Consider the following 107793-nt stretch of genomic DNA (forward strand, 5'->3'; position numbering starts at 1 on the left):
GAAGGACAGACTTGTGAATAATTGCAATAAAGTGTAATAAGGGCTATAAAACAAGTATGCATAGTGCTAGAGGAAAATTCATCAAACTCTATTTCGTCGAGATCATTCTCGAGCTAGAACAGGAAAGATAAGCGGGACCTTGCCGAGAGGCCCAGAATGGAAAGGCACAACAGGCCAAGAGCACAGTGAACACAGTGGTGTGGAGAAGCGGTGAGCCCAGGGACCAGCATACGGTAGGAGAGTGAAACAAGGAAGGTAAATAGGTTCTGGGGTATCCTACTAAAAATGTGTGGGTCCTGTCCTGAGATAAAGAATCACTGAATCTTTTGAAACAGAAGGTTACAAGCAAATTAGTGATTTGGAAAGATTGCCCTGGCAAAGAACACTTGCTGCTGGTGCTGGAATATTCCCGTGTTGTGTGCATATGCGTAAGTGCACTTACACATAAACACACAGTACAAGCAGTAGCAGCAGACTCCAGCTAATGGAAGCAGAAAGGGAGTTTACTGGATAGGTATTAAGTAAATCTGTTTACTTCCCTCGCAGGATCTATTTGAACTGGGGATCAGGCTTGGAAAATGGGTGAAAACCAAGGCAATGCAGGCTGCAGGACACCAGCCAAACTGGATCCAGTGTGTGGCTTCACAGATTGATTTCTCCACTGTCCTTGCTGCTTTGCCTCATTTGCTTAAGATTTAGCATCCCAGATATTAACATCAGTTGGAAGAGTCTAAGCCCAGACTCTGATTTGCAAGGGATGGAATAAGGGAGTAGCTGATCCTTAGACTCCAGTGGTCCCAACAAAGTCACCCAACTTGGGATTTCTCCCAAATGGGAAGGGTATGCCGAGGAGCAGAAAGAGAAAAACAAGGCCACTATACCATTTTTGAGGTCTTTAAAATTTGAAAGTAGGAAGTGTGTGAGGAGACCACCTAGTCCAGCATTGCCTCTGAGAATGATCCCAAAAGATGATTCAAGGAAGGGCACAATCGCAAGAAGTCAGCCTTGATTAGTGTGTAGATGAACTGCTGAGCAAAAGCTCCCAAGTCATGGTGGACTCAGTATAGCCTTACTCCTCAAATTATAGTATGCTGCTTGGGGTGGGGGGGGAGGGTACTCCATTCAGCCATTGAGGGACCCACTCCCATCCATCTTGTGACTCAGCTGTCCCCTACATCTTCAGAGTCTTCTCTAGTCACTCAGTAGATGCGGGAAAAAGATTGCCCACTTCTACTCATGGTCCATTCCAGAGCCCAATCCCGTGGCCTCATCTAAACTGCAAGGGAGGAGGGAAAATGTGCCCAGGAGAAAGAGGCTGACGTGAATACTGGCAAGCATCCAGCTTCCTCGAATATGCCCCATGAACCTTCTTGTCATACAAGAAAATAACTTTAAAATCCCATGTCTGCTCTGATCTTTCACTAGCTCCCCAGAGAAGTGTGTTGAGGGGATTCGGAAGCGCCAGTATAAGCAGTAGAGAATTCTGGGCCCGATTGGCCAAGTGTGCCATGGGCATGGGGAGTGTCACCGCTTGTGCAACGTTTTTATTCTCACTTGACCCCCTTCTTGAAACTAAAGTTAAGCCTGTTCTACCTCTGAGGATGTTAAGTTGCAAAATTTTCCAATCCTTTTGTGAAAGTAGCATGGGGCTGAGAGTCACAAGATCTGAGTTTGAATTCACTTTTACTAGATAATAGCTGTATGAACACAAGCCAGTCTTCCATCTCCCTGAAACTCCCAAACAGAAAGCTTCCTACCCTACACCTGCCTACCCTACCTACTACCTGCCTACCTCACAGAGATATTGTGAGAATCAAGGGAAATAATGTACTTGAAACTGTCTCCAAATCCTAAAGCACAATGCAGCCAGAGTGCATTATAATAACTAATTTATCAGTCCTAAATCTCTTTCAAGCTTCAGGAGGTTTTAGTATTGTGAGATGCGATGATTAAGTACTTACGTACACAAGAACAAAAATTGTCATATCTCATCAGAACCATGGTTCATTAAGCCTGATATTGTCATTGGCAGAGAAACTCAAGGGTATGTAGAAGGCTGCAAATATTGTCCTTGATGTCAGCTTCAAAGGGTAGTGACAAACCCCGACATGTTCTGATTTCCTTTAGTGATCAATCATGACTTTGTTGTTCATGATTTAATCTAACCCTTTAGAAAGCATGTTTGTATTATCAACGTGTTCCCTCTTGTTCTCCGTTTTTGAAGTGAAGCTTTTTCTCATTTCTAAGCTTACTATGTTAGCCTCTTTCCGATTTCAAAGGAAGGGACACAGGGACTTAGTATAAGGCTTTATGAAAAAGAACGGAAACCCAGGAATCTGTTCCAACAGCTCACTGGCAGACTCGGTGGAGAACATGAATATAATTTCCCCCCCCCTTCAGAATATAATAAAATAACAGTTACCAAGCACTTAGCAGACGGCAAGGACTACCCTAAACACTCATATAACTGCACAACAGGCCGTGAGGAGAGGAAGAGGGAGAGGGAGGCTCAGAGAGGCTAAGGAAGTTGTCCAAGGTCACAGAGCTGGTTAGTGTATTTGAACCCAAAGAGTTGAACCCTGGAATGTGTGTTCTTTTTTTTTTTTAATGTATTTGTATTGATTTCAGAGAGAGGAAGGGAGAGGGAGAGAGAGAGAAACATCAGCGATGAGTCATTGATCGGCTGCCTCCCACACGCCCCCGACTGGGGATCAAGCCCGCAACCCGGGCCTGTGCCCTGACCGGGAATCGAATCTCAATCTCCTGGATCATAGTTCTATGCTCAACCCTTGAGCCACACCAGCTGGGCAGGACTGTGTGCTCGTAAGTATTTGCTACATTGATTTTCTTCAGTCATCAATGGAAAATTTATTCCTTGCCCTGTTGCTACTAAATGCTGACTTGGTATTTCCTCCTCTGCTTTTGTTTTCTGCGGCTGCCCTCTCTTTTGGTTCGTCTTAATTAAAAACGTCCCAGGTGACAGAATGTGATTGGGACAGCCCCTCTCCCACTGTCCCTCACTGGGTAGGGGGCCTCATGACAAGCCACCTCGGCTCCCTTATATGGCGTCTTTGGCAGATTCCCGGCCCTGTTGCTTTTGGCGGGATGATAGTGTCCCAGAGCAAGGCCTGTGGGTATGGCGGGCAGCGGGCGGTTCCTGGACCGCTCGGTCTCACTCGAAATGCAGAATGTTCTCCGATTGCAGTAGAGGCTTCCGATCGTGTCCCCCTTACCTTGCTGACTGTGAGATGACAGACTTCAAGGGCTCCCCCTTTGCCCTTGCCTTTCACACTGAAGAGCCCTTATTTTGCCTCCAACATTGTTCTGGCCTCTAGTTCTAGCATGAATTTATCCAGCTATAGAAATCAAGTCCATACATATTTTTTCCCAGCCCGAATGCACAGGGGCTTTGAAGAAGGGATAATCTTTCTCTTTCGTTTCTAGTGTCTTCATGTTGAAGCCTCTCATCAGGTCTAACTTGAACGTGACATAAAGGCCACGAATGGTTCAGCCCCAGTGGATTTCTTCTGGTGTCACCCACAAACCCTTCCCGTGACAGCCCTGCGGGAGAGCCACACTCAGTCGCCAGGATGCGGCATTACGTCATGAGAAGCCCTCGTGCCATTGCTCAGGCCGTTGCTCTCTGCTTGGAATGTCTGCCACCACCCTCCTTTCGGTGCAGCATTATGATAGCATGGTTGAAAGCAGGGGCTCTGCTGTCAAATAATTATGATTTAAAATCCCAGCTCTGCTTGGCAAATTTCTTAGCCCCTGTGAGCCTTAGTCCCCTCACCTGTCAAGTGGGGATAAGCCTACCTATCCCTCGGGGGCTCATCATTAAGTCAGAGTCACATAAGTGGGATTCCAATACCTGGCAGGGGGAACACTCGGGAGACGGATGCTCTGGCTAATGTCCCCAGCCCAGCTTGGACATGTCCGCTTTCCGCTTCCCTTAATTCTCCTTTAACCGACGGCCCTGTTCTTCCCCCAAGGGACTGGTCACTGTCTCACCTGGCTGCCCAGACACTGCACACATAAGGGATGGCACAGTGCGAGGTATCAGCCATTCCCGCCCTGCATTTCCCTTTCCCGAATTGCCAGCCCTCTATTCAAACCACCACTTTTTTTTGTACCAATACCTCAGGGGAAGATGTGTCCACAGAAGGCAGAGAAATCAGGAGACGGTGCCTGGCTGTTTGGTTTCTGATTTGTTTGGTTTCTCCCCTTAGGAGGTCAGAGAGGAGTCATGGATTTCACTGATGTCATCTGGGGTGAAAATGCCGACACCTTGGGAGCCAGGCAGATGGAACAAAGGGCTGTGGCAGTTGTGGCCTAGGGGCTAACACCGCCCAGAATCAGCCAGCTATTGGCATGTAGGACACTGGGACTGTGGCTACCAATTCTTCCTCTTTTCTTTTTCCTTTAAATCCTCACCAAGGATATTTTACCCGTTGCTTTTCAGAGAGAGTGGAAGAGAGGGAGGGAGGCAGGGAGGGAGGCACGTCGACCGGTTGCCTCCTGCAAGCACCCCAACCTGGGCCGAGCCTGCAACCAAGGTACGTACCCTTGGCTGGAGTCGAACCCAGGACCCTTCAGGCCACAAACTGACTGATACTCTAACCACCGAGCAAAGCAGCCAGGGCCACACCCTCCTCCTTTCAAGAGAAACTAAAAAAAAAAATTAGGATTTTTAAAAATGTAAAATTTAATATTGAATTTATCATCACTTTGTTGCATGTTTTTCTTTCAAATTGCCTTTTCCATACACATTTATTCAGAAACAACCAGTGGGTGAGAGCATGGGAATACAGAGACAGACGAGACCGCCCTGCTCCTGAAGCCCCTAGGCTGGAGGAGAGCAGCACAGGAGCACAGAACACGGGATCGAGCGACACATCTTACGTTAGAGAGTGACTGTCAAAGTGTCATCACCTGGGAAACTTATTGGAAATACAAGTTCACAGGCCCGGGACCAAACCTACCGAGTCAGAAAGCTGAGGCTGTCTTACAAGCTCTCCGGGTGCTTCAGGCTGAAGTGGGAGAACCACTTTCACAGCAGGAAGCCAAGAGAAAGCCAATACATCTGGGCCAACCATGACATCTCTACTATCAAAAAATCACTTCACGCCTGACTGGCGTGGCTCAGCGGTTGAGCATCAACCTAGAATCCAGGAGATCGAGGTTCGATTCCCGGTCAGGGCACATGCCCGGGTTGTGGGCTCTATCCCCGGTGGGGGGCGTGCAGGAGGCAGCCGATCAGTGACTCTCTCATCATTGATGTTTCTCTCTCTCTCTCCCTCACCCTTCCTCTCTCTGAAATCAATAAAGGCATATTTAAAAAAAAAAGAACGAGTGCTCTAGAAAATGCTAATTTAAAAAAAAAAAATCACTTCACAGTCCCTTCCAGAGTAGATTCTAAGTAGGTTGCTCTCCGCTAATTCACAAGGATGATACAAAATTGTATCTGTCTCTAAGTGAGCTGTAAGATCCTCAAGAGCAGGAGTGATTCTTCTTTCCTTTCTTTTCTTACTTTCAGACATCAGCACAATACTTAGAAGATACAGGCATTAAAATTTACTTGAAGTAGCTAATTCAGAAATTAAACGAACCTGGTACAAGGCCTGCACATTCATGAGAAAATAGCAAATGCATATTTAATAAATTTTTGTTATTTACTGCAGTAAAACATACATAAAATTTACTATTTTGATAATTTTAAGTGTACAGTTCAGTGGCTGTAAGTATATTCACACGGTTGTGCAACCATCACCGTCACCCACAACAGGAACGTTTGTATCTTCCTAAAATGACACTCCTCACCCATGAAACAACTGTTGCTATCGTTTGCTTTGTATTTCCCAGTGGGATTTCTTTTCCTGCTGACTTGCATGAGTTCATTTTAAATTGTCTTTTGTCAACTTGTGTTTTTAAAAAACTCTATTCACGGTGATTTTTAAAAATCTGTTCAGAAAATTTAAAATTTTTCATGGAATCATGAAATGATGATTAGAATTATATTACTAAATCTATGAATATTTCCCTTTTCAGTTCCTGACTCTGTTGCCATCCTTGAAGGCCCGCATCACCAGAATGTTATGAATATATTCACTTGCATTTTCTTCTAAAGTTTTGTTAACAGTTAAATATTTCATCTATTTAGGACTTACTTCCCCCCCCCCCCAAAGGGCTAATCAGCTGTTCCAACATCATTTATTAGATAAGCCATCTTCCCTCTACTGATTTAAATATATATTTTAAAAATTGATTTTAGAGAGTAAGAGACAGGGAGGAACTTAAATTAGACCCAGCTGCCTCCTGGGGACCCCTACAGGGGATCAAGCCCGAAACCCCGGTATGTGCCCTGACCTGGAGTTGAACCGGTGGCCTCCCAGTGCATGGGATGGTGTTCAACCAGCTGAGCCACACCGGCCAGGGCTCCCCTAGTGATTTAAATTGTCACCTTGTCACACTGAATTTCCCCATGTACTGCTATTTATTCTTGGACCTTACCTCCAGTCCTTTTAGAATGTAACACTGTCTTAATTACTGTCCTGTTGTGCTCTACCCTCAAGTGAGTTAATATTTCCTCACTTTATGGTCATTTCAATAGTTGTATAATAGTCTATCACGTCCAGGCACCATGTGTTTTCAACCAGTCCCCTCTCCTACTACCAGGCATTTGGTAAATTTCCTATTTTTTCATTCTATACAACGTGTCGTTTTGGATTGAATTACAAAATGGCTCAAGTTGCGTAGATTGCCCGTTTGCCCTTCTCTCTGAATTATTTTCAGAATTACAACCAAAATGCTCTTTGGGTCTCAATTACAGGATAACTGGGAATGAATCTGTCTTCTGGGGTTTAGGGTGATCGGGCGAGGCCTCCGAGCGACACTAGGGGGCGCAGGTTCCCAGCTTTGCCTCAGCCACATCCGGGTTAACCGCGGGTTCAGGCCGCGAGCAGGCGGAACCTTTCTGTCGCGTCTTCAACCAACCTGCGCGGCGGGGACCGTTTAGGACACGCGCATCGCTCCCTGCGGATGCCGCAGTTAGCTTGAGGCGGCGAAGGCTGGCGTGTGGGGCTCCCGTTCGCTTCTTCCTTCGTCGTGAGCAGCATGGACGTCCTTGCGGAGGAATTTGGCAACCTGACCCCGGAGCAGCTGGCCGCGCCAATACCGACTGTAGAGGTGAAGGCCGGGGACGCGGGGAACGGAAGGGGCCGGGGGGGGCGGGGGGGCGTCCCCAGGGGGCGGTACCCCGAGAGCTCCGGCCGCGGAGCGGTCCTTAGCTTCTGCGCATGCTCAGAACTTCGCGCATGCTCATTCCTCCGCACGGGAGTCTCTTTCCCGAGCCGCGTCCGCGCGCGGCTGTGAGGCCGCTGCTCTCCGCTGCTGCGGGGACCGAGCTCTCGGGTTGGGTCTTTCCCAGCCTTCGTGGGCGTGTGGAAGATGGGTCCTCGCGCCCACCTTTGGGGGCCACACTCCATCTTAGCGGGCTTATCGAGGACCCTGAGGCCCAGGGAGTTTCGGCCCCCTTTAGTGAGGTCCCCCGGCTGGCGGTGGTAGTCACACCAAATCGTGTCAGTGCCAGGCTAGTAATCGTCCCTTCCCACCTGGAATTCAAGTTCGGACTGTAGGAGTATTTGAAACACCCCGAGCATTTACTCGGAATTTCGCCTCGGTGTTCTCTGGGGGGGGGGGGGGGGGAAGGGGGGAGCCCCATAGCTTTCCATAGATGATCAGGAGCTAAGGATAACTGCTCTGCGGTGAGCAGCTGCCTGATGAAGGTCAGCTGTTGACATAATTTTACTTTCTGGAAAGGCACAGATTATTATAACCTCTCCGGGCCTTCTCCGTCCGCACTCCTGAGGCAGCCCCGTCCATTGCGTGGCTGTGATTCCCACCCGTTCGCTGCCCTCCCTAATTCGGACCTCCAGGCCACGCTCTCTCCCCCAGTTCCAGGCTCCTATCCGCTGTCTGGTGGATATCTTGCACTTGGCGTGCCCCCAGCCAGACTCCTGATCGCCCTCCACACTTTAAAGCTGCTCCCCTTGGTAGCATCCCCGCTGCCTCATCTCCACAGGTGGCCACCCTGAGGCATCGGCCTCGACTCCGCTTTCTCTCAGAGCCTCTGTCTAACCTGCTGTCAAGTCCTGTTCGCTGGAACTTCACATCGAGTCTCCCAGGTAGCAGTTTCTTGCCACCTGTACTGTTGAGCCTGGCGTATTGTGATAAACTCCTAAAGGATCTCCCCGCTTCTAACCTTGTCTGTCCTCAACCCGAAGCTCAACCCGTTATTTTAAGCGATCCAGTTAAAATGAGTCCCATCATCGTGTGACTCGTGTTCAAAACCTTCCGATGCTTCTCATGTCAGAGTGAAAGTCAGTAGTTTTATGGTTGCTGCAAGGTTTAATGCCATTCCTATGCCCTTTTTCAGAAACAGCGCATGTTTACTTTAGACTCAGTTCTACCCATTTGTTAGATGTCCCACTAGCAGATTCGAGGCCGTTCACGAAAAGAGGCTTATCATGGTGGGCTACTTACAACCTCAGCAAAGAATAAATAACAGGCCTAAGAACACAAGCGGTGTGGCATTTTGCAGCTGTTTAATGTGGAAGGTGAGCACTGTGTGTGTCGTCCTGCTGCTGCCCTGAGATGAGCTCTCACCGTGCACTGGTTGACAGAAAATGGGAGCAAGGAAGAACTCCAGGGACCCCTCGTGCTTCCCCACCAGACTCTCTGAAATTTACTTTCCCTTTCTCAAACTGGCAAACCCGCATACTCAGGAATAAATGAGAATAAAATAAAGTGCTTGGAATCTTGAGTCATCAACAGGAAATTAAATTAGATTCTATTTAAGAAATCTGTGGTGTATGTATACATATATTTGTACGCACGTACGCATATGCATTCCTCTGTGATTTCTATAAAAGTGGTTACTACGTAAAACTTGTTCTTTTAGAAAATTTATTTTCTTTCACTTACTGGGATAAAGTGTGTCGTTTTTTTTTTGTACATTAAAATAACATAAAAATATTGTGATTGCCAGCACATATCCTGACACTCTTATTGTTTTGATTCACAGGAAAAATGGAGGCTGCTTCCAGCATTTTTAAAGGTAATGAACACTTAGCGATAATTATTTTTCTGATGAAAAGTCAGGAAATAAGCCTTTTTTGACTATGTACAACTGTGTACATTGCTAGGTTTGGGAAATACAAGGAATTATAGGGCAGCATCCAAGGTGCTAGTTGGAGTGACAGAGATAGGAAGTAGTATACATTGTAGCCTGGCAGATGAAGAATACACGCCAAGGCGCTGTTGGCAAAAGGTGGTCAGAGAGGGTCTCTCTCCCACATGAGATGTGATATAAACTGTACCTTAGGAGGAAAGGATTTAACTCTGCTGGAAGGATACAGAGGATATGGCTTTAGAGAGGTGCTCAACAGGAGCCATCACCGAGTCTAGGAAGCAGTGGCCCACCTGGTTGGATGGAATGGACGAGTGGATAGTCAGAAACTGCTGAATACAGACTGGTGAAGGGCTTCCATTCATTTTTAAAGAGCTTATGCTAAGAAGCAGAGGTTCCATAATAAGACACTACTTGACACCCACTAGGATACTGTAGTCGGAGAGAAGGAGAAGTGTTGAGGATGTGGAGAAATTGGAACCCTCATGCTCTACTAGTGGGAAAGTAAATTTTGCAGCCACTTTGGATAACAGCCTGGTGTTCCCTCAAATGCTTAAACATAGGGTTACCAAATGACCCAGCAATTCTACTCATAGGTATTTATTCAAGAGAAGTGAAAACATATGTCCATGCAAAAACTTGTACACAGATGTTCATAGTGGCATTATTTATAAAAACCTCAGAGTGGAAATAACCCCAATGTAAACTGAGGAATGGATAAATAAAATATAGTATAGTCATACATTGGAATATTATTTGGCAATAAAAATAAATCAAGTGCTGGTACAGACTACAACATGGATAAATCTTGAAAACATGCTAAATGAAAAAATGAGTAGAGTTTTGTCTGACTTAGTTCTGTGTTATAGGCAGAGGGAAGAGTACTGGGAGATGATGCCAGGGAAGCTATCAGGGCTGATCAGATTTCTGATCAGATTTGAAAGCCATTTTAAAGATTTTGGCTTTTTTTTTCCTAACAGCAATAGGAAGCTATTGAAGAATCTGTAAGTAGAGAAGTGACCAGAATGAAATAAACTGGTAATATGGTTAAGAAAAATTTTTTTATTATAAAAATTTTTAAAGGAACTATATATACATAAGTAGAAGAGAAGGGGCAGTATTTATGATTCAAAAAAGAGGATACAGCCCTGGCCCATGTGGCTCAGTTGGTTGAGTGTTGTCCCTTGTACCTAGAGGTCACTGGTTCAATTCCTGGCCAGGGCACATAATCCCCAGTAGGGAGTGTGCAGGAGGCAGTTGATCAATGTTTCATTGATGTTTCTTGCTCACTCTTTCTCCCTCTCCCTTAAAATTGGAATTCTCCTTTACTCAGACCACCTTTAAATATATTTGTCTAAGAACAAAAGTGTAAAGATTTTAATACACATCTGAAGTCTGCTGGTGCTGTTGGCCCACTGAATCAAGACTCAGATTGTTAGGCTGGGAAGACACCAGTGAAGAGGGACAAATGTAAATCCCTGTAATTAGTTTTGCATGAGTACCAAATAGGCTGTGCATGACTTAATAGCATTTTTTTGGTGAAGATTAAAATTACCTTTTGAGTTTTAGCCAGTAATGTGGCCTTGTTTCTTTAATAGCAGTGGTATAATAATCAGGATGAGGGAGGTTATAGATCTTTGTACACTGATTAGACTGTCAAGAATGTCGTCAGTGAGTTCAGGGTACCCTTGTTAAGGAGGAACATTGGCAAATTGAACCACATCCGGGCGCAGCCCATAGGCTGCTGAATGGAAGGCATGCATATAAGAAATAGTTGAAGGGGCTGTTCAGCCTGGAAGTGAGAGCATGAAAGAGAGATGTGATAACTAAATGGATTGCCCTAGAACAGTCATTTTCTGCAAAGAGACTATTAAGTCCAAGGGGTGGAAACTTGAGGAAGGTATGCCTCAGATCATTAGAAGGTTGAATTTTACCCCTAATAATCAGGACTGCTTCAAAAAAGGATGGTGGTTTTGTAAGCCAGTGAGATTCCCAGTAAGAAAAATTAAAGAAAAGTTCTGCGATCATCTCTTTGTCAGGGAAGTTCTAGAAGTGTTGAACTAATTGTGTTTGAAGATTAATGTAAAGAAAACGAACACAGTCCATTCATAATCTTAAAATTTTAGAATCTGTTTATTATTTTGTTGTTTTCCATAGTAGCACATAGCACTATCTGTGTAGTTGTTACCAATTTCTGAGATGGAAAGGAAGTCACTGCTAGCTGGTATCAGATCTTAGGTTCCCTGAGTTTCACCCTGCTTTCAGTTTCAAATACAGGTATTTTCTTAATAGAGATTCTTACTTCCCCCCTCATTCTTCTATGAAGTGATATGAAAGACCAGGTTGGATGTGTGGAAATCATAAAGCTGCCCAGATAGGAGAAAGACAAAAAAGGCATTGTTTGAGGGTTGAAGAGATGATATCATGCTCGATTGCTATATTTTTTTGAAAATTCAATGTATGCAGAGAAAGAAAATTCTGCCTTATTTATTAGCTTATAGGGAGTCATTAGGTATATTCAAATACTCATCTTGAATTCCCAAAGTCAGGTTGCTTCTCAAGGAGGGAAATCTGAGGATATTCTAGTAAGGTGGAGGGTAAATGGAATAGACACAGAAATGCAAAGTTTTACTAAACAAAATTTATGGGTTTTTTCCCTCACTGGTTTTGAGGAAAATTTGATGGTCACCTATGATTAGAGTATTATAAAATTAGCTAACCTACTTTTGTTGCTAATCTACTGTTTCCCCTTTTCTGTTTAGGTGAAAGGCCTTGTAAAACAGCATATAGATTCATTCAACTATTTTATTAATGTAGAGGTAAGCATCAGATCTTAGAACTAGACGTAGCTAAGAATTAATTGGAAGCTAGAGTCTTTCCTAATGCTATTTTTTCCTCTGCAGATAAAGAAGATCATGAAAGCCAATGAAAAGGTTACAAGCGATGCTGACCCCATGTGGTACTTAAAGTAAGGAATCAACTACTCTTAGTTGCTCTTTTGATTATATCTAACATTTTGAAAAGTGAATGTAGTTGCTATCAAAACTCTTTTTAATCTGTTTAATAAGTTAATTATCAAGTGTTCAATTTTTAATTGGTAACCTATAACGTGTAGCATTATGATTAAGAAGTTACTAAAACTATTAGAGTTTTTAATATTTTAAAAACGATTTTACACTTAAATAAAAATTACAAAAATAGTACAGTGTTACCATTTTATCTTCACCCAGGTTCTGCCAGTACTAACATCTTACATTACTATAGCACAATTAGCAAAACCAGGAAATTAGCATTGATACAGTACTATCAACAAATCTACAGGTCTTATCTAAAGTTTTCCCACTAATGTCCTTTTTCTGGTCCAGGATTCAATTCAAGACCCCACAGTATGTTTAATTATCATGTCCCCTCACTCTCCTCTAGTCTGTGATAGTTCCTTAAACTTTCTTGGTCTTTCATGACCTTCACACTTTTGAGGAATTCTGGTCAGTTGTTTTGTAGAAGGTTCTTCGGTTTGGGTTTAGATGATGTTTATTCATGATTAGTTTGGGTTATGCATTTTCGGCAAGAATACCACAGAAGTGACATTTTGTTCTGTTCCTACTGCAACATTTCAGGGAGTACAGATATTTATATATTTTATTATTGGTGATTTTAACTTTGTTCATTTGATTAAGGTGATATCTTCTAGGTTTCTCCACTCTCAAGTTACTAGTTTTCCTTTTGTAATTAATAAGTATCTTATGGGGAGATTTTTTGAGACTATGCAAATACCTTATTCATCATATCTTACCCATTAATTTTAACATATGTTGGTGGTTTTTACCCGTAACAGTTAATGCTATGGTGTTTACCTAATGGTCTCTGTTTCCATCATCCCTCCTACATTAGTACTGGAATTTACTGTATGGAATATCGTTTTCTTTCCCTCATTTATTTATCTGTAATTTTATTTATGTCAGTATAAACACATGGATATTTATTTTATCCTATGGATCATAATCTAGTACTATCATTTTATTGCTAAAATTGTCTCAGTTTTGGCCATTAGAGATTCTTCAAGTTGGCTCCTGTGTCCTTTCTACATGCCCCTGTTAATTTTTGAGTACCATAAGATGTGGTTCATCTTCTGTTTTCCCTGTCTCAGCCCAGAATTAACCATTTACACAAGGAGCCCTGTTTCCTTTTACTGGAGAATAGTATTTAGAAACAAAGATACGGATACTAAAGCCTCAGTAGACAGAGCTAGGAAATATATGTATGTATTTATTGCACACACACACACACATCCATGATTCTATACCTTATCCATTCTTGTGTATATTATCAACCGTGCATACTGTACCTCCAATTCTAATCCAACTGTATGGGACACATTCTAACCTTCTGTCCTTTCTTATTTGTAAGTTCTGTGCCTGACAGTGAGAAATCTGACTTTCATTATCACCACTATATTTACTTACTTTTTCAATCCTGGAATATACATAGTTTCAGAATTGTTAAATCATACTTCTGTGAGAATAAGATTTACTAATTAGATTACAATATTTATATATTGCTTTTTGTCTTTATATTATCCAATCAAAATATTGTTTAAAGTTATATAGATTAGTTGTTTTCTTTCCCAACTTTTTAGTGCAGTTATGTTATTCATTTGTAATACAGTAAGGTTTGCATTCCACTTTGGGTTGGTCCCCCACCTGCCATCCTTGTTGATTTTAATTATGCATATAATTTTAGGATATGTGAAACATTGTTATAGTTGTAAGAGTTAGACCAATAGAAAAAAGTCTATTCAGGATATTGTCACTCCCCTCCAGATTCTTTCCACTATATTCCAGGCGCTTTCTATAGGTAACCAATCTCATTAGTTTCTGCTTTCTCCTTCCTATGTTTCTTTTGCACAAATGAGCATATATATTTCCCCCTTGTAGCCTCCTCTTTCTTATATGAATCATAGCATCCTATAGCTATTCTTTTGCACTTTGCGTTTTTCAGTATCATTTTTAGGGAGCTACGTTTTTAGTATTTTTGTAGAGAGATTTACACTATTTTTTTAAAAGATACTCTGAATAGTACTTTCATTCCTCTGTAAAGCTATATGTACTATTACTTTAAGAAGTTCTCCAATTATAATTTTTAATTTGTCATCCTTAGCAAGATAAGCATTTTTCAAAGCATAATCCTGTATTGAGGAGGAAACTGTCTTGTTTGTATGTTCTTTGGAGAAGTATAATTGGTAATAGAATAATTTGCTTTTCAGATATCTTAATATCTATGTCGGACTTCCTGATGTTGAAGAAAGCTTCAATGTAACCAGGCCAGTGTCCCCTCATGAGGTAATTTTTAACCTTACTTTCAGTGAGTTTGTTTGCTTTAATCCAAAGGGTCTGTTGTGCCTTTAATATATACCCTTGAAAGATGATTTAAAAACAGGTTAAAAAAAAAAAATCTCTCATGAGACAGATAACCAAACTAAAGATGAACTTGTATAATACTATACTATATTAGGAAACAGTTCTGTATTATTTAGTTTATCATTTAATCTTATTAACTTGCACTGTTATATTATTTATAATATATTATAAATATATTATTTCTGAGCATTTTAGTGGTATTCCCTGTCCCCTCACCAGCCACTTGTGTCTAGCATGGTGCTGTTTTTTGCAGAGGTTACTTGCTTAGTGCATTTTTTGAGGGTCCACAGGCATTGTGCTAGGGAGAGGAGACCAAAGACTAGGTGCTCACAGTCTAGGAGTAGAGATGGATAAGCAGAAATTTAAATACCAGAATTTTAACAGAGATGCAAACAGAGGGTTATAGAACAGGCCTGTTTATTGACTTCTAACAGATACTAGACTTCTTTTCAAATTCTTCCATTTAGTGTCCAGAATTGGGAATTGATTCAGGAAATAAAATGATTTTTGTAGATTTATCTGGTTTGTATTAATGTAAAGCTAAAATAACAATTAAGGAACATAGCACAGGAATCTTTCATTAAACAACAATTAAGGTGTTAGAGTGTATGGTTGTTGTCTGAGTAAGGTTAAACAGGAAGTATGAACAAGTAACTAGACATTTTACATAGATAAATTTTGGTACTACTTAATCACCAAGTATTGATTGGACATTTATTTTGTGTCTCAACATTGAGAGATACAAAAGTAATGAGACACATATCCTTTCTCAAGGGGTTTTTTCTCTTGTGGAGAGATTAAAATAAAACACGTGAAACAGAGACACCAGGGGTTACGCACTTTGAATGGAAGGATCAGTTAGATAAGGTAAATATGTGAAGTACTGAGTAGGAAGTGGTGAGAACTGTGGGATATTGGAAGGTGTTTGCCTTAATTTGGCTTTCCCCACCACCCATTCCCTTTTGCTAGAACTTTCCAATTTTTCAAGAACTAGGCAGCCAGTTAGCAATTTCTAAGTCATGTAAACTGTATCACCGAGGTCAGAGAAAGGAGAAGACAAAGTAGTTTGAAGTAGTTCAAGACGGCTGAGGCTACAATTGGCATTATAATTATTCTTTCTGATGTTGAAAAACATACAGGTATTACAATTAGAGAGAGAGGATGTGAAGATTTCTTGGAGAGATTTTGACTCTTGCAGAGATGGGGAGAGTGGGAGAGTAGATGGGTGGACTGTCATGGGACCCACGGGAGGACTCGTGGCGTCCAGGTACTGCAGGTTCCACCAGCACAGTCCTACTACAGTGAGAGGCCAAGGAAGACAAGGGTCCATGGAGGTAGTTTGGGAGCCTATGGAGTTGGTCAATTTTTACCACATCTGTTGAATTTCATTTCCATTTGAAGGGATAAGTTTGTTAAAACCCACAATGCTTCCTGTCATGGACATTGCATTAGTTTTATTAATAAAAATGAGATAATATTTAGTGTTCTGTACCAGGCACCATTTAAAAAATATTTACACTCTTGGGAGTTAAAATTACTCTTATTCCCATTTTACATAGGAAGAGATTGAGATGCAGAAAGATTATGTTAAACTTAAGTGGTAGAACCAGGATTTGAGCACAGGCAAGAGTCCATACTCTGAACTACCATGCCGTACCACCTTTGGTCTGGCCCAAAGGAAGAGGCTTGATCTAATTAAATCTAAAATAAACAATTTCTATTTGTCGATAATAGGAATATCTAATATTTTAAAATTCCAGGCACAGTGATAAAGACTAGAAAAAGTTTAACTATCTTTGGTTCAGTAGAAGCCAGAGAGACGATTCAGCACCATAGTTGTAAGGTTGATGTCAGAGAAATTCCTTTTGTGACTACATGCCACCTGATGACCATCAATATAATGGAGAAGTCATTAGATGATTCTGATGAAGTTGCCTCTGTCTGATCAAGGCTCAGGAAAGGACATCATTTTGTGAGCCACATACAACTAAAGTACACAGCAACAATTTCTGAAGTTCCTCAAATGATTCAGCAATTGTTAGAACAAAGCATTTGTTTATTTGGAGAATAAAGGAAGTATAGTTAAAACTTTTTAGTTTGTGTGTGTGTGTATATGCTTTAGTTATCATTATACTGGTTAACTGTTTTCAATAAGCCAGCCACAAAGGTATAGGAGTAGATTGATGATGGCATCAGATCAGTGAGAAGAAAATCAGTATCAGATTTATTGTTCCATTTCTGGGCTAGCAGGGGCTGAGATGCTGTGGTTATGTCTTTATCTATAGCTGGCATTCCCCTTGAGGAGAGGGTGGGCTTGTAACTCCCAGTGCCCTAAGGTAGCATATGTAACAGCTCAGTGTTCCATGGACAGATCCAAGTTCAACATGAGCCATACTTCTACTAGAGAAGGAGCTCTTTGGGGCTGTCAGGACCCTTTCTTCTCCAAAGAGGAGGAGCAGTGACTGTCTGAATCTATTTTAGTGCCGTCTGCGGGACATGACATACTCTGCCCCCATTACAGTGGATATTGAGTATACCCGAGGCAGCCAGAGGATCATCCGCAATGCTTTACCTATTGGCAGGTAAGAAACGATGTTGGTATTAGAGATACACTACCTGCATTCCAGCCCTGTGAGGTGACCTGGAGCAACGTAAGTTCTCTTTGTCCTGTTTCCTCATCTGAAAAATGTGGGAAGTGGTGCCTAGTTTGTGGCTTATTTTTCTGGATCCAGTGAATCAGTAGATATAAAGCACTTAAGCAGTGTCCAGCACATAGTTATGTTTGTTATTATTTTTAAATTGTGAAATCTTTAAAGTTGAGGAAAATGCTTCCATTTCCTTGTATAACTCCAGGCTGTTAGGGAAACATTAGGTAAGATAGCATTTCAGTGAATTCTCTGGACTGGTCTGCATGGTGGATTCATGTGTATTTTAAGTTTGTGTTTCCTGGCAATTTAACTGTTTACTATATAGCAGTATTTAAGGAAGCAGTTACTTATTTATCCAGAACAAATTTGGAAATGATAGCTAGCATTTTTGCTATCTGTATGTCCTAAGTAGGGAACTGTATTGACTCTCCTGTAGAAATGGACAAAACCCACAATAATATAAATAATAATAATAATGATGGTTATAAATGATGTTGGACTTTAAACTTATTCCAAATAATTCCCATTCAAGTGTCTTTCCTCCTTCAGAAATGCTAAGAGCTTAATAAACAATCCATTAGTTCAACAGATATGCATCAACTTCTCATTATTTGTCATGCACTGTGCTGGGTGCTCAGGTAAACAGAAAGATAGTGATACAGATCCTGTCAACTACACTCAGGCTACATGTCTTTTGAATGGGGCATTTTATCCATTTACATTTAAGATTATTGATAGGTACATATTTATTGCGCTTTTTATTTTTTATGCCTATGTTCCTCTCTCTCTATGCCTCTTACAACAGTCCTTTTAACATTTCTTGCAATGTTGGTTTGGTGGTAATAAACTCCTTTAGCTTTTTTTTTGTTTGGGATGCTCTTTATTTTACCTCCAATTGTGAATGATAGCCTTGCTAGATAGATTAGGCTTGGTTTCAGATTCTTGCTTTTCATTTCTTTGAATACCTCATGCCATTCTCTTTTGGCTTATAGTGTTTCTGTTGAGAAATCAGCTGACGGCCTTATGGGAACTCCCTTGTAGGTAACTGACTGTCTCTTGCTGCCCTTAAGATTCTCTGTCTTTAACATTTACCATTTTAATTATGATGTATCTTGGTGTGAGTCTCTTTGGGTTCATCTTGATTGGGACTCACTCTGCCTCCTAAACTTGTGTAACTTCTTCCTTCACCAGGTTAGGGAAATTTTCTGTCATTATTTTTCAAACAGGTTTTCTATCCCTTGTTCATGTTCTTCTCCCTCTTGACCCCTGTGATGTGGATGTTGTTCTGTTTCATGTCCCAAAGTTACCTTAAACTGTCCTCATGCTTTTTAAGTATTTTTTCTTATTGCTGCTCTGATTGAGTGATTTTTTTCAACCTTGTCTTCTCATTTGCTGATTTGATCCTCTGCTTCTTCTAACCTATTGTTAATTCCTTTCAGTGTATTCTTTATTTCGGCTGTGTCATTCTTCATTTCTGACTGGTTGTTTTTCATGATTTCTGTGTACTTTTTCATGCTATCAAGCATTCTAAAAACTGTTACTTTATACAGTTTCTGATAAATTGCTTGCCTCCATTTCATTTAGCTCTTTTTTCTGGAGATTCCTCCTGTACTTTCATGTGGGGCTTATTTCTTTGTTTCCCCACTTTTGTTGTTTCTTTGTGTTTGTTTCTATGTATCGGATGAGACTATTCCTCTCAGTTTTGGTGAAGTGGCCTTCTTGTGGGACCCAGTGGTGTAGTCTCCTTGATCTTTTGAGCTGGGTGCTCTAGGAATGTCCCTTGTTATGTGGGCCCTCCTGTTCTATTTGGGCCTTGATTGCTGTTGTCCTGTTTGTGGGTGGCCTTAGTCCTCAGGCTTGCCGGTCGTGCCAACTGTATACAGGTGCTAACAGAACAAATAAAGGCAAAACAAGACTGAACTGAAAACAACACGAAAAATAAAATAAAACAACAATAACAACAAAAAGGACTGAAAAAGAAAAGAAAAAAATAAAAAGACACGAGACCAAAAAAATTAGAGGAGAAAAAAAAACAAAAAAAGGAATATGAAAGAAAAAAGGAAAAGAAATAGCCTTAAGATTAAAGAAGAAAAATGAAATAATTTTAAAAAGTAACAATACTGAATAAATCAAAATATAGAATAGGAAAAGAAAAACAAGAAAATGGGGAAAAAAGTTAAAAATAAAAAAAGAATAGAGTAAAAGGAAAGAGAGAAATAAGAGGTGGGGGAAAAAAATCTTTGGATCTGCCATTTGTGGAACATGCTGGAATTTGCTCCGATGTTGTTGAATCAGGCCCCTTGGTGTTTTGGTCCTGGGCTTCTCGGTAGGTTCTCTGGTGCAAGCCAGTGTGAGTTGCTGTCCTTGTCGGGCCCTGAGCAATCTGACTGAAGCATGCAGGGCGGAGCCCCAAGTAGTCCGTTAGGTGGGGCCTCCATAGCCCAGAGGCTGGGCCTGCCTCCAGTCTCACACCTTGAATGTCCCTGTTATGAGCTACTCTCCCTTCCCACGTGGAATTGGGTTCTGCAGGGGTATCTGGGTACTGGCCAGGATGGTTTAAACAGATTCATGTTGGGGGTACCTGGTGCACATATTTTGAAGAGGGCATACTTCTTCCAGTGCCTCAGCTCTGCCTGGGTTGCTGGCACCTCCTTACTGACACCTCAAGCAGAAGGGCATAAAAAAATAAATCCTATCCCCTTGGCACTCTAATCTTTCAGTCTGTCCCGCCCCTGCTGGGTGGGGCATCTGCCCAGACTCCCAGCAGGCCAAACAGCCAAGTTCCCCATGCCGCCAGACCCTTCCACTTGGATGTAGATTTCCAGCCCAGAGCTCCTTTTCATGCGTCCCTGCAGCCAATCCGCAGGAGGAGAAGGCATGCCTCCCCCACATCTGACCAATTCTCTTTTCTGGGCCACACTGTCCAGCCCGCATCTTGCTCTTTGCCAAAAGTTCTTCCAGAGAATTAAGGGTCCCTCAGATTCAGTGCTGGGTGTGCCTGTCAGATCTCTCCCCTGTCCCTGAGTTTCACCATGTGGCCCCACCCACAGACACAGATCAGGGAAAGCTTTCTAGTGATGGCAAGGGTGGTCCCAAGGCTCCCTCTGGTAAATCTCAGCCTTAGGCTCCTGCCTTGGCCTTTATAGCCAGCACTGCCCTGGCTGCCTCTCTCTGCCCCCGGTGCTCCTGGCTCTGTGGCTAAACCACATCCTTCTCAGTCTCTGTCCAGCCCCTGGTTTCAGTGGTGGTCCCTGGTGCCAGGGAAGCGATACCTCAGTCCCTGGATCCAGACTCCTGGCGATGGGGCCACATAGCTCATGTGGTGGCAGCAGTGTTTAGACTGGGCGCCAAGTTGCAGGCACTCCCAAAGGTTTCTTCTGAGGAGGATTTTGTAAATCTCACAGAATTGTGCAGTGCTCCAAACTTGCATGGGGAGAACAAGAGCAGAAGCACTGGGCCCCAGCAGCATGGTGATGATGGAGGCTTATACACCAGGATAGCCCAAAACCTCTGTCTCCCCCCCCGACCCCCATCCCTGCCTCTTAGTCCCGGCACAGACAGACATGCACATGTATACTCGCCCTCACACACGCTCACACACACCTAGTGACAATCTTTATGTGATATTTTCTTTCATTTTATTTTAAACAGAATGCCCATAATGCTTCGTAGTTCAAACTGTGTTCTTACAGGGAAAACACCAGCAGAATTTGCCAAACTGAATGAATGTCCTTTAGATCCAGGTATGTATGAGTCCTTGGATTTGCCCCCTTCCTATGTTTTTGTGTTTTTGTTGTTGTTTTGTTTTGTTTTTTACATTTTTTCCTTAAAACAATACCAGCCTTTTTGCTTTATAATGAATTTTGATAAAACTTTGTTCACAAAATGTCCAGAAATTTAGTTCCAACTTTATTCTATTAGTCTATATTTCTAAAAGATATACTATTTCGTCTTTTACCTTAGGTTTAAAACTTTAATGCAGCAAGTTCTTATTTATGGCTATGGTTTGTAAGTCTTTTCTTTGTCTCTTTGCTCAATGGTAATGCTCTTTTGGTGTACTTAAAAATTCAAAAACAATCTCACAAAGTTACTTGTCTAGGTGGCCTAAAAAGACTCAAACATCTAATTTCAGGCTGTTTTAAATGCAGTAAATGGGCAAAAATTAAAAGTCCTTTGTTTAAATTGCTTAAAATTACATTTTTGTACCTGTTTTTAGGAAGTTTCTTTTATAAAGTTTCACACTTAGCACTTAACAGAAAGTTACTTTTAATTCCTTAACTTATATTTCACACCGACTTAATTTATAGTTACTTTAATCTACTTCCTTTAAAGGTGCATTGATGTAGAGTCTCAGAAGGTTTTGGAAAGAGGTTAACGAAGAACGTGATTTTTAGACTATAATAAAATGTTCCATAAGTCAAATACATTGCCCTGTTTTCACTTATATTCTGAAGGTAAAATGAAGTCTTACTCTATTCGATTCTGAATTGTGTGCAAACATATATATGGTAATGTTTTATGAGTTTTTTTGAGTATAGAATATTACAGAAACCTACTCTACCATTATCACTGATCTGTTAGAAAATTTAGAGTAAATTTTATTTTATATTGAAGCTATTTTTCTGCTTAAGAAATCTGAAGACTTATTTAGCATAATTATTTTCATTCATCTTTTATATGTCAGGTGCTGGTGATGCGTAGACCACTAAGATACATTTCTTGTCAAGAAGTGTATTATCTTGTGCTTCATTTATATAAAATCATGTGCTGACACTATCATTAATTCATAAAACAATATCAGCAAACCTCTTTGAATTGATGGCCAGTGCCATGAAGCAATGGAAGAGTGATCTCTAAGTCAGGAGATTAATAAATCACACTGTTTGAAGAATAGATGGTGAAACTTCTGTTGTTTCCTTTGGGCAGGTGGCTACTTCATTGTTAAAGGAGTGGAAAAAGTTATTCTTATCCAAGAGCAGCTGTCTAAGAACAGGATTATTGTGGAGGCTGACAGAAAAGGGGCAGTTGGTGCTTCAGTTACCAGGTATGGAAAGCAGAGGTGGTGTTCTTAAGAAATATTGATAATTCCATTAATATCAGATGGCTGTCTTTTGATAGGGAGGAAGTACCCAGTTATTTCTCTGATAACAGGCATCTTCATAGTTTTCTATTATGGTACAGACTCATTTTGAGGTTTTTCTCTTCAAATATATAAAATTGATTAAGAATATATGCTCCACACTGGATCCAAGGAGTTCAGGTGGAATAAAAGTGAAGTATGTCAAAATGAATTGGTGATTGTCACTTATTCGCCTACAAAACTTCCACCGTAATCTCAAAGCTAAAGAAACATTTATGGTGTTTTAAAATGCAAGTGGCAAGGGCAGGAGAGGAGTTGTGCAACTTTAAAAAACATCTATTAGATAGAGCCTCACTGATTGTTATTGATCAGTTGAACCTTATTGATGGATGAACATTGCTGTTGCATGTAACTAGCTTGACACTAAGTGGAGATGCAGTTTAAACTTGTGTTTCCTTGTAGCTCTACCCATGAGAAAAAAAGCAGAACCAATATGGCTGTGAAACAAGGACGATTTTATTTGAGGCATAATACTTTATCAGAAGATATACCCATTGTAATTATATTTAAGGTAAGGTTTACAGGTATTTACTGAAAATTATAAACAATTTTTTTTAATTTGTACTTTTTTTCAATTACAATTGACATTCAGTATTATATTAACTTCAGGTGTATGCGTAGTGGTTAGACATTTATGTAACTTACAAAGAGTTTCCCCCCAATAGTCTAGTAGTACCCACCTGGCAACATACATAGTTACTATAATATTGACTATATTCCCTATGCTGTACTTTACATCCTTGTGACTGTTTTGTAACTGTCAATTTGCACTTCTTAATCCCTTCACCTCTTTCACACAGGCTCCAACCCCCATCCCATCTGGCAACCATCAATTTGTTCTCTTTATCTATGAGTCTGTTTCTGTTTTGTTTCTCTGGTTTATTTTCATATGTAATTAGAAATTTGGAGCTCTAATTAGAATAAGGAGTTCTAAAAATAGAAAGATTTGTGGTATGAAATATTGATAAGTTGTAAATATTGATAAGTGGTATGGATAAGATGTCAGTCATGTAATGTATTTTAAATTGAAAGCTAATAAGAGCAGGATTCAGATATTTTTAAAAATAGGAATCTATTTTTTAATAGATATATTATAAAAAATTCCAAAGCTACAAAAGGTTATATAGTGATGAGTAAGCCTCCCACCTACCTGTACCTTACCACATAGTTCTCCTGCCCAGAGATAACACTTGCTACTAGTTTCTTGTACATCTTTCTAGAGATAGTCTGTACATATAGAAACACATGAGTACATAGTCCATTTTTATTGCTTTGTTTTTTATTTACATACATTGCACATCATTTTGCTCTTAGCTTTTTTTCTCTTTTTGTTTTTTCTAACTTACATTTGGAGATATTGTTATATTACTTCATATAGAGCTACTGTATTCTTTCTGACAAACTGCTCTGTTTATGGCCCATGTGGACATATATATCTCTTGCTATTACAAAACTGCTATAATATCATGTTCCACATGGGCAAGGATTGTGTATCTGTAGGCTAAATTTCTAGTAGTGGAATTTTCTATGTCAAAGAGTATGGACCAAGTTCATTGTTCTTTTTAAGGGATTTCTGGATTCTGGTGAGCTTCTACATAAACATGGATCTTCAATTTACAACTGATTTTTTTTTCCAGCTTGTTTGTGAATTATTGGCTTAGAACCCAAAAAACATTTTCCCATAGAAATAATGTCTAAATGGTATCTTCTCAGGTAATTATATAGTGACTGACTTAATTGGCTCTGAGACTTAAATATTATGCTCATTCTGTGAACAGTTAAATTATAGTATTAGTTATTTAGCAAAACAGAAAAATCAGTATTCACAGATTCTATATTTGCCAATTCTCCTACTTGCTAAAATTTATTTGTAACTGCGAATCAGTGTTTGTGGTGCTTTTACAATTATTCATGGACATGAACATGCATAGAAGAGTGAAAAGTTTGAGTCACCAAATAGGCACATTTCCAGCTGAGGCCAAACAAGACAATACTGCCTTCTCATTTCAGCTCTCATACTGTTGAAAGTGCCCTTTTGCCATCTATTTAATGCATTTTTGTACCTTCTGTTGCTGGTTTTGCTGTTTAAAATGACCCTCAAGTGTAGTGCTGAAATGCTGTCTATTGCTCCTAAGCGCTAGAAGGCTGTGATATTTGTATTAGATAAGCTTTGTTCAGGCATGAGTCACAGTGCTGTTGGCTGAGACTGCAGTGTAAATGAATTATATCCATATACACACACACATATATATTAAGGTATCTTTAAATAGAAACATACATAAAACAAGGTTCTGTATTAATCAGTTGAAGAAAATGTAACCAGAGGTTCACAAGAATCTATTTCCCCCAGGAGCAGTGCTTCAGTCTTCATTAATCCAGTGTTTTCGGCAACTGTGTAAAACGTAGCTGCTCTGGGTAATGATGATCAACTGTACATGGGTATTAAGTGAATCTTGATGACTAGGTTGGTGAAAATAAAGAACTCAGATTATCTGAGGAAATACTGAAGGGATACTGAATACTCCAGGTAATTTTAGAGGTTGATAATACTCATTTCTCATTATTTAGTTTCACTTCAGTGTTAAATATTTCTGCTCAACAGTTGTTAATGTGAAGTGGAAATACCTTGGGGATCGCAGTGAGAGAAAACAGAGAAAGAGATCCTTTGAAGTGGAATTAACTAAGTTGGTTAAAAGGAAAAACATTTGGATATAAGCCTTGAGGAGTAAGCAAGGAGATGAACTGTCCTGTTAAAGCTGTAACCAGGTGACAGGGCACAGGAGTCAGGGGGGAAGATGGATCTCCTCATGTGAGGGTGGTGTTGGGGGCCAGGGAGTTCATAGGAGTTGTCGGTGAAGGAGGTTGTAGAAATTTTTTTTTTCTATTTAGTAGAGCTTAATGTGCTTTTGAGTTCTATAAATGAGATTGTGCCATATATTTTCTTTTTAGGTGGAGGAGGATAGTAGCAGTACCATTATATGATGGGGCCAGGGAGAATTCATAAATATACTTTATTACCTTTCTTCAAGGTCTATATTTTTTAAGCACAGAAGTAATTTTGCCTTTTCTTGTAGGGATCCCCAGTACCCAATGCAGTGCCTTGTGTACATAGTGGTACACAAGTGTTTAGTTAGGAAAATTTGTAACTATGTAGAATTACATCTCCAGCAGAGGGCAGTATGCTCCCATGCATCAAAAGGAATTTTTTGAAAGTTTTTCATGCTTGAAGATGCCCAAGGACTACATTCCTTACACCAGAAATTATAAATTAATTGTAATGCATGTAATCTTATATCACTTACATGGAAAATGCATCACTAAGCACATGCATTAAAATAATAAAATCTTTATTGACTACTTTTGTTTTGCTAGAGGACAAATGTTTGTTAAGACAGTTTCTTCTGTCAAATTTATTTAATATTTGTGCTGTAAATGTATATACATGTATAGTTGACTTAAATCCTTTTTATAATGGGCTATTAATTAACATTGTCCATTTTTATGTAACCAATAGTTGAGATTTTAAACTTCTTCCTTTCTGATTATAAAGCAATCTTCGCATTATAAAAGTTTAAAAAGCCACTGAAAAGTATAATGTTATTTTTTATGACTTTTTTTTTGCTTTTGTAATATACATATCGATTTTATTTTTTTCACTTAACAATGAATTGTGAATAGTTTTCCATGCCTGTAAATGTGAATCTACATCATTACTTTTAGCAAGTATTATATAGAAATTTCATGTCTGTGATATAATATATTTAATCAATTTCCTATAGTGGGACATTCAGGTGTCATTTTTTCCCCCCCCAAGTTTTCACTCTTATACACAACCCTGGGTGTCCTTATACATACATGTTTGTGCATGTTGCTGATTATGTTGTGAGACTTAATTCCTGAGAATGGAATTACATCTTTTTTTTAAAAAATCTCTGGTACATGGTGCCACATTTTTCTCCCGAAATGTATCCATTACATTCTACGTATAAGGTGTGTTATACATAGTGTATCATCAATTATATAAGAATTAAGTATTTTTAAATTTCAATTCAAACTCTTTAGTTTAAATATTCAGTTCAAACTACAGTCACATTTTGGTTTCCTACTACAGGGATATTTTAATAATCTGATGGAAACTTATTTGATACCCACTCTTTGGACTTCCCATCTGGAAGGTAGATTGGGTATTGGATTGCTTAGAATCAGTCAGATCTAGGTGGAATTCAGCTTCTCCACTTCGTAGCTAAGTGACCTTGGGCAAGTTTCCCACTCACTGAGCCTTAGATAATTCATCTATAAAGTGAGAATTTCACCTAAGAGGGTAGTGATGAAGAGCAAGTAAGATCATGTATTTTTGAAAATTAAGACTGCCTGGAAAGAGGATGCTCTTTGTCTTTCCTTCGTTCCCCTTACATATTTATGCCAGAAGCCCAGGAAAATAAACTGGGATACCAGGAAACTCACATCATTTCTCTTTCTGTGTTGTGTGGCCTTGACACAGACCTTGACAGTCATTAGGACTTGATGGTCGTTGATTGTAACCAACAATTGGCTAAAAGTGACAGAAACAGCAGGGTTTTAGAGTTCATGCTGAGTCTGAATATGATGGATAGAGCTTTTAAGACCTAGATCAGCCTTATTTATGGACTTGAATCACTACAAAGGTTCTCCTGCCCATGAGTCTCCCCCACTTTGCATCCTGTATTCCCAAGTACTCAGCAGTTGGGCTCTTGTGTCATCTGTGGTCTTAAAGTTTTTGCGGAAAAGAGGATCAGGTTTCGGGGGTGCTGGGCTTTGTTTCTTGGAAGCCAACTTATACTGAAATTTTTGATCTTTAAAGGGGAATACTCACAGTTAAAGAGGGCCATCACGTTTCTTTTATTATCTGCTAGGACCACTTTTGGTAATATTAAATTGTCTTCTGTCTAATTTGAAGAAAAATGAGAGATTCCTGGATATTAGATGTTTTAAGAAGTTGGCCCCTTTCCCTCCTTCACATAATATATTTCAACATATCACCATTAGCCTGCATTTTATTTTATTTTGTTCATTAATATTCTTCTTTTTGTCTTTTTAGTCACACTCATGCCACTTTTTAAAGAACATGTCTCATTTTTATTCTTATTACTGATTGCCAGACTGAGTGACTTTGTGCTGAAATGTATTGTCTCTGCTGTTTTTTGGTAAGGTTATTATATAGCATTCACTTTTGACTTAAATTAGGTGAAATGATTTCAGATACCTAGAGTACAAAGAGCTCCATATAAAGCTAGTTTTCAGATGTCTAAATTATGTCTGTAAAGCAAAATGGTTGGCCATTTTGCTGTTGTATCCATAGCAATCTCATTTATTTGTGGCTGTGACTTCTGAAGGCTAAATAGTTATAAAGTCAGTTTGGTCTTTGGAACTGGAGCACTTTTGATGATAACCTGACTGAGTTATCACCCTGTATTTCAGTGTATTTCAGATACAGGAAGAGTTTAATTCTTTTAGAGGAAAGCTTTGCCACTAATCATTTTTTCTGCACATGTGGTGTTATTTACAATGTGCTTGACATATCTTTGCATCATAGCATATTTGGAGGGCCTGAGCAGTCTATTTAGATCCATGTTAGACCACTTGAGAATTTTATGCAATTATAAAATTACTCCTTAGATTCAGCACCAGGGCATCTTGAAGTGGCAGTTTATATGTTAAATGAGGGTGGACTTTTGTTATTATTAAACACCAAAATAGGCAACCAAGTATATAACCTTTCTCACTTGGAGATTATTGAACTGAAAATTAATTATTAAGATAATCTAGATGGTCTTTAGTTCAGATATTTTCAATATTAACGTGCCTCAGGAAATGGGGTTGATCCAGAAAGCTACTGCCATTTCAGCTCTCAGGTTCTCTGTCTCAGTGAGCTATATAATTTCTGTCTCAGTTCTGCTCTGAAATTTCGCATGCTTTGTTTGGCATGTGTCCTGTATAGATCTCTTTTAGTGTTGGGCTTTCCTCTGAGAAGTGATGTGCATTGGTCACTAAGTTTTTTATCTAGAAATTTTAGAGAAAGGTGTTTAGATTCCACTGCAAATTAGTTGCCTTAGTATTGTTTCTTTTATATTTTGATTTCATTGAAATCCATATAACATCATTTTGAGAGATTGACAGGTAAAAACAAAGTTATATTCTAATTAGCTTTCCACTGGGAGCTATTCTCTTCTGATATTTGTGACTAGCAGACTGAGGAGAACATGTAGATGGTTCTACATATATGCCATCGCCATCAGAGTAGATGCAACTTGTACTTGTTCAAAGGATAATCTAGTTTTTTTTCATTTGCTTAAAAATTAGGACATAAATATCTGCATATATTTCATACCATAAAACTTTCAAAGGAGTGCTCTTTTAAAGTGAGCCCCAGTGAATGGTTCGTTTACTGACGCAGTAAAATGCATATAAATCTGTAAAGTTTTCTTTATCCATAAAACATCTCAAAAAATTAGTAAGGTACTTGTGAAACTGAGCTTCCTAAACCATAATATTTTAGAAAGGAATTTGATGTGCATATTCCAATGAGATTCAAAAGTCAGATAAACATGGAAATAAAGACCTATTGAAAATAAATGCATACTACACAGAGCAGTTAAGGCAAGAGTGTGATGAATGAGAAAAATTGAGAAGTAGGACACAGGAGATGTGGGAAGGAACAAATGATAATGCATTATATGAGCCTGAGCTTGGATATAAACTCCACTGGTATTCACTTACTCTCATCCTTACTTAGGAATGTTTACATTGTTGAAAACTTTTAGAAGCACCCTCCTATTTCTATGTTGCAACCAAAATGCTTGATGTCTGTTTTCTTCTGTAAAATCACCTTGGATCTCACCAAGACACTAGGTCAAAGAATCTGAATTGCTATTTCTTCATGATTTAAATTTGTAAGAAAGTTTTCTTCACTGATAAAATCACTGATCAATATTATTAATATCCAGAGGTATATATGCAGAATTTTATTCTAACCAAGACTATTAAGTAGGGACAAGGAAAGGAGAATAAGACCAGGTTTTTGTTTGACCTTTGAACAAAGGCAATAGATCCCTGATACTGAGTGACTCTAGGAGCAGCCCCTCATAGACACCTATGGGCTAAGTGAGCACTTTTCAGAGAAACAGAAAGGAAGAAAATAAGGGATTCTTTACCTTAAATCTGGCCAGAGACAGCAGTCCTACCACAATCCTGCACCTTCTACTGAAAAGGACATGGGAAACTGTCACTCTTACTCTGGAGGTATTAAAGGAAAGCCATCCTTTCTAGCAGGGATATGACTTTTTCTATTTGAGTTTCAAAGTCTGGGCTCCAGATAACTTTGAGAGTTGCATACTATTTGCAGCAACGTATTTCCAACCTTAACTTGTCCTAATGTATAAACAGAAAGAAAAAGAATGGAAGAAAAGGAACAGGAGGAGGACCAGGAGGGAGACAGAGGATTACTTATCAAACTTGGCCCTAAAGGATGCCACTAGCATCTCCCCTCCAGCACCATAAAGTCTCCACGTGGTGTGGCTCCCTAATGACTTCAGAGAGACGGCATCTGCAGAATCTGCCTTTCTGCCATTTATAGCTCGGTGCACTGACTCCCAGGTTTCTTGAAGGAAGAGGGCCCCTAGATGCTGCTGTCTTGCAGCAGTAGCTCAATTATTATATATACAATTTTTATAAAGGATTATGTACTGACTGAGTATATATATATTTTTTAAATATATTTTTATTGATTTCAGAGAGGGAAGGAGAGGAAGAGGGAGAGATAGAAACATCAATGATGAGAGAGTCATTGATCGGTTGCCTCCTGCACGCCCCCGACTGGGGATCGAGCCTGCAACCTGGGCATGTGCCCTGACCGGGAATCGAACCCTGATCGCCTGGATCCTAGGTCGATGCTCGACTGCTGAGCCACGCCCAGTCGGGCTGACTGAATACATTGAAAAGAAAATGTATTTTTAAACCTGTTCTTCTGTGAATGGAAATGACACCTTTTAACTATGCTGTTGGTTTTTCAGTTAAGCTTCCAGTGCATAATAAATTTGCAGTGGATAAAAAATAAAAATAATAAAAATAAATAAAATTAGGACTGATAATTTTTTAGGATTGCTCTTCTTTAATCTATGAAAGGCTAAGTGGTTTGATGAATGTCAAGTGTCCATTTTAATAAATTCATCATATGAAATTAGAGATAAAAATATGCAAAAATTTAAGTACAAAAAAGGTTTGTATCCTGAAAACTTTATTCACTAAACAAAAAAATTTTGAACAAGTTATACACTTAAAAAATGTTTTTAAGTTTAAATAGTGAATTTAATTCCAAAATTTGGTCTATTAGTTACCTGTGCTATATAACAAATTATAGCAGTTTCTGTTGGTCAGGGATTTGGGAGTTGTTTGGTTGGGTGGTTCTGGCTCAGGGTCTTTCATGAGTCAAGCTGTCAGCCAAGGCTACCATCACCTGAAGGCTGGATTGGAGCTGGAGGGTCTATTTCCATGATGGCTCTCACACATGGCAGTTGGCCTCACCACCGGAACTTTCAATTGACTGCTTGGGTGTGACATGGCTGCAGGTTTCCCTGAGAGGAGCACTCAGATACAGAAAGCAGGAAGCTACAGTGCTCTATATGTCCAAGGCCCCAAAGTCATATATTGTCACTTCCACTCTTTTTTCTGTAGAGGTGAGTCATTAAGTTTAGTGTACACTCAAGGGGAGGAATTAGTCTTTATCTTTTGAAGGGAATGTCAAAGAATTGGTGAACATTTTTTAAGCCATCACAGTTGGCCTAAAAGGGACACAGCATATATTTAGCTCCCCTCAAGAAACTTCAAAACTTTCAGTAAGTTTACATCTGATCCTAAAGTATCCACGTCAGATTTACAGAATACAGACTAAAATTCAGTTATAGAATTGTAGAATTTTGAGCTGGAGGGGAATTTTGAGTTGTGCCTCTTGTAGAAATGGGAAAACCGAGGTGGAAGAGGTAGTGTTTATAAGGTCTACTGTTGACATTATGTTAGGACAGACACCTCAGAGAGGTGCCCTTTCCATTGTACTCCGGCTAATGTTCTTGAAGGTCTGCATTGGAATTTGGGATTCAACTTAACACCCCCCCCACCCCCCATGTGGAGGGAGAACTGAGAACCAGAGGATCAAAGCCTAACGAGACAATTATCCCTGGTTCTGTTTTCTCTGCATAGCTAAAGGAAGAATTTTAATGCAAACATAACTTTTCCCCTAACTTCTAAGAAGCAGATTATTTCTCTGCCAAGAGACGGTTAGTGTGATTGTGCTGTATTTCTTGATATGGCAGAATTCCAGGCAAGTGTGTGAAGGAGTGAGCCTTCGCACCATATGGAATCTACAAAGACCTGCATTGCCGGCTGCCACCTTGAAACACTTAAGATAAGTGGGTTTCTTAAACCTGTTAAGTGTGTGCTTAGTTTTAAACGATCTCTTTTAAAACCTGCATGAAGTATAGCTTGGGGTCTCTGGAAGAGTGAGGTAAAACACCCCTTAGGAAAAGTTCTTTTAGCTTGAATGTGGATGATTTGACAGTTTTCAGAAAAATCATTCTTTTGACAAAGCTAATTGGGGTTCTGTTTATTTTCAGCAATGCACATTTTCTGATTTGCCCTTTGGCTGTTTATTTTTATTTTATTTTACTTTTTCAGTTTGCCTTTGTGATTGTGACCGGTGTCTTCACTGTACCTCCCCACCTCCTTTCTTCATGATGAAACTCATAGAATATTTATAAATTTTACAAAATAGTACACATGCAAAAAGTGCTTGAGAATGTTTGTTTTCCTCTTCCTAATCAAAATTTCTGTCTCAGGTTCTTCTGCAGCTTGGGCTTTGGCTGCCAATGCCAGATGGCACCATTTCTGAGGAAAGAGCTAGCTTTTGCTTAGAAGTAATACCCACAAACAATGCCAAATTAGCATAAGCAAATGTCAGTGAGTTAATACAAAGCCAGCACTCTTTCTCTCTTTTCTTTCCTTCCTAGGCCATGGGTGTTGAGAGTGACCAGGAAATTGTGCAGATGATTGGAACAGAGGAGCACGTGATGGCTGCATTTGGGCCCAGTTTGGAAGAGTGCCAGAAAGCTCAGATTTTCACACAGATGCAGGTGTGTCTTTTCATTTTTCCCTTTGCTATGAAAGGGAATTGGAGATTTAATGGTGCTCATTGATAAAGCATGGGATGCAGTGACTTTTGGGGGTGTAGGTTTGGGAGGGGTGTTAGAGAGATGGAAGGAGTGATAGAGAAGCTTCTCTGACTTAGTTAGGGATTAGGCATAGACAAATCATCATCCTGTGGTGTCTAACTTGGAAGGGGAACATGTGGCCAAGAGGCTTTTGGTCTCATATGATAGGAAGTACTCTTTTTTCCTTATTTGCCTGAGTTATATATATTAAAACTACAGCAACTCTAGTATAGAAAGCTTTTTTTTTTTCATTTCTCTTTAATATCTCTTCTTATTCTCTACTTCTAATTGCTTTTGACATCTAGTTATATGTAATTTCTCTCCTTTCTCCTGAATTCCCAGTGTTATCAGCAAGGAAGGCCCAGATCAGAGACCCCTTTACCACTACAGAGCGTTCATTGACCTGCTGAGGCACTTCCTGTTGGAACCTGGGGATTTTAGAACAAGACAAAAGATGAAGATAGGGACACACACACACATACACACATATGCCTAGGATATATAACAGCCATACTTAGGACTTTTAGTCCAACATTTGTAAAGTTCTTTGCTAAGTGGAAATCAATGGTGACATCCCTAAGAGCCATCCTGGGAGGTGGGAATTCCCTACTATAGAAGCACAGTAGAGTTTTTATTGAACCATATGTCTGTTGTCTATTCTGTGGCTTACTTACAACAGGGTATAAATTCCAGGCGGTTTTTTTCTTGTCACCTAGGATGCTTGCAGAGATAGCATTTTCCCAGTTGTATCTGTTAGTGTGTATTCTGAAAAATCAAAGCCTGTCTTGGTATTTTCAAAGACTGAGTCAAACATTTAGGAAGGTTATTTTCATATGTAAGTATATGTAATTCCAAAGCACAAATCAGTGGGGATTATTCTCATCACTGCCTCCCTCTTTTTCTGCAGTTAATTAATAGTCAACTCTGGTTTGGGGCAGCAGTATCAGGAAAAGTGCTTGGGATTTAGAAGATGCTATTTTTGGTCTTTATTGAAAGTGAAATATTTAGTGAGCATGAGTCTTTGTTACAAACTGAAATTATATTGTCGAGAGGTTCCTAGAACATGAAGAGGAAAATGTTAAGAAAAACCCAGGAAGTGGCTCAGTTTGGGGAGATACACTCTATCCTTTAAAACTCTGTAATGCTCTGAAAGAGCAATTTGCCTTGATACCCCAGTGGACTCAATGAGATCTAGTATTCATTTTATTACATACATCATCATTAGTTGTCACATAACCCTAGAATCATAAAGCCGTTTGAGCAGGGGCTAATAGTGGGTTGGAAAATTGCTCATTTATTTCTCTTAAATAGGTACTGACAGAAAATTTTATCTAACTGAATCAGAGAAGTTCAATTAAAAGAGGAAAAGGGATTAAGGTCAAAAGAAAAACTCATAGACACAGACAATGTTATGGTGATTACCAGAGGAAAAAGGGGATGGGGGGAATTAGAAGGTATAGGGGAGATAAATGCTGATGGAAGGAGACTATACAATATACAGATGATGTATTATAGAATTGTACACCTGAAACCTATATAATTTTATTAACCAGTTTCACCCCAATAAATTCAATAAAAAGGAAAAAAAATGATAAGAGGAAAATATAGTTAGTTAGCAAGTAAGACAAATGTTTCTAACATGAGGAAAACAAGCAAAGTATAAATTTGAGATGGTTTGTACTCTGTATGCTGGATTAAAACATAGATTAGTTATTTGCTACTAATAAAAGGTTGCAGAGATACAAGTAATCCAAAACAGTTAAGTTGAACATATATTATGAACTAGGGCAACATGAATATCTTATGTAATTCTAAATGAAATGTAGCAAGTACATTTTATCTCATATAATAGAATTTTTGACGATATGGCATTTTAGTGGGTTGCTTAAAACCAGCATTTCGTTTTTATTGCCTGCCTTTTAGTCTCGCCTCCTTTTCTTCTGTTCACAAAGCCTTTTTGCTCTATATTAGTTACGTACATTTTACATCATCCTCGCCAAGTGATTTGGTGTATAGAGAAGAAATTATTTATTTTCTTTTGGGGAAGATAGGATGCAGTAGGGGTGTCATCTTGGCCTATTTATGAACAGATTGGGCTCTTACCCTCACACTATGAAACCCTGGCAATGTGATTGGATATTCTAGGGACAAGATGACTTTCTGCTACATTAGAAGTAATACCAGATGCCCCTGTGTTCTTTTTTGTTTCTTCCTTAAAGTGAAGCATCTTTAACCTTTTTCCCAAGGGAACTGGAAGACCAGAATTTAATGAGGACAGCTCAGTTTAGGGAAAACCCAACTGCCTATCTGTTCCTGGATCCCACCAACTGCTGAGTTGTTTTAATCAGTTCCCTAGTTATTACTTACTGCTAGGTTACTGCAGCAGGTGTTTACAGGGTCTTAGTTTATCTTATGCTCTAATGGCCTTTTTGTAGGGAAGATCCTAGGTTTGGTGCCCAAATCTTGTAACAGAGGAATTCTACACTGTACTTGTCATTAGGAATCAAAGAAAAAGATGACACGACATTTAGTAGGAGAGAGATATACATGTAAATAGACAGTTAAAATATAGCGTTATGTGAATGCTAATGAAAGTATTCAGTGTTTCATATGTAAGGAATTAAAATAGAGAAAAAGGAGTGGGGCTAGGAAAGGTTTCAAAGCAGAAGTGATACCTCATCTAGGTTTTGAAGCATGGAAAAGAAATTTACCAGGCAGGTAATTGGGGACAGGAATTTTAGGATAAAGAATTAGGGATCCCGGCATTTTCTTCTGACTAACTAAAAGCCAGTTTAAAAAGAAAAAAGCATTCATCATTGTTACAAAGTAATAAGAACGACGTGATCCTCTTCGTTAAAAGCTTTTTATTAAAAATTTTAACATGTGCAAAATACAGAGAATAATATTATGAACCCTCATGTACTTGTCACCCAGCTTGAAATCCACTAATGTAAATCTTCCAACTTTTCTTTTTCAAGATTGTTTCAGCTATTCCAGGTCTTCTGCATTTTCATGTAAATTTTAGAATCAATTAATTTTGATTTTTAAAAAGCCTGCCAGGAGTATAATTAGCAATTATGATGCATCTCTTGGTCATTTTGAAGAGAATTTTAACAGTAAGCCATCTTAACAGTATTAAATGTTCTAGTGTATGAAAATGGAGCAATCATCTATTTATTTAGGTTTTGTTTTTTCTCAGCAATGTTTAGTAGTTTTCAAGTTAGAAGTCTTACATGGTGTAATTCCTTTTTGAGGGAGAAAAAGTACTACCCCAAAATATTAACTGTAAACTGTGTTTTTTTTAGGTGGAAGCTTTATGGCTACTTTATATATATTTTTTACTCATCTGTATTTTCTAAATTTTCTATAATGATTATCAATTTTATAGTATGAAAACAAATTATAAAATAGGGAACCAGTGTATTAGATACTGTATTATGCTGTTTTGCCATTGATTTGTGACAAATGTTGATTTTTGACTAGGCCCAGTGCAGCTTTCTCCATAACCAGGACCCTTGTCTTTTTTGCTTATAGTGTTATGTATGGGTAGGTGCTTAATAACTTGTCTTCAAAGATATTGTTACACATTGTTATACTATATTCTGTTTTTCATAGGCATTAAAATATATAGGGAACAAAGTAAGAAGACAAAGGATGTGGGGAGGTGGACCAAAGAAAACCAAAATAGAAGAAGCAAGAGAGCTCCTGGCTTCTACCATCCTGACCCATGTGCCAGTGAGTACCTTTGCATATAGAAAAAGGACGTACCTAGTTCTCCAAGGTTTTTGTCTTCCCAGACAAGCCAGTGCAATTATGTAACCAGTTCTGATTTAACTTACTGATTGAGCCAGGTTCATTTATATGGATCTCAGGGTTTGTACTAGAGAAGATTGAGTAGAACATTTGCAGTGGATTCATTCATCCATCTGTTCATCCATACAGTAGATATTTGAGTACCAGACAGTGTTTTAGCACTATTCCTATTGTCTATTGCTACATAACAAACATTTCCAAATGGCACAAGATAACTGTTTATTGCTATCTCATGAATCTGTGGTGGTTTGACTGGGCAGGACAGTGGGAGAAGGGCTTTCTCATTTTGGGTCTCATAAAGTTGCAGACAGATAGCAGCTGGGGCTGAAGTCATTTGAAGGCTTGATTGGGCTGGACACCTAAAATGTCTTCCTCACTCATATCTCTGGTTCCTCAGTGCTTTTCCAGGTATTCTCTTTTCCCCCAGCAGAGTGTCCTGGACTTCTCATGTGGTACTTCAGGACTCTTAGAGGAAGTGAAAACTGCTAGTTTACAGGCCAACACAAAGGGGATGATGGATTCTACCTCTTAGTGAAGGAGTGACGTGAAACATAGCGAGGGAAGGAGTTGATAGGGATCAGCTTTGGAGAAAAGCTACCATAGGGACTGAGTACAAACCTGAAAAGACATCATCTCAGCTCTTAGGAAGTTTAATAGACTAGTTGAATTTCTTTTGAATAGCAAGAATCATAACAATTCATTATTTTCTTATTTAAATATTATAACATGGGTTCTTTTCTTGAGGCACCTTAAATTATAATATGCATTGTTTCAAAAATTTTCTCTGATTTCTGAATTACAGGTTAAAGAATTCAATTTCCGAGCCAAATGCATCTATACTGCAGTGATGGTACGAAGGGTAATTCTGGCTCAAGGAGATAATAAAGTTGATGACAGAGACTATTACGGTAACAAGCGATTGGAATTGGCAGGACAGGTAACTAAATTATTCCATGTCAGAAATCTTATTTTCTTTAATAAAAATTAATTTGGTATTAATTTTAAGTAGGAGGAAGAGATAGTTGAATGGAATATACATTCATATATTTGAAGTAGAAACGTTTCACATATGACTTACTATCTCTTAGGAATTTCTTTAACTATGAAAACTCTCTTAATTCTTTAAACATGTTACTAGTATATTACCTGTATCTTTTGTTGAGATGTTTACCCTCATTCTGTGTAATGTAGGAAGTGAAGTATGACTTTTAAGTAGTATTTATTTATTTATTTAAATCTTTACTTGAGTACATGTTTACTGACTTTAGAGAGGTCATGGGGAGAGAGAGAGAGAAGAAAACATTGATGTAAGAGAGAGCATTGATCTGTTGCCCTCCACACATGCCTCCATCGAGGATTGAACCCACAGAACCACACAGGCCAGGGCATTAATATTTATTATGAATCAGCTGCCATATGCCTGGCATAGTCCTAGGAACTGGGAATACAGAAGAAATAAGACAAAGTTCCCTTTTCTCTTAGTCCTTAGTGTCTATTGAGAGAGGTGAACAGTAAACAAGTAAACAATCCCCTAACTTTTTGTGACATAGTAGAAGTGGGTTAGTAAAAAGGTCTCTAATCTCATTTTAAGTCTTTGCTGGTAAATTATACCTTATTTTGAGAGTATGTACCCCTTTCAACTGGTTAGCAAGTATCTAAAAGTCTTCAAACTTTATGTTTCAGCATTTAAATCAGTAATTTTTTTAAAAGAGCTAGAATATAGACTTGGCTGCTTTTGATATTTTCTTTTTATCTTTGGTTTTAAAGAATTGCCTTGGTGTGGATGTACTGAGTAAAGTTCACTAAGTTCTTAAATCTGTAAATGTGTGCCTTTCAGCAAATTTGAGAAATTTTCAGGCTTTATTTCTTTAACTATCTTTTTAAAAAAATATATCTTTATTGATTTCAGAGAGAGGAAGGGAGAGAAAGGGACAGATAGAAACATCATTGATGAGAGAGTCATTGATCAGCTGCCTCCTGCTCACCCTCTACTGGGGATCAAGCCCGTAACCCGGGCATGTGCCCTGACTGGGAATTGAACCTCGATCTCCTGGATCCTAGGTCAATGCTCAACTGCTGGGCCACGCCTGGCTGGGCTAACTACCTTTTTTGTACTATTTTCTTTTCTTCTGACTCAAATTATATCATTAGACCCTTGAATATTGAGGCTCTGTTCATTTTCTTTTCAATTTTATATTGTTCTGCAGATTGGATAATTTCTATTGACCTACTTTCAAGTTTACTTATGTTGTCTCTAATATGCTGTTACGCTCATCCAGTTTAGATACTGAATTTTCCAGTTCTAAAATTTTCATTTGGGTATTTTTATAGCTTCTGTTTTTTTCTACTGAGACCTCTTGTTTGTTCATTCATTGCAATCATATTTTCATTTATATCCTTGAATTTTAATAGCTACTTCAGAATCCTGGTCTGCTAATTCCAACATCTCAGTCATCTTGAATATGGGCCATGTTTTCCTGTTTCTTCATATGGCTAATAGTCTTGGATTGTATGCTCATGAACATTGTGGGTGATATTCTGTCTTATTCCTCTGAAAAGTGTTCTGCTTTTTGTTTGTTTTAAAGCAGTTAACTTGGCTATAAACCTCTGAATTCTGTCTCCTTGCATCAAGCAGCTGAAACATTCTCTTTAGTTCTTTCAGTCACAGTTGGGCTGTAAGATGCTCTTTTTACTATTCTCATGGTTATTTGTCTTATCAATTTAAGCAAGTATTTTTAGTTTTTAAAAAAATAATGTTATGATTTTTAAAAATAAAACAGTAAATTAAGCATTATCAGATAGCAGGTATTAAAATAAAAATCACAATACACAGTGAAAAGGCTTTAAAAAATAACATTACTACAGTAAAATGAATTTCAGACAACTACAAGAAAGTTTGCAGTGAAAATGAGTCTCCCACTTCTGACCGCCCTTCCCACCTGACTCAGTTCCCTAGTTCCTCTCTCCAGTAAGTCACTTTTCCCTTCCTTTCCTCTACCCTTCCAGAGACATCTTATGCATGTACAGATATCTTTATTCACTGGCATTTTAAAGTTATGCTATTGGAAGCTCTTGGCTTGCAGACATTCAGGCCTATGTATGAATTTATGCTAAGTTTTGTGGACCTCATTTTGAGTCCTGTGTCAGAGGCAAGTTTCGAGTCAGGCTTTGCAATTTTAGAAGAAATCATCTATTAAAGCAGTTTGTCCTCATTAATATAAAACAGATACTCAAAGCAGTATGTCTATGAATGTTGCTTGGCCATTATTGCCAATCCTTCTTACTTAAGAGGAGATTTAATCAGTGAAATGCCTGTGTTGCTACAGAAATTGACATATGCCTGCTTTTGTGTCTGTGCTTTTTAGTTATGAAATATTTCATGCATATAGGACTATATATAATGTGTATGTGTGTTTGTGTATTAAGACTCATAAAACTAGTATTCCCATGCCCAACTCATCTAAGAGTGAGTACAGAACTAGTCCATTTGAGTCCTCTGTGTGCCTTCCCTGATTCTTAGCTGCCCCTCCCCTCGGTCTGTTCTCGAGGCTCTGGCCAGGTGCCTTCCTATTCACCTGGTGGGAAGAATGCAATCCCAACACATTCCTGAGCACTTACTATAAGATTATGTGAAGCACATGTCCTTTTCCCAGGAGGATCCCTCAGCAGGCTTGAGCTTCAGACGTGGATTTAAAGGTTTTTAAAGCATGAACTCTTACTCGGAATCCCAATATTAAAATAGGTAAAAGTTGAGCCTTTCTAGTTGAAGTGGGACGTAAGAGCTTGTTTCTCTGCCTGTTTGCCCTTTCCCTGAAACCCCTGTGTGGAATTCATAAAAGTGGTTGACAGCTCTGTAGAATGAAGTGTAAATTCTAGCAGGGCTAATGGGGTCCTTGATGATCTTGCTGCTGTACACCTTTTTTATAGCCTGATCTCGTGCCAAGGTGAGCCACTTACATCTTCCTAAACACACAATGATGCTTGTTCATCCTTCTGTGCCTTTGAGTTATGCCTTCTGCCTGTTGCCCCTCCCTCATCTCCCCTTCACCCTTCCCCTAATGAGCTCCTACCCATTCATTATTCTTTGAATCACCCTCCCTGAAACCATCTGTGAACCCCAGGAGTAGTTAGTTGCTCTGTCTTTCAAATGCCAGCAACACTTTGTTCAAGTCTTTATTTGCATGCTGAATTACTATATAATTCTTTACCTGCATGCTCTTTCTCCCTTTAGACCATAAGCTTATTGAAGGCAGGAGCCATTTATATTCATCTCTCTATCCACAGCTAAAGTACTCTGCACTGAGATACAATGGTGACCAAGACTTTACAAGGCACCTGCTCTCAAGAGTGTGCATTTTGGTAGGGGAGACAGACAATGAACAAGTAAACTGTAAATGTGGTAATTTTAGATAGTTATAAATGTTTAAAGAAAACCAAAAACAGGCTAATGCTAGAGAGAGGGGTGGGTATTGCTGGGGGAAAGACTGTTAGTCAAGATGGTCAGGAAAGATCTCTTTGAAAAAGTGATATTTTTAAGCTGAATCCTCAAATATGCCAGCTACAACTTGAATGGGGTGAAGCCAGTCTCACACAACCTTGGGAACTACATTCCAGCAAGAGACCCAAGCAAGCATATCCATCTCCAGGGAGTTCTGGTGCTGGAGGAACTGGAAGAGAGGATCACTGTGGCTGGAGTGCATGGGGTGTGGAGTTGGTGAGAGATGACATTGGAGAACTAGCATGCAGGTGGTGGAAGGGGTTTGTATTTAGTTTTACATGCAGTGGAAAACCACTGGAGAATTTTAATCAAGGAAATGATGCAACCTGATTTTCAGTGTAGAAATATGTGATTCAGAGATGAACAGGCCAGGAGTGGAGTGGTTAGGAGGCTATGGCAGTATTCTCGATGCCAGATGGTGGTAATTGGAATGGTATCCAGCAGATACTACCACAACTAAATTTTTTAAAACTAGAATTAAAAATTTATAGGTTTGGGGGAAATTTTAGTGTGCATCCTTGGGAGTTCTATGTGGTTATAATGGCTGATGCTAGTTGGTGGGTTTTGGCCACCTTCAGATTGACCACTGTTTGGGGCACTGTGGGTATCCCTACCACCATCAATCCCAATTTTTACAGTTTTTTAATTGGAAAAAAAATCATGCAGTTAAATGAGTTCATTTTTAAAAAGTGTTGGTTATTTAGAGGAATAAGGAATGAAGTCAGGAGAGGGTAGAGGAGAAACTATCCTGTTGCTTAAAAAATTAAAATTAAAATGAGGGTTCCCATGTGCAAGAAAACATGGCTTTATAAACAATGTAGAGACATAAAAGGCATTATGTTGGCTAAAATGTGTAAAAACAATAGCTGCTAATTTCACACCCCATGGGATGAGGGAGCGTAAATGTGCTTCAGCTTTAGATAACAGAGCTGTATCTGCTGGCCAAACTGGTCCACAGAGCTTTCCCTCAGTCTTACTGCCTGCCACCTGAGGGCTGGCAGGCCAGCCGCCAGTAGAGGTGTTAGCAAAACCTACCCATTTCAGGCTTAATCTTTTCACCTACCTTTTCTTTTTCTGTAATGTGTTCATTATTTGCTGAGCATAACTCTATTCTTTGTTTGCAAATTTTTTGTTTCTAATGCAGCTTGCTTTGTATGGGTGAGATATGAACGGCACCAAAATCCGGCACCCTGGAAAGCCAGGGATTTCCACTCTGTGACAAAAGAATGCCGTCTTGACTTCAGAGATTGCCTAATCCCAGCTGTTCTGATAATGTAATTAAGGCTGCCTAATGTCTTTAATTTTGCAACCAGTTTGTGTGAAAAGGAGAATTTGGCTCTCCGAAGGCTTAAACACTAAATAGCAATCTCAAGACGCCTAATTAGAATTCTTTGACATTAAGCTAATTGGTGAAACTATTTCAGCAGCTTAACTTCTTTATTAATTTTTTTAGGATTTTCATTGAAAATCAATTGATGAGCTGTCAGCATTTTTTCCTTAAATATAATGTGCTCTTTAGTGCTCCTGTCTTAAACAAGCTGAAAGGCCTCATACTAACTGTGAAGGGTAGTGAATATTATCACCAGCATTCCATCCCTTTTAGTCATTTCACTCTTGACCTAAATAATGTGACTTGTTGTATGACTTGGCCTTGTAGTGTCTCACTGCTCTGTGAACTGGAGAACATTTCTCTTAAATTGAAAATTTAGGGCTGGAAAAATTTATTAATAAGGCAGTTCTGATGAGTGTGCTCTTTTTACCTGTTTAGTACCAGGAGCATTTTCTTGTGTTTGAATCGGGGGCTTCAACAATTCAGCTGTGATCTAAAAAATCCTTGTCATAATTTGAGAGACAAAAGTCTTAAATGTAAGAGACTAATTAAAATAGAGCTGAGCTGTTGTGGTTTAGGTTAAGGGCATTTGCTTCTGTTCAGAATGCTTATTCAAGTTCCTTTTGCCAGTTTCCACAGGAAGTTGCTGAAATGGGTTTCCTTCTCCCTCTTGTCCCTTTGCACCTGCTCCCATTCCCATATTCTTTCTTTCTAGGAGTGAAACTGCTGGGTCTAAGTGGAAGAAAGGATTAAGCTCTTTAGAGGAGGAAGCTTTCTTTTTAGAACATTTCTGACGTGGCAAATTCAAGTCCAGGATCTTGGCTTTCCTATTACAAAGTCGATTTTAGTGGAAAAGTGGGAGGCTGTGTCTAACTTAAGGGGGAAGAGCATAACATCACATTCTACTTAGGAAATTCTTTCTTTAGTAATGGCTAGGGGAGAAGACTCATTGGCTTCGAAGTTTTCACTATGAGTCAAAAAACTACCCATGGGTAATAAATATTCAAGAACATAGTCAGTATGGAATTTAGAAAATCTTTAGCTTACAAGATTTCACTGAATTTCAGAACTCCTCTTTAAGTAAATAATTAGTGTATATTTCCCTTTTTAAAATATTAACTTCTTTTTTTTCTTTTTTTAAACATATCTTTATTGATTTCAGACAGAGGAAAGGAGAGGGGGGAGAGAGAGGTAGAAACATCAATGATGAGAGAGTCATTGATCGAGCCCACAACCTGGGCATGTTCCCTGACCGGGAATTGAACCCTGATCGCCTGGATCCTAGGTCGACGCTCAACTGCTGAGCCACACCCAGCCGGGCAAAAAATATTAACATTCTTATTTGTATCTTCTGGTGCCCATATGCAAGAGTTTCTACAAATAGGATTGCCTAGTCATTGGAGTCAAGTTAAATCTGCAGCTTAACTGGAGAATGTCAGACTAATTTTACAAATATTTGTTCATCACATTGTACATGTTGCTGATGATCTTCATCCTATGACTTAGTATCAGACTTTTAAATTTTTGTCTTGATTATCTAGTGGGTATAAAGTGACATCTTGTGATCTTAATTTGCATTTTCTTCATTACTAATGAGGTTGAGCCTCTTTTACATATGCTTATTGACCATTCCTGTTTTTTCTTTGAGATACCATTTGAATTGTTGCATTTTCCTTATTGATTTCAAGATTTTTTAGTATATTTGGGTTCCTAGGTTTTTTTTTCAGTTATATGTGTTGCTGATATCTCCTCCCAGTCTGGATTCTTTTCTTTAAAAAAAAAACTTTGTGGGATTTTTTGATGTCTAGAAGTTTATAATTTTAACTGTGGTTAATTTTGTCAATCCTGTTTTTTTTTTAATGCTGCTTTTTTATATTTTAAATTTATGCCTTTAGCATTTGTTCTTTAGTCATCTGGAATGGATTTTTGTATATGGGATGAAGTAAGCCATCCAATTTCATTTGTTTTTCAAGTGAATAACAAGTTCTAGCACCATTTTTTATATAGTCTTTCACTTCCTCAGTGATCTGAAGTGCCACCTCTGTCGTATAACAAGGTTTAATATATGTGTGGATTTGTTTCTGGACTCTTTATTGTACCCATTGGTCAATTTGTTTATGTAGTCATCAGTCCCTTCACCTTTTCAGGAGTGTCTTGGCTTTTCCCTATAAAGTTTAGAATTAGTTTTTATTAAAAATCTTTAAACATGTATAAAATTTCAAATATGTACAAAAATAGAACTAGCTATTAAAATAATATTAAATATTGAAATTTAATATTAAAAATAAAATTAGCTAATAAAGCTTGCTCCCATATATCCAGCATGCAACTTCAATTATTATCAATAGAAATCAATCTTGTTTTATCTATGCCCTCCTTAACTCCCTTAGATTCCCCCTATTCCACAAATTGGGTTTGAACAAATCTGAGTCATCAAATCATTTCCTTTCATTTTTTTAAAAAGTATTTATTAAAAAAATTTTTTAAATCACAGTTTACATTCAATATTATTTTGTATTACTTTCAAGTGAACAGTATAGTGGTTAGACAGTCATATACTTTACAAAGTGTTCCCCCTGATATTTCCAGTGGCCAACTGGAATCGTACACAGTTATTATTATTTACTATATTTCCTATGCTGTACTTTACTATGTCCATGACTATTCTGTAACTACTAATCTGTACTCAATCCTTTCACCTTTTTCACCCAGTCCCTTAACCACCCTCTCGTCTGGCAACCATCAGTCTATTCTCTGTATTTATGAGTCTGTTTCTATTTTGTTTGTTTGTTTATATTGTTCTTTAGATTCCACATGTAAGTGAAATCATGTGGTATTTGTCTTTCTCTGACTGACTTATTTCACTTAGCATAATACCCTTTAGGTCCATCCATACTGTCGAAAATGGTAGGATTTCGGTCTTTTTACTGGTTGAGTAATATTTGATTGTATATATGTACTACAGCTTTTTATCCACTCATCTATTGATGGGCACTCGGGTGCTTTTGTAGCTTGGCTATTGTAAATAACACTGCACTCAACATAGGGCTGCATATATTCTTTTGAATTAGTGTTTTGGGTTTTTTTAGACATATACCCAGAAGTGGGATTGCTGGGTCATAACGCAGCTCCATTTTTAATTTCTTGAGGTACTTCCATGCTGTTTTCCACAGTGGCTGCACCAATCTGCTTTCCCATCAACAGTGTACTAGGGTTCTCTTTTCTCCATGGTAGCCATTCTGACAGGTGTAAAGTGATTTCTCATTGTGGTTTTAATTTGCATTTTTCTGATGATTAGTGACACTGAACGTTTTTCATGTCTGTTGGCCATCTGTATGTTCTCTTTGGAGAAGTGTCTATTTAAGTCCTTTGCCCATTTTTTAATTGGATTGTTTGGCTTTTTGGTGTGGAGTTCTTTATACATTTTGGAAATTAACCCCTTATCAGATGTATCATTGGTAAATATAGTCTCCCATTCAGTTGGTTGTCTTTTCATTTTGTTGAAGGTTTCTTTTGCTGTGCAAAAACTTTAACTTGATGTAGTCCCATTCGTTTATTTTTTCTTTTGTTTCCCTTGCCCAAGGGAATATTTTAGAAAAAATATTACTAAGAGAAACGTCCTAGATTTTACTGCCTATGTTTTCTTCTTGGATTTTTATGATATCGAGTCTGACATTTAAATCTTTAATCCATTTTGAGTATATTCTTGTATGTAGTATAAGAAGGTGGTCTAGTTTTATTTTTTTGCACATATCTGTTAAATTTTCCCAACACCATTTATTGAATAGACTGTCTTCACCCCATTGTATGCTCTTGCATCCTTTGTCAAGTATTACTTGACCATATAGGTGTGGGTTTATTTCTGGGCTCTCTGTTCTGTTCGATAGATCTATATGTCTGTTTTTATGCCAGTACTATGCTTTTTCATTCCTCTAACCTTTTTTCCTAAAGAATTTCCCACATTCTGGGTCCCTAGATGATGGTATTCCCATGGTGTCATTTAACATATATATTCCTCTGTCCTCCTAAATTTTTTGTAAACTGGTAGTTAAATTCAAAAGCTAGTTCCTACTCAAGGCCTTTTTTTTTTTTTTTTTAAGACTATGTCTGATTATATCTATTTTTTGTGTGGTTGGAATTGATCACTGGGGTTAGATGTTTGGGGCCCTGATTCATCCATTATAAAGTTCCCCATCAGCTTTTCTCCTGATGGCTTCATTTAGCTGCTGCTGCTTATTCCTATGGCCATTAATTAATTAGGGCACTCAAAATAGTGATACACTAAGTTTCATTCTTTCTGCATTGTTAAGCTGGAATTTTTCAATAAAGAATATTTTCATTAGCTTCTCTTTGGCTACCCTGAGACATAATTTATATGGAAAAGGCAGATGCTAGATGTTTTGTGTTGGGTTTTTTTCTAAACCAGTTTGCAGAATATTGATTTAATTCCCTAATTTCCTCCAAAAGTAGGTAGTGAAGGGTTTTCTTTTTTTCTTTCTATCATTATAAACTTAGGACTTTTTAGCATTCTTATTTAATTTTAGAATTATCATCTCCATTTTTTTGTTTAAACAAACAAAAAAAAAAGCCTGCTACTTTTTTTACTGAGAGTGTATTTGAATTTATAGATCAATTTAGAAAGAATTGATATCTAATAATACTGAGATATACCATGAGCATAATATATCTTTCCTGTTGAAACTCCCTTTAATTTCTCTCAATACTGTTTTAAATACAATTACTTTTTATATACAGTATTGGCCTATATCTTGTAAGCTTGACGAATTCACTTATTGATTCTAGTAGGGTTTGGGGTTTTTTAAAGATTCTTTGGGACTTTCTATGTGGACAAACATGTTATCTGTTTTCCAGTATCTATACCTTGTATTTCTTTTTCTTCCCCTATTGCACCGAATGGTACCCCATAATCCAATGTTGAACAGAAGAGGTGAAAATGGACATTCTCTCTTTTTCGACAAGTTTATAAGGGAAAGCTTTAAGTTTTCTGCTCTTTCCTGCGATATCTGGCCCTTGCTTTGTATCAGTACAGGATCCTTGGCCCAGGCAGGTTTCCTGCCCTGCCCCAGGGACAGATGGTTGTGGCTTCTCCTCTTGCACCTGGCCTTGTACCTTTTCCTGGAGTCAGTGGCCAGAAGATTTGCTGGCCTTTCTCCAGCAGTAGGTTGCTGTTACTACTGGTTGCAGGGAGAGTGCCTCTTCCACCCTCACAGACCTACAGCTTTGTTTCTGCCTCTCTCTCAGCGCAGGTTACCTTTGCCTGGGACCATCGGCTGGAGGGTTTCCTGACCCTACTCTGGTAACTTAATGGTTTTGCTTCATGTGAGAGAAACTCCAGGCAAATAGATAGGGTTTTGTTGCTTATTCCAACAAAGGGGTCGCTCTCAGATCTTCTTTCTCAGGTTTTACTCCAATCTTTCATGAGCACTCATGGAAAAGAACTTGTGAATATGGATCCTCTTGTGTCTGGGGCTCTGAAGGATTCCACGCTTTCATGATATCCCACATTTGGCATTGGAGAAGTCCTTACAATTTTAACTGATTTCTTCTTTTATGGCAGACATCTGCTCTGTCACGTGTCCTTGGAGAGACTTGTCACCATTTGCAGTTCAGTTCACCTGTTGTCTTGCACCCTTACCTCTCTGTAGGAGTCAACAGTTTATGATTTTGTACCTGATTCATCATTTTTTAAATTATGAAAATGGGAAGGATGTTGTCTTATGGCTTTCTACAGTGGAACTTACACATCTTTCTTAAGATCTCCACTCTCCTTCCAAATCCTGGAGCCTTCCTTCCACCTCTGCCACTCATCTATTTCATGAAATCATTGATTAACCCTGTTTTCCAGTAATCTTAAAGTAGGGGCTTAAACACTTTGATTTTTTTTTCTAGCATAGATGGAACTTTTTTTTACACTGTATTTTGGCCTCTCCAGCATTTACATCATTCTCTGCTTATTCAGGCTTGTGGAGCCCAGGCACTGGTCTGCGGATTGGTATGAGTCTGTGGTCCAGTTTTCACTGGTCTAGAGAGTAATGAGTAAGGGTGGATAGTGTGAGTTTCATCAAGCGAAGAAAAGTACATATTTACCAAGTTGAATTTTAAAATATATTTTTTTCAGTCTTAAGCAGTTTCTTTATTTTGTTTTTTAACAAAGTTTAATAAAAACCTAAAACTTATTAAACAAGCTAGTAATGCATTTTGAAAGTTTACCATATACTTTTTTTTTTTTTTTTAGCTTTTATCTCTTCTTTTTGAAGATTTGTTCAAAAAATTTAATTCTGAAATGAAGAAGATTGCGGACCAGGTGATTCCTAAGCAAAGAGCAGCCCAGTTTGATGTAGTCAAACACATGCGTCAAGACCAGATTACCAATGGCATGGTGAATGCCATTTCTACCGTAAGGCTTCAGTCATTTGTTTAGAGTTTTGTAACTTATTTGTAAATCTATTCATATGCATTTATATGTGTGTGTTTGTGTGTGTGTGTATGTATATATAAAAGAATGCTTACAAACCAGATTTTTTTTCTACTTTGAAAGATAGTCTATAGTTTAAATGTTATCAGTAGGAAATTTGTTGCTATATGACTTTATTGCCAAATTATAGTTCCTGTTATATGAGGCAATAAGAAAATAGATATATTCTTACATACAGGAAAATCTTAGTTTCACAGTTAATAGTCATTCTTCTCATGGATATATTTTCCCATTTTTTTTCTATAATAAAATGGACATATTACAAATAGGTTTATTAATGACAACTTTTGTCTATAACAGTACAGAATGTTTCATTTCATTGTAGGTTTTTATTCCTCAGAGGGCCATCAGCTCTTCCTCATGTAGAGATAAAGTCAGGCCTCTGCAGCTGCTGTGTATTCAGGGCCTCTGGCTGTTCATACAGGGTTATCAGATAGGTTCTTGCTCCTTTTCTTAAAGCGCAACAACTATAGGTCTATCTGATGAAGTCTGGTTTACATTTTGTATGCCAGGCAGAAAATTAGTTTTATGGATGGGATTTTGCCTCAACAAAAGAACAGTATAGTGTTACACATTGATTCCCTTAATGAAAGAATTAGTAGCGGAGTTGCTGCAACACTTGACTTTAGAAATTTTCAGTCTATACGAGCAGCCCTTGCAGTGACAGCTATATCTAAACTTAAGGCAGACCAGGCCTTTGTACCTAGTTAGGCACATTAAACTCTTGTGGTCCCAGTTTGCCTAAAAGTAGATCCCTGTATATTTAAAGAGAAGCCTCCAGAGACCATTTAAACACACTTCTGTTAGGAATACTTTTCCTTGCTTTCCTATGATTTTCAGGTCATAATAGCTGTTCTGAGCACTTCTTTTGTCCCTAAGTGATAACGCTTTACCTCCCAGAGAAGACTGCTTATTAGAAAAATCAGTATTAAACCTTCTTGCAGGCGTTCCCCAACTTGTAGGCAACCAGCAGAAGGTCAGCTCCTAAAGTTGTGTTGCCATTAGTATAATATTTTCAACAAATAAATTTTCTTAGAAGAGCAATTTTAGACCCCTGTCTGCTTCTCTCTCCCTTTTGTAATACTCCTGTAGAATACTAGAACAAATTCTTGCTGAACATCTTGGCTTCACTCCCCATCTACTTCCCGTTTGCCAGCAGCTGCTGCCTTATTTTAGTTCTGTGCAGAATATTTATCTTACGCTTACTCTCTGGACATAAGTTTCTGAGGTTTGTTCTCATTCAAAGCATAAAAGGAGTTAATGGAAAAAGCAGTAAAGAAATTAACTTATGGGATAAATGTGTTTGCTTTATTTCTTTGCTTTGTAATGGATAGTGTTTCTTAGAATTCAGCTCTTTTCCATGTTATCAAAAACTCAGGTTTCTGAAGTGATAGACTTTCACTATAATGATGATTAAACTTTTAATTTGTGAGGGAGCCCCCTAAAGTCACATATCTTAATTCAAACAGATCGCCTCATCTGCTTCTGAAACCCTAGCAGTTTTTCTACTGTGAGGGGTTTTAACCCAGGATTCATGAGTCCTTCCCTGAAATTGAATGAAAAATTTTGTGTTCATGACCTATGTATATTTTTCTCAAGAGAACAGTCATAGCTTTTTATCAAATTTTCAAAAGAAAAATGAAAAACCAGTTTGGCAGATGCAATATTTTTTTTGCTTTTGAATCAGAAAGATCATTAAATTATTTTCTTTTGCTTTTCTATGCATACTATTTTCTACCATTAATTCATGTTGCCATAAATTTAAAAGTTAGCAGTTTCTAACCTTAATCTTTAAATTACCCTTGAGAATATTTAATATGTGCAATTAATACAACTATGAAATAATATATTTGATGTATATATATTTAACACATAGGAGATAAGTTTAATGTTCACGATTTATTTCATATGGATCTTTTTTAAGATTGACATGATAGCCACATAAGATATGTATTTCTTAATATGAATATGTATGCAGTTTTTAGCCTTAATTAAGAGCCTAGTTTATTCATTATCCCTGATAACTGTTATTAGAATCATTTTTCTGTTGCTATATTTTCCTCTAATTAAGACTTATTTTGGAAGATATTTACATAATGGCACATTCCAACATGAAGTTATCTCTTTGAGCGTTAAGCTAGTTTTACCTTAAATGTATGTAGAAATTGCTACTGTTCTCTTAGTGCTTATTGCTTCCAGTGGAAATCTCTAGTTGAACTGGCTTGTTTGGGATATAATTAGTTCTTCAGAAAATAACTGCTTTGATGTGATAAGGTTGATGCATCAAAGCATTCTGAGATGACTGATAGATAGGTAATAATCATTTAATTCCTTGAAAACCCCAGCAAGTGACCTGACTAAATTTTAATCTTAACTGTGACATTTTGATTGCTAAATATACATCATGGCTCTAATGTCATAAACATGTTGTTCCTACAATGAGCTTCTCAGAGTAACTGTGAAGTATCAGGCAATTTATGAATTATCAGGGGTAGTCTGTGTCTGCCTTCTCTCTACAGGGAAATTGGTCTCTAAAGAGATTTAAAATGGACCGTCAAGGTGTGACTCAGGTACTTTCTCGCTTGTCATATATATCCGCACTGGGCATGATGACAAGAATCTCTTCCCAGTTTGAAAAAACAAGAAAAGTGAGTGGTCCTCGATCCCTCCAACCATCTCAGTGGGGAATGCTCTGTCCTTCGGACACTCCTGAAGGAGAGGTAAGGTACCTGAAGAGTCTGTGTGCTTTGTCAGTACCCATTGGTGATGTTCTGCTTCTGCTCCCATTCCCCCAGGCCATATTCTTTTTTGCATCAGCCATTTACATGCCAAGAAGTACTAATGCAGTTTGTCAGGAGAACATCAGTATCATTTCAGAATCAGTACCTGCAGAAGCATTTGATTTAGTATCTCACCCAAATAGAAACATGGTCCAAATTTTCTGGCTTGTTTAGTTAACCCAAGAATCCAGTCGTGCAATGGAGAGGAGACAAGAATGTGAAGGAAAATTGAGAGACCCATTACCTTTGCTTATGAGGAGCTCTTTTTAAGCTTTACCTTATTTTTTTAGGTGTCCTTAGAGTACATCATAGTTGCAATTGCAGCCGAGTAGGAACACACAGCCCAAGACCTAAAGTGAATTTCAATTCAGTTATGTAGGGTACATGAGCAATTACCTAAACACTACTAAACCGATAAGTTTAAATAGGTTTATTTCCATAGCACATACTACTTCCTGTGTCGTGACCTTTTCTCTTTCATGTTAACCATTGTTGGTTTCACGTGACTCTGTTCATTCTAAATTGTAAACTTCAGGAGGAAGGAACCTTGTTGGGTTCACCGATGTATCCCAAGGTCTTAGCACAGAGCCTTGTTCAGAGTAAAGGCCCCGCTACAGCAGATGGTTTTTAAGAATTGAAAATATAATCTTTACGTATCACACATCTCATTGTTCTTTTCTGTTTGCTATATTATATACTTACTTATATTTTTGTCTTAGAATTTTTGGTTGTATAAAAGTTAAAAAAATTTTATTTCCTTTTCATTCTGAAATAATTTTAGACATGCAAAGTAGTTACAAAAATAGTACAAAGATTTTTCATAATCCTTCACCTGGATTCCCCAAATGCAAACATCTTAGATAATCATAGTATAGTTACCAACCTCGTGAAATTACCATTCATAATGTACTATATCCTATAGATCTTATTCAGGTTTTGTCAGTTGTCCCACTAAAGTCTTTTTCCTGACCCAGGATTATACATTGCTTTCAGTTGTCTAGTCTCCTTAGTCTCTTAATCTGGAGCAGTTCTTTGGTCTTTCTTTGCCTTTTATGACCAAGAAGCTTTATAGAGTACTGGCCAGTTATTTTGTAGACTGTCTTTCATTTCAAGCCAGAAGTTTTGTATGTTTTTATGTGTCCACAGTTATCAATGTTTTTCGTTACTGTTTTTATACAATGTCATTTTAATGACTATGCTGCTCTATTGTCTGGGAATAACAATTTATGTAATTTTCTTTTGGGGGGTGGTGTCTTTATTTGCCACTTCAAATAGTACTGTGCTAAGATTTCTGTGACTAAATCTACATTTATATCCTTGCTTGTTATCTTAGGATAAATTCCTCTGGGTTAAAAGGTATGTACATTTTTAAGACTTTTATATGAATTGCTGACCTGTCCCCTACATGGCTGCACTGCTTTACATTGCCATCAGCAAAAGTGGTGAACTATTTTTAAATACAAACTGTACTTTGTATTACTAGTGTTCATCTTAGAAGTGACTATGTTGTTTTTAAGGCATGTGGTTTGGTTAAAAACTTGGCCCTTATGACGCACATCACAACTGACATGGAAGATGGACCCATTGTTAAATTAGCCAGTAACCTGGGAGTAGAAGATGTGAATTTATTATGTGGAGAAGAGCTCTCTTACCCAAATGTGTTTCTCGTCTTCCTCAATGGTGAGCATACTATGGAGACATGTTGATCCTGAACAGTCTGTGGGGGCAGGGAGAGGGACCCTGGACCCAGGTTGACCTTAATTTAAAGGTAGAAAAATGGTAACAAAGGTATTCCATTGGCTGGGTCATCCAGGTTCTGCAAGGATACCGCTATCAGAGCTAAAAGGTCACATTGAGAGACTGGCTGCTTTCTGTACTTCAGCAGCTGTCAGCATTTGCACAGTGGAATAAGCCTCAACATGGTTTCTTTAAGTTCAAGTTAAATATGTGATGCATTCTGCAAAAATAAACAGATCAGCCCTGACAGTGAGTTGACTTATATTCAGTCACTTATATTCAGTCAACAGCCTGTGGCAAGAGAGTCCCTTTCCTTCTGTTCATGCTCTAGACTCTGCTTTAACCTCCCCCTTCCTCAGGAGACTCATTAGCAAGTGTGCCTTGTCCTCTCTTCTTGAGATTGGTGGTCTGGATGCCTGTCCCTTAACCATTGCACTCCATGTACTCACCCTGACCACTTAGCCCCCACACTCTTCTTCCTCCCACTGTGGAAGGCATTAACCTTTCCTGCATGGGCTGGGGAGTAGGAAAATGGCTGTTAAATGTCTCATTCAATGTGTCCCAGCAGCCAACATTGAAGGAGCTATTACTCTTCACTTTCAACCACTACCTTTCTGAATCCTCAAGCTAATCCTGGGAGGCGAAGTCTGCTTTCCTTATTTCACAGATGATGGTGACAACAAGAGCTATTTAATAATAGCAGTTACTAGGTGCTAGGCAGAGTTCTAAGTGCTTTACATAAGATCAACTCATTTAATCCTCACATGGGTTCTTTGGAAGTGATAGAGCCAGTGTTCAAACCCAGGGAGTCTGCACCTCAAGTTTATACCCCCAGCATGGTGGTGACAGAGAGGAAAATGAGACTAACTTTTCCAGGGTTACTCTTCTAGCACCTGGTAGGGCTGACCCTAGACTCAGGTCCCTCAGACTGCCCTTAGCTACTCCACTCCATTGCTTCCCTACAGCCTTATAGACTGGCTAGAGATGTTAATGGTATTTTCAAATGACTATTCAGTGCTGCTTATCATTTTCGTTGGCTGTATATTTTAAATCCTGTTGAGATTTCTTTTTTATTTATGTATTAAATATTCTTCTTCCTGCTAGGTAACATCCTGGGTGTCATTCGAGACCATAAGAAGCTAGTGAATACATTTCGACTAATGCGAAGAGCAGGATATATCAATGAATTTGTTTCCATCTCAACAAATCTTACAGATCGATGTGTCTATATTTCCTCTGATGGAGGAAGATTATGCAGGTATAAGTTGTTAAAAAGAATTTTTAAGAATCTCTATGCTTACTTTTGAAAGAAATAAACTCTCTTATCTTTTCATTTGCTTTAACCTCTTTCATTGTTGAGATAAGTTTCATTCAGTTAGCAAACACCTCATGAATATGCATACTGGGTACTGAGGATTCAAAGATTAATGAGAGTCTGTGCCTTCAGAAAGCTCAGTCTTCTGGCAAAGGCAGAAATAATTACTAATAGCAACCAACTATGCTAGTAGTAAATGATAGCTATTTTTATTATTATTTTATTAGGTGTATTATATATTTTATTAGGTGTATTATTTTATTAGGTGTACAGCGTTATAGGTAACCCTTTGTGGTTCGATTACCCAAAGCTAGATACTGCTTTCTACTCAAAAGTCCTTAGAGTTTGACTCCAACAATCATGATTTTACCCACTACATTCTGTTGCTATGAACTGAGTTTTGAAGGATGATTAGGATTGTGTTACTTGGAGGAAAGGAGAAAAGCTGAGGAATGGCAAGAATAAAAAACATAGATTGTGGTAAGCCCCTTGTAGGGTGCCGGGCTCACATTAGGTGCTTATTTGTGGCTAACCTAGTCCATTTAGGGGTAGGGAAACAATGACATTTTCTAGGTTACTCTTTTTTAGGACTTTTCTCTGTCTTTACATCTTATATAATATGGCATAGTCTAAAAGAAAACTAATTATTTTTTAGAAGTAAGTTTTATAATGGTATATCATAGATCTGGCAGGAAGAATTAGAACTTACTGAGTAAAAATAAAAGGTAACTGAGGTAGCGAAACATGATCCCTTCCCTCTGCTACTCCTGTTTCTGTCATCATTTCTGAGTTCCTTAACCTGAACTAAACTGCAGCCCTTGAAGTTGATTTCCACAAAAAGTTCACCCAGTTCATTTTTCAGCAACTTGTAATTGTGCAGCTCCTCTTAACTGTTTAAAAGTGCTTATTAGTCCTCAAATAGTCATTTGGATTTTAGGGTAGGGTGCACAAGTGTCTGGTAGTTACTTGCTCCTCTGTAAGAGCTGCTTATCCAAATAGCAACAGCCATTGACGTTTTAGTGCCACATGCCATCCTTTGTGTATGTGTTTCCTTGTGGTGGCGAAGCCCTCAGAACCAGATCAACACTGACAGTTACAGTTTAATCTACCAGAACATGTGGACCAAAAGCTGTCTACCTTACACACACTGCGAAAAATCGCAAAGTTAAAAAGCATTATTCTCTGCAAACTGATTGCTACTCTTATTGGTCATGTGTAGCTTTAGGTAGCCTGCTCTGTAACCCAGTGATGTTTATGCTAAATCAAACTGCTCTGAACAGTAGATATTCATCAGACCCTCCATTGAAGTCCTCAGTGACAGTTCTTCTCTGCATACTAACTTCATGGGTAGTAGATCACTTATTTCCAATATGAAGCAGGAGATTCTTTTCATATGATGCATTTACACAGTTTAAAATATGACACTAAAGGTTTTGTTTCCTTTTTAGACTTATTGAGTATCATTTTTTAGTTGCCTTTTCACCTAAGATACTTGGAGAAGTACTGGCTATGTATACATGTGTATGTGCACACATACAGACACGGGCTGATGTGTATGTCCGTGTATGTACATGTGAGAGAGAAAATAGGCCTCAGTACACTTACATGTAAAAACTACCTGGTGTCCTCAAGCAATACAGAAATAAGAGTTTTCTTATGTTTTCAGGTTCCCTCATATCCCAACTTTTTTGCTGACTTAATTTTTTTCCATTCCAGACCCTACATAATTGTTAAGAAACGAAAACCTGCAGTCACAAATAAGCATATGGAAGAGCTGGCTCAGGGGTACAGGTAAATGGCCAAAAGCAAAACTTCTCAATCTCCTTAGTAGTCACTTACATAGTATATTCAACAGTAAAATTATTTTACCTGAGCTTTTAAGAATAGTATGTTTTCACTGTTAATCTTTTAATTCTTCCCCACTAAATATATCAGCCTGTTAAAAACCTATTTTTCTCTATGTGAACTTCCTTGGATATTTTAAAATACTGATCAACTTAGATCATGGGGATTACAGATTCCTGGTGTAAATTAGTGCACTATTAAGTGTTCATAGTAAGAGAAAGACTTTCATCCATATGTTGATATAGACACTTTGGGTCTCTTGTCATATGGAGTTCCTAAAGTCATAAAAGATATTTTTAGAAGTGGAGACCAGATGGACAAGAATCACAGATGTTTTACTGTTATTTCAGTGATTTGTGATTTCAGTGATTTGGGTCATTGTATGACCCAAGAATATCATGTTGCAAGTATCCCAATGTGCTGATACTCTGGGAGAGTATATGCTTTGGGTAAATGAAAGCCAATACCTTCCATTATTGCATATAAAATATTATAATGAAATGCCTTTTAGTAATGTATGTTTCACCAATATTTTCCCAGAAATTTTGAAGATTTCTTACATGAGAGCCTGGTTGAATATCTAGACGTGAATGAAGAAAATGATTGTAACATCGCACTCTATGAGCATACAATTAATAAGTAAGTAGGATCCCTAACAACCATAATTAAAACCTATTTTGCTTATAGAAACTACCTTCTCTTTTCGTTTCGTCTTTAGTTTTTCTATTATGTGCTCCTTAGTAGTTACTGTTAGAAGTATACTCTTCTATAATAAACCATAAACCATCATTTATCCCAATATAAGACTGTCACAACATTGCTAACAAGTTATTTTTATACTTATCTTTTCTATTTATTTTGCACTGTTTATTTTTTTAAAAGGAATTGCTGCTCTGCTTTTAATATTTAATTACTGCCAAAGTTGAACTAATGAATCAGGATATGTAAAAGATGTATTTATCTCTTCTAGAGGGCATTTTATCAGTGGATATCTGAATTCTTATTGTCAGTGCAGGAATTCCCTACATAGTATGTGGTGAAGATGCCTCTAAACTTATGTGAAATATAAACATGATATGGTGATATGGTGATATATTTACAGTGTTTTTTCTGGAACAGTGATTTTTTTTAGAAGCCTTAGAGGACATTTATATAACTTGCTGTCTGATGCATGTTGCTGATGTACTGCTTACCTGAAATTGGAATTTTTGCAGTTATATTGTTAAGTAGTGAGGGAGTTTAATCCTACCAGCTGATAACTATTTATGTCTGCAATCAAGAAAAGACTTTTCTGTTTTCTGTTACCAGATGAAATATACTTCTTTATTTTTGTCTAATTATAAGTTAGTAAATAATGCTTTCAATCACAATTTTATTTCCTTAAAGGTATGAATCTCTTAAAGTACTATTTCTATACCCCTCATTCCAAGATTGACCGAGGATAAGGGAGAACTATTATATAGTAACCCTATAAATAGCAGTTCCATCCATCTGCTACTCAAAGCAGAAACCCCAGTTTCAGCTTTGACTACCCCACTCCACATATACCCTTAGCACACCACTGGACCTTCAATCCACCCAGAACCTGAGCTCTTTTCACTACCTCCCCAGGTCACCTTAGTCCAGGCCACTGCCGTTGCTTGCCTGGATTCTTGCAAAAGGCTTACGACTGTTTTTGCACTTGTCCTCATATGGTCTATTAATAGATCAGAGTGGTCACTTCTCTTCTCCTACCCCCCAGTGGCTTTCCATCTCCCTCTGAAGTCCTTACAGAGGCCTTCAGGTTCTTACATGTTCCCCCGACACTGCTTTACACCTGCCAGATCATCTCCTACCTCCCTTCCCTCACTCTGTTTTAACCTTGGCCTCTTCTTCAAACACCCCAGGCATGCTTCTGCCTCAGTACCTTTGTACTGGCTGTACCTCTTCCTGAAACACTGTTTCATATGCCTGCATGGTTCACTCCTTCACCTCCTCCAGGTCTTTGCTCAGTTGTCACCTTCTTATTGAGTTTTCCTCAACAGCCTATTTAAATAGAAACCTCTCCTCTGACCACCTCTCTTCACTGCTTTATTTTTCTAGTGCGTATTGCCTTACAATAAAATCTGTAAAATGTATATTTTATTTATTTATCTATGTATTAGCTGTCTTCCTCCAATAGAAGCTTCATGAAGGCAGGGGTTTTTCTCTGTTTTGTTCACCGATGTAAATGAATATAACTATCAAGTATCAGTATTGTCAAATCACCATGTTATCCCATACATTAAATTCATTCTATTTTAAAAATAGAAAAGTTTTATATTATTTGATTTATATATATGACATTTTTCAATGTAATTATAAATATATTATTTTAATTGCTTTTTATTGCATTGTCTGACTATACATAATTTAACTTGTCCCTTACTGAGGAAGATTTAGATTGTTTCCAATTTTTCCTGTATTACAAGGCACAGGTTACTTAAGTTTAACTTGAGCTAAATTTAAGGCTGTTATACATGGTTAATAGGAAGTCTCCTAATTCCTCTTCAGGATAGAAACTTATGGTGGTTATAATTTTGAATAATCATGTTCCTTTCTTTTTTGTAAAATCAAAATCCAGAGTGTTTAGATTTTGAATAATTATTAGGTAGGTAATGTATGATCTTATATAAGTTGTCATGAAAAAGGAAGAAACTTCAATGTTTACCTTCTTTATTTTCAGATTCCATCTTACCTCAGTCTGTACATATGAAAGAGTAGTTTTTATTTACATGGGGAATGCCAAATTGGCCAGTATATAAACAAAACGGTACATTTAAAACAACTTTTTTTTATCCTAGGCTATAAAATGTCACTATAAGCTTTTTTTCTTTCAAAACAAAACAAAACCTAGAACCTTTTTCTCTCCTGACAAAGACCTAAAGTATCCAAAGGGATTGGGTTCATTCTGTAACCAAAGTAGAGACATAATTTAGTACGTGTGTATTGAAAAAACAAACAGATCTATAAGCAGGAGGTCTTTTGTCCTGTGTTGTAACTAATTTTTTCATGATGGATTAGGTTATCTTGGAAGGTACTTCTCCTTACAGGTACTGTAAGCCATTGAAATTATTAAAGTTATGCTTCAGAAACACTTGAAAAAGCGATAGAAGATCAGTAGAGACCACAGATTCTAGGTGTTCCTTTCAGCAAAGACCTAAAAATAATTTGGCTGCTCTTCTCATTAAAGTATCTGAGTTGCTTTATCATTTAGCCAAAACTGAGTTTTCTGCAAAAAGGTATTACAAAAGTAACAAAGATTCTGTCACTTAGTAGGTAATGTCTTACTTTGTGTTCGGTATCTGTAGCTGAGCTGTCCAATAAAAATATAATGCAGGCCACCTATATAACTTTAAATTTTCTAGCAACAACATTTAAAAAGTAAAAAACATGAAATTCATTTTAATAATTTTATTTAACCCAATGTGTCTAAAATGTCATGTCAACATGTAATCAGTATGAAAATATTGAGATATTTTACATTTTCTTCTAAGTCTTCAAGATCTGGTGTGCACTTAAGCACATCTCAATTTGAATGCTAAGTTTTATTGGAAATACTTGATCTGATTTTATTACACAGTTGAAAAAGTAGATTCACAAATGTAAGTTGTTACAAACGTACTTAAAAGGTTTAAAATGACTGAACAGAGTTATTGAAATTTAAATTTGAGTTTTAAAATGTAAGGTAATTAAAATTAAGTAAAATTAAAAATTCAGTCCTTCAGTGATACTAGTGTAACTTTTCAAGTGCTTAATAGCTAAGCTACACTTAGCTAGTGGTAACAGTATTGGTTCCCGTAGGACTGTAGTAACTATGCTTAAAGGGATGTATTTCTTACTCTAAAATGGTGATACAACTCTCTCATTGATCGCAGTTGGAAATGTGAAGAAAAGCAAGTTACTCATCTATGTGGATGTTTTTGATCTACATTTCTGTATGCTCAATTAATAATTTCTTTTTAAGTGTTAGTTATTATTAGTTAGCATATAGTAATACTTTATGTTTTATATAGACATTCCATACTGTTTTCCTTCTCTTGTATTTCTACAAATAATAGAAATTTTATTTTATTTTATTATATATTATTTATCAGTTTTACTAGCATCAAATTCTTTTATTGAGGTTTTATTATATAAATTTATATATGTTTTATATATATTTATATAAACTTAAATAAGTATTATCTATGTCCCATGGGGACTTAGATAGTAATATTTTCATACCCTTTAAGAGGTATTTATTTTAGTAGTTGGTGCCTAAGATGTCTATTCTTAATTAACTTGCTAGAGATACCACCCACTTGGAGATCGAACCCTTCACTCTTCTCGGTGTTTGTGCTGGCTTGATTCCATACCCTCATCATAACCAGTCCCCAAGAAACACATATCAGTGTGCCATGGGAAAACAAGCCATGGGTAAGATTTTCTTCTTGAATTTGGTTCTAAATACTTGGATAAAAGACATGTCTTTATTCTTACTTCACTAGTATTGCATGTTTGGCCAGTCAGCATTGCTAACACCTGAGTGTTAGCAGATTCAGAGTGTTGCCTATAGAATTCTGTAATACTGTAGGTGCCTCTGTTATGTCTGAAGTTTAAACAAAGATGGAGAAAACCTCTCTGAACCGATTCCTTTGACCAAACAAAGGAACATATAATAAATGTCACAGAATTATAAAGGGGTAAATCTGAAGAGAAAAGCCCTATAAAATGTAAGTTGTTAATCCAGAGAGATGGAAGAAAGAACAGAAAACTCAAGGTGAAGGGAAGAGAGGAAAAGAAAATAGAAATAAAGGTGCACAGTGTGTGTTAGAATGTGCTTAGTAATTGTCTGGGTAGCAGCCATTGAACCCCTTAAATCCTTGAAGTTGCTCCTAGAGCTCCTGCAAAGTCCACTTCGTGTCACACCAGTTTCTGAATTCATTTCCCTTCTTTCTGTTTTGCTTCCATTTCGTCCACCATCTGTTAGTTTATCTACATACCCGTCTGTAACATTTACTGAGTATCACCTGTGGGCCAGGCAGTGGGGCTGGAGCCTGAAAACAGGTGAGGATCGAGCCCCGTCCTCAGGGAGCCACCATCGGGAGGGGAGGCCAGCACTTCAAATGGGGTTCAGTAAGTGCTCAGTTCCAAGACGGACTGACAGCCAGAGCTCAGGGGATGAGCAGAAAGGCCACTTAGGGTTAGAGAGTAGGTGGTTTCTGAAGAACAGAACTGAACTAAGTCTTAAAGACACTGGCGTTGTCCACAGGTATGGGAGTTATAAGCCAGCGCTTCATGGGAATGCCCTGGTACTTCACTGTGGCTGTTGAGTGCAGTGGGCCTAGAGGCATGCTGTAGGGGTGCCGTATATTAAGGAGTTTGGATTTTACTTCATACTTGATACAAAAAGAATGGCAGGCAAAGGTTCTGCTTATAAACTTTTCGAAGTGTTTTTTAAAATCATTTAAGTCCTAATAAGTGTAATAAATTTTATTTTCGTGTATGTCTATGACATCAATATGACTTATCTCTGATTTAAAGTGTGGTACAGGAGCTTCATAAGAAAAAACTGTCAAAGGTCTTTGCATTGCGTTTGGGTAACAACCAGAATGCAGTTAGCCTTGTTACCAAGAATCAGCTGCATTGACTATAACTTGGCAGTTAAGGAATTCTATTTCTCATTATGGATAAAGAGTCTATATTCCTTTTCAAGTTTTTATATTGCCCTTTGGTTGGCCGTGAAGAAGTGAGAAGCATGTTGTCCAGCTGCCATTTACCTGAATGATGTAATGCCTGGACAGTTCAGAATAATTCCCAGTGGGAAAAGCTAAACAGCGGCTCATCAATTTAGCCTTTCCCATTCATCCTCAGCTGCAGTATAGGCTGATTTCCCGCTTGTGCTTCTGACTTCCTAACAAGTTGAAATATACAGTACTGAACCCTGTGTGTCATGAAAGGGCTATCACTTCTATTGGGTTTACCAAACCATTTTGTTTCATGATGTGAATCCTGACTGAAACAATACGCCTTTTGTGTAGAACCTTCAGCAGAATTAACGGAAGACTAATCACTTCATTGCTGATGCCACTCTTTAGTGTGTTTGTTTGAAGATTGAAATAGAAAGGGCTGCATCTATCTCCACTTATTGAATCGTTGTTGTTGTTTTTAAATAAGAGACTTGAAGGAAAGAAATAATATTTTTATTTTTGTAACTTCTCTCTCCAGCCCCCCGCCAAAAGCCTCTGTTTTGTGGCCATGAGTATCTGAAACATTTAGTTAGTTACCACACACAGTTAAGCAGGATCAGTGTGTACAGAAAGCCAATTCAGTGTCTGTAGAGTTCTTTTGTAGTTTTCTGTGTGAAGGTTTTTTTTCTCGTTTTGTTTTGAGTGTCATTTGCAATTCATTGTCTGTGTTTTCTGAGGTTGGTGTATTCAGCTGCTCTGACCCTGGGTCCTGCACATTTAGCTCCTTGGATACAATCCTCTGACGTTACTGCTGACGCTAGGAAGACAAAAGCTGCTGAATATCTTAAGTAATAAAAAAAAAAGCCTTTGTCACTGTTTGTTATTATAAAACACCTGACTAGAAAGAAAAGCAGAGAGATAAAAGTACACTTAAAGTTGGCTCATAACATGGCCACATTTCTCTTTGGACACTGAACTAGCTGCGGAAGTCTTGAGCGAGGTCTATATGAAAAATCACAAAAGGAAAAAGGCCAACAGAGGGGGAAAACCTACAGCCGAGACCCAGGTCTATAAAGCCGACACAGAACTTTGAGTTGGGCTTCTCTGGGTCACTTTAATTCTGTGCGGTCTTGACAGCTCATAACTCAAAGGCACACTGTCCTATTTTAAATATGCACTGAAGAATATATACTGTTCATCCATTAGTCCATGTGAAAGGTGGACAGTAGCCCAGAATTAATTCGCTGAATATTCTAGCCAACCTGGAAAATTTACTGTCTGCCTTTCACTACAGACTCCTGCCATTCAACAGAGTAAAGAAATGAGTAGAAGTCATTTTCTGTCACTTACAAAGGAGACCAAAACTAGCACAAACCACAGAGACTGCAAGCCTTACCTTATACATGAGAGAGAGCTGACTTTAATCCAACATGAAACTCCAGCAGTGGGTGTATCTTAAGTCTAAGGCACTTTGAGTTATTAATAAAGTTCAAGTTTCCACACAGCGTCTTACTGTGCTATTGAGCAACACCTCCCTTCTGTGGATACGGCTCTGTTTGTTGTGACATGGTTTAGAGCAAGAGTCATGGGGACACGTGTGGAAATGGTGAGGTCTCTAGGTCACTCATTCCTACAAGTAAAGACTGTGTGTTGGAGCTACATTGTATGTACTTTCCCTGGCACCAGAATCCAAGTTCACATGAGCCACTCTTTCATATCTGCCCATGTTATTAGTTGGCAATCCTCTAGTGGAACAGTTTTTCCTGTTTGAAAGGATCTTTCAGTCATTATCAGCCCTGTTAATAAACATGCATCACATACCTTCCCTAGTCTTGGCTTCTTCTCACCACTCCTTCTCCTTCAGTTCCAAATTGCTGGGACTTTTTTTATTTTTTAACTCAGGAGCTAAGGCAGCTTCTGTTTTTGTTTTTGTTTCTAATAGATTCCATTCCTAAGCAGATAGTTCTCTCTCTTTTATTACTCACGTAACAGTAAGATGGGCGTACTGAAGATATTAAAAACACATAATATACAAAGATCCCAATAAAATTTTGTTTTATTCTACATTTTCTTCCCCACTTTCTGTTTGAATTTTTTAAAAGAATTCTTTATCCTTTTAGGGGTATAAAATGAAAAGGTGTCTTGGTCAAATTGTCCCTGGCAAGTCGTCTTTTAGAATTTTGCTCTTGGTTAAAAAAAAAGTTGAAATAATTAACTATTTAAATATATATATTTTTATTTTATTTATTTATTTATTTATTTATTTATTTATTTATTTATTTATTTTTTTTTTTTTTTTTTTTTAAATATATCTTTATTGATTTCAGAGAGAGGAAAGGTGAGGGAGAGAGAGAGGCAGAAACATCAATGATGAGAGAGTCATTGATCGAGCCCGCAACCCGGTCATGTGCCCTGACCGGGAATCGAACCCCAACCGCCTGGATCCTAGGCCGATGCTCAACCGCTGAGCCACGCCTGGCCGGGCGATATATATACTTTTAAATATGTCTTTATTGATTTCAGAGAGGAAGGGAGAGGGGGAGAGAGAGAAACATCAATGATGAGAGAGTCATTGATCGGCTGCCTCCTACACGCCTCCGACTGAGGATCAGGAATCGAACTGTGATCTCCTGGATCCTAGGCCGACACTCAGCCGCTGAGCCACGCCCAGCCAGGCCATCATTAACTATTTTAGATGTAAGCTTTTGTGGCATTTCTTGCAACTAGCATGTTAATAATGAGTACCTATTGAGGTTAAATTAAAGTGCAGTATATAGGTTAGAGTTGGAGATAGAATTGGTGATATTGCAGGGTGGTAGGATGTATATTTTTATTACTACTATTACTGTTAACATTAGTAATGACAAATGTTGCCACTTGTTGAAAACCCAAGTGGTTTACGTGCATTTCTTCTTTTATTCATAATAGTAATGCTGTCAGATATAATGCATACCTTTTTTGTTTCTGACAAGGGAACTGAACCCCAGTTTGGCTGAGTAACTTCTAAAAGGTTATGTCTTCTATGCGATACCATCTATAAAACTTACTAAAATTCTTCTCAACTAAACTAATGTCTTTCGTCACATTCTCCTATTCACGGTGGATCATGGTCCAGGTGCCTTTCCTGTTAGACTGTAGATTATAAGCTCCTTGAGGACAAGGACTGTGTCTTTGTTATTTATCACTATAGCATAGTGCCAGCTTAAGTAAGTAGAGTAAATACTTAATAAATGCTTCCACAGTGAATGAATGAATCTTTGAGTACATTAAAATTGTGAAGAAATTAGGTGATATTTTTAAAAGAACCTTTGAAACAAAAAACTAAGTTGGAAGGCTTATACAAATTGATTTTAAGGCTTACTCTAGTCCTAGCCAGTTTGGCTCAATGGTTAGAGCATTGGCCTGGGGACTGAAGGGTCTTGGGTTCAATTTCAGTCAAGGGCACATACCTCGGTTAGAGGCTCAATCCCCGGCCCCTATCAGGGCGCGTGCAGGAGGCAACTAATTGATGTGTCTCTCTCACATCGATGTTCCTCTTTCTCCCTTCCACTCTCTGAAAAGCAATGGAAAAAATATCCTCGGGTGAGGATTTAAAAAACAACAACAACTTACTCTAAAGCCACAGTAATGAAGACAGTATGTTATTGACCTGAGGGTAAACATACAGATGAGTGGAACACAATCAAGAATCCAGAAATGGACTCACACATTTATGGGCAGTTGTTTTTCAATGAATGTGTCAGGGCAACTCAAAGGAAAGGAAAATCTTTTCAACAAAATAAAATGTCTCTATGTATATCTATATAGAAGAGAAATGAACATCATCTCCTACCTCAGACCATACAAAAAATTAACACAAAGTGGATCATAGTCCTAAAAGTAAGAGATAAAACCATAAAACATATAGAAGGAAATGGGCGAAAATCTTCATGGCCTTGAATAATCTAAGATTTGTTAGAATACAAAAGGCACAAACTATAAAAAAGAAAAAGTAAATAATTGGGCTTTTTCAAAATTAAACTTCTGCTCTTTGAAAGACACACTGTTAAAAATATGAAAGAGACCTCAAACCACATAATGGGGACAAACTGTTTGTGGTGTATCTATATAATAAAGGATTTCTATCCAGTATATAGGAAGAACCACTTTCTAATAAGATAACTCAATTAAACGATGGGAAAAACGAAAACCAGACACTTCACAAAGAGTAATAGGAATTACCAATAAGCTCATGTTGACAACGTTATTAGTCATCAAGTAAATGTAAATTAAAACTGAAATACCACTACACATTCATTGGAATGGCTAAAACGGAAAAGACTGATGTACTGTGTCGGTTAGGATGTGGAGCAACCAAAATGCTCGTACACTGCTGGTGAGAATGTAAAATAGTATATAATCAGTTTGGAAAATTCTTAAGCAGCTTTTTCAAGCTAACCCTACCCTTACCAACCCTCCCCCCTCCCCCCGGAAATTCCACTCCTGTGTATTTACTCAAGAGAAATGAACACACAAAGACGTGTGCATGAATGTTCAGAGCAGCTCTATTCATAGTAGCCTAAAAGTGGAAGCAACCCAAATCCATCAGGTGAATGGACAAACAAAATGTATATTCATACAATGGAATAATACTCAGCAATAAAAAGGAACGAACTCTGATACACACAACTACATGGGTAAATCTCAAAATCATTATGATAAATGAAAAGTAGCAGAAGAATATATATATTGTATATTTCCATTTACATAAAATTCTAGAAAATGCAAACTAACCTGTAATGATAAAAAACAGATCAGTAGTTGCCTGGGGCCAGGACAGAGGGGAAACTCTTTTGGTATAGTTGGAAATGTTCTGAATCTTGATTGTAGTGGTGGTTTCACAGATGTATATATCTCTCAGAACTTATCAGTTTTTACACTTTAAATGAAGTTTATTATATTCAATAATGTTGATTAAATAGAAATTGGACAAAGGGAGACAGAAAAATAGTTAAATGCATGAAACTTGATTTTTTTCAGTATACATTTTTCTAAGCTATGTACATTCTTACTGGTTTTCATCCCACCGTAAAATAAACTCCCTTCACTGTTTTAACCTACATTTAGATACCTTGTTGTGCCAACCTATGACTTTGTAAGAAAGTTAGGATCCAGAAAATATGACTTTGTAAGAAAAATTATACACTGATAGTAAGAAATTGAAATCATTGGTGACTTATAGTTATGGCAAAATGGGGCTAGAAAAGGAGAATTCAGCTTATAGAACATCTTGTGGTTAGTTATTTTATATATAATACCCTTTTTAAGGAAGCTGAAAATATTAATAGAAGCATTCTAATTTGAACATGTTTCACCCAGAGTGGTCTTATAATTTAATTTCTGTATGACATTTTCTCAAAAAGCTTATTATTGGCAAAATAGCTAGTCAGTCAGTCATAATTTTTACAACAATTATAGGGTATGGTGGCATTTTGAAGTGTTACAATATAGAAGTCATAGTTCATAAATCATGTTTTAACCTACATACCATTGTCAGTGCTGCTAAAAATAGATACACATGCATATTCCTTCAAGTTTGTTTAAAAGTCTTCAAAGAAAAATTTTCTGATGAGATCATAAACACCAAACATTTGGTAAACCATTTTGCTGTTCATCCATTCACTGGTCAGTTGTAATGGCCAAGAATTATGTTCTGGGCCCGGTAGCACAGTTTACAACAGGATCCAGTCTGTTTCATGGTTGTTTAGAGGTGCGGCCATCACGCTCCCCTGCTGCATAATAATGCTTGTCTCGGGTTTCAGAAGACATGTTTGGCAGCCTGGTGGGACAGTGCCTGAACCCTTGCCTCAAGCTGGGTAAAGTATACAATTGGAGCTGAAATCTCAACATAAATTTTAAATGATTTCACATAAAAGGACAAACTTACTGCCAGTGAACTTTACCACTATCCAAGCAGCAGTAATTTTATTTCTGAAACAGTAAGTAATTTATTACTAGGTATCCTGTACACTTTATTAGTTGGTACTAAAATAACATAAATTAATTGGCAATTTATAGTATAAACTGAACAAAAAGTTCATGAGACTAAGTTTAGCTATTGTTTTTCAGCCGAATCTTGATAAATTTTCTAGAGATTTAAGCACAGATATATCTGTCATAAAGAATATAATGCAGTTCTTCAATTTCATTTTCTTGACATTTATTGAGCATCTATAGTGAGCCCAGCAGTGTACTAGGTGCTCGCTTTTTTAGTACTCTAGAGATTTCAGAATTTCTTTCATCATACCTGAATATATTATTTTCATTCCTGAATTGAAATCACCATTGATTTAATGACATGAGTACAGAGAAAAGTAAAGGAAATAGTGTGTTTTGGTGTCAGCTCACCTTACAGCTTAACGCCGTTAAATGACACATAGGCATCTTGGGGTGTGTGGGTGTTGTGGGTGTATCACTGGAAGCACATGCAAGAGAAAAAAAGCTACCTTCTTAGCCACACAAAGGGGAAAAGAAGAGATACCTGGGAGAAGTTAAAGAGTCTCAGTAGCCTACATTCAAGCTCAGCAATAGGGCAAATATGCATTTTCCAGTTTTAAGGTCTCTGAGTAGGAGCAAGCCATGAGAGTGAAAGCTTTTTTTTCAGGCAGGTCTGTGAACCCCTATAGGGAAAGGGGAATAACATTCTGATTTTATTTCTAGTGTACAGTAACACCCTTTCAAGGTCCAGTCATGTGGAAAGGCTGACTGCTAAGGTGGGAAAAGCCCCTCCCTGATTGGACAGGGCCTTGGATTCCTTAGGGGAAAAGCATGGTCCTTTTTAGCTCTACTATTGGTCAGAGTAGGTATTTATTAACTGCTTAATAAATGAATAGTTAACTAAATGAATAAGCCTATTCTTCTCTGCTTTTACTTTCCTTTTCTTTACTCTGTTTCTCCTGCTTTCTTTTTCATTTAGAAGTTTTATAATTGTTAATTTCTTTTTATGTTTGCCCCACTGTATAAACTCCTTGTTTGTCAGCTCTGGTGGTGGTCTCCAGTTACCTTTCCCCCACAACTGGACATGTGCCTGGAATATAGTAGAACCGAATACAAAATTGTTGACTTACTTATGAATGAACCAACGGAGACTAAAATTCCTCAAATGGGATTAACTGTATAAGTCTACAAAGCTGAAATTATTAAGATTAGTATACCTTGAGTGTGATTTTTCTTCTTTGTGGGACTTTTAATATTACTGAGGAAAATTGCTTTTAAAAGTAGTTAGCACTGTGAGGGTATTGCTTTTGTAATGTTTGACTTGAAGATTTTCTTCATTTCGATTACTGAAATTAGTGTGTTTATCACTGTATTCATTGCTACATAGTTATTTGACATAATAGAATATTGCATTTTGTTTTTTTCCAATATCAATGAAGGTACCATTGGATACAACCAGCGAAACAGAATTGATACTCTCATGTATCTACTAGCATATCCACAAAAACCTATGGTTAAAACAAAGACCATTGAGTTGATAGAATTTGAGAAACTGCCAGCTGGACAGAATGCAACAGTTGCTGTGATGAGTTATAGTGGCTATGATATTGAAGATGCTCTTGTTTTAAACAAGGCCTCATTGGACAGAGGTAAGTGAATTTTCAAAGCTCTAACACCAAAAGGGCTTAGTATAGAATTAGATATAGGGATGATCAATATAAAAATCATTTGGTGTCAAAATGCTAATGTCAGTTTCAAGAATTATAATTTTATACACAAACAGGAGGCAGTTGTTGTGTTGTCTTTTTAAAAAAAATGAATATATAGAAGTAATTTGTTCAGTGTATTACTAAGCAATCTTTTTTTGTTGTTGTTATTTTACTTTATTGGTGACTTGAGATAATTCCTCAACGGAAAACATGTAAGAATTTGTTTATTTTCCAACAGGAATTACAATAAATGAAATATGGCTTTTGAATATATCTAGTTATATATTCAACAATAAACCTGTTTGATATGGTGGCAACAATATTTTTATGTAAAAGGCTATTTTATTAATTGTACTGTATCTCAACCTCATAATGTTAGACCATTTTGTTAACAAATTGATAAAAGTTTAAAAATATCCATACATCAATCCTGGCTCATAATTTTTACACTTTTCTTTCTCAGTTTGTTGATAGTTTACTTTTGTAGGTCACCACTTTATGGTTTGTTAGCCATCACCTGACCTGAAGTCTGACTTCTCTCTTCATAATCTCTATTTCTCTTTTGGCTCTCTGGCATACACACTCTGCCTTCCCTTCACTCTTTGTAGTTGCTAGGCAGCCATAATAGTACTCCTAGACATGTGTCTTTGGCATTAATGTTGGGTGCACTTAATTTATGCCTCTTTTTTCCTCCAAATGACAACAGCCGTGCTCTAAAACTGGATGTTTTCTTTTCTGATTAACTGGTAACGTTTATGTGGAAATCTGAAGACTTTGTGATATCTGTCAGAAACTCCACAGCACAATTTAATGATCTGAGTTTACTGTGCACTAGCTTTTAAGCTACCACCTGTAAATAAAATGTCCATTTACCCTTAGAAGAAAACAGTTCTTGATTTCATGCAGTTCAGATTCACACTGCTCTCCAGCATGTTGCAGGCCATTGTACGAAATTTGAAGATCATGTAATGTTTCCAAAGTAGCTGGCTCTTGGAGCAGAGTTTATTATGACCATACACAATTTACTAGGAGCCATAATGACTAACACCTTTTTCGAAGACACATCTATTGTCCACTTGTAGAAATGTGTTGTTTCATTGAGCAGTCACATTCATATTTAAAAATTTCATTAGAGCATGGATATTTTATTTAGAAATCAACTTTTTCCTGATTGATTTTCTAAATTCACAATCTTAGATTTCCTGAAAGTGTCCTGCTTTTCCTGGAGAATTATAAATGAAGTATTTTACAGCCATGCATTTATTTAATCAGTAACAGCTAGCATTTAATCCTGAGACATTTTCCTGTTTCAGTGAACTTTTGACGTGGCTCAGTGTATCCTGGGAGATTAGAGAGAAAATCCAGTTTAAAATAACTGCTTGGGAAACACACACACACACACACACACACACAACACACACAAACACAGCCCTGGCCAGGTGCTCAGTTATTGGAGCATTGTCCTAGACAGCACAAGTTTGCGGGTTCGATTCCTGGTCAGGGCCCCTGCCTAGATTGTGGGCTCAGTCCCCAGTTGGGGCATATATGGGAGGCAACCAATCAATGTTTCTCTCTCCCTCTCTCCCCCTTCCTCTCTAAAACCAATAACATGTCCTTGGGCGAGGATTAAAAACAAAACAATAAATTCAATAAAAATTTTAGAAAGAAAAGAAGAAGTAACTGCTTGGCCAAGCCAGGGGAAAGGGAACAGCTGTGGCCGCAGAGTCTTGGGAAGTGATGTTAGCAACTCTGCAGCTGATGGCTCTGTGGGATTCAGTGGCTGCGGTTCTTTGCCCCATCCGAAGGTGTTCTTCTCTTCCCTGTGCTTATTCTTATTAATGTTTAAATGGCTAGTTAGTCTCAGGCCTTTTCCCTCATCCACTAGATAAATGTGATCTCAAAATATAATAAAGTTAAACTAATCTTCAGGACAGAGGTGAACTCTTCCTGCCCTTTCATTTTCTGTCCTCTTTGGAGAAAAATTGTTTTTTGTTTGCTGCTTTGGGACTTCCTCTAAATGCTAATGTCAGAAAAAGGACAACTTTCCAGAGAAGGTTAGCAAAAGTTATCCACCAAAAGGATGTGTAGGCGGAACCCTGACTGATCAGTGGACTTGGTCTGTCTCAACTCTGCCACCAACTTGCTGGGTGACCTTGACCATTTAATTTCTTTGTACCTCACTTGTGCGCCTCTGAGATAGAGGGGTTATGCCAGGTGATCTCTAAGACTCTTTCCCTTTCTCACATTATGTGGTTCTGTGCTCTGAAAGAATCACAGTGACAGCTAGGTTTCTCTCTCTCACCTTCCTCCAATGTGATAAAATACATATAGTCCATGCTGAAAATGGTTGTAGAGATTTCAGTGTTTATATGGACAGGAGGTAGGAGAAGACCTGAGCCAGTTCTTCAGATTAGTAGATTGTTATTTGGTTTGGCCAGTCCCAGACTATCCAAATGTAGGACTGTTTTGGGCGGGGAGTAGAATGGGGTTGGGCTATTGAATAGCGCAAATCTGTGTTTTCTCATAGTTTTGTTTTACTGGTGGTTCTGATACCCACTTTGGTTTCACTTTAGGTTTTGGGCGTTGCCTAGTATATAAAAATGCTAAATGTACATTAAAACGATACACCAATCAGACTTTTGATAAAGTGATGGGGCCGATGTTGGATGCTGCCACAAGGAAACCCATCTGGCGACATGAAATTTTAGATGCAGATGGTATTTGTTCTCCAGGTAAAAGCCTTGACAAAATTTAATGTATGCTTTTTTAAATTGTGAAAGGTATTCAGTAATATATCTAAATATTTGGTAAGTGGGATAGAAAAATATAACCTATAAAACCACTATCATGACTCAACCCATCTGGTCATTGTTTGGTGAATTTCATTCCAGTCTTTTTATGCATATGATTTTACATAGTAGTAATCTATTCTAGTAATACTTTCCTAGTTATAATTTTAAGTCATAGAGAAGCCACTTTAAGGAAATATTTAAAATAAGAAAGTCATGTCCCAACATCTATACTGTTATTTCATCATTTGTGCACTTAGCTTATAGACTGACTTTAGAACCTAATGCCTCTAAAAAGTGTGACTCCATTGTAATTACAAGCTTATAATGAATGTTGTTGATGCAACCTATAGCTCCTGCCTTTATGAGTCTTATGGGCTAGTGTGGGAAACACATCGATCAGAGGAGCACACACAAACATGTCAAATTACAACCAGGGTAAGGAATCATATAAGGAGCTATGAAGCCATTTGTGGTAGCAAGAGTATTCGACTTAGGAAGATCGGGGTAGCCTTCCTCACGAAGTGAGCTGAAATCTGAAGGATAAGCGGAGTCAACCAATGAAGAGGGGAGAGGAGTGTGTTCTAAACAGTGGGAAGGGCTTGTGCAGCTTGATAGTTAAAGGATCTGAAAGAAGGCCAGTGGGGCTACAACAAAGGAAGTGTAGGGGAGTGTGGTGAACATCAGTGGGAGGAGAGAGGGAAATGGGGGGGAGGGGCAGGGGCCAGAGGCAAGGCATTATAGCCATATTAGTATTTTCACTCTGAAATGATCGTTCTGACTACCACATAGAGAAAAGAGTAGAAGGGGAGCCAGAATAGAGGGGGCCCAACTGAGAGCTCTCACACAGGACCAGACAGCAGGAGCTGTGGTGAGGTGGAGAGAAGGGCTGGGTGGGGGAGATTCTTAGGAGGGGAAATCTGCATGACCTTGTCACAATGGTGAGTACCGCATCGGTTGTGGTGCCCTGGGCCACATGGTGCGTGGCTTCCCCTCCTTGCTGCCTTTGCTCCTTGGAACATTTCTCTCTTTATTGTGACAGAACTATAATAGTTGGTCTGGGAGCTTACCATGAAAAGATGCAAAGCAAAGGTGACAACAGCAGGAAAATCAAAGAAATCTTCGGATTTCCTTTGCCCAAGTTAAGTTGGCAGTGACTTATTACTCGTTGAAATAACTTAATAAAAATAAATGGTCCAAATCCTTTTTAACACCTTAAGAAATATATAAAGTTGCTACCTACTGACATGATACTTCTCTTGTTAATGTGGTCCCCTAAATCAGTTTCTTAATTTTATGCACACTGTAATCTGAATCTATGATTTTTTTTCAGTTGGGCTTGCCAGATTACAAACTCACCTATTGAACTCTAGTTCCCAGTTTATGAACTCATTTTTTTTCCATGTCTAGACTTCATGGACCAGGTCTGATCACTTAGTTTTATGCCCAAATAATCTTTGGATATCACACAGATAACAATTTGTCTAACCCTTCTTTCTTTCTTAGGTGAGAAAGTAGAAAACAAACAAGTGCTTGTAAATAAATCCATGCCCACAGTAACTCAGATTCCTTTGGAAGGAAGCAGTGTGCCACAGCAACCACAGTACAAAGATGTGCCCATCACGTATGTATTGGTTGTGCCTTGGAAATACACAGAAAGATTCACCCCCTCCCAGTGTTCCAGTCTCTCTCCTTTTGCTAATGACTTCCAGATAGACACCTGTGTGGTTTCAGCTCCATACTTGGACAGCTTTACAGGGGCCCCAAATCTAGACCAAAACCATCCTTTTCTCCACCCCAGTCAGGCTCCTCCTGGGTCCCTCTCTTGATGAGTAGCACCACGATCCAGCCAGTCACCTGCAACACAAACCTGACCCTTTTCCTTTATTTACCACACAAAGCCTAAAGCCTGTAGGTTCAGCAAAATGTATAGGCTCTGTCACCTTAGCTGTCCTCTTATCCTTTCAATGACAGCGCTTGCTGTCTGAGTTCTGGCCCTCCTCTCCGTAACTGCACATATGCCTCCAGTCTTGCACCTCCCCACATCCCTCAGGCTCTCTCTATGGTACTGCCAGAGTGATTATTTTTTCTAAGTTACTTATCTGGTCATGTGACTGTCTTGAGTTACTAGAATAAAACTTGAGTAGATTGAGTACAACTCTCAGTGACAGTGTTGCCTGCTGGATAAAGGCCAAATAAAATAATGATACATACAGGACCATCCATGATCCTCAGCATACCTCTCGAGCCTTACCCCTTTGTATACTGGGCCCCATATTTCTAGTAAATCATCTCTTACTCTCCAGAACATACCATCCTACTTCAGGCCTTCAGCATTTGCTCCCACTGCTCCCTCTGCCTGAATGCTCCTCTGCTGGTGAGGTCTCAGCTCCAGGGTCACCTCCTCTGTGAAGCAGTTCCTCTCTACCACCACTGTCATCTCCAACCACTAACAGGGTTTACCTTTGTCTCCCTTGGATCTTTCCTGTTCTCCACAGCACTGGCATCTTCACTGTACTTCCCTTTCTCTTCTTCCTTTGTTGGATTGTGAGTTCATTGGGGAGGAGCCATGTCTACTTAATCTTTGTATGTCTAGAGCCTACAAGGATCTGACACAGAGTAGACTCTTAATAGTGTTTATTGTATGAAAAACAGGTAAGAGAAGAGGCAAAGTGTGAAAAAATTAATAATGGGAAAGCTCAGTAAAAGTGGTGAAGAACTTGGAGTCAAGTCTGACAGGCTTCAGCTCAAATGCCAGGTCCACTTCATATGTCCTGGGCAGGTTCTTAACTTCTCTAAGCACCAGTTCCATGTCTATAAGGGAGGAATAACAATATGGGAATAATATGTATTATGAAGATTAAGTTGCATTATGTCTGACTCATAGTAAATGCTTAGTAAATGTTAGCCATTATAAACTAGGACTAAAAAGGGGAAATTGTAATTGAATTAATATTGAAAATGAAAGTAATTTTTCAGAGCCCAAAATGGGAATGTCAAAATATTCTGTGGTAGGTATTAAATAAAACATGACCTGGGTGGTGGTAGGTTCACAAATGGCAGTTTGGAAACATTGTTTTGTTGATTTCCTCTTAACACTAGCTACAAAGGGGCAACGGATTCATATATTGAAAAAGTGATGATATCTTCAAATGCTGAAGATGCTTTTCTAATCAAAATGCTGCTGAGACAGACAAGGCGTCCAGAGATTGGAGACAAATTCAGCAGTCGTCATGGGCAAAAAGGTAAATTGTTTTATTTCTCAACTTGTTTATAAAACTGAATATACTAAAATATTTATTAACCACATATGTAAGAGATGCTGTACATTTTTACCCTGTTGAAAAATTTAATATGTTTGAAAAATTTTTACATTGTCTTCAAAATTATTCTTGTTTTATTTCTCAGATTAACTTCTTTATATTTTAAAGGGATTTTAAAATATACTGTAGAATTATTCTCTATAATGTTTATTTCATTCTCCTGCAACTGCTTGGACCAAAATTATAACAATAAATACATTCTAGATGACGTACCTATTGAAGTACAGGAGCTATTCAGAAAACTAATAGTAATACCTATTTTTTATGAAAGGTACATATTTAAACTACTATATGTTCTGTTGGGTCATAATATTATAGATGTCAGCACTAGAAGAAACCTCAGAGTTATCTGCCCCTTTATGTAACAGATAAGGAAATTCAGACCCTCCGTGTTAAGTGGCTAGTCAAGGGTACCCAACTAGTCGGTTGCTGAGCTGGGGTAAGAACCCAGGTTTCCCAACTCCAGTGCAGTGCTTTGTCCACTGCACAGCATTCCCTCTCCTAGATGGTGTTTCTCCACCTGATTCCATTAGCAAGCCTCACTCGTTTCGTTGATGGTTACTGCTGGGTTTTCATCCATTTGTGGTTTTGTTTTGTTTGTTTTTTATCTCCAAAAACCAGAGCACTGTGTCACTGTTGATGGACTCATTATCAATAAATTCTCTTTTAGTCAATATATATATTGTTTAAGAGTGAGAAAGTTTGTCCTGGGGTTTGAATTTTGGCTCTGTCTGCCAACTTGCTAGTTTCAAGAAAAAGAGCAGCTAACACTTTTGTAGCACTGTGTGCCTGACAGTGCTCTCTCTTCTCACACAATCCTAGGAGGCAGGTACTATTATTATCCTCATTTTGCAGATGAGGAAACAGAGGCACAGAGAGATTGGTAGCTTGCCAAGGTCCCCAGTTTGGTGGCAGAACTGGTTTTTGATCCCTGGCAGCCTGGCTTTTGGCTGCTCTTTAACTACTCTTTGGACTGTTAAGCAGTGAGCATTGTGCCTGGCACATACGTATTAAGTGTTGAAGAAAGGATAGCAATTTCTTTCCATTCCATCAGTGAAAGTTTTTCAGACAAAGATACTATTTCATCAAAAGCATTTTAGTTCAGTTGACAGATGCAGGATTATTTTACCCTGTCAATATTTTATAAGAATTTGACACCTCTGCTTTGTACAGTTTTCTAAGATGCTAACTCTTAATACCTTTTGAGTTTTTAAAAATATATCTTAAGTTTCTAATGTTTTCTGCCACTTACCAGTGACAATGAAATTCTCTGTTCCTCTTTCTCTCTTGGTGTTGACAGTTTTTGAGATGCACTCATAAGTCATTCTGGGGTAATCATAACCTTGTTTACAGCCTCTCTTTTACTTGACCTATTATCTGGACAAGAGTAAAGTTTGATACTCTTCTTATAAAGCTTCCAGTTTGGCACTGGAAGCTTTACAAGAATGTATACCATAAGAGAATATCACTATTCTGCATCAGTTTACAAACTTCACATATTCCAAATCCTTGTGCTTTATTCCATCATAGTATTGTGCAAAGGCTTGAAGTCTGGCATACATTTCAGTGATTATCCACTGTGTTCTAACTCCACTAAGCTTGCTGATGACAGGGACTATGTCCTCATTCTCATAAAGTTTGATAGAGCCTCTTTATAGTAGATGTGTAGTAGATAGATGGTTGAATAAATGAATGCATTGAAGGTAAGTGCAGTGGAAAAGGGTAGATTCTCTTCTCTGAGTGGATTGATTTTAAATAGGTTTTTATTTATTGTACGTGACTCCATGTATGTATGGTATAGGTAAAGTAGTGCTTTTGAAAATGAGAAACACACTTGGTTAGTAAGTTCCTATAAATATAGACATCTAGGTAAAATGTCAATAAGTCTGTGCTATAGCATTTTTCAAACTATCAATGTGATAGGGATAATGTTCATTGATGAGTGGTTTCCAACTTGCAGTGATCTGAAACCAGCAGCTTTTAGAGACCTATTCAGTCTTCAGGGGGTTCTGATTTGTACAGCTCTATGTGATACCAAAGAAGTCCTCCTGGTTTTAGATGACCTGCCACTTGTAGTGTGGAGTTATCTTGCTAGTTTTCCTTTTCCAGATGGCTTTTAATCCAAGGGTAAAAACCTTCTGATTAGCCTAGATTCCCTTGGTATTTCCTTCTTTTACAGCTTCATCACATTTATTGAAAAGATTTAGAAAAAAATAGTGTAAGCTTTCAACAGAGTAATGTAAAGAATGACATAGAACCCTTAACTGAACATAATTTTTATTTCCCTTAAGTATAACTTTTATTAAATAATAGATGCACATGGTTTAAAAATTCAAATAGTATAGAAAAGGGGAGAGAGTATTACCAAAAAACAGCCTCTGCCCTTCTTACAGTTTTGCTTCCCAGAAGCAATTTCTTCTCATTTTTATCTTCATATTTTTCAATGATATTCATAAACAGCTATATATTCATCCATTTTAGATGTTGATTTTCTATTATATGATAGATAGCAGGACCTACCATTTCGTTACCTCTCTTCCCTATTCTTCACCTCCACTTCCTGCATAGATTTATTAAAATTTGAGGTTACTTAATTATTTAGATTCTATTATTATTACTACATAAATATTCTTCACTTCCAAACCAAAGTTGTTGAGTGTATTTCCTTTGTTATATAACTTTTTTTCCTGAAGTTAATAATTTTATATTTTTATTTGCTTAGTTATTCTTATTCCTATTACCATTTTTCTATACCATCAACAGCCTCTCAACAGTTGTCCACATGAGCAATAGTTTATTGTACCATTTTTCCCCCCAGAAGACTTTCTTCATAGCATCCCACTCCTCCAGTTCCAAACTGTGGTGGTTGTTCTCTGAGCCAGAGCTTCCCGCTGTGTTAAGAATTGGTAATAGATGAGCTAAGACATTGATCCCTGCAGCCCGTAGGAGTGCTGGGCAGAGCCTGGGGCAGCCAACGTCATGAGCTGCCTCATTTTGTCTGCCCTGGAAATGTTTTCAAAAACGGTTATAAAACACTCTGTTAATTTGTTAGGGCTGCTATTATAAAATACCACAGACTGGGTAGTTTAAACAACAGAAAGTTATTTTCTCAAAGTTCTGAGGCTGGAAGTCCGAGATCAAGATGTTGGCAGGGTTGGTTTCTTATCAGTCTACTAGTGAAGTGCCACTCATACATAGATGCATAGACAGGGAAGGAATCTGTCAAATACCATGAATGACCAGGTAACAAGGCAACTCAAAAAGAAAATGAAAAATCTCCAGAAAACAAACTTAAAGACATGGAAATATGTGACTTACATGGCAGAGAATTCAAGATTGCAGTTCTGAAAAAAACTCAACGAGCTACACGAAAACACAGGCAACTTAGTGAGCTCAGAAAACAAATCAATAAACAAAATGAGTACTTTACCAAAAAGATTGAAACTTTCGAAAAGAACCAAACAGAAATTCTAGAGAAGAACTCACTAAAAGAGATCAAGAATGAACTAGTGAGCATAGGAAACAGAGCTGACCAGAAGGAGGAAGAATTAGTGATATTGAAGATAGAAATCTAGAAATGACATAGAGGGAAGATGAGAGACACTTGAGCATTAAAAAACAAAAAGGAGAAAAACTACGAGAACTGTCTGACTCCATCAGAAAAAACAGTATAAGAGTAATAGGCATACCAGAAGAAGAAGAGATGGAGAAGGCAGTGGAGAACCTATTCAAACAAATAGTCAACAAGAACTCCCCAAATCTGTGGGAAAAGCTAGATCCTGAATCCAAGAAACAAACAGAACACCTCATTACCTCAGTTCAAAAAAAGCCTTCTCCATGGCACATTGTCTTGAAGCTGTCAAAAATTAATTACAAAGAGAGAATTCTCAAGGCAGCCAGGGGAAAGAAGAAAGTAACCTATATAAAAGAAAGCCCATTAGGTTATTGTTGGGGTTCTTAGCAGAAACTCTATAAGCTAGAAGAGAATGGAACCAAATATTCAAACTACTGAAAGAGAAATTACCAGCCAAGAATAATGTATCTGGCAAAGTTATCCTTTAGATATGAAGGAGAAATAAAAACTTTTTTTAGATATACAGAAGCTGAGGGAATTTATCACCAGAAGAGTTCCATTGCAGGAAGTACGGGGGTCGTTCTACCTGAAACAAAGAACATAAGGTCACAAAACTACGAGTAAGGTCACCAACAAACTTGCAACATAAACAGGGATACTTTGTGACCACAGAGATGTAAAAGGGGAGCGTAAAGGTCTGAATTTTCAAAGGGGAATGGATGCCAGATGCATTCAGAAGAAAAAGGACCACTGTACATATGAAATTTCCTTTTCATAAACCCAGTGGTAACCACAGACACATACAAAACTGAGACACATCACTTAAGAAAAGATGAAACAAAGGAAAAGAGTATGAAACACCACCAAACAAAAACGACAGAAACACAAAGGAAAAGAACCAATGGAGGCACAGAGCTACCAGAAAATAAAAGATTAAATGGCCATAGGAAATCCTCATACATCAGTAATCACCCTAAATGTAAATGGACTGAATTCACCAATGAAAAGGTACAGAGTAGCAGATTGGATCAAAAAACAAAATCCAACCGTATGCTGACTTCAGGAGACACATCTAAGCTGCAGAGAACAAAGATAGACTCAAAGTGAAAGGGTCGAAAATGATTCTCCAAGCAGATAGCACCCACAGAAAAGCAGGTGTAGCCATACTGGTATCTGACACAATAGATTTTAAGATAACAAAGGTAACAAGAGACAAAGATAGACATTTTATAATGCTAAAGGGGACACTACATCGAGAAGACATTAGTACTTCTCAATATATATGCACCCAATTAGGGGGCACCAAAATGTATAAAGCAACAACTAACATAACTAAAGGGAGAAATTGACAAAAACAATCACAGTAGGGGACCTAAATACTCCATTGACAGCTCTAGATAGATCATCCAAACAGAAAATCAGTAAAGAAATACCAGCCTTAAATGACACATTAGACCAAATGGACAAAATTGACACTCACTAAGCCTTTTGTCCCATAACATCAGATTATACATTCTTCTCCAGGGCACATGGAACAGTCTCAAGGACAGACCATATGCTGGGTCACAAAACTAGCATCAACAAATTTAAAAAATTGAAGTCATACCAAGCATATTCTCTGACCACAGTGCTTTGAAATTAGAAATGAACTGCAAAAAGTAAGTAAAGAAACCCACAAATACATGGAGATTAAATAACATACTACTGAAAAATATCTGGCTCAAAGAAAAAATTGAAGGTGAGGTAAAAACATATATATATAGGCAAATGAGAATGCCAGGACAAATATCAAAACTCCTGGGGTGCAGCAAGAGCAGCAATGAGAGGGAAGATTCTATCATTACAGGCCTATCTTAAGAAACGAGAAATCCCAAGTAAACAACCCAACATCACATCTTAAAGAAAGAGAAGAACAAAAGCAACCCAAAGTCCGTAGAAGAAAGGAAATAATAAAAGTTAGAGCAGAATTGAATGGAATAGAGAACAAAAAGACTGTACAAAAAAATTAATACAACAAAGAAGTGGTCCTTTGAAAAGGTTAATAAAGTTGACAAACCCGTGGCTAAACTCACTAAGGAAAAAAGAGAAAAGACTCATGTAAACAAAATCAGAAATGAAAGAGGAGAAGTACCACAGATGTGACATATACAAAGGATCATGCTAGAATACTATGAAAGACTGTGTGCCACCAAATTCAATAGTGTAGAAGAAATGGTAAGTTCCTAGAAACATATAACCTTCCTAAACTGAACCATGAAGAATTGGAAAATCTGAATAGACTGATCAACAGTGAAGAAATTGAACAACTATCAAAAAACCTCCCCAAAATAAAAGTCCAGGACCAGGTGGCTTCACTAGTCAGTTCTACCAAACATTCAAAGATTTAGAACCTATCCTTCTCAGATTCTTCCAGAAAGCTGAAGAAGAGGCAGTACTTCCTAATACATTTTATGAGGCTAGCATAACCCTGATACCAAATCCTAGCAAGGATAACACAAGAAAAACTACATACCAGTATCTCTGATGAATACAGATGCAGAAATCCTAAACAAAATCCTAGCAAGTCAAATACAACAATACATAAAAAAATAATACAGTAAGATCAAGCGGGCACAAGGATGGTTTGACATACACACAGGGGCACACATCAATCAGTGTGATACACCACATTAACAAAACAAAGGATAAAAGCCATATGATCTTATCAAGAGATGCAGGAAAACATTTGATGATACAACATCCGTTTATGATTAAAACACTCAATAAAATGGGTATAGAAGGAAAGTACCTCAACATAATAAAGGCCATCTATGACAAACCTTCAGCTAATACTATACTCAATGGTGAAAAACTGAAAGCTTTTCCTCTAAAATCAGGAACGAGACAAGGATGCCCACTCTCACCACTCTTATTCAACATAGTTCTGGAAGTCCTAGCCAGAGCAGTCAGGCAAGAGAAGGAAAGAAAAGGCATCCAAGTTGGAAATAAAGAAGTAAAAGTGTTACTTTACCCCAAAGGCAAGGGAAATAAAGGCAAAAATAAATGAACGGGGCCATATAAAACTAAAAAGCTGCTGCACAGCGAAAGAAACCGGAAACAAAAAGTCAGCCAACCAAATGGGAGATGATATTTGTAGATAATAGCTCAACAAGGGGATATCTCATTACCACCCTGTCCCCTGGATTGCCTTTTCCCTGAGATTTCCCCTTGGGTAACATAATAGCCTTTTCCTGAGACTGACTGAATACTGATACTTCTTAATACATCTTTTCTGTTTCCTCTTTAAGGTGGTTATCTTCTTAAAATTCCTATTCTTCCTGGATAAACAGCTTTACATAGCACTTCTCAGCCACCAATCCAGAGTAAATACCATTCCCCACTTACCTTGTTCCAGAAGTGCCTGCCAAACTCTCATATAAAGACATACTCCTAACATAGAGCTGTATTTTCAGGTATCCCTGTCCTAAAACCAACTTATTGTAAAACACTATTCCCATTCCCTTCTTTAAGTTTGTCTCCTGGTCAGGCATTAGTAGTCTTAGTTAAAATTCAAAATCTGCTAAGAATTTGAGCAGATAAAAAGGAAGTAAATTTTTGAGCCCTCAAGTTTGACGTTCTCCTGATCCATCTGTTTGCTGTGGTAGTTGGAGCTAGAACCTGAGCAGTGACAGTCAGCTGCATTCACATGCAGTGGCCACAGCTGGTGGTTTCTCTGAAGGAGCCACCCAACAACTCAGCCCTTGGTGTGGGGCCAAAGAGGAATTGGGTTAGACCTAATGTGAATAAAATGGAAAATGCCTTTCACAGTATCATTTATGCTGTTTGTGATGGTCATGAAATGAACTGATAAAAAAATTCAGTGTTGTCAATTCTCAGGGTGTGCACCATGTATCACACCATGATTCCTGCAGTGACTTTTTTCTGATTGGTCTGGATACGTGCCAGAGTAAGACCAGTAGTTGGCTGAACTGTTTTCACTCTTGACATGGAGAATTATTTGGAAATACTATTTTTTCTTTGTAGCAACACCTGCAAACTAACACATGTGAAAAAATGTAAAGATTATTTTGATTTAGTGTATCTTTATGCCCACCTCTTTTCACCTTGTCCATTTAGAGCATTAATTTTTATTCTTGGTGTTCAGAAAGCAACATGGCCCTGAGGATTGCCTGATTTTTTTCTTTCGTTAAAAGCTATTCTATTTAGAGATTCTTTTTGTGTACGCATAGCGTATAGATTGAATTTCTGCACCTAATGCCTCTTAAAATATCCTTTCTAACAATCAGAGGAGACTTGAAGATTTAATTCCACAGAACATGAGTGTCTATCCTGCCCAAGCCTGAACACTTCAAAGGTTGTAGGATAATTAGTAGCCAAATGAAACAAATGTGAAGAGGAAACTAAACAGCAGTGGTTTATATGTTGTAAAAGAGCTGAGGAAAGTTGAAGAGGGCAGAATGAGTGGGTGAACTGGAGCAGGAGAATCAGTACTAAGTAGTTGGGGATCAATATCAGTACTGTGTGATAAACAAAGATTGGATGTAATGGACCAGAGGAGTCCCACTGAAGAAGTGAAAGTGTTTAATCAGTAGCTGTTAAAAATGTGACAGACCCAATAAGCAGCATTGCCTTCTGTGACCTCAGGAATGGAGGTTGACTAAGCAGAGCCAAGTATGCAGGAAGGAGCAAGTGTTTCGTAAGAAGAGGGTGTCTCAGTTAACCTAAAGACTACTGCAGCCTGAGAAGCAGTCAGAGCTCGCTCACAGCACATTTCTTAGGTAAGGGAATTTCAATGCAGTCTTCTAACGAGAAATTCAAAATTCTTCTTGAAGTCCATTATGTACCTCATCAGTAAATGCACAGAGAGTCAGCTCCCTCGAAAAGGAGCTAAGCCTTTGCTCAGGAATGTTTAGAACGGTTCATTCTTTAGTAAAATGCAATGTACTGGGAAAGGTGAGATGATTTAGTAATAACCGTCTGTGCACCAAAATTGTTAATTTGTTGTGTGTTTGTTTATAAGGGAAGGAAAGTTTTTTAGTTTTAATTTTAGTTGGAGGTAAATATTAAAACCCTAAAGCCTTAATCTCCTCCCCAAGTGTCCTAGACTTATAGGTACCTTAGAGTGAAGCCACGACTTACTTGATAGATGCATAATGATGCTCCATAGAGGGAAGTAGAATAGAACATGGGCCTAGAATGTTCTTCATGTTTTCTCTTCACATCCTTTCTTAATTCATTTGTAGAAAGAGTTAAAGATGGGAAGAGAGCCTGGCCGGCATGGCTCAGCAGTTGAGCATTGACCTATGATCCAGGAGATTGTGATTTGATTCCCTGTCAGGGCACATGCCAGGGTTGCGGGCTCAATCCCCGATGGGGGGCGTGCAGGAGGCAGCCGATCAATGACTCGTCATGGATGTTTCTCTTTCTCTCTTTCCCCCTCCCTTCCTCTCTCTGAAATCAATAAAGACATACTTTTTTTAAAAAGATGGGAAGAGACATCCACATATAATGTTTGGAACTAGATTGTTTATTAAAATCAAAATAACTTATGTAAGCCTCTTGAACTTTAGTATAATCAGTTCTATGTCCAGGTAACTCATCAAAAGCAGACATCTTTATCTTGAGCCGTGATTTTTCTGATGCTTAGTTCACTTATTAGAGGGATGAGCAGATTTCCTGCTCTTTTTTTAAAATTTCTTTAACAAAAATTTTCTGTTAGCCTAAGGAATTCCCAAGTGTCATTTCAGTGCTCAGGCAAAACAAATTATTATATTTTCCTCTTTTGCTGCCATTCACAATGAGTGAAGGAGGAAACCGTGGGCTCCTTTGATGTGTGGGGGGGAAGCAATATATCACTTCCCTGAAAGAACATTTCTCAGCCTCTCATGTGAAAAAGGATTAGCACCTCAACAAAGGTCCTGTAGATCACAGAATCGGGCAGCAATACCAAATAGTATTCCTAAGGAGAGGAAGAACTGTATTTGAGTAAGAGTGTTCTGGCAAACAGCTTTTTAATAACTGCAAATCTGAGATAATGGCATCGGTATCTCCCCCTAAATCCTCAGATGGCTCGTTTAAATAGAGTAAAGTCAGCCTTTGTTTTAAAATAGAAGTACTGTATAGCCTTATCAAAATGCAGGCTTTCCACGGACCGGTTCTGGGTGTCTTTGGTTCACAAGGATTACGCACTTATGGGTAAAATTGTTTGGAAGATTCATCTTTGACCCTCTCTTGTTCAACAAACTTCCATTATAAGGTCACATGCTTTCACTTTGCATTTTAAAAGTTGTTCAACAACCTGCTGAATTGATTTATTAAGATTTTGATTGTTTATTAGAAGAAACCAAAACCTGACCTGACTTTCCAACACATTAAGGAATCTTTACACCGTAGGTATGAAGAGGCTATGGGAAGTAGGAAAATGTAAATTTGTGTGTGGCAGAAAGCCGAGAAGAAAGTTTAATTGTTAAACAAGGTTTGGGTAAAAACTGCTTTTCCACACCTTCATTTATTTCCTTTTTCTAGATTATCTTTTCTAAAACTGAGAAAATGAAAAGACTCTGATTTAAAGTAATAATAATAACAACACCTTGTACTCATGTAGCACTTGAGAGCATCTAAAATCCTCTCTGCTACACTGAAGCTTCAAAGTCGGATATCTTTGGCTCCCTACTTTGCTTGATCCTGCTTGAATGAAAGATTCTATGTGGGAGGGGAGAAGGGCGCCAGTGGAGCTAATAGTGTGAGCCCCAAGCTAAGGTGAGTGATGCCAAACGATCTGTCAGAGTTTGGGTCCAAAAAGAATTCTGGCAGCTGTTGCTTTAATGTTAGAAATCAGGATTATTTTGTCCACATAGACACCTTCATTATAAGGAAATTTTATTTCATTTACTATTTTAAGAACAAATTTTGGTCTTCAGTAGCTAGCCTGTAACCCTGTGACCTTTCAGTAAATATCCAACCAGAGCTTTGAAATTAGGATGTTTAGTGTTTTATGGCCCAGAATAAAAATCTCCAACTTTGTTTCCAAATAGTGTAGCCTCAACACATTTTATTAAGCTCTTGACACATTCAGCCGTGTGTATTTTGTAAAGTTCCTATGGTTATTGTTTTACAATAGCTGCTTCCAGAAGCATTGTAAGCGTTTCAATTAATCAGCCCTTTGTGTGCTTCAGACTATGCAAATTTATCACATCAAACCATTCAACTGCTCATGGGAAAGCCATGTAAAAACTGTATTGTCTTCTAGCGCCTCCTCTCATTTAGAGTGATGTTTTAATAAGAAAGCTAATCAAGTTTTCTTATGCATTATTTATCTGTTAACACGTAAGGAAGAGCCGAATTAAAATTATGTCAGCCGGGATCTGGCAAGTGATGTGATAGATCTGGAAGCGATTCAACAGCAGAGCAAAGCTAATATGATTCAACAGTTTTTGTCTCCTCTCCCTCTTGGGATTATTTAAGGTGGTGGTGAGAAAAATAAAAGGTTAATTCAGTCACTGGAAGGGGGAAAGGAAGAAAGGGAGCTACCACCTGTGTTAGCTTTCACATTTTGATTTAGAGATTTACATTTCTGAATATATAAAGGCCCGTGGAGATGAGTTTATTCAAAGCAAAAACATTTCTTGCTTAATACGAACAGTCAAACTTGAAAACATTCCTGCTGTTTCTTTGGCCCCATTTACCACTGTATTCATCAGCAGTAAACTTCCACACCAGAAATGCTCAGTCCAAGTGCTGCGCAGTTCTTAAGTTACTAGGAGACACTGTCCTGATCATGTGAAATGGTCTGCACAGCCCCACCGGGTGAGCTTCCTTTCTGCCTCTTCAGCCAGTTCAGTGCGACTGCACTTGCTTCTTCCATTCATTAAGGTGGTCTCCTTCGCTTTGCTAGTTTGCTTCCTGCTGAGAATAATTAGGTTTCTTATATAATAATAATTCCTTGGATTTAGATGCTGCCTTTCTCTAAGGACCTTAAAGTACCTCTCAGACATTAGTACCTCTCATCTGTTCTTTTGACACAATTGCCTCATGAGATAGGTGCTAATTATTCCCATTACAAAGACCAAACGACTAAGGCTTGCCAGAAAGTGGTGCTTTTCCCCCTAGGAAACACAATGTCAATTGAACAGCACAGAGTCAAATTAAGGTCACCCGATTCCTTGATCTCGTGCCCTACATAGATCTGAGAGTCCAGGAGGTTTTTAGTCTTTTACAGATGACACCCCCCCACACACACAAACATTTGTGAACCTCATTAAGAACAGGCATTGCACAGTGGTCACTCCTTTACTAAACATCAGCCCTATTCCTGCACTGTGACTGATAGAGGGAAATCACAGCATCATTTCACCCTTCGTTTCGTGCAGTGTGTTAAACTGAGCAGAATAAATAGCCTTGTCTAACAGGTGCCTGCAGAAAGTAGAGCATTAGAATGTGGCAAGCTGAATTGTATAACTGTTCTCATTTTCAGTATTCAGTCTGATTAATCTGTGTAGGACTCCTCTCAAGTGGAGTTGTATCCCTGAGCCTCTCATATGTCCCCATCTCCATCACAGCACTTGTCACATAGCATATGCTTGGTAATTGAGGGAAATGATTATCTCTCCCTTGCTCAGAAAAGGAAGAGTGAGAACATATATCAACCTCAGAGTGGTACATTTAATCCCAAAGTGGTTATATGTGGAATGTAGAATTGCTAAAGGAAATTTAAGTTAAAAGGTGAAACAGTATGATATTAAAATGGGACCTGGCTGTCAACAAAGTTGAAAACCATTTGCTAGTGGATTGCCAACGCATTGAAGTCACATCGGAACAGCTCTTGAATCAAAAATTACTAAGTTCTCTTCTGTACTTGGTACTGCTTGCCTATCTTGATGTGGTATTAGAATGCTTTAGTTTTCCCTTACCATTTTTATTGAGTCCTTACTTTCTTTTTTTCTATTTGAATTGAGATAGGACCATTACACTAAAACTAGTTTTTTAAAAAAGCCAAAAATAACTTTTGAACAAGTCATTTGCTATTTATAATTAAAAATGCTTTCTAAGAATGATTCATCAGATTAACTGGATTTTTGCTGAGTAAAACTATTCTTAAAATGACTTATATGTTTTTCTGGTGGGCCATGGAAATAACAAATTGGTGTAAGAGCCTCTAGTGTCTGGGGCACGACACTGAGGGAACTGTGACAGTGGGTCCCACATTTGCCTTTCCTGAGTGGCTTGGCGGTCAGACTTGTGGTTTCTTTAGACTCCGTAAATTCTCACCTTTACAACTTGAAATTAGATAGAGTAATTTTATTTTGACTGGGTATCTGTAGAACCTTTCGGCTCTTTTTGTGTGCCAGTTTTTTTAATTATCTATTTTCATTTATTAAAAGTTTTGTAGTATAGTCTATGATCTAATTCCCAGTGGCCCCTATGAGTGCATTAAATGTTTCTGGGCCTGTTAGAGTGGTGTATTTGCATTTCACTGCCAGGAGGCTGTGCTATATACAATGGGGTTGAGACACAGGCATGAGCCAGGGGATGAAATTTTATTTTAAAATCTGAAATGCTGTGTAAGCATTTGAGGTATGAATCAGTAATTGTTTTGCAACAGCTTCCATTAGATATGGTTTATTTCTAGTCCATCCGCTTTTCAAAGATCCAGGGAGTATTAACACACTGAAGCGTACTGCATATCATTTACATTTTTAAACCAGCGCTAAAGAAAAGTGACTGTAACTTTTAAGAGTTTAAATTTAGAAAGAGATTTTATGCTCTGTCCCTGGAAATAAATTACATTTTTAAAATTTGAAAATAAAAGAAAGCTTCGTGCTTTGATTAAGGATTTGAATAATTCTGAAACAGAGAAATACCATTTCTTTTATTAAGAAAAAAATCTGGTTTTAAGATTGTGAACTCTCTTTTTCCCTTAATGAATTCAGTAAAATGCAAACTTTTAAAAATCATCTGTCTAAGTTGAGATTTGAGATCATCAAATTCTGTCTAAATATTTTGTTTTAACTTCTAAGCTCATTATGGTTTCTTTGTGTTAACTTGTATTAAAATCTGTCAGCTATGACTGGTCTCATAAGCACAGTCAGCGGACCAGAATAAGTTAATTATTTACTTGTGTCACTAGTGCTCTTCATCTAATGAAATGCACAGCTGTGTTAGATCTGCAGTTGGATGTGTAGCTTCCATTGTTCTGCAAGTCAGCAGAGGGTAGAAGCCGCAATGATGGAGAGCCCTCAGTTCTTTCTGCTGTTCTGGCTTTCTGTGTCGATTTCATGGATCTTTTATCATTCACTTTCACACAAAACAAACAACACAGGGCTGTCTGCTATGGGAACCATCTTGGCATATAAAAGGGTTTCAGAGCCTAAAGTAATTTTAAGTTAGCTAAGATTTAATTTTTGGCTTACAGGTGCCCTTGATTCAGATGTGGCCAAAGCAGTTCCTATAATGGAATGAAAAAATCTGAAAGTTACGTATATGTATTTTTAAATGCAGTATCAGAAAAGAGTTAATAAGAAAATAACTTCCCCAAAAGGAAGCTCTATGCTAAATATCAATCAGATTTTAAGCAGTGTTATTAGAGATTCAGATTTCAGGGGAAAGAGCATTGCTTTCAATTTAATAACAAAATAAAGTTACATTTGCTGGAATTAACCTGTTGGCTAAAATTGAAAATGCAAAATGCAAATCTTCTCTCTCCTTACTGTCTCCAGTGTAAGTATGCCATGCTTCCTCCTTGGGTTTGGTACCTCCTGCCCCTCACTCCCACCTTCTCTTGTTGGAGGGTGAGCAAGCAGCTTTCCCCTGAGCAGCTGCAGGCACCCCCTTGTGAACTGCTGCTGAAGGGGTGCTGGCACTTTCCTTTGGTTTGTTTTTTAAGGGATATAGTTGAACCCTCCACCTCCTCACTGACTAAAATGACACTCTCACCCAAGCACATCCCAGGACCGGCCTCTTGAGGAATTGCTGTTTTTAACATTTTGTTCACTGCCAAACAGTGTTGTTATGGGTGCACCTAGATTTACAATTTCATTTCTTTCAGAGTAAATTTCCCAGTAGCCCTAGTGTTTTGTCAGATAATTTCAGTGTGGACAAGATAGATTTTCTTCTGAGGGAAGGAAGAAGCGTCACACACTCTGCTTGATTTAAATTCTAACACATTGTAGCTGAACTTGAAATAAAGTGAACTGAATATTTCTGTTCTCCATGTAGGAAAGCATACTTTCTTTATAATAAACGATGCAATTTCAACCAAAAAGCCAGTTAAAGTACCTACATACATTGGAATTCAACTCCACAAATCTAATTGCCATATTGTTGGCAGCCACTAGAAATCAGAATATTAATAACCAACATTAAATAGGCCGATGGAATTCTATTTATTTGAACCTCTCAAAAATTTTTATTTTAAAATAGTTTGAGTAATTAAGTAGAAATCAAACTGAGCAATGAAAAGTTTCTTTGCGAGCAGTTTCTTTTCAATAGGTACAGATAGTTAATTTATGTACATGGGAAAAGGAATTTTTTCTTAATAAATATAAAGGCATTTTTTGGTCCATTGCCATTGTATGCTAGTTTTCCAATTCTAAGTTACATAGATTGTGGTTAACAGTCTGAATTATACCCCTATTCCTCCTACCAAGAAAAGGAAATAAGAGGAATTACCAATTATTTGATCAACAAAATTCCCTACAAGTTACAACACTATTAAGGGAGAAATAAAATACAGTTAATTTAAGAGACTATCAGTAGTATGTATGGAGTTGGTAGGTTTTTGCTTTGTTCTGTTTTCATTCATAGAATACATTTCTAATTTTAGTCTTTTTTTCCAAGAATAACTTGATATTTAATTTTGTTGTTCAACTTCACAACTTCAATCAAAGATCACTTTTCTAATATGTTATAAGCTATAGGAATTAAAATTCCTTAGGGCAGTTTAGACTCAGCCAGGGAAGCCTTGGAAAAAATCAGCCAACCAGCCAGCACTCTGTAGCCACTAAAGAGACCCATTAGCATGTCAGCCACAAACGAGTACTTCTTGTCACAGGTTTTTAAAACCACAGTTTAAATACAACCCTCATTCAATCAGTTGTGTTTGGTGGTCAGAGAACTTGGATTCCTGTGATTTGGGTACGAATATGTAGCAGATCGTGGACAAGCTGACAAGGAGTGAAATTGATGCTGACTTCAAGTTCCAGGGACGTTGACGGGACTAGGGCCCAGTGAGGTCGCTGCTCTTCCATCTCGGGCACGAGAGGTTGGGCAAGCAGCCTGACAGCACCAGTGTGAACTGTGCCAGCAGGGCCGGCTGCAGGCTGCACTGCCTTTCTGCAAGGACAGCCTTTTTGAACTGCTCATCTAGCTGGATTGTTGGAAATTGCCTGATCCTCAATGATAGAGGCATGGGGAAGGTTTGAGAGCAGTGGAAATACAGATCGCGGCAGGGAGATCCCAATAAGTTCCACATTCTTCCTTTCTGCCAGTTTGCTTTACATGGCGTGAAATCTTCTCTCCCCCAGGTGTCTGTGGCCTGATCGTCCCACAGGAAGACATGCCATTTTGTGATTCCGGCATCTGTCCGGACATCATAATGAACCCCCACGGCTTCCCATCACGAATGACGGTCAGTATGTTTTTCAGAGGTACTGCTTTTAAGGAAGAGAGTTGGCAGTTGGTTTGTAGTTAGTGGAGGTGATGGGACCCTGAAATTGATTTTTAGAAAGGGCCCTTTGACCCTTAGTCAAATAAGTAGGTTCCTAGTTCCTGACAATGTGGGACTACTGTCCTCTACAGAGGGAATGTGCAGCAGGTTTGCCATTTCCAGTCTTCTGAGTGGCAAACTTACTTCTCAGCAAAAAGAACCCCTTGTATTGAACCTAGTGCACTTCCCTTTCTGTGGTTATTGTTTTATAATCCTGGCTCCACCACTTACCGGCTGTATGACTTGGGAAAGTCGCCTAACCTCTGTGTACTTCGGTCTCCTCATATGTAAAGTCAGGGAAGTATCCTAGAAATGGATATCCCTACGAGATATCCCTATCTCGTAGCAGTTTGGGGAGGCATATACTTAGATCACACATGTCAGGCTTTTCCAACAGTTGGTCACACAGTAAGAGCGCGATAAATATTTACTGCTATTAATTTATCACTCTTAGTAGTAATCGTCATTTCATAATTCTTTGGGAAAATAGGCCAAAGCTAAATGAACAAACAGGATTTATATACCCCAGGAAGGCACTCACTTAATTTGTTCACATCCCACAGGTGGGAAAGTTAATTGAGCTGTTGGCAGGCAAGGCAGGCGTGTTAGATGGCAGATTCCACTACGGCACTGCTTTTGGAGGCAGTAAAGTGAAGGATGTGTGTGAAGACCTGGTTCGCCATGGCTATAACTACCTGGGGAAAGACTATGTTACATCTGGCATCACAGGGTGAGTGTTTAGGTGTATTAAAGTAAAAGTATGATTTTATTAGGATAAGAGGTAAGAGCCCTTAAGACATTCAGCTTTACTCCTTTAAGAAATCTGATATAAGAAAATCTAGATTTATGATGGAGGTGTGAGCTAATGCTATGATGGTAATCATTTTGCAATATATAAGTATATCAAATCAACATGTTATATACCTTAAAGTTGCATAATGTTTTATGTCAATTATATCTCAATAAAATGGAGAGGGGGAGAAAAAAAAATCTAAACTTAGAAAACTGATAAATTAAGAAGTGCTGTTTTACAGGTGGGGCTATCATTTAAAAAGTAGAAAACCTGTAATTTACCAAAATAGGATTTCTACACAACTTTTAGAAAACAAATCAATTACATATAATGCAAAATTCCTTAGCTATTGAACTTACTCTGTATTAATATGATGAATGCCAAATAATTAGTGCTCTGTCAGAGGCCTAAGGCCTAACGTTTGCACTTTCACAGATTCAGGATGTGTTAAGTACCGAACATGAGCTATTACTAAGTTTATAACAGTGAACAAAATGGACATGGTCCATGACCTATGGAGCTGACTGTTGAGATTTGTTACTAGATGTTAAAAAAATAACAGATAAAAGTTCTCAGCAAGGCTTACCCTGACCACTTCATTTAAAACTGCAATCCAGTCTTGCCCATTTCCAGCTTTATTTTTCTCTGTAGCATTCATCATTATCAAATATGCTGTGTAATAATACTATACAATATCGTCTGGCTCCCCAAGTACTGTGTAACCTCCATGAGAGCAGGGCTTGTCTGTCTTGCTTACTGTTTTATTTCCAGTGTCTAGCACAGAGCCTGACACACGGCACACACTCCATAAGTATTTGTTGAATAAAGGAATGAAAACAAATAATACAAGTGCAAGTAGCTCTCACCAGAATGAATACAAAAGAGTAGATTAGAGGACCCCTGTGAGGAGGTAGATTTTTCAGCAGAGGTGTGAAGAATGAGTGGAGCATTTGAAGTTTCATGCAGAGGAAAAGCTTATTTAACACCTTACAAGGGATCTTGGTAAGTTCTGGGAACTGGGAGAGGCCAGCCTGGCTGCATGCAGTGAGGACGCAGTGGTTCAGCCTTAAGTGAGGCTGAGGAAAGGGGAGAACAGGTCACGCAGCAGAGCACTGGGTCTTCCTTTTAATCTGGGAGAAATGGATATCCCTAGAATTATCATGAAGGACAAGGTTTTGAAGCTTCACTGGCATATGATTTTAAAGGATCAAGTCAGTTGTTTAAATTAAGACACCCTTATGTGTTTTTATGCCAGAGAAACCTCTGGGATATAGTGTTTATACCAATCTTCTGAGGGTTTAAACCTGAACCTCAGTGTGGAAGCAGGTGTGGGAACACACAGCTTGATTTCAGTGCTGCAAATAGGCTAACCAGATGTGATTAAAATGATCAAAATACATATCTGTTAAAAGTGTGGAGTGCTTTCTAAAATGATTTCTCCAGACTGTGATAATATGGCTTTCTTTAGGTGTATTATACTTGAAATGTTAGAGAAAATCACATTACAGGGAAAAAGTAATGGTCCATGTCAAAAATGCAGTTGTCGTTGCTAAACTGACCATCTCAGTCTTTGCTTCTCATCCAGAAATAATGCAGAAGTTGACCAGGGAGTGTGCAAAACCAGCGAACCATTTTGGGGGACCTTCTGAGCATAATTTTACTGAAAGATTTGGATGATTATGCTCTGCTTCCTATAGATAGCTGTGAGCTATGTCTACATCACTGTCCTCTGCACCCCCAGCTGGTGTTTTCATTTCTTTCCCATTTATCTTGGAGTTCTGCAGAGGGCTTGCAAACATAGTCACTCATCAGCTTTCACCTTTTGTCCCATTCTTGAGCATAGCTAGGAGGAAAAATTGCATATGGCTTTATTCAGTTGATGATGGCATGGTAGCAGAGTTCCATGAGTTCTACCCTGAGCAGCCATACCACGGAGGAGTAGAATCATTCATTGTTAGAGCTAGAAAGAAAATTGGTCCGACCACTTTGTTGTACAACTGAGAAAACTGAGATAAAGAGGTCATATAATTACTATGTGACAGACTGAGACAAAATTTGGGTCTCCTGACACCCTGTTTGTTGTGCCTTCCACTCCACTCTGGGTCTTCCAAGAATCCAGTTGTGTTCATGCCAGTGGAATGGCTTGATAGGTGCAAAAGCCTTTGCTAATGATACTGAAAGTATTATAAGATATAACAAGCATGCAGGGGCAAATGCACGTATGTGTCTCTCTGCCATGCCTTTTGCTTCCTTTGCTCTTTCCACTCTTACATCATGCTGTAGCCCAAATTTACTTTGCTCAAGACTGGCAGGCATGGTAGGGAGAGCCCTGGATTTGAATCTTCCTGCATCACTCACCAGCTCTTTTTTAATCTCATGAACCCTCTGTGCCTATTTCTTCAAATTAAAGTAGGGATGACCATATCTCTCTCCCTGGGTTTTTGTATGGATTAAGTCACGGATTATGTGGCCTGTGGTAGATGCTTCCTTTCTTTTCAGGAAGGAAGTTCTGGGGCAGTAAAAAAAACTTTAAATCATCAATCCCCTGGCTACTCTTGCTCCAGACTTAAGAAAAAAGGTTTCTTCTGTCAAAGCACTTAAGTATTCACTCCTTTAAACTCTTACTACAGTATTTCTAAAGAGTCATGAAGTCGGCTGTAACAGACATTTACGGAGCATCAGTTATATGCCAGGCAGGGTCTTTAGTGCTGGGACCACAGTGACAAAAGAGACAAAGTGCTTGTCTTGCGGAGTTTACTTTTTGTGGGGAAGACCAGCAATAATCAGAAAAATAATCAATGTGTCCAGTAATACCAAATGGTGATAAGTGCTCTGAAGAAAATAAAATCAGTGTAATAGTTGAGACATGCATGGGTGCAGCAGTACTGGAGTGGAAGGAGGATTCTTTTAGACAGGTGATCAGGGAAAGTCTCTGAGGAGGTGAAGTATGTGACAGAGCCATGTGAATACCTGCTTGGAGAATGCTTTAGGAAGAGGAAACAGTAAGAGCCAAGGTATTGAGGCCGACAAGCTTGCTGCATTTGAGGAACAGCGGAGAGGCCAGTGTTACTGGAGTAGAATGAGCGATGGAGAAAGGAAATAGTAAATGAGTCCGATGTGGGCAGGAGCTGGATTACATTGGACCTTGTGGCTGTATACAAAATGTGGGTGATACAGATTCTGAGTATAATGGGAGACCACTGGAAATTTAGAGCAGAAGAATGACCCGCTGCGATTTACATTTTAGAAGGAATCGTTCTGGCTTGTTACGTGAAGAAGAGATTGTTGAGGGAGAAGAGTGGAAGCAGGGAGACCAACTAGAAGATTATCTGCAGTTGTCCGGGCAAGAAAGGATGTGGCCTGACCAGGGTGGTAGCAGTGAAGGAGGCACTGGCCTATCCACACTCTTTCTCAAGCTGTTTAAATTTTTATTTCTTAATTAAACAGTGTGCCTTTTAATGTATTCATGGTACTTTTATATTTTCAGATGTAGCCTCTTCATTTATTGCAGACTGAAAATCATTCTCTTTCATGTGGTCATAAACCTGTTCATAAACAAACAAGGACCTGCCAGAGCTGAGACCTGGAAAAGGCCATCTCTCCTTTTAACCCAGACTTAGTTTCTTAACCCAAAACTCTGACCTTTCTTTCAGTGAGCCCTTGGAAGCATACATCTATTTTGGCCCTGTGTACTATCAGAAGCTGAAACACATGGTGCTGGATAAGATGCATGCCCGGGCCCGGGGACCACGAGCTGTCCTTACCAGGTAAGAGAGGAGCACTTACAGAAAGAATTTACAGTGCAGTTGAGCCTGCCTGTATTTCCTACTATAGCAATAAGCAGACTCAACGAAGTTTCTGTTTCCCGGAGATATCAAATTTTGGGGTATTAGATACGAACAAAAATTATATATGTCTGATTAACGTGAAAAAAATAGCAACCAATTAAAAATCATTCCGCAGACACAAGAACAAACCTTCCGTACGTCTTGACAGTAGTCTTCTAACTAATCATTTATTGTATACCAGTTTGCAAATATGATCCTGTTCAAAACAGTTCCTTTATAAGAATGTAGATACATTTTACACATGCACATGCTTATCAGTACACCTGCACGCTCCCATGTGTTCACAGAAAACATGCATACATTATTTGGTAGACTAAGCCACAGCTGTCATTTTTTTAAAACTTCTGTGATTGGAGCTTACGGCACCTGTACTTGCATGCTTATTTGAATAGGCTCCAGGGTCCATGTATGCCTCTTCTCCAGTGTATCCTCAATTCCAAGCCCAATGTCTGTGTGTTGATGAATGGGCATAATTGTTGGGAAAGGGCTTTTACAAATACTTAGTTTTATGTGTTCTTAGTACTACATTTTCCAGTTGAAGAAGCATAGTCTAAGGCAGTGGTTCTCAACTCAGGGCAGTTTTGCCTCCGAAGGGACATTTGACAATGTCTGAAAATATTTTGGGATGTCACGACTGGGAAACACAGGGCCAGGAATGCTGATAAACATCCTGCAATGTACAGAACAACCTCTGCCTCAAAGAATTACCCAGCTCAGTGTAGCACTGCCACCAAGGTGGAGGAGCCCTGGGTCAGGGCAGGGAACATAGGCCTCGAGTCCGAATGACAGATGTGAGCTCATCTCTACCTTGTGGTGCTGCCAGAGCCTTGGACAAACCACTCACCTGCCTTGGCTTCAGTGTCCTCACAGATGCAGTAGAGACAGTAATACCCACCACACAGCATGCTCATGAATGCCAGGTGTTTGAGTCTAGGCCGTATACAGTTCCGATCCATAGGAGATGCTCAGTAAATAGCCAGGCCCCTGCCCACTTTCACAGAGCACTGCTTAGATGTTATAATATTGTGGAGGGAGCAGAGGACAGAGCAGCTAGTATTTGGGTGGGGTGTTTTTTTTGGTCTTTTTCCCCCAAACCAAGGGAGAGGTGTAGATGGATGACTCAATCCCTTGACCATGTAAAACTGAGCAAATGCACATGCCTGTTGAAATGATAGGCATGTGCGGGCTTAAATTGCAGAAGAGGGAAGAGAACTTGAGATTTTCAAGACAGTAATGACTTCAACATTGAGACCCCACTTGGGTTAGGTGCATCTTTCCCTGAATGCTGTCCCCTCCGGATTTCATTTACAACATCCAAAAACTATTTCAGAGTAATATAAATGTCAAAGCAGTTATTTCCTATGTTTTGCTTTGTTGTATAAAAAAATTATTACTTTAGTATTACTTTTGTGTATTCCATATGAAGACAGCCTGGAGTGCATTTGTCTATAGTTATTTATCTCAGTTGGTTAAAATCCAAGTTTTGGGTTCTGCCCACATGTGATCTTACCTCCTTCACTTGTCCAGCCACCACAGGTAGAGGGATCCTTCCCCTATCCCTGGGTGGTTCTACTAGCAGATAAAAACACCGATGTTTTTATCTGCTAGTTGTGCTCAGTTATGAAGCTTCCACTATAGTGTGTTCATTGAGATCTACTTGTAAGTTTTCATATGTAGATTTTCTTTCAACAAATAATATACAACTTAAATTGGTTTCCTATTGTAACTATCAGCAACAAAAGTTAAAATTTCAGCATGTGCTGGCAATCATGTGTTTACCTTCTTAACTCTTTTGGAAAACTGGCAGCAACAACAAAAAAGATTAAAAGATGCTAGGGAATATAGTAATATGGTCTATCCCGTCTCAGACTCCCTCCAAGGAGTGTTGCTCCAAAATAAGCCAGGGTGCTCGTGTCTTCCCCTCCTTCCTCCTCCTCTCTCTCTCTCTCTCTCTCTCTCTCGTGCACGCACACACACACATATAATTTGATAATTTGTCACACACACATATAATTTGATAATTTGTGTCACCAGTACCTAGGTCGGATTGCCTAAGTGTTTCAGAATCCCCTAATTTTACCTACATCTCTGGGTCCTGGATTTTTAACCTTTTAAAGTATTCTCAAGCCCAGCAGAAACATAAGCCATAGGTAGTCCATTCAGACGGCTAATAGCTGCCCAGTTCAAGTGCTCCCCTATACGGAGGAATGGAGCATTTTCATACATGAAGGGAGGACCTGAATGGGACACACACTGGGCGCTGGGGGAGTAGGTCTCTGGGGAACCTCCCATCTGGCTCCAGATGATTCCTGATCTATTCCAAATTTTATAAAAATCCATTTGCTTCTTTTCATGTTTAATTTGTTTTCATGTTTAATTTGTTTAATAGTAAAGCTCCTCTCTGGAGCCCTGGGAGTAACTACTGGAGGACCTGGGTTTCTTCCACACTCTGTTCTGCTCAGTTTTTCTGATTTTAGATAACAGAGAACTGAGATATCTCTGAAAATGCTCAAAAGACATCCCTCCCTAATAATAATGATAGTGGTGGTAGTAGGAATAGTAATGCTAGCACTGGTATTTTATATGCTATATGTTAATTTTTTATTATATCATTATTTAAGTAATTATTATTTCCATTTAATAATAAAAATAGCAACCAAACACTAGGATTACATCTCTTCTCATTCAAGGCTCTTGGAATAGACAGTCTTATGTACATTTTACAAATGAAGCTGAGAGGCTGAGCAGCACGCTCAAGGTCACTGTCTAATAAGTGACTTGAATCCAGGTGAGCCCTGCTCCAAAGCTCTGTGCTCTTAGCCAGCGTGTGATGCTGCTGCTTTGTGTAATATGATAACACATTTCTTTAACTTGTTTCAAAGGCAGCCCACTGAAGGCCGATCTCGTGATGGTGGTTTGCGTCTTGGAGAAATGGAACGTGACTGTTTAATTGGTTATGGAGCCAGTATGCTTTTACTAGAGCGACTAATGATTTCAAGTGATGCCTTTGAGGTTGATGTCTGTGGGCAGTGTGGACTTCTGGGGTATTCCGGCTGGTAAGTGGACACCATATGCCTTTCATAACACACCCCTTGCCTCTTAAATCACAGCTCGAGTACTGACCCTAAATCACACCTTTCCTATCCATGCATCCCTAGAATTGGGGGTTTGGTATGTACACATTTACTTTGTCTACCTAATGTTCTGCTCTTTACACTGCTAGTTTAAACTCCCAAGGAGTAAGGACTTGATGCTCTTTTTAATGTTATCTCAAGTACTTTTATGACACTGTTCACCTGTAAAAATCACAGCAGAGTCATTGTTAGGTGTTATAATTATAGCATATTGTAAATAGAAACATTTTAGAGAAGATTGTGTTGAATGCCTTCATTGAACCTCACACCTAAAGAGCCAGGTATGTTGCCCCAGATCTTATAGCAAATTAATGACAGAGCCAGGACCAGAGCCTGGTAGCCTGACCCCTTGTCTGTACTCCGTCTGCACAGCAAGCTGGTTTCTACTTGGAATGTGAATCCCATGATGGCAGAGACTATAATTGCTAACTGGTACTAACCTTCCCTAGAGGACTGTCAGTAGGTAACCTGTGTGATTCACAGTTTATCAGTGCTGTCAGTCAGTACATAAAGCCCAGCTTAAAAGGTGATGCTACATACCTTTTGCTTTTGTTTGTATAGTTAAGAGCACCTTTTCTCCTTGTAGTGGTTCCACTGTACCACCAAAGAACTACTGCTCTGCTTAGTGTTGGTCATGATCCAGAGCCCTGCAATACCCTGTGGGCAGGAGGGCCTGTAGTTCCCCAGGCTCAGCTCACTTTCCTGTCAGGGAGCAGGATGCTGCAAGGATGGGAAGCAGCTTCATCTTCCTCGTCACCCCTCACTTCCCTTCCCAGAGCGCCTTTCCCTAGGGAGGGGCAGCCCCCACGAGGGCAGAGTCAGACCCAGATCAGCTCACCTTTTCTGTATGCTTCCCCCTCAGGGCCTCCTTACAGGGAGGCCTGACTTCTTGCCACCTTACGCTGCCAGTTTCTTGGTTGAATAAAGCAAATTAAGCGTCAGAATGAGTAGCCTTCTCAGAGCACAGTTTGTATCAGACTTGCTAAATGTCAGAACCTTTTAGCCAAAATCAATTAATTTAGATTTTGGTGTAGAAGAGTTGATGAGACCTGTCTGTGAAGAAATCCTCTCATTTTAAAAACTAACACAAGAGGTGGCCATTTGCCTTTCATAGGGTTGCAGAGATTGGGTAACGTCATTCTGGGCATAAACCTGGCTCTTCCTCGTATCACTGACATGGGGGCGCTGTTTCAAGTCTGAGATGTCTGTTTGTCTATTGAAATGCATATTGAGTTTGCTTTTCATTGTCCTGGGCAACGAGGACAGCAACAATGAAGTGTAATAGGAAGGTGCCTGGGACCTGGCTCCACTATGCTTAAATCTTCAAATTTGGCACAAGGATTTTTAAGTCATTTATTTTGAAAAGATGGTGCAGAAAAGTCATTTTATTACCAGTAGGGATCATGAAACTTCGCGGGAGTTTCTTTTTCCTCTGGTCCTCCCTGCGGTCTCACGCACTGCCCCCTCCTGAAAGGTCTCTCCGCAGGGAGTGAGGAGGGGAGGCTGAGAGGATGGGAGAAAGGGGAGAATGAGGAGGGGTGGAGAAAGGAAAGGAAGGCGGGCGGGAGGGAGGGAGAAGAAAGGGGAGGGCGGGAAAGGAGAAAAGCAGGGAGGAAGGAAAGAGAACAACAGGAGAAAAGGAAAGCGTATTTTCTGAAGCTCTTGGAAAACCTGTCCCCTTCTGAATGCCCGGGAAAGCTGAGGTGGGCAGCACCTGGTCTCCGCGTCATTCTCTCAAATGCGTGGCTCCTTTCCTGCTTCGTTTCTGTCGCATTTAGAGACCATCTCATGGCAGTGCCTGGTCTTGAAGCTCGTGCTCAGGGTGTCTTGTATCTGAAGCCCTTTGAAAGAGGGCCACATCCGGTTACGGGCTTTGGGGTCTCTACTGTCCTTAAACAGACCCGGCGCACCGTGTGTCTGCCTTTGAATGGCTACTTACAGCCCTGTTGCCAACGGGAAAAAATCCGCACCCGGTCTGGGAGGCTCGCAGCCTCCTTGTGCTGCTCTCGGCGGAGGAGCGTAATGATGCTGTCCTTTTCCCATGGCACCTGATGTGCGTGCGGGGCTGTGTGGAGGGGAGCATGGCGTTCGTTGGAGGAAGTCGCCTTTAATGAACAGCACAATGGAGGCCAAGTAATTAGAGCAGTTCAGAACCTTGAAACTGGCCCTTTGTCATTGATTTGCACATTAGTAAGGCATTGCTATGGGGATGTTTACAGCAACACTGTTGTTCCACAGAAGACACGAAGGGCGTAAGTCACAAAAGAGAGGTCCAGAAGGAAAACTGCAGAGAAAAGAAAATCCCTATTAAGATAATTAGCTCATGGAGGATATTTTACTGGACAATCATTTCTCATGTGAAGTCACAGGCTCCTTCTTTTGCTGGCTTTGCCCTGAAAAATCAGTTTACTTTATTGTTGTTTCGGTCAAATTTCTTTCTTTGGAAGTTGTGTAGACACAGGGGAAGGTAATTCATATATTTTTATTTATATGTGTGTGTGTATATTTGCATTGGAACATTTTAAATAATTGAGAAATATTTAATAAGAGAGAAGATTAGTGGGCTTTCTGTATCATGAATCAGCACACGTAGAAATTTTAAATAGATTATCCTGGATTGAATTTACGGGGTAATGACAGGAGAATCAGCAAGAAGTTGCTCCAGTTAAATCCATTTCTCCAATTGAATTAAGGTATGAACATGATTCCTGAATAAATTAGATCAACTCAAGCACAGTAAAAACATAATTCTTAAACTGTCATGCATTAAAAAGATCTATAAGTAATCTTTTAGGAAAAGTCATTCCCATGCTTATATTATTACTGTGGATAGAGTGAAATACTCCACAGTGTTTAAGCCCCCTGCAGCCCCCTGGTAGGGGCCCAAGCATGGATCCATGATGGCTCTTCTTTTTCCCACTCTCTTCTCCTCTGTGTAGTCACTCACCACCATGTTCAAACTCTCAGCCTTAGTGATTCTCTTTTCTAAATAATAAAAGCTTTATTTGCTGATTATAAAAATTATTCCTGCTCTTTATAAACTATTCAAAGTTACAAAAAATATATAGAAAAATGTAAGTAGTCACATTAATTCCCACCACCCAGAGATGACCACTATTAATACTTAGTGACTTTAGGGGACAGCTCTGTTTGGCAGTCGTTTTGTACCATTTTTGTTTTTTAAATTATGAATCCTTTTGAGATTCTGCTAATGCAGGAAAATACAAATAGATACCAAAAAAATCTTGTTAAGTGTGATTTTGAGGGCTTCATATATTTACTGAAACCCATCTGAGGACCTGCTTGTGACCATGCTGTTTAGCAGACTGCTTTTTTCACCTCACAGAGTCCTGCACACCTTTCCATTTCAGTAAATACGGGTCTCCATCAGTGCATTCAGTGGCTGCACAGTATTCTTCTGCATAAATGCCCTGTAATCACAGAACCATTTGCATAGCCTCCTGCTTTGTGCTGTTATAAATAGTGCAACCGTGAGCATTCTTGTGCACGTATCTTTGCCACTTTTGTTATTACTTAAATAATATGCGTGTATACATGTTTTACACATGTGCCTTATTTTACCCTCCAGGAGAGCCTTAATTGTTCACTGAGGGATCTTCCTCCAGTTCCTGGTTGACACAGGGTCTTCTAAGCCTTGTGCTGTTCCTTGCACTCATGTTCTATCTACCCTGTTAACTGGGAGGACCTGGTTTTCTACCTATTAAGTCTCAGGATTTGTACTGGGTACCTATTTTCCCAGGTCCCCCAGACCCTGAGATGTAGGGTGAGGCCCAGTTTTGGTCTGAAACTTGACAGAATAGTTCACTTTCTCCGCAGGGACCCTTCTTCAGTTGTAGCCATTAATTAAGACCTAGGTTCATTTCACTGGCTAAAGGAAGAGAAAAGAAAATCCTAATTGGAATAGCAGGCATACTGTTTAGGAACACGGGCTGTTGTAATGATTAAATGGGAACATGTGCACACACTGGGCCAGTATGTAAAGTAGCTCCTATACTAATAGAAATAACCAACTTTGAAGAGCCTGGAAAAAGAAGTAACATTTAATTAGACAACCACCTTTCTATATGAAAATCTCATATTTCTCATCACACTGCAAGTATCTCAGTGACAGAATTCAAATGGTAAATGTTGAGCATCTTGCCTGGAATAGTGCAGTGTAGAAGATACTTATCAATACGTGGAGACTGAATGTGTTTAAAATGCTTTCAACAATGAAAAGTCTAAATCTGAGTAACTTTCAGATGGTTCAGATTTCTGGGGCTTATTCAAAACAACTATATTGGCAGATGTTTTGCATTTTAAGGAGAAAGGTCTAGAAGTGTGGTACTAACTGATTAAAAGTATGTGTTTTTAAAACGGGAGGAGTGATATTTGTTTTGTTTTGGTTTTTGCTTCTTTGGAGGCTTCTTTTTACTTTGGGGACACGTTTTGGATAGGAGGAGAAAACCCACCTGATGGAGTGGTAATAGGATTTGTTAGAGAGGATTCTAACTTCCTGCGCACAGGCCTTTGCTTCTGAGTTGCTGTCCCCCTAACACATGCCAACTTGGGTTTCAGGTGCCATTACTGCAAGTCGTCGTGTCATGTGTCGTCCCTGCGCATTCCGTACGCCTGCAAGCTGCTCTTCCAGGAACTGCAGTCTATGAACATTATCCCCAGATTAAAACTGGCCAAATACAATGAGTAGGGATGGGAAGGCGATTATTTAAAGAGAACGATTCATGTGTCCAACGCAGTGCAAAATAGAAGGAATTGAGGACCACGTCTGCTCCTGTGAATAATTCCTTTGAATGTTCTTTGGGAAAAAAATAAAAATCAGTGGAGAGGCTTTTTAAACCCTAGAAGACTGACTGAACAACCTCGATCGGTGAGCCTCAAGCCATGGAAGAGATGCCAGCAGTATGGACTATAATGCAGTTCCTCATTCCTGTGCTGAATTTGGTTCATAAAGGGACGTGACTTAAAAGATAAATAAACATTTATTTTGTTCTGGTATCTTGAAATTTACTCATTAGAAAAAACTTCCTCCTTAAAAAGAATGTTTGGGGTTAAATAAACTCAAGATTTTTATGAAACTTGATGGATATAAATAATCTGTTTGAATTGGTTGACTCTGATCTGAGCAGTCCATGAAGGGAAGAACTGTGGGAAGCCAAGGGCATGGCTGGTAAAGTCAGAGCTTTTTTCTCTGGTACTATGAGAGGACAGATTTTCCCAACAATCAAACCTTGCTTTTATACACCCAAACTTTTTCATTTTAAGCTTGATGAATTATAATAAACATATTCCTGCCGTCTTGAGCATGTTTGCCAAGGATGTCACTTTGTCTTACGGACTTAATTGCTACAGTTTTGAACCTCCATGATCGTACCACCTGCAGTAATATTTGTTGAATATCTGAAAATAATTCCCTGGATGCTTTGTAATTTTTCTGTCCCTTCCATTCCTGCCAGAATGTTAGCTGTCCATCTTCTTTTTAATCTGACAGCCTTCACCCATTCCTAATTTATTATTAATTGCTCTGCCCTGTAGCCAGATAAATATTTGTATTAAGGACTTATAAAATAAGTCAGAAAAGCTTTGAGTAACAGTCTAAGGCTGCATTCCTAGCACGTCACAATGAACATGTTTCACGGAATATTAATAGGTTTTTTTACATACCGACAGGAATCAAGTTCCAGTGTCAAATAAGGTTGAGAAAGTGGGTGTAACCAAGTTCAACATACCAAGGACTTTTTCAAAGCCTTTACCAAGCTACCCTGCTCCAGGACTCTCCAAAAGTGGGATGTTCCAGGAAGCAGCCTAGTCCTTGACTTGAGAACCAATCCTCCACATCACTTGGTGCAAAAGTCCTGAAGGCCTTATGGTTAAAGCAGAATGAAGGAGACACTGCAGGTGAGTAGGCCTTCCTCAGCCATCACCACGTGTCTCCGGCCATTTTGGGAACTTGAGAGGCATAACAGACAGAGGGGTTCAAGTGCCCAGGTCTTTATTTATGCCCATTGTTCTTTCCTTTCATCTGGCTTTGTTCTCAAAATTGAGGGTGCCTAAAGATAACTATCCTGGATTGCGTGTACAAAGCATATGTTCTGTACTTTGTGGACCGTTTAAAGAGTTCTCTAGAGTGACTGCGACTACTCCCTTACCAGCTTCATGGAAGATGCATTTGCCCTGCAATGTGTAGCTCACCGCTTCAGTGAACACTTGGTGGGTCAGTTTGGGAAGAGCTGCCAGTGTGCTGGGTACATGAGGACTGTATCACCTATCACTCAGAACCCGCCATGTGTGAGGCACTGTACTGAGGACGAAAAAGAGAGCAGGTCATGGCCTGCTCCTGAAGGAGCTGCGACGCCGGCTGGTCATAGAACACCACCCGGCAGTCAGTGCCAAGGGCAAACCTTGGCCATGCTGAGAGGGCTCCCGGGGCAAAATGATGAACCGCTCTGGAGACTTGGAAACACATCTTCACAAGTGTGATTATTGCCTTCATGCAGCTAAAGAAACTGAGGCACTAAGTGGCTGACGCCCCAGTGCTGCCCTACTAATGGGAACAGGGTGGGCCTGGAGACTCGGCTTTCTGAGTCAGCTTTGTTTGGGCTTCATCTGTGATTTTTTCAGTTACCAGATGTGACTTTTTTATTTTTATTGATTTTAGAGATAGAGGAAGGGAGAGAGGGGAAAAAATCGATTTGTTGTGGTTGATTCTTGTACGTGCACTGTGAACAGAGATTGTACCCGCAACTTGGTGTATTGGGACCATGCTCAACCAACTGAGCTACTCAGATGTGACAATTTTTATTTTATTTTATTCAAGTGCTACTGAGTGGTTGTGTCTCTTAAACTTTTTTCCCCCAAAAACCATTCCAGGCAATTCTGATCATTTTGCAGGGAGTCACCTAACTAGCCTTCTAGGAAATTCTCAGTTCTCTAAGCTAGCAAAGATTAAAGAAAGTGTGGGCCAAATTAAGACATCCTTAGAGGAAAAAATTGTGTTAGTTTGCTATTTCAAAAACTAGCAGATACTACATTTGAATAGCATTTGTTATTTTTAAATTCCTTGTTTTAAAACTACCAATTAGATTTCCATTTCCAGTAATGATAGAGTACACTTTTACAGACCACCCTCAAAGCACTTTTTTCCTCAGAGTCTTGCCAGGTCAGAAGTGGCACAGGGATGAGAGGCTACAAAGCCACACCAAAGCCACCAAGAGGCTGCAACCCTGACCTGAGCCTTGGCAGAGTCAAAGAGCTGGGGAGACAAACCTGTGGGCTCAAAGTTACCAAGACACCAGGACCAGAAAGGCCACAGTCCTGAATAGAAAGAAAGCTCATTGAGGTAAGCCCAACTCTCCACTCTTTTTCCTTTCTATTGGTCTGCTCTGGCTGTCATAACAGGACATCTCAGACTGGGTGGCTTAAACAACAGAAATTTATTTTCTCATAGTTCTGGATGCTTCAAGTCCAAAATCAAGGTGCTGACAGGTTTGGTTTCTGGTGAGGACTCTGTTTCTTCCTGGCTGCAGACAGCCACCTTCTCACTGTGTCCTCATGTGGCTTTTCTTCTGTGTGTGCTAGGAGAGAGAAATAGCACTGGTGTCCCTTGCTGTCCTTAAAAGAACACCAGTCCTATAGGATTAGGGCCCTTGTGACCTCATCTAACATTAATTACCTCCTTAAAGGTCCTATCTCCAAATACAAACACATTGGGAGTTGGGGCCTCAGTATACAGATTTTGGAGGGATACAACTCAGTTCATAATAACCCTCCAGTCATATAACAACACAGACTG

General features: G+C 38.6%; 1 protein-coding gene across 3 annotated transcripts; it reads left to right on the forward strand.

Annotated features, from left to right (window-relative positions):
- The first annotated feature begins 6989 nt into the window (after window positions 1–6989).
- Window positions 6990–104999, forward strand: POLR3B (RNA polymerase III subunit B). 3 transcript variants are annotated; one of them, XM_087814876.1, is made up of 29 exons: window positions 6990–7185; window positions 9083–9115; window positions 11950–12006; window positions 12091–12155; window positions 14451–14526; window positions 17086–17186; window positions 20904–20995; window positions 22179–22296; window positions 22795–22903; window positions 32259–32336; window positions 32430–32552; window positions 36246–36365; window positions 37246–37380; window positions 48528–48689; window positions 51287–51487; window positions 53065–53227; window positions 54389–54542; window positions 56316–56390; window positions 56985–57083; window positions 60754–60881; window positions 69550–69759; window positions 72393–72551; window positions 74115–74232; window positions 75711–75853; window positions 92027–92130; window positions 92772–92938; window positions 96655–96768; window positions 99732–99905; window positions 104562–104999. In XM_087814876.1, the coding sequence occupies exons 1-29, from the start codon at window positions 7114–7116 to the stop codon at window positions 104689–104691; spliced, it is 3480 nt and encodes a 1159-aa protein (XP_087671002.1). In that variant the 5' UTR covers window positions 6990–7113; the 3' UTR covers window positions 104692–104999. The 3 variants fall into 3 exon arrangements, with proteins under 3 accessions (XP_087671002.1, XP_087671000.1, XP_087671001.1); XM_087814874.1 differs by lacking the exon at window positions 32259–32336 and having other exon boundaries at window positions 6991–7185; XM_087814875.1 differs by lacking the exons at window positions 32259–32336; window positions 92027–92130; window positions 92772–92938; ... (1 more) ...; window positions 99732–99905; window positions 104562–104999 and adding an exon at window positions 86031–86242 and having other exon boundaries at window positions 6992–7185.
- Window positions 105000–107793: the final 2794 nt, after the last annotated feature.

Source organism: Miniopterus natalensis, chromosome 2 (assembly GCF_054644295.1).
Source record: "Miniopterus natalensis isolate mMinNat1 chromosome 2, mMinNat1.hap1, whole genome shotgun sequence".
Lineage (NCBI taxonomy): Eukaryota > Metazoa > Chordata > Mammalia > Chiroptera > Miniopteridae > Miniopterus > Miniopterus natalensis.

Coding starts and splice junctions, on each gene's coding strand:
- POLR3B (XM_087814876.1), top strand. CDS start 7,114: ATGGACGTCCTTGCGGAGGAATTTGGCAACCTGACCCCGGAGCAGCTG. Junction 14,527..17,085: donor GGCCAGTGTCCCCTCATGAG/GTAATTTTTAAC, acceptor AATCTATTTTAG/TGCCGTCTGCGGGACATGAC. Junction 60,882..69,549: donor CATGGGAAAACAAGCCATGG/GTAAGATTTTCT, acceptor ATATCAATGAAG/GTACCATTGGATACAACCAG.